Source organism: Hemitrygon akajei, chromosome 10, assembly GCF_048418815.1.
Source record: "Hemitrygon akajei chromosome 10, sHemAka1.3, whole genome shotgun sequence".
NCBI lineage: Eukaryota > Metazoa > Chordata > Chondrichthyes > Myliobatiformes > Dasyatidae > Hemitrygon > Hemitrygon akajei.
Window position 1 is genome coordinate 53,088,639 of NC_133133.1, and position 144,179 is coordinate 53,232,817.

At 39.8% G+C, this 144,179-nt stretch overlaps 1 protein-coding gene and 1 long non-coding RNA gene across 2 annotated transcripts; one reads left to right on the forward strand and one right to left on the reverse strand.

Moving 5' to 3' along the window:
- Positions 1–41,866: 41,866 nt before the first annotated feature.
- On the forward strand, positions 41,867–105,288 carry LOC140734395 (Krueppel-like factor 5). Its single transcript, XM_073058282.1, has 5 exons — positions 41,867–42,185; positions 65,939–66,037; positions 69,163–70,036; positions 73,936–73,995; positions 100,730–105,288. The coding sequence occupies exons 1-5, from the start codon at positions 42,018–42,020 to the stop codon at positions 100,906–100,908; spliced, it is 1,380 nt and encodes a 459-aa protein (XP_072914383.1). The 5' UTR covers positions 41,867–42,017; the 3' UTR covers positions 100,909–105,288.
- On the reverse strand, positions 43,467–80,803 carry LOC140734396 (uncharacterized). Its single transcript, XR_012100533.1, has 3 exons — positions 80,423–80,803; positions 52,436–52,528; positions 43,467–43,568 (listed from the first exon to the last, which is right to left on the reverse strand). It is a non-coding gene; the product is annotated as an uncharacterized lncRNA (long non-coding RNA).
- Positions 105,289–144,179: the final 38,891 nt, after the last annotated feature.

A 144,179-nucleotide genomic window follows, 5' to 3' on the forward strand; every position in this document is an offset into this window, starting at 1 on the left:
ATACAGTAAATCTATCTATCATTTTTAAAATTATATTTTTGTCTATATAGGCAATCCCTCCATTACAGACATTCAGGTAACTGAAATCTACCCAAATATATGAGATACTGAATACAATTCACTTTTATGGAATCTATGCTGGAAAAAAGGTAGGAAAAAACAATGAATTTTGTCAATTTTGATTTGAGTCCCTCAATACAGAGGAAGCAATGAGATTTGGATATGATGTTCACTGCAAAATTGCATGGCCAGTCACAGCCGATTCTCTCCTTTGCCACACCATCTCCAGTTGAGGACACATCAGCAGACATCTGATTACAGTGCTGCTATGCTCATCATTTGCAAGGCACTTTCTCTTGCACTTTGCAGAGTGGGAAGCCACAGTAACCATGGCCAAAGTAATCTCTCAGCCTTTCTCCTACTTCCACTGCACTTTATCCCAACACTCCCTTAAACTCCTTCTACACAAACTTTCTTGCATGAACCCCAATATTCAGGTCCCGTGCCTTTCCCTGATATCCCAGCTTCCTAAATCCTTTGCTAATCCATGAAGCTTGCCTACCAGAGGAAATTCTTTCAGATGGCCAATTGTTTTAAAAGGTCCAATGATGTTAAACTGAATCACCAGCCATTTCCCAGAATCTCCCAGAGGTATTGGTGGCGGAAGTACTAGTTAATGAAATTGTGAAAGTTGGGCACTGTGCCTGAATCATAATGCTGATTGCCGGATGTGAGCCCTTCCAATGAAGGTAACATTTGGGTGTGTGCCAAGAATTAGCAAGATGTGTGATATAATTAAGTGGGTGTGCAGTGGAACAGATAGGGCCACTGATTATGCAGACCAGTAATCTGCCTAAAGAATGGAAGGAAATAAAGGAAGAGTCCACACTCTTCAGCTAAAGAACATAACACACAGCAAATAAACGTTAAGATGCTATTGAATCACATTGGTAACAAAAGAAGAGAAAGGTGCTGCATTGTGAAGCCCTTGAATAGACTGTAGTGATTATACAAGAGTGGTTTAGTACATTGCCTAGAAATAAAAGTCCGAACAGTAATGGGGAGAACTCGAGGGTTTCAAACCAAAGTGTCACCAATTCCTTTCTTCCCACAGACGCTGTTCAAGCTGCTGGGTTTCTCCAGTAGATTTTCTTCAGTGAGGAGAATCAAGGAATATTTTCTTAAAGGAGCTCCAATTATTGCAGATGGCTACAAAGTTAGGGAGCAAAAGTTTCAGTATGGTGGGACTAATGTCATGAGCTGCGTATATTTCAATGCAAGAAGCATTGTAGGAATGGCAGATGAGCACAGGCCATGGACCAACACATGGAATTATGATATTGTCACCATCAGTGAGACTTGGTTGCAGGGGGGACAGGACTGGCAGCTGAATTTTCTTGGGTTCCATTGTTTTAAACGTGATAGAATAGGAGGGATTAAAGGGGGGAGGGGTGGCATTACTAGTCGGGGTAAATGTCACAGCAGTGCTCATTCAAGACAGGCTGGATAACTCATATAGTGAGGCTTTATGGGTGGAAGTGAAGAATAAGAGTCTAATGGGGCTATATTATAGACCATCCAACAGTCCACTTGATTTAAAGGAAAATATTTGTAGAAAGATTGCAGACTGTTGCAAGAAACATAAGGTTGTGGTTTTAACTTTCCTCACATTGACTGGAACTTCCAACTGTAAAAGGACTAGATGGGACAGAATTTGCAAATGTGTTCTAGAAAGTTTCCTTAATCAGAACATTGACATCTGAAGTTCCTGCAGACTCCCGTATTTCTTGTGTATGAAGAAGAAGCCAGCACCAGCTGGAGAGGTGAAGGGCTGAATGAATCCCAGAGCAAGCGTCCCGTGCATGAGGTCAAAGAGGGCAAACCCGAGCCCAGACTCACTGCATCATTGTTCCACTCCCCAACCTCAACCATGACCAACCCATCGCCTGCTCAAGATCCAGTTGAACCCATGCAGGTCGGTTGCACTAGACTCTCCACCAATGAGAGTTCCCGGTGCCAAAGTCAAGGTTGCTGCTTTTACTGTGGTGAAGTAGGTCGCCTGCAAGCCAAATGTCCATCCAAAGGGGCAGCCACCTGTGGAACTGCTAAGACCTTCCATTGTCAGGACTGTGATGGTACCAGCCACTATGCTCAACCCCACAGATCCTGGTTTCATTCTGAAGGCAAAGTTTACCTAGGGTAAGGCAGATGAAGGATTTTGTGGACAGTGGGGCAGCAGGTAGTTTTCTTGATAGAGGAACCCCCTGTTGGTTCAACATACCACTGTGAGAGTTGAGCTAGTCCATGCCTGCAACTCACTAGGTACAGACAGATCCAGCAACAGACTGGCTTTGCAGATGAGGATAGGAGATCACGTGGAAGACATTGCTTTCTCCATTATTGACTTTCCATTCATACCCCTGATCCTCGGGTAGCCTTGGTTGTGTCGGCATAACCTATCCATGGACTGGAGGGAGGGGGAATCCTTGCTTGATCCTTGATCCTTGTTTTTGGTTTGAGGTTCTGGACCCCAGATGCTTCCAAGACTAACAGCCAACAATGGGACAGAATTCTGCTCAGGGTAACCTGGAGACTTCAGGAGATCCAGTCCTACCTTCATGGGAAGACAAGACAGCTCCAGCTAATAGGCCCATGCGAGTCCTGACCCAGTCCAGTCAAGGGTGTGCTGGAATGAAATCTCTAGTTCAGGATCAAATCAAGAAGGTGCCCAAGCAATATGGAACTCTAGCAGCTAAGCAAAAGGGCTCCAGTTTCCAGGTCCCATCTAAGGGGAAGGCTCCATGATGGAGATCCTTGGAATCTAGTCCCAGGAGCTCAAGGGTCATTGGTCGCACCTCGATGCCAATGTCTGAGGAGACGGATGAGGATTCGGAATGTGATTTGGCTTCTGTTTTCACTAAAGACTCTTGTGGACGATGGGGGAGACTCTGGGGTCAGCCAAAGCCGCCTCCCCCGCACCCCCACTTCCACTGGAGTCCCAAAAGTCAAGGAAAGGTTCAGCAGTAATTACTGCACCCAAGCCAGTAGAAATCCCTTCCATCTACAAGGGTTTCGAAGAGGTCTTCAGTAAGGGAAAGTCCTCGACTTCCATTGCACCATCCCTATGACTAAATCTACTGCCAGGTACGTGTCCTCCGTGTTCATTCCTAGTCCCATCCTGTCTTATGTTCTTCAGTGGGGACATGCATCAAGATTGACATCTCACCCAGGGATTGCCAGGATCCTTAAGTTCTTTAAGAGAAGATATTGGTGGCCTGGAATGGTGAGGGAGAACCGTCAATATGTGCAGGCATGTGAGATGTGTGCCAGGAACAAGGCGCCCTGCACCCAGCCTTAAGGTCTCCTTCATTCTCTGCCTGTTCCAAAAAGACTATGGGTTCACATCTCTAGGGACTTTGTTCCAAGGGGAAGACCATTATCATGGTAATTGTGGATTGTTTTTAGAAGGCCTGCAAGTTCATCACCTTGGACCAACTTCCATCTGCAGCGAAGACGACTGAGATTGTCCTGCAGCAGGTCTTCAGGATCCATGATTTTTCTGTAGGCATTGTGTCAGATTGTGGTATGCAATTCCCATCTTGTTTCTAGAGGGCATTTTGCAAACTGATTGGGGCAACAGGGAGTATTTCCTCTGGGTTTCACCCACAATCCAACAGTCAGACATAGCGGGTGAACCAAGATGTGGAATGAACTCTCAGATGCCTAGCCTCTGAGAGATTGAATGACCATTCAATATGGGCAGAAGTTGCCAACAACACTTTATGGCATTTGGTGCATGGGATATCTCCTTTGGAATGTCAATTTGGGTATTGTCTGCGACGTTTCCCTGAGCAGGAGGCTGAAGTTGGGGTTCGTGTGGCCAAAGATCTCATCCGATGCTGCAAGGAAAGATGGACAAGGGCAAGAAAGATTTAGTTAGCTTCCACCCAGAAAGCTGAAGTAAAGGCTAACCACAACAGAAGACAGGGACCAGTTTTTCAGCCTGGGCAACAGGTCTGGCTGTCAACTCAGGACTTGCCTCTCTGAGTGGAATCTGGAAAATTGGCACCCAAGTTCATTGGACCTTTCAAGATTCTCAGGAAAGTAAACCCAGTGGCCTACACCTTGCAGCTCCCCAAGACCCTCAAGATTAATCTCACTTTCCATGTTTCCGAATTAAAGCCTGTGAACACCAGCCATTAGCCCCACCACCATCAGCCCCACTGCCACCCAGGTTTGTTGATGGGAAACACGTTCTCATCATGAGAAGAATTTTGGATGCGAGTACTGATCGAGGTGTTCAACAATATCTCATGGACTGGCAAGGATTTGGATCGGAGGAAAGGTGCTGAGTGCCTGAAAGAGACATTTTGGATCCAGCTCTCATCCATTACAACAGTCATCATCTCTCCGAACAGTCAGGGATATCAGAAGTCAGCTATAGGGAAGGGAGTCCTGTTATGACGTGCACCCATCCACACCAGTTTCTGAGGTTTAGGTGCTCCAGCTCCCTGGGGTATGGATAGTTGGTGCTGCCCTTTTAAAGATTCAGGACAGACCAGCACATTGACAATCGTGTTTTGGGCACCAAGGAATCAGCATTTAAGGAGTACCTGAATTGAGGTTTGGTTCTCAATCATAAGCCCACTCATGATCTCGTCTAGTGCTTACTTTGTGCTCAGATTCTCGATCCAGTTTAAAATCGTGTCTCGATCCTAGCCTTGGATTCTCCAGCATTTGGGTCCAAGCCATTCTCATCAAGGACTCTCATCACGAAAGGATGTCTGGTTCTCATGTTGAGATTCTAAATTGGAGAAAGGCCAATTTTGAAGATAACAGAAAGGATTTAGCAAGTATGGACTGGGACGAGCTGTTTTCTGGCAAAAGTGTACGTGGCAAGTGGTAGGCCTTCAAAGGTAACATTTTGAGAGTACAAAGCTTGTATGTGCCTGTCAGAATAAAAGACAAGAATAACAGATTTAGAGAACCTTAGTTTTCGAGAGACTCCGATTAAGGGAAAAAAGGAGGTTCATAGCAGTAACAGGCAGCTAGGAAAAAGTGAGGTACTATGAAGTTTAAGAAATGAAAGAGAACAGTTAAGAAATAAATCAGGAGGGTTTAAAGAAGGCATGAGGTTTCCCTAGTAGAAAAAGTGAAGGAGAATCCTAAGGGCTTCTACAGATACAGTATGTTTAGAGAAAAAGTATTGCAAGGGACAAAATTAGTCCTCTGGAAGATCAGAATGGCAATCTAAGCATGGAGCCAAAAGAGATGGGGAACAGCTTAACCTTTACACATTGTTCAGGTCAAATTTGAACCATTTTGACACTTGACAGCAGTAAAAACACCCTAAATGCCATTTTTTAGCTGGAATTTGATGACTTTTCCTAAAGTGACCCAAAATGCGCAAAGATGAAAATATTTTAAAATGTTATACTTTTGTACAAGTGCTACAAATTTTTGTACATTGAGGCTGTTCAGGTCAAATTTGACCCATATCTATTGAAATGGATTTTTGACCTTTGAAACATTAATTAAGGATTAATTACCCATTTATTAATGTCAGATAGGCTATTTATACATTCTAAATAGATCTGTAGTTCAAAATTTGGTATAGACACTTGTTATGAGGGGATTCTTGGGCCGGGTCAAAATTGACCCACACCGTGAAGGTATAAAATATGAACAGGTTGCCTGGGTTAGATCGATTTTTTGCAACTGTATTTACTTGGGAGACAAACACAGAGTCTATCGAAGTGAGACAAAGCGGCAACAGGGTCATGGACCTCGTACAGATTACAGAGAAGGAGGTGTTTGCTGTCTTGAGGCAAATCAAAGTGGACAAATCCCCAGGGCCTAACATGGTATTCCCTCAGACCCTGTGGGAGGCAAGTGCAGAAATTGCAGTGGTCCTAGCAGAGATACTTAAATCTTCAAAATGAGTATTTGATAGACAGGGATTGTTTAGGGATAGTCAGCATGGCGTGGTGCATGGTAAATCATGTCTAACCAATCTTATAGAGTTTTTCAATGATGTTACCATGAAAGTTGTTGAAGCCAAGCCAGTAGATACTGTCTACATGGACTTTATTAAGGCATTTGACAAGGTCCCACATGTGAGGTTGGTCAAGAATGTACAGTCACATAGCATTCAAAAGGAGGTTGTAAATTGGATTTTACGTTAGCTTTGTGGGAGAAGCCAGAGAGTGGTAATAGATGGTTGCCTCTCTGACTGGAGGCCTGTGACTAGTGGATTGCTACAGAGACTGGTGCTGGGTCCTTTGTTGTTTGTCATCTATATCAATGACCTGGATGATAATGTGGTTAACAGGATCAACAAATTTGAGCATGACACCAAGACTGGAGGTATAGTGGACAGCAAGGAAGACTATCAAAGCTTGCAACGTGAACCAAACAAGCTGGAAAAATTGGCTGAAAAATGGCAATGAAATTTAATGCAGACAAGTGTGAGGTGTAACAATTTGGGAGGGCCAACCACAGTTAGAGGTCGGTCAGTGAGGTGTGTGGTAGAACAAAGGGGTCACAGGTAGATGGGGTTGTAAAGAAAGCTTTTGGAATATTGGCTTTCATAGATTAGTGTATTGAGTATGGGAGTTGGGATGTTACGTTGAAGATGTATAACACGTTGGTGAGGCCTAATTTGGAGCATTGTGTGCAATTTTGATCACCTACCTATAGGAAAGATGTCAATAAGAGGAAATATACAGGGATTTTGTGAGGACCTGAGTATTAAGAAATGGTTGAATAGGTTAGAACTTTATTCAATAGAAGGTAGAAGATTGAGGGGAGACTTGACAAAGGTATGCAAAATTTGGAGGGGAGTGGATAAGGTAAATGCAAGCAGGCTTTTTCCACTGAGGTTGAGTGAGACTACAACGAGAGGTCATGGGTTAAGAGTGAAAAGTGAAATATTTATGGGGAACATGAGGGGAAACCTCTTCACTCAGAGGGTGGTGAGAGTGTGAGATGAACTGCCAGCACAAGTGGTGGATGTGATTTTGAGAAGTTTGGATAGGTACATGGATGGGAGGGGTATGGAGGGCTATGGATTAGGTGCATGTCAATAGGACTAAGCAGTTTAAATGGTTGGGCATGTACTAGATGAGGCAAAGGGCCTATTTCCATTCTATGAATCTATGACTGCTGAGAGTTTGTAGTAACATGGAAAACCTCCGTGGCATCGAACAATTCTGGCTAATGGTTTGAAATGTAGAGAGGAATATGGCTCATTCTCTGATTCCAGAGGACTTCTCTTAGCATTTTCTGAAAACTATGTTTACTGACTAAGAAGATAAATAAAGTTAACAGTTGCTAGAGGACACAACCCTGTTCAACCAGGTGCATACGTTCTCCATTATGGACTGTGGACTGCTGTATAGGTGATGTTATTTGGTATATCAGCCAATGATATGTATTGTTCTCAGGCCTCTTTTTGAAAAGGTGTTTACTCTGTACACAAGATATTGCTCCTTGCAGTACCCTTGCCATTGGTTATGAATAGCTCCAAACCCATAGAACAAGTCCACTTTGAACAAAAGCACAAATCCCAGGCCTAAACAAGCTGCCTTAACTTTCCAGTGCAAACGGGCGGAAGTGCCAATAATTCCACCCACGGGAATTGCGCAGTTAGTACTTGCAGCCAGTTCGGAAACTATGTGTCACAATGCAATCATAGATTATACACAATTGCATATTTAAGGATACAATGGTCTTATAAAAGAAATGCAGTACTTTTCAAATCATTCAGTAGCTTTATAAAATTCATTCATGTGTCTCTGATATTTGTGTAACAGCTTCAGTAAAGTTTGTAAAACAGCAGCAACAAAGATAAAACACAATCAAATGCAATTGTCGGTAATATTTAGTAGCAGCATAAATTATTTCCATTTGAACGTTTTATCACCACAGCTATCATAGTGAGGGTGCTGTTCTAAGCAATTTTTACAGGAACTTATTAATGCAATTTGGGTCTCAAACATTCTTTTGTTCCAATCCAAAATAAAGTGCTGAATGCTCGTGTGTATAGTATATGAGAACTAGATAAAAGCCTGCCCAAGTCCCTGACACAGCTTTCGACATGATAGCTTGAAAGAGAGTTGGGATCATATTGGAAAACACCCTCAGTAAAGATTATAAAACGGAGATATAGAAGGAAACAAAGGGTGCTTTAGGGACATCTTGCTTGTCTTCAGCATGCTGTGACGTGTCCAGTTTTTATGCATAAAATATCTGCCAAGAATTCTCTTATCCCTGAAACCAAATTATACTCTTAGGTTTTATTGTTCATTTATGATTTCTCAGCTAAGGCAGCATTGTGAACTTAATCTTCTTCTGAATCAAAAATCTTAGATGTTCTAATCGTATGGTAAACATTAACTTTCTTCAAGTCACAGAATGTGTCATATTGCAACATTTAACCTAAGGTTAAGGAACATAGAAGCAAAGTTTTATGGGGAGAGATAAGCAGGGATTTTTGAGATAACCTAGACTTAAAGCAGTATTCATACTGAGGCACTAGATAAAGAGCTTAAAGAAGGACAAACACCTGACTCTTTCAAAGTGTCTAGTGAACAGCAATGTCTGAGTTCTGTTTGTATTTTGATAGCTTACCTTCAAGCAGATTTTACTGCTCTTGTGTTACATTGTATTGATATTCGGATTTCCTGTACTTGGTACTTTCAAGATGTTGCCAAAAAGCGTTTACCAAAATCAATACATTTAAGATACACATTCGTTGTTGGCTGCAACTAAATCCCATCCTTATAGCGCTCTATGAAAATAATGTTGAGAATAAGGAGTGGCGCCACTATCCAATGGAGAGAGCTGAGGTCAGTAATGGAGAGAGACCAATGGCCAATGAGAAAGAACTCTCAGTGGTCTCTGCATTGAGGAAGAGGTAAATCATTGGTGAGGGGTCATCTGTCACTATGGAAGATGGATCAGCAATCAATAAGGATCAATAGTCATTGAGCCAGAGAGCTCAATGATCAAAGTTCCAGAATGCATTGTACTCTTGATTCAATTGCACAAAGAATTCTAAAGAAGTAGTGGAAGTCTCTGTGTATGTTACAAAGCCAGTGCTTAATCAAGTGCTGAGTAAAATTGAAACCAATTAGGATATCGGGATTTGAGGCAAGCTCAAGGAAGAAAAGCTCCCTACCTGACAGAGTGGAAGAAATACTTCCATCACAAGAACTGTCGTGGTTCATGATGATGGTTGACTACCCATCTTCTCAAGAGCAATTAAGAATACACAATAAGTGTGGTAGACAAAGGCATGTCTTTTTCATACCCTTAGCTCACAAAACCCATTGCTGGTAGAAATGGCTTAGCAAGAAAAACTGTAAATGAAAGCTTGCCTAATATTTCCAGGTGTTAAATTTAGAATTCTAGAAGAAGTAACTGAATTTACATAATGCTTTACAATTACAGAGTTATGACTTGGGTCTCAAAAATTTGATAGATCCCCTATATATTCTGATAACTAGGTACAAAGGTTTACTAGTGGTATTGAATGATTTCTCTCAGACAACTACAACTTATACATTCTGGAATGAAGAAAAGATTACACCCTTGTCTGCTTATTGTCCAGAAATACTATATTATTTTAACCCTCCCACCATGTTACTACTTGATATCAGGCTATTCTAGATTGACTGTTGGTAATTATATCTGATAGTAGTCCAGCATTAGAATGAAAGAAACAAGATAGTCAGTTTAGATATTAATCATGTTTAGATTTAAGAATCTAAGTATTGCAATTAGTTTAAACCAGTGCATCTAGTTCTCAGATAGCTGAAATTCCTCTCTCTGCTATCACTATTCCAATCTTTAATGGGGGGTTCTGTAATTTTAGTGAAGTTTTGCTTTCTTAGTCAAATGTTCCCATCAGTTGTACAGTACCTTTCTTGGCATTGTAAACACTGGTTCATTCTCCACCATCATTAATCCAGTTTTTAAGAATATATCTTTATATATCTCATAATTTATGACATTAGGACCAAGAATCGCTGGGTTGATTTTTTTCCTTTAAATTCAATACCATCTAAAATCAAAACAACCTCGATGTTCTTTATTTTTCTGAGCACTTCCCAATACTATTGTCACTACATCATGATAACAGAAATGGAATCACAATCAATGTATCACAGATGAGGGTTCATTATTGCCATCTAGTCCAAAGCAGAAATTCTACATAGTCTGCCAAGCTTTTTCATTAACAAGATGCCACACATGAATAGTCTGATCCTTTGTGTTTACTTAAAATATTCTCTATACAAAGCATTGACATAAAGTGAACTCAACTCAAATTCAACCAATATTGAACTGTGTTATATCCAAGATAAAACTTATAATCTGGTATTTTTCTTTTAGATATCATTATATTGTCAGATTATTATTGAAGTTAAAATAGTTAAAAGTTTAAGGTACCATGGAATTCTTTAGTAACACAGATGAAATCATATGACTTTTTTGTTTACCATTGCAAAACAGACTGCTATAACTTATGCAAACACCAACCATCAGTGATATACAATACAGCATAATCACTCCGCAAACATTCTGCCTTCTCTATCAGCTAGTAGCAATTAGATCATTGGTTGCGTGCTTTGACATTTCAGTATCAACATCAATCACATTTGAAAGGCATTATTCATTATCCTTACTACAAAAGTCGCCCTATTTCAACGTAATCATTCATGAGTTAAGTTCTTTAGCATTTTCCAAAAGCCTTATAGAGAAGTTAAATTGGTCAAGTTCTAATTTACATTATGGAATTCTAATGCTTTTGACCACCTTCCACCATTTAAGTTACTAAACCTGCTTTCATTTCCTGTTCATATACTAAGTCTCCTGAAAGATGCAAAGAGGAAAAGTTCTTCAGGGCTTCTATTGGCAAATTGGCTCTGAGTATAGAAGTATTATTCCCGATGAAGCATACCCAGCTATTTATAACTTATGTTGTTGTGGATAGATTCTGCACCCGTCAACGGTAAGTTATAAGTCACCTGGGGCAGAGGACCAGCTACTCAATGAATTTGTCCTGTGAGCAACTAATCCATACAAACCAGAAAGCTCCTGGATACATTGTTTCATTTGTACTATTGGATAACGTCAGCTAATTAGTACTTTGCCCACCGCCACAAACCTTCATGTCCTAAGCTACAAAGAAAGCTACCCCAGGTTTAACATATCTCCTGTCATGTTGTAATCCTTGTGAATGAGCATCAAAGCCTAAAATTTATGACTGTAAGATATGGGGGAAAAGGCTGAACAGGAAAGCAGAATATTCAATTTTGATGGCCACAGTTAGTAGATAAAGTTTACTTCTGAGAAAAGATCACTGAAGAAATCCAAGTGTCAGTGAGTTTAGAAGATAAAAAGAGGGGAAAAGGAGGCAGAGAAGAGACACTCCCAAACCCACTGAAAAATATGTTCCTGCTCCGTTCTGAAAGATGCCATACAATAGGATAGTTTCTGTATTGTGTCAGCATTCTGCAATACATGACCTCATGTTGTATGAAGCTGTCCAAGTAGGTGTTATAGAACATTACACAACATGTCTGTGCACATACTGTATATAGGTACACAAACTCCTCTGGATAGAATTGAACTCCTAAGCAAAATTTATTTTCATATTCATTCATTATAAGCCAAAGATACGGTTTATGGCATAAATCTTCTGAGCATATGAAGATAACTGGTCCTGATGAAGATCTGTAGCAGACACCACTTAAGGATAATAAAGCCATTAACCCATGTTCATTCAGTAAAAAAAACATAAGTTTCCTATTGCAACATTTAATTAATTTGGTAAAATGATTTCTAAGCTTTTCTCACCTCTCTTCTATGTAGGAATCTATTAAATGCATTGGTCACTATGTGAAGAATGTCTGAATGTTCATAAAGTTACCATGTTCTGTTACTAGAAATATAGCCAGCAGCTATATTCCATTTTGAGTTTGAGGAGATTTGGTATGGCACCAAGACTCATGAAAATTGTACAGATGTTGAATGGAGAGCATTCTAACTGGTTGCATCACCATCTGGTATGGTGGGACCACTGCACAGGATCGGAAAAAGCTACAGATGGTTGCAAACTCAGCCAGCTCCATCATAGGCATAAGTCTCCCCAGCATCGACGGTGTCTTTGAAAGGCAATGCCTCAAAAAAGGCAGGATCCATCCTTAAGGACCTCCATCACCCAAAAGGTACTATCTTATTATTACTGAAATCAGAGAGGAGGTACAGGAGACAGAAGCCACACATTCAATGTTTTAGGAACAGCTTCCTGCCCTCTGCCATCAATACGTTCAATAGGTATATTTAATGTCAGAGAAATCTTTACAATTTACATCCTGAAATTCTTTTTCTTCACAAACATCAGATTTCTGAATGTACAATGAAATAACCCATGAACACTACCTCATTGTTTTGCTCTCTTTTTGCTCTACTTGTTTGATTTATTTTTTATATTACTTATTACAATTTATGGTATTTTATGTATTGCATTGTACTGTTGCCACAAAACAACAATGTTCATGACAACAATGTTAGTGATATTAAATCTGATTCTGATTCAGAATCTGATTTTTATTTTGCAGTAATTTTCCAACTTTACCTTTGTAATTTCAATAAGCACTCAAATATCAAATAACCAGGAAAAGGTGTCTGGACTTCTTCAGTCTTTTGACTTAAATCAGATGGCTAGTACTGATGATCAGTTGAGGTGCTCTCACTTGAATCTTTTAATTCTGACTGAGTAACCATGGGAACCCCAGGAAAATGGTGTAGGGAATGGAAAGACCATATTCTTAGATTTCTGAAACATTTTTGACTAAGTTCTAATGCATGAGAAGGAGGGACTGTGGAAAATTATCCTGGCATTGTCAAAGGAAGGCAAATAATCCAGTTTGTAGGATAACTGCACAAAAACTATTCATGGTATGTGATGTAAAACAACCTTTCCTTGCTACGTCTGATGAAAAGCAGGCTGTACAATATCCAAATTGACATAAATGTCCTTAATGAGGTCAATAAGAAAACAATCTTTGAGTAGGTATTTTCCAGGTCTTGAGACAGCAGTTAAAAGCAAGGATGTAGTGTTGAAACCTTATAAAGCACCAGTAAGGCCTCACTTGGAGTATTGTGAGCAGGCTTAGGCCCCTTATCTTAGAAAGGATGTGCTAAAATTAAAGAGGGTTCAAAGGAGGTTCATGAAAATGATTTCAGGATTGAATAGCTTGTCATATGAAAGTGTTTGATGGCTCTGACCTGTGTTCACTAGAACTCAAAAGAATGAGGGGTGACCTATCGAATGGTGAAAGGCCTTGATAGAGTGGATGTGGAGATATGATAGAGATGGTGGGAGAGTCCAGAGGACACAGCTGAAGAATAGACGGGTGTCTTTTTAGAATGGAGGTGAAGAGGAATTTCTTTAGCCAGAGAGCAGTGAAACTTGGAATTCTATGCCATGGGTAGCTGTGGAGGTCAGGTCTTTATGTATATTTAAGGCAGAGGTTGATAGATTCTTGATTTGTTAGAGCATGAAGGGATATGGGGAGAAAGCATGGCCTTGCACGAAGAGATCAGGAGAACTTTCTTCATTTGGTGATTGTTTGCTGCATTTCCTTTGTTTAGCAGCTGTGCCTCATAAACCAGGCAATTTACAACTATCAGTGGTAATTATTCCAATTAATGATGTTTCGCAATCATTTGTAGCTTGCTATGTCTTTGATCTTTGATGTTAAGTTGCAATGTAACCATCTAAAGCTACTAATAATTATTTCTATTGCTGTCAATTATTTAATGCAATGGAAACTTACCCATTTTTTTCTGTTTAAAAACCAATTGCTTTGTTATCTCATTTATCCATAATTATATTCTTTTTATCTTTCTTCCTAAACTGCTGAACTTTGCTGGGACGTCAATCTCCACCAAAGCTTCTATATTTGAGCATTATGTTGAGCATAGCGTAGTGTTAAATTTTGCATGATTTCAGAATTAACGTTTCCTTCACCTCCACCAGTTCCTTCAGTTGTTTTAAAATTTCAAGAAACACATAACCTCTTTGATTGAACCTTAATATGTTGTGATTCACAGTGCTCTTCTTGTCTTGTTCTCATATTGATGCAAACATGAAGAATGCTAGCCAGTGGCTCTACTTCATTAGGAGCTTGAGGAGGTTCAGCATATCACCAAAGACTCCTACAAATTTCTACAAATATTTGCTGGGGACCAGTCAGATTGGTTGCAACACAGCCTGGTATGAAAACACCAATGCACAGATTCACAAGAGCTGCAGAGGGTTGTAAATTCAATCAGTTCATTATGGGCACCACACTCCCCACATTTGACAATATCTTCAAGAGGTGGTGCCTCAAGAAGGTGGCATTGAACACAAAGGATCCTCACCATCTAGGAGATGCCATTTTCTCATTGTCACCATTGGGGAGGAGGCGCAGAAGCCTAAAGACTCACACTCAATGATTCAGAAACAGCTATTACCCTTCCACCAAGAGATTTCTGAATGGTCCATGAACCCATGAACAATCCCTCATTATTTCTTTTCTTATACTATTTGCTTATTTTTGTGATATAGTAATTTATCACTTGGGAGGCCGAGGCATTGATTGACAGGACATACAGTAAGGTAGCTACACTGAAGGTGCAGAAAACAGTTAACTGGATGACCATCAGGAGGGGGAAAGGGAATAGGCAGCAAGTGCAGAGTACCCCTGTGCCCTTTCCCCTCAACAACAGGATACTGCTTTGGCTACCGTTGGGAGGGACAACCTAGCAAAGGAAAGCCTTTTAAGGGTCAGGCCTCTGGCACTTAGTCTGGCTCTGTGGCTCAGAAGTAGGGGAGAGAGGCAAGCAGTAGTGATAGGGGATTCATCGGATAGGGGAACAGACAGGAGGTTCTGTGGATGAGAATAACATTTCTGAAAGGTATGTTGCTTCCTGGGTGCCAGGGTCAGTGGCATCTCAGATCGAGACCACAGCATCCTTAAGTAGGAGGGTGAGTATCCAGAGGTCATGGTCCACATCAATACTAATGACAAGGGTATGTGGGGTGACACGCTACTGCAAAGTGATTTCAGGGAGTAAAGAGCTGAGTTAAGGACGGGACCTCAGCATTGAGATCTCAGGATTGATATCATGTGCTAGTGAGGCTAGAAATAGGAAGAACATGCAGTTTAACACATAGCTACATATGTTGAGATGGTGCTGGAGGGAGGGCTTCAGGTTCTTCATTTGAGCTCTCTTCCAGGGAAGGAGGGGCCTATGCAGAAGTAGAGTGATTGTGGAGAAAGATGTTGTTAAGCCTGCATACAAAGTCACAAATCAAAAGATTGAGCATATTCTCAATATTTATGTTCTGAGCTGCGTATATTTTATTGCAAGGTGTATTGCAGGGAAAGCGGATGAGCTTAGGGCATGGATCAGCACATAGAATTATGGCATTGTAGCCATTAGTGAAACTAGGTTGCAGAAGGGACAGGACTGGCAGTTCATTGTTCCAAGCTCCATTGTATAAGACATGACAGAATGAGAGGATTCAGGAAAATGGGTGGTTTTACGAGTGAGGAAAAATGTCACAGCAGTGCTCAGAGAGAGCAGACGGGAGAGCTTGTCTGGTGAGGTTTTATTGGAAGAACTGAGGAATAAGAAAGTTATGACCACATTGATGGGTTTATATTATGCATCACCCAACAGTCCATGGGATTTAGAGAAGGAAATTTGTAGAGAGATCCCAGACTGTTACAAGAAACATAAGGTTGTGATAGTAAGTGATTTAAATATTTCCATATATTGACTGGGACTCCCATACTGTAAAAGGGCTGGATGGGAAAGAGTTTGTCAAGTGCATTCAGGAAAGAATCAGTAAATAGAAGTTCCAGCTGGAGAGATACTAAATCTCCTATTAGTAAAGAGACAGATCAGGTGACAGTTCCATTATTTAAGAAAGGCTCTAAGAATAAGCCAGGAAATTATAGGCCAGTAAGCCTGACATCAGTAGTGGGAAAGAAATTGGAAGGTATTCTAAACAACCAGATATATATGTATTTGGATAGTGAATAGACAAGGACTGATTAGGGATAGCTAAAATGGCTTTGTGCATGGTAGGTCATGTCTATAGAGTTTTTGAGGAAGATATCAGGGAAGTTGACGAAGGCAAGGCAGTGGATGTTGTCTAAATGGACTTTAGCAAGGCTATGACAATGTCCCATATGGGAGGTTGGTCATGAAGGTTAAGTCACTTGGGATTCAATATGAGGTAGTAAACTGGATTAGAAATTGTCTTTGTGGGAGAAGCCATACAGTTGTAGATGGTTGTCTCTCTGACAGGTGGCCTGTGACCGGTGGTGTGCAACAGGGATTGGTGCTGGGTGTTTAGTTGCTTGACATCTATATCAACAATCTGGATAAAAATGTGGTAAACTGGATCAGCACATTTGTGGATGACTCCATGATTGGGGCTATAGTGGACAGCAAGGGAGATTATCAAAGCTTGGAGCAGGATCTGGACCAGATGGAAAAACAGGCTGAAAAATAGCAGATAAAATTTAATGCAGATAAGTGTGAGGTGTTGCACTTTGAAAGCACCAACCAGAGTAGGTCTTACATAGTGAGTGGTAGGATACTGAGGAGTGTGGTAGATCAGAGGAATCTAGGAATACAGATCTTATCATTCCTTGAAAGTGGTGTTACAGGTAGATAGGGTCATAAAGATAACTTTTGCACATTGACCTTCATAGATCAAATTATTTACAGGAGTTGGAATGTTATGTTGAAATTATGTAAGATGTTGGTAAGGCCTAATTTGAAATATTGTATGCAGTTTTGGTCACCTATCTGTAGAAAAGATTGAAGGAGTGCAGAGAAAATTTTCAAGGATTTTGCCGATACCCGAGTTACAGGGAAAGATTGAATAGGTCAGAACTTTATTCCCTAGAATTTAGAAGATTGAGGGGAGATTTGATAAAGGTATACAAAATTGAGAGGGATACAGATTGGATAAATGGAAGCTTTCACTGAGGTTGGTTGAGATTACAACTGTAGGTCATGGTCAAGGGTGAAAGGTGAAATGTTTAAGGGGAAAATGAGAGGATCTTCACTCAGAATGTGATAAGAGTGCAGAATAAGCTACAACACAAGTGTTGTACACGGGTTTGATTTCAACAGTTAAGAGAAATTTTGATAGGGACATGGATGGGAAGGGCATAGAGGGCTCTGATCTGGGGACAGGTCGAAGGGACGAGACAGATTAATGGTTCAGCATGGACTAGATAGGCCAAAGGGCCAGTCTGTTCTATAGTGTTATATGACTATGACTAATTTTTTGTCTTTGAGTTGTATTGTTTTCACAAAACAAATTTCATGACATATAAGTAAGTGACAATAAATCTAATTCTGATTTGTTATTCCCATTGAACAATTTGCATCATGTTATCAATATATTGCTCTCATACTAAGATACTTTATGCAGGATAAAGAAATAGAAAAGCAGTAATAGAAGCAAGGAAAAAGAAGCTGAGCTTTGAAAGCAGATTGGGGAGAGTGTGGAAAGTCTGACTGTAGAAGTAACTTTGTAAACATTTCAAGGAAGATTAATGTACCATCCATAATAATTAGGCCTTAAACAGAATGGCAGAGGAAAAGTATCATACAGGTTATTTCCATACAGACTGGGGCTGGGAACATGGGTGTAGCATGACCATAATTAGCAATGGGAACAGAAGTCAGAACAGCAGGAATCAGGATAGCAAACATTAGGAAGTTTGAAGTCAGGTGGTCCTGGATCAAGCCACTGAGGGTCAAGACTGGGGGGATTAGTAATACCCCATCAAATTCACAGAGGACTCAAAACAAACTTACAAACTACACAATGTTAGCACATACTAGCAAGTCACATTTAAGACTAAATTCCTTCATCCAGCGTACAATATGTTGCAGGATGTAAAATAATCTTGAGTGCCCAATCCATTATTCCCTGGGTTGTCCTAATATGAAAGGGTACAAATGTCAAAAATTAACAATCTATACGCAACAGTGTTATAGACTGGCTTGAAATGCATCCAAAAATCCGTCCATTTTGAAATGCTTCAAACTGCTTCAATTAAGGGATGAAGTAGATTGTAAAATTGAGATAACAGATAGAATGTCACAGATACTGCTTCAGATCCTTGTGCATCTAAACTTCAATATAATTGAGTAAATGCTTTCCTACCATCTGCCATCTGTTCAAATATTTATACATAAATAATTATGACACCATAAAGCATAACAAACAGAATGTCAAGTTCATTGTGGGTTTCTATCATGAGATGAGAAAGAGCTTTTACACAAAGCTTAGATTAGAAGTAAGTCATTAGCCAATTATTATTTCAGAGTTCTCTTTTTCAGTGGAGATTCTGGTTTTGCTGACTTATGGTATTTATGTAAGTAACTTCAGATGGTTCACATAACCTGTTTCAAACTGAATATGACTCAAGCTCAAAGCAACTGAAACAAAAGAAAATGAATTGAAATAAACTGATGTCAAACAGGATTTCTCTTTACACATTTGATAAATTCTATCCCAGTGAACTGGAGTAGGACTAGGGGGATAGTCTAATTCATAGGTTCTTCACCTGGGGTCCATGAACTCGGATGGGAGAAATTTTACACATTTATTTTCACTAACTTCTAATTGAAATTCAGCATTTCCTTCTATTATGAATGTGGACAACAAACCACAGTGGTATTAGTAGTACTGTGACTTTGTCACTCATAGAAATCACCTATATCTTCATATCATATTACAGTTGGTACAAATATCTCAAAATAACCTTTTCACTATGCTCATCACTACTTTGAAATTACAGTAGTTATTAGACCCACCGCTAGATTGAACATGATTGCAGACGCTCGTGCGATGTAGCCAGCTAACTATCAGGCAGCCCTGCACCTAGTAGTCGTTCAGCCATCTAACGCTGAACTCGCGTGTTCCCACATTTGTAACCCAGACATCTATGTTGCTCTCCATTATTCCCATCTACAATTGATTGTTGATCAATGCATAGAAGGAGGTGAGTCAGTTTTATTATTTGTTAAAGTTTTGCAAAACTGGACAGTTCAAGTGAGAATTTTAACTCTCCGCAAGTCCACGCGGTCTTATAGGCGTGCAGGCTACAAATACAGACCAGGCAAATTCAAACAGGTCTGATAGTTGGGTTAATAGTTGGAGTGTGTTATTTAAAGTAACATCTTATTATTGGTAGCAGATTGCAAAGGGATACAGGTCATGCACATTGTTGTAAGTTCTATGAGCAGCGGAGGTATTTTTCTTTTTTGTTTTTCAATAGGTTTCAATGGGTATATTTAATGTCAGAGAAGTATATACAATATACATTCTGAAATTCTTTTTCTTATCAAACATCCACAAAAACAGAGGAGTGCCCCAAAGAATGAATGACAGTTAAATGTTAGAACCCCAAAGTTCCCAACTCCCCCCTCCCACACACAAGCAGCAGCAAAGCTCCCCCACCAGCAATAAAGAAATGGCACCCCCCCCCCACCAAGCACTCAAACATGCAGCAAAGCATCAATAAAGACACAGACTTGCAGCACCCTAAACACTACTCGTACTCCCAGTATTCAGCATACCACAAGCTCTGTCTCTCTCTTTCTAATAAGGGAAAAAGAGGTGTTCCCATTACACAGTGAGAGGGGAGACGTAACCAAACAACTCGCTGATTTAGGGTGGTAAAAGTCTGTTGCGTTGCTTTTTCCGAGCTCCGTGCCCAAAGAACTCGGGTCTCTAGGCACACCGCCAGCAGCCAAGTTGCTGCTTATGATCTTCCATCTTCCATGACTCATCAGGCAGCAGCACCAGCTTTGAATCCGCCCACATCCAGAGCCACAAAAATCTGGTACCCGGAAGGCACACTAGCCTTCCAGGCTGCATCCTTGGTGTATCGAAAAGCGGCCGGTCGTGCGGCCCTGAGAGAGGGTCCCATTTCCACAAAGAACCAAAGTCAGCATGTAACTCCAGGTCAGGGTCTTCAAAAGAACCTTGAAAGGGGAAAAAAAAACCAAAGATTTCTCGTCATACTTCCTTTTTATGCACTGTCTGTGTTACAAAGTAAAAAGTGCACATGCAGTATGTTTTACAAGCAGTGTCCATATCTTATTATTCCATAAAATACCACACATCATAAAACTTTATGAGAATACTGCAAACAATATGAGAATAGAGAACCATTATTTCTAGAGAGGTACAAAGGCCATGCAACTTCATGCACAACAATAGCCAATTTCCAGGAAAGACACAATACTTGCACTACTACTGTAAGCCCCACAGTATTACAGAGACTTTAGTAAAGCCAAGTGCACTGGAAATGGTCAAGCTGGTTTCTGGACTGGGACAGAGGAAAACACTAGAAGCAGTTCCCTTATCAAATAATGCGATACATTCTCGAATGTTTGACATTACTTTTAACATTTTGAAGCAGTTCATTGAGAAATTAGAAGCCTGGCAATTCCCATTCAGTAGGCAACTGGATGAAACTACAGATATCTCAATGTAGTCAACTCTTTTTTTTGTTTGTTATGCATATGCTGATGCCATCAAAGAATTCTTAATTCACGAGTCCCTTTTGGAAACTACAAAGGCCATTGACATTTTGGAAGTGATAAAAATCTTTTGCTAAGCTATACTTCGACTGGAAAGAAAAACTTCATACACTTTGCACAGATGGAGCTCCTGTGATGCTTGGTGACACATCTGGTTTTGGTACTTTAGTGAAAAAGGAAGCTCCTCTCGTCATTGTCATTTCTCATTTTTACACAGATATACACTGGCAACAAAGACTCTTCCAACAAAAGTCATTAACTTTATTAGAAGCTAGTTTCTGAATAATCGCATTTTTAAAAACTTTGTCAAAAAATTAGTGCAGAATATGAAGTGCTTCTCTACCTCACAGAAGTTCACTAGCTTTCAAAAGGAAAAGTCATGAAGCACTTGTTTGAACTAGGAATAGAATTTTCACTTTATCTGAAAATAAAAGGAAACCTACTCTTAGAACTGTTTGAAAAAAGAAGTATTGTATCCATGGGCTGGGTTATCTAGCTGATATTCTTAACTATATGAATGAAATAAATCTTTCAGTTCAAGGTTCTGAAGTCCTCACTATGGATGCTACTGAAAAAGTACAAGCTTTCTCAGTGAAGCTGCCGATAAGGAAGAAGAAAGTAGAGGCCAACATCTCTGCAAACTTTGAAATGCTGGTGGGAGTCCTTTACCAAGATGGAGTTGATATACAAAATTTTCTGTCAATTTTTTCGAAGAGAGATATCTGCAAACACCTGGAAATGCTTTGAACTCTTTCAAAAGTTATTTTCATCTTGTTGGCATTAAAGTTAGATCTGCAATCCCCTTCTTTCTGATATAATCTGTATCAAAGATGTTGTTCTAGTCAAAGATTAACTCATTGATCTTAAATCAAAAAAGTCACTACAATTGGAGTTTAGTTCAAAAAGCCTTGGAAAATTCTACTGTTCCTTAGCAACAACAGCCTTCATTCACACTGACGTCTTTTTATTTTAACTAGCTGACCTTTTATTTAATGTGTTAATAAAGAACAAATTACTATATCACAAATACATTTTTAATATTTTAATAATGGTATTTCAATTTAATTGGTTTCTTTTGTAATCCTATGTATTTTATTTTATAGATTTAAATACATTATTCTGAGATGGGTCCATAGGCTTCACCAGACAACCAAACGGGTACATGGCATAAAAAACAGTTTAAGACTCCCTGGTCTAGATCATATCCCTTCCTTCATATTAGCAAAGTACTTATGTCATATGTAACAGAAAGCAGCAATGATAAGAATGCAAAGTACAGCGAGGACATACGACATGGGATCATCTTGCTGCACGATGAAGGAATACATTTGCATCTGAACTTTTGAACTTGGAACAGAACATTTGGCCCCATAAAGGAACCAATCAACAAAGATTTCATGACCTAAATTTTCCCTATTATTTCTGCCTGCATCCAGAATAGATGAAGAATAATTGCCCTGAAGAATTCTGTGTTATTCTGGGATGTGTTCCATCAGCAAAAACCTCTCTATAGTATCAGTGAGACCATCTGGGACACATCTAAATTAAATATGGCTAACCTGAGTGTATGTCTTTACATATACTCACCCGTTAGATACAGTTTGAAAATACTTTGCTTGACTACAAATAGGTATTTTCTTGGTTCTATGAGGAGGAAATGTTGTTTCTGATCTGCACTGACTGGAGTCTCCCAATAAGGAAGTCAAGGATCCAGTTGCAGAGGGAGGTACAGCTTGTTGATTAGTACTGAGGGTACGATGGTGTTGAACACAGAGCGGTAATCAACAAACAGCAGCCTGACATAGGTATTGCTATTGTCCAGATGATCCAAGGCAGATTAGAGAGGCAATGATGTTGCTTCTGCTGTTTAACTATTGTGGCAATAGGAAAATTGCAGTGGGTCCAAGTCGTTGCTAAGGCAGGATTGATTCTGGCCATGACCAACCTCTGAATGGACTTCATCACAGTAGATGTGAGTGCAACTGGGCAACAGTCACTCTGCTCTTCTTGGAGACTGGCATCATTGACACTCTTTTAAAGCAGGTGGAAACTTACATTCAATGTCAGTAAGACCAAGGAATTGATTGTGTACTTCAGGTCAGCGAAGTCAAGGGAAAACACACCAGTCCTCAAAGGACCAACAGTGGAAAGGGTAAGCACTCTCAAGTTCCTGGGAGTCAACATCACAAGATCTATCTTGGGGCCAATATATTTATGCAATTACAAAGAAGGCACGACAGTGGCTATATTTCATTAGGAGTTTGCGGAGTCTTGGCATGTCACCAAAGACTCTCACAAATTTCTGCAGATGTACTGTTGAAAACATTCTAATCAGTTGCATCACCATCTGGTATGGAGGGGCCACTGCACAGGATTGGAAAAATGCTGCAGAATGTTGCAAACTCAGCCATCTCCATCACGGGCACTATCCTCTCCAGCATCGAGGACGTCTTCAAAAGATGATGTCTCAAGAAGGCAGCACCTGTTAAGGACCCCTGTTAAGGGGGAGGTACAGGAGCCTGGAGATACACACTCAATGGTTTAGGACCAGCTTCTTCCCCCACCACCATCAGTTTCCTAAATGGACAATAAACCCATGCACACAGCTGCACTGTTTTTTTTTTTCTTTCCTGGTTCTCTTTTTAAAGTACTTATTTAATTTATTTATTTATTTATTTTTGTAATTTATAGTTTTAACATATTTCATTGCACTGCTGCCACAAAACAACACATTTTTCATGACATGCAGTATGCCAGTGATATTAAACCCGATACTGATTCTGAGCTGTGAGTTCATCAGGTCAATTTGGGCTGATTAACAGCATTAAGAGTCACAATTATGACCTAGAATTTAAATCCAGTATGAAAGTGATGCACCTACATAAACAGAAAAGTACAGACCAATGACAGATACCCCCAAATGAAACATCCACTACCAGGATTGCTCTGAAGGCCACATTATGCATTCAGTAACCAGGAATCTAGATCTCAGAATCAGATATAATATCACTGGCATATATCATGAAAGTTGTGCCATGATTGAGCTGGCTGAGTTTGCAACCTTTTTTTAATAATTTGTTTCAGTGGGCCCTCCATAGCAGGCAGTACAGTACTGCAACCAGTTAGAATGTCCTCCGCAGTAAATCTGTAGGCATTTCCTGTTGACATACCAAATCTACTCAAACTAATGAACGACAGCTCTGACATGTCTTTTTCATAATTGTATCAACATGTTGGGGGCAAGATAGATCTTCAGAGATGTTGACACCCAGGAACCTAAAGCTGTGCACCCTTTCCACTACTATCCCTTTAATAAAGGGATTGGTTTGTGTTCCCTGGACTTCCCCTTCCTGGTTTGCAATCAATTCTTTGGTCTTACTGATGTTGAGTGCAAGGTTATTGTTATGACACCACTCAACCAGCCAATCTATCTCACTCTTGTATGCCTCCTCATCAGCATCTGAACTTCTGCCAGCAACAGTTATGGCATCAGCAAATACATTCCAGAATATAGCATTGTATACAATAATGCCACATTTCATCTGCCCACTCCAGATGCTGAGGTGTGGTAATATGAGGAGGAGGAGAGGGCAGCAAGAACAGAGTGTGGAAGATAGGATACAACATCATCAACCTTCTTCTGCTGTAAAAAAATTAATGTACAAACCTAGTAACTTAAATCTTGACCACCCCCCCCCCATTCACTTCCTCCTCATAATTGAGTTTTCTGCCTCCATTAGAGCCAGAAGTTGTACAAGGCAGAAATAGGTCTTTCATCCTTCTATGTCCATGCTGACCTTTTTCTCCAAATGTACTACATTAAGACCATATACTTCTATGCCATGCCTGTCTAAATGCCATGCCATGTTTGTCTAAATGCCTCTTAAACCTAGCAAGTGTATCTGATTTCACCATGTCCTCTGGTAGTATGTTCCAAATATCAACCACTCTCTGTGGAAAAAATCTTAGTTATCAAATCCCCAATAAAATTTCTTCAACTCACCTTAACTCATGTCCTCTCATTTTATGATTTCCCCTACCATGGGAAAAAAGATTTTGACTATCTACCCTTCTATGGCTTTCATAATCTTACATTCTTCTATCACAGCAACTCACAGCCTCCTTTGTCTTCTACTTATGCAATTTCAATAGGTACACTTAATGTCAGAAATGTATACAATGTACATCCTGAAATTCTTTTTCTTTGCAAAGCTCCACAAAAACAGAGGAGTGCCCCAAAGAATGAATGACAGTTAAATGTTAGAACCCCAAAGCCCCCCCAACTCCCCCTCCCATGCACAAATAGCAGCAAAGCAACAATCCCCCTCCCCCACCAGCAAAAAAGCATCAGCACCCCCCCACCGAGGTCTCAAGTGTGCAGCAAAGCATCAATAAAGACACAACATGCAGTACCCCAAATACTACTCGTTCACCCAGTATTCAACATACCACAGGCTCTCTCTCTCTCTCATTCTAATAAGGGAAAAAGAGATGTCCTCATTTCACTGTGAGAGGGGAGACATAACAAAACAACTCATTGATTTACGATGTTGAAAGTCCATTGCATCACTTTTTCTGAGCTCTGTGCCTGTCATAAGTCAAGTGTTAAATCAGGACCCAACTGCAGGACACAGACATTGGAGTCCCAGAAACAGGACAAGACAGAACAGGATGCAGTCTAGGCAGGGGAAGCAGGACCAGGATGAGGGGCTGAGAAAATGGAGCCTGGGGTGGACTCCAAGCCCGAGACTGGACAAGGACCAAGAACCTGGGTCTTGCCTCAGGCTCAGAACCCCAAACCCAGGCAAGGACATGACAAGGCTTGACTAGGGATTTGGGGTCGTGAGGCTTGGGTTGAGGCTGCAGGCTTGGAGCTTGGGGAACTCAGAGGATGGAGCTAGGGGCAGACTAGGAACTGTACATCAACATGGAGCCAGGACTTACCTTCCAACAAGCCAGGACTCATCTCTAACTCCACACCAAGGTGAGGCAGGACCACCCATCAGGTAACAGCAGAACAGCCTGACCTACCCAACAGAGGCAAACACAAGACAAGACAGATTCCCCCCACAGGGCAACAGAACAGCCAGACTTACCACATGAGGGCAAGGACAGGAAGAGACAAACATCAAGGAACAACAGACAGTTCCACCTCTGCATTGGGGTAGCTCCAAGTAGCCATTACAACCAGCAGCCTTGGCTGGGACTACAGAAGCAACCAGATCCCTACCTAGCTCAGAGTGGCTGACAGCCACCCAGCTGGCCCAGAAAACAGCAGAATCCATACCACAATGGCAGCTCCAACTACTACCAGCAAGGCTCCCAGAGGCCATGGTTCTCCAACACAGCCCCAAGGATAGCAAGAGCCCATTCTAGCCTTCCACCAACCATGAGTATCTTGACAAGACAATCCCCAACCACACTCCATACCAGGGCCACTTATATTCCCAGTTCCAATATGAGCCTCAGGTGTTTCTAGTTAAGTCCAACCGCAGCAAGGGACCGCCAGAAATCCTGGAGACCGGAGTCCCTGGACCAGACCACGGACTTCGGACTGAACCACCACAGTGCCCAAAGAACTCGGCCAGCTCGCTGCTTTCCATCAGCCAGCAACCAGCTCGCTGCTTTCCATCTTCCATCTCCCATGATGCATCTGGCAGCAGCACCAGCCTTGAATCTGCCTGCCTCCAGAGCCATGAAAATCCGGCACACTGAAGGTGTGCTAGTCTTCCAGACTGCATCCTTGGCATATCAAAAACCAGCCAGTCGTGAGGCCCAGGAGCGAGTCCCATGTCCGCAAAGTACTGAAGTCAGCGTGTAACTCCAGGTCAGGGTCTTCAAAAAAAACCTTTAAAAGGGAAAGAAAAGAGATATCAAAGATAGAAATAGAGCTGTTTCTCCCTATATCAAAGATCTTCCAGCCAAGCCAAAATTGTGATAAACCTCTTTTGTATTGTCTCCTGTAGTGCAGCGATCAGAACTGCACATGATACTCAAAGTATGATCTAACCAGTGTTTCATAAAGTTGCCACATGATTTTATTCACATATATTGTCACATATATTCATCTGAGTAATACCCTCTTCATCAATCACTTCAAAGTTCAAGAGGCCTCAACTTCAGTGGTGCTTCTCCCAGCCCTTCAGTTTCCCATTGACCTTAGAGCATGCAGCTGAGATTGAGAGTTTGGTTTATTGTTGTTGCACCTGTAATACATTACCTTGTCCAACCAGAGAGAGGGAGTCAGTGAATGTCCTGCCTTGTGTTCATAGAATGTGATTGTTAGGATTAAATTGCTACTCATGTACGCAAGAACTGCCTTGTGGGGTTGAGTGTAGCAATATTGCTAAGTGAAAGATATCAATATCAGAAATCCTGATTAATAGAGATGGCTGATAGATGAGCGACAGGAATGTAGAAATTAACCAATGACTGAGTCTAAAGGAGCACTTGGTAGGATGTGCTATTTGTCAATGAATTTGACAAATGATTTAAAACGATAAGCTTCTACCTACATTGCATTTATGTTCCATGAACCATGCTCCTGCCACTTCCATCTACTGTTATTTCTTCTCACTAGCTATTGAACTCATATTTGTAGGATCTTCTGCTCACTGATACATGAAGAAAAATGTATATTGTCACACAAAACCCACTGGATCCATGAGAGAAATCCCATGTCTCATTATCTTTCTCCATATTTCTTTATCTCTCCCTCTATTCTTTATTCTTCCCCATGCATGTCCATCAGTTCACCTTTGATCATTATAGGTGGCAATAAATTGTAGCCAATTAAACCACTAGCAAATCTTTGGCATCTGGGGCAAATAAAACACATGGAAGAAGCCCCACGGGGTCACAGAGAGCATCCAAGATCAAGAATGAAAGTACATTCCTTCTCTTTGGTGGTAGCAATACTAACTGTAGTGCCTTCATATCATCTTTACCTCTTCTCCATTCTTCCTTCTGCACAAAGTTTTGCAGTATAGGATCTGAAATCCACTGTGAAAGCACTCTACTATGATCACCTCCGCTGTACAATTTCAGTTCATAAATGACTGCTGCCAACCCTAGACATATCATCTGTCTTCCCTTTGAAATCTGCCTTTGAGTAACACCAGTCAACTGTAATATCCTGTTGATAGACCGTCCAGATAGCACTGAATGTATGCAGTCAGCATTTAAAACAACAGCAGCATGAATTTAACATACAGTTTACCTTACAATGGATGAATTTGAGGTCATCACTGCACCCCATTTCAATTAACATTCATGCTTTTCTTATGATGAATTTATGATGCTTTTGTTAACTATCTATTCTGGGTTAGCAATTGAAATAAGTCTCTTTCTGCTCCACTTATAGCATTATGGCACTCAGTGCTTCCAGGAAGCCTCTCACTACATCACCTGGAATATGTCAGCACTTGAAGAGAGCTCTGTGAGGACCCAAGTGAAGAACTCCACAAAAATATCATGCTGATAATGAAGAAGCTTTTCAAAAATTGGCTATCTTTAAAATAAGCTTAGGCTACAATGGATATAAAAGTACCCACGGTATTCTTGGGGATGATTGAATTGTTGACATCTCTGACACATTGCCAGCAAATGCAAAATATATTTTGATAGTAATATGATCTATGTATATCAGTAAGAGGAAGTCAAGTGCACCACTGAATAGTACAATACAGGTACTGAAACAGCTGCAGAAAAACAACAAGGATTTTGTTTGAATGTGGAACATGTCATCGTGTTAACTAGAAAATCCCTTCTGGTTAATATGATGAAATGTTACAAATCCAAAGGACCCCCTTGGTTATTGATGCAGGTACCTAAACTTGTATTTTTCCCCTTACAACTGATACGTTGGAGGATGAAAATGCATTTGATGCAAATGATGTTCTTGACATCCAGACAGCTTTCAAGCATGAAGCACAAGGAACATTAGTAAAATGATAGGGAATAGCTGCCAACTCCAGTGCATTTGTCAGTGTATACCAGACTTCTATGTCTGTGTGATTTAGCCAAGCAGTGATTCCATAACATCTGAAGCCAAATATACTTCATATCTGGGCCCTCTGTTGTATTGGCTGTCCCCATTTACTCAAATGAGATTGCTGACATCACTGAAAATTAAATGGTGTTTTAATTAATGTTTATATTTTAAATTAATTTACTTAAGCTTAAGTTTAAATGCAGCTCTAAAAACTCATAAGCCTGTAATGTCTCATCGAGGCAAATGCGACCACCTGCCTTCTGTTCATTATATGAACCTATATGGCCTATCATTGTGCCTGGAGGAAAGGCCTCGGCTTATCTCTCTCTTTCGATGATGTTGGAGGATGTTGCTGATGTTCTGCGTTTATGGGTTTGGACTATGGCACTATGGACTTTTTCAGTCTTATGGTTTTATATTCGGTGTTGTCACCTGTTCTTTCTCTTTTTTTTGTGCGGTGGAGATGGACTTGGAGGTCAATGTTCCTGTTGCATTTTGTGTGGGTGGAGGAGAGTCTGGGAATTTGATGTTCTTGTTGTGTTCTGTTTGGATTTGTTTGTAAGGGGAGAGGGGGATTTGGGTGCCGACAGCATTTTGTGCGGAGAGAGGGGTTTGGGGACCAATGTTCTTGTCGCGTCTTGTACAGGGGTTGCGGGGAGGGTTGATGATCATGTCAACCTTCTTCTTTTGTGTGATGGGGGTTTGCTGTTTCTCTCTGAACTTCTGAACTAACTTCCATGGTGTTTCTTTGTTTCATGGCTATCTGGAGAAGAATCTCAAAGTCATGTATTACATACATACTTTGATAATAAATGAACCTTTGATGATATAGGGAAAGCAGCCCATCTGATTAGCACAATATGTTAAATGCATCTGTGCTCTCCTAACATTCTGACCAGCACCCTGTCCTCTTCCGACCTCTTCTTGATCAGTGAACCAGCTACAATTCCTTACATTCATTATGGTTCACTTTCTGAGCATGTCATTTCCTTCAATGACTTCTTCAGCTTAGTTCTGTTAAACTAACTGAGATCCTGCTTAAATCAATGAGAATCTCTTTAATAACATTAAATACAGATAAAATATTTTTGAACATCCCTACTTCTATTTACAAGTTCTTTGTTCTTTGGGAATTGTGACTTAGACACACACACCCAAATGCAAGGCAGATGTTGTGAAGAGAGAATTTTCTGATGCTCAATGCCAATTTTCATATGTTTGCTTAGTATATTATTATAGCTGGATCTCTGCTGAGCTATTTGGCAGATCTGACATCAACAAACATAGAACAAGGATTAATATTTTTTTCTGGCAGATCCAAGAAATCCATGCACTATCACTTGGAGGAAGTGAGGAAGACTATCAAAGCTTGCAGTATGATCTGGACCAACCAGCAAGGAAAATGGACTGAGAAATGGCAGATGGAATTTAATGGAGACAAGTGCAAAGTGTTACACTTTGGTGAGACCAATCAGAGCAGGTCTTAGACAGTGAACGGTATGGCACTGAGGAGTTTGATAGGACAAAGGGATCTGGGAATACAGGCCCATAATTCATTGAAAGTGGCATCGCAAGTTGATAGGATCGTAAAGAAAGCTTTTGGCACATTGATCTTCATAAATCAAAGTATTGAGTACAGGAGATGTGATGTTATGATGAAGTTGTATAAGACATTGGTGAGATCTAATTTTGAGTACTGTGTGCAATTGTGGTCCCCTATGTACAGAAAGGATGTAAGTAAGGTTGAAGAAGTACAGGGAAGATTTACAAGGATGTTGCCAAGGCTGGAGAACCTGAGTTATATGAAAAGATTGAATAGGTTAGGTCTTCATTTCTTAGAACGTAGAAGACAGAGTGAAGATTTGATAGAGGTATACAAAATTATGAAGGGTATAGATAGGGTAATTGCAAGCAGGCTTTCTCCACTGAGGCTGGGTGGGACTACAACTAGAGGCTATGGGTTAAGGATGAAAGGTGAAAATTTTAAGGCGAACAGGAGGGAAAACCTCCTCACTCAGAAGGTAGTGAGAGTGTGGGATGAGTTGTCAGCACAAGTGGTGCATGAAAGCTTGATTTTAAAGTTTAAGAGAAGTTGAGATAGGTACATGGATGGTAGGGGTATGGAGGTCTACAGTCAGGGTGCAGGTCAATGGGAATAGGCAGACTCTGTATGTTGGCCTGTTGATATGTTGGCATGTTCAATCTGGTAATGTCAAAGTTGTTAAAAGGATATTGATCAGATAAATATGAGAATGAGTGAACAGGAGGAAGATAGATAGATAGATAGATACTTTATTCATCCCCATGGGGAAATTCAACTTTTTTTCCAATGTCCCATACACTTGTTGTAGCAAAACTAATTACATACAATACTTAACTCAGTAAAAAAATATGATATGCATCTAAATCACCGTCTCAAAAAGCATTAATAATAGCTTTTAAAAAGTTCTTAAGTCCTGGCGGTAGAATTGTAAAGCCTAATGGCATTGGGGAGTATTGACCTCTTCATCCTGTCTGAGGAGCATTGCATCGATAGTAACCTGTCACTGAAACTGCTTCTCTGTCTCTGGATGGTGCTATGTAGAGGATGTTCAGAGTTATCCATAATTGACCGTAGCCTACTCAGCGCCCTTCGCTCAGCTACCGATGTTAAACTCTCCAGTACTTTGCCCACGACAGAGCCCGCCTTCCTTACCAGCTTATTAAGATGTGAGGCGTCCCTCTTCTTAATGCTTCCTCCCCAACACGCCACCACAAAGAAGAGGGCGCTCTCCACAACTGACCTATAGAACATCTTCAGCATCTCACTACAGACATTGAATGACGCCAACCTTCTTAGGAAGTACATTCGACTCTGTGCCTTCCTGCACAAGGCATCTGTGTTGGCAGTCCAGTCAAGCTTCTCGTCTAACTGTACTCCCAGATACTTGTAGGTCTTAACCTGCTCCACATGTTCTCCATTAATGATCACTGGCTCCATATGGGGCCTAGATCTCCTAAAGTCCACCACCATCTCCTTGGTCTTGGTGATATTGAGACGCAGGTAGTTTGAGTTGCACCATATCACAAAGTCCTGTATCAGTTTCCTATACTCCTCCTCCTGTCCATTCCTGACACACCCCACTATGGCCGTGTCATCAGCGAACTTCTGCACATGGCAGGACTCTGAGTTATATTGGAAGTCTGATGTGTACCACCACCAGTGGGTTCTAGGAGGTACTTGAGTTTAGTGGCTTCACTTCATATTGCAAGAGTATCGATGAAAGTTAACATTTAGACTTTGAAAGGACATTTTATTCCAGCACCATCAGAAATTATAAAAAAATTATGGATTGGCAGATGTACTTGGATTAAGAAATCTGGCAGAGAAGGGCAGCTTTCAAACTTCTCAACATTGGTCCATACAAGATCGATGATTGCATAGACTGGTTGATGAGAGATTTTGGCTAAAGCTCAGAATGAGAATTGCTTCTCATGTGGAAATGACACTTAAACGTGTGAGCCAGTTTTCTCAGGATATGGTTTCGAGATGTAAGTGCCAATTAAGCTGAAGAGACAGCAATGGTGGTGTCTCTTTCTTTATCCACAGCATAGGTCACATGGCAGCAGGAAGTGGCTTTGGTGCGAAACTCTTAAGGGAACGTGGAAAGATGTAAGTACTGTGCAATCTAGAATATTACTGGGATATTTACCATGTAGGATTTCCGCCTGTAACACTATGGCAATTAAAAGACTACGGATTTCAGCTACAAATAGATATTAACCTGGGTGCTTTTTGCTCATTATTGGGTTAAAACAGCCATGTTTTAATGAAACTCCATTGATCAACTACAGTACCAGTTCACAACCCTTGTTATGGATGCCTTGTGGGCTGGTGGGTGACAGTGTCCACATCCTAGTAAAGGAGCATTGAAAAAGTTGTCAGTCACTCTAATCAAGTATATGGGCAATCTGAAGGGGAAGGAATGACCATAGGCCCTGCATTTTGATTTCCTGGTGATGCACAATGTTGCCATGGCATCCAAAACCCTGCAGATGTTCCTTGTACAGTACACTAATTTCTTCACCAATTCCTGCAGGGACATAGTTGGGTACGGAACTCATATTCATATTCACCAGAGAGACAAGTGTAACACATTATGCCTCCTACTAAGAACTGGTGGAAGAACTCTGAAATTAGGACAAACTTAAGTGTTGATACTGATTCGACATAACTCCATAAGCTGTGGTACCTAAAGCAGATGTACATAGAACACACTGATTTTAGAATATTTACAATGAGAAAAGTTTTCACTGCCCATCTTAAAAGATGCATTTACAGAACTGTCAGACTCTTGATACATTTGCAAGTTTGACTACCTCATGCTTGTAGAGCTCGTAAGTCAGAACTATTTCATGATTAACACATCAATTCTTACACAACACTACCATAAAGCATTAGCCCTTATGATATTCCAGTTGCAAAGTGATAAATTACAAGAGATCTGGAAGTGTCTATTTATAATATACTGTACTTATTGTTACTGAAAGTGAATGAGAATATTTGAAAGTGGGTCAAATTCTTGGCAGGTTAGAATAAACAAGTGAAATGGAACAAGTGAGTTATTAAATAGATTGAATTTGGTCGAGTGGACTTCAGATTTGATAAGAATGTCTAACGGCAGATATAAGAAAAGACAGTGACTGTATTGGATTCAAGAGCATGGAACAAGAGTATTTTTTGCTCCTTCCAAAAGATTCTTCAGTACTTGAAGTTTCTGTCACATATGAACAGAAAGTTAAATCTTCTTTAGAAATGTCAACATGAGTAGGATCCCCAGCACTGAGGAAAAGAGCAATAGACATCATGCAGTCATTCTTCTTATGTCTGTCACAATGTGGAAAAGCCTCCAGCTATGGGATAGGTGTAGTTATTCTACATATTATGGTATCAAGGCATTAGCCTTGTGCTAATTGTTTCATGAACTCACACTTCCAATGAAAAAAATAGCTGACCACAATTCAGTGGTTGCTGGTAGGCCAAACCTCACTTGGATTACCAGTGGTAATCTGTTGTTGGTAAGTTTTAGACCAATCAACTGCTCCAGCAATATCAAGTGCACAACTGCTACACCACATAGCAGTATCATCACATCTGGTCTATTGTATCTATGTATTTCACATCAATACAGTTGGTGTATTTTTAAAAGGGAAGTAGAGTACTGGAAATAAATAAATAAATAAATAAATAAATAAATAGAGGTAAATAGGAAGTTAAAAACTGAGTGCATCATGCCGAATAACACAGATACGCTGTTGAGCAAAGCCATCGATAATTGTTAGTTCACACCTGGAATCAAGAATGTGCTCCCTCATGTTTAATAGTTAAATGCATGTTCATTGCAATAGATTAAAATGGCACAGAGTGAACAAGTGCTAGTTATATTCTATACCTTTTGAGACATAATATAGAGTGCTGTCCATCTTCTTCCTCTTAACCAATTTGTAATGTTTATTATCCTCCCCTTTTTTAAACTCGGTCTTCCTCAGTAATCTTCAGTGATGTCTTCTCAAACATTTTCCTGAAGTCCGTGTAAATTCACTGGTCTGAATTTCCCCATGTACCTTACCCAATATTATGTGAAGGGATTCTAGAGCATTGTCAAGCAAGATTATCTCTTTTTAAAACGTGTGCTGACAGCTGCTGGTTTCTTTTGATCTAATTGGGAACTCTGGGGATTTTTCCTTCATCAAACAACTGAATAATTTCCTACCACATACATTTTACTAAATGGCATTCAAATCCAAATGTTCAGACTTTTTTTTTCAAACAATCGATTCATTGGGTAAATACCACATGCGACAGAACTTCGAAATATAACTTCTTGCACCTTCATCTCCTTCAAGATTTGATGATACATACCATTACACCATGCCTTTTTTCAGTTTCTTTATTAATGAGAAGATCAATCTGAAAGTAAAGCAATGTAATTTTCGCAAGAATAAAAGCTGAATACTTTAGGAAAAAGCTAAAAGGAAGGGCTGGGTGAGTGACGGCTACATAAATCAAGGCAAAGAATTTACTGAATGCTTCTTCCATTTTCAATTAAATACAACAAAAACATTCAGGAGTTGCACTTTATCTTTAACTAGTTTTTTCATGATATTTTGTAAAATAACTTACTATTTTTATTGATTGATTTTTGCTTTACTTCCTGATAAATTTGACATCCATATCTCTCCCTCCTTTATTTTCTTGCTCTCATCTTTGTGTGCTTTTTCTTAATATTAACAACTTTAAAAATTATTTGCAGTTTACTGTGTCAATTTTAGTTATCTCACTCTTCATCTATATAATAGCTGCTCTTATCCAGTCTAGTCTTGCAGTTTTTCTATTAACTTTTTTTTACCTTCTTGTTGAACTATTAAGTCCATATTGCAGTCTCTGCTCCAAAGGTGTTCATCACATTTAGCTTATCTACTAGTCTGTTTCATTGCTCTTGACCAGAATGAGAGGCGCCTTTGCTCTAGTACATGTATTAACTAACCACATTGTTAAATGCCGTTCCATTATCGTTTATGCTTTATGAATAGCACCTTCATGTGCCCACACTTTAGTGGGTCTATGATATCATCAAGATAAGGAAAATGTATGTGAACATGTACAAATGCCGGACTCCCACTGCTAACAGAATTCCTATTGTATAAAAATGACAGTTGTCAAAATTCACTGCAAAATTTATTTAGACACAAAACTGAAACATTTTGTGTATAGATAAGATGTGTAAAATACCTGGTCTATAAGGTTAAATCCATGTTTTTAATTGTTTCTAGCAAATTACATTTTAGACAGGACTAATAATGATTATGCAGGATTTGTACCTAAGTGATAACTCAAAATATTCCAAGTTGTAGGAATTATGATACTTCCTGTACAATATATGTTGCAATAAATTAAACAGCAATCAAGAATGAATGAACTCTTCTCGGGCTACCAGCCAGGGGTAGATATTGAAAATAACCGATGTTTCGATGACAAACTCTGCCATCTTTATCAGGGATGATGCCTGATATTATATGCCAGGAAAGCACTACATCCTTTTACTACTGAGATTGCCACATTGATACAATCAATGACATCCTATACCATTCAATAGCCAGCTACTTGATCAAGCTGCAAAGCTGGTTAGTTTCCCATTGCAATTTCTTTGAAAGGAAGCTGAGAATGAACAACTAACCTTGCACAATAATGTCTCAGTGATTTGATTAATAGATTCACAGACAGATGCAACATATGTACTGTAACCCAAAAAGATTCAGAGAAATAAAGTTTGAGGGAAGAGATTGCTTTGATTATGACCAATAATATGTATTCTCCATGGAACAGGCCAGCTGCAAAACTCAAGGCAGTAGATTGCAGCTGTTTTCCTGCAGATCAAGAGACCATGAGGTGGTTCTTTCCACCACAGGTAAGTCTTTAGATTGGGCATTATTAAGTATTTTTGGATTAGAGTATGTGTGCTTAGCCCAGCTCAAACACCATGTGTGGCTAGGTACAGCTCAAACACCATGTATAAATTTGCTAAAGACACAATCATCATTGGCGGAATTTTGGTTGAATGGTTTTGCAGCAGCAATGTCAGTAAAACCAAAGAATTAATTGTGGACTTCAGGAAGAGGAAGTGGAGGAAACACACACCTGTCCTCATTGAGGGATCAGAAGTGGAAAGGATGAGCGATTTCAAATTCCTGGATGTCTGAGGATCTATCCTGGACCCAACATATTGATGCAATTACAAAGAAGGTACAACAGTGGCTATATTTCATTAGGAGTTTGAGAAGAATTGGTATGTCACCAAAGACACTTGCAAATTGTTTTAGATATACCCTAGAGAGCATTCTAACTGATTGCATCACTATCTAGTATGGAGGGTCCACTGCACAGGATTGTAAAAAGTTATAGAAATTTGTAAATTTGTAAACCCATGAACACTACCTCAGTATCTTCCCCTCGCTTCTTGCACTACTTATTTAATTATATATATATATATAATTTTAATTAATTTAAGTTTTATATATGTATGTACTCTATATATATGCATATAGTATGTAAATATATATTTCCTATTGTAATTTATAGGTTTTATTATTATGTATTGCAATTTACTGCTGCTGCAAAACAGATTTCTCAACACATGCCATGATATTAAACTTAATTCTGATTCTGAGTAATGATAGATACCTGACATTCATCCATAACATTACTGTATTGCCTAGTATGAAATCCTGTCAAGGTGCATCTTGTAATGAAATGACAAATGTATAAAATGAATGGCTTTCTTTCCAAAGATGTGATAGGAACAAGCAACCTGCATATTTAATGACCATATCATTTTGATTTTTTTATAAAATGTTTCAGTTAATAATGACCAGTGAATTCAGAAATGTACTACTTTCTGGCATCCACCAATGCAGTTCTCTCCAGTGAGAATGTACACTTTTGATGAGGAAATTATTTTTTTTAACCTTTAACTCAAAATGTTTCCTTTAAATTGAGTAAAAAATAAAAAAAGTTACTGCAAGCTTTTAAAACTCAGACAAATTAAATTGTTGATGAGCAATTCATTCTCAATTTCATGCGAGGTGTGTTCTATAAAATAGAAATTGGAATTCCTTTCATAAGCAATTGAACTTGCGTAAGATACCAGTGCAGAGATTCCTCTTCAGACCAGATGAAGCTACTGATCATTGAACACACCAGTCAAACCTGTTTTGTAAGTGATAGCACTTCTAAAAAAAAATCAACAAAGATGTAAGTAATTTTTTGTCCACTTTAGAACCACCTACTCAGACTGCCTTATTCCAAAGACCTGCTGTTTCTTCACCTGTAACACACTGACAAAAGTAGTAATTGATTTACTGTCTGCTGGTTTGCACTTCAAAGCTGATGATTATTTATTTTGAGCCTAACATATCACTTTTTAAACAACCACTCTTTTTTTTTTCTGTTGTCTCTGTTGAAATGGTGGTGAACTTGAAATTAATACTATCACAGTCAGCTTGAATGGATAAAGTTCTCCTGCTCATTATTTTAAATGGAGGTTTGCCAAAATGGCCATTGGCAAGATTCAAAGAGAGGCAGCAGAGGAGTCAGTTTAGTTTAAATTCTAAGATTTTCTTTGTTATTGCAAATCTATGAAGTTAATATTCTTATCTCCTAAGTAAGAAGATAATGGGCTCACGCCACACTCTAGGAATTGAGCAGATGATTGTCATTGGCAATTCACAGCATTGCAAAAGATGTCATTACTCGTATTTTAAGCTTAAGTTCCATCTTCCAGTTAGCTGAAAGAGAAATATTCCACTGCATTAACAAAAGGAAAGCACAAATATTGCCCTAATATCCAGAAGCAAAATTCTGCAGATTGTAAGATTGAAAATCAGAAAATGCTAAAAAAAAAATGCTCTGTAGGCCAAGGAGCATCTATAGAGAGAGAAACATTTAACATATCAGAATATTCCCCATTAAAAATATCAATAAAATAGTTTTTTAAAGCAGTTAAAATAGCATTAGAGTCTTCTACGTGTTGAGTGCAGTACTACAAGAGGAATGGTGCCATTCTGGATGGGACATGGTCCAACACTGATCGGCACTGTAATTACAAAAGTCATTGGCCCTTTGAGGCACATTGGCATGGCAAAGAGGCAATACCAGTACTCTGCAGTGTGCCATGCTGAATATAAAAGATGACAAAATGCATTGAGGAGTCCACCTTGAAGCTCAGGAAACCACTCCAAGGGTCCTGTGCCCTTCTTTGCATGAGCTTAGCAACAATCTCATCATACAGGTCCTTCTGCTTTGGGTACCAGCTGCGGCAGAAGGACAGACTAAAGTCATATGGTGTTCCTGCTTCTCCGCTATTCCCAACCTGATCCAGTTTGATGTCTGGCCTCTGCCTCTCAGGAAGCTCTGAAGGAACAGTGAGATAAAACCAAGGAGTAGCGTGATGTTCTCACTGATGCCTTTCATGAGCAGATTGCTGCTGTTAATGGATGAGTCACCTACGAGCAACTTGTCCTTCAGGAAGATGCTTCACAACATTGGTTAATGTTTTCTCAAAGAAAAGATGTTGCATATCAGCGAGTGCTGTCCTGCCAGAGCAGAAATACAGATTCCAAGAACATCAACAATGAAAACTACTATCTTCTGTTACCATTTTCTTTATGATGAGAGTTCTGCCCAGAATGCGTAGAGAGCTGACTCTGAGGAGATGCTTGAAAACACCATGGACCAGACACTTATGATTTAGGATTTAACAGCCAGCTCAGCTCCAGGTTTGGAATTTGAAACAATTAATTGAAAGACCTGAATGTCTGCAGATACTGTAATTGTACGATTGACTATTCTGAAATTGCCTTGTATGCAACCTAAAACTTACATTTTCACACTCCAAAGTGCATCATTTCATTGCCTGTGTCTACAAAAGTGGATAATATAGATTCAATGCGCTAGGGGCCTTCAGCAACAGAAAATTGCCAAATGTTGACCTCAGAATCACTTGCAACTTGATAATACGTATTTTAAAAATTCAATTTCTGCTTCTGGTCTCCCATCATCTCCCTCCACAAACAAAAACTTAACAAAAACTCTGCTACTCATATTCTATCTATGCCATCTCAATGTACCAACCAATATTATGTTTACTGAGCTACAGGGTTTCCCAAAGCAGCAACTCCCTAACTATAACATTCGGAAACTACATTCCCAAGTACTATATGTTTCATCTTTACCTACCAAAAACACTATATTGCTTACTTGTGTGCCCACACTTCCTTTGTCTATGATTATCAGCTTCAACAATCTTGCCCCTAATTTGTGGAATTGCATCCCTCAACCTTTCTTTTCCTTTTCACCTTTTATGTCTTCTAAAAACGCTTTTAAACTTTCCTCCTAGACACTTGTCTTAATTTTCCTTTCTTTTGTTGCCAATTATTTTTATCTGATTATATTGTGGCATCATCTGGTTAGACCACAATTACAGTTTTGTATGCAATTATGGTCGCTACACCAGAGGAAGGTTGTGGTTGTGCTGGAAAGAGTGCAGAACAGGTTCACAAGGATATTACTGGGACTGGAGGACTTTGATTATGAAGAGGGATTGGATAGAATGAGCTTGTCTTTTTCTGGGTTGAGGGGTGATCTGATAGTGGTAAATTGAATTGTGAGAGGCATAGATAGGTTAGGCAGAATCTATTTTCCATGCTGTCTGAAGCAAGATTGCATAAGATTAAGGTGAGAGGAAGAAGTTTTAAAGGGAATTTGAGGGGTAGGTTTTTTACACAGGCAGTGGTGATATCCGGAACATGCTGTCAGAGGAATAGTGGAATCAGATACAATCACTAGGTTTCAAAGAAATTTAGGCAGCAGCTGAAAATAACAAGACATGGAAGAATATGGGTAAATGGGATTGGTATAGGCAACCAAAAAGGTTGGCATGGACATTTACTTTGATTATATTTATTGACATACAACACGGAATAGGTCCTCCCAGCCCTTTGAACCACACTGCCCAGCAAATCCCAATTTAATCCTAGCATAATCAAGGGACACTTTTACAATGATCAATTAATCTACCAACTGGTACATCTTTGGAATGTGGGAGGGAACCAGGGCACCCAGAGAAAACCCACACGGTTGCAGGGAGAATGCACAAACTCCTTATAGGCAGAGATGGGAATCGAACCTGGGTCGCTGATACTGTAAAGCCTTGTGCTAACCATTATGCTACCATGCTGCCTCCTTGGGCTGGAAGACCCATTTCTGTGCTGTGTGATTGGATGACTCAATAAGCTCTAGTAATAAACTGCGGGGAAAGTCGCGCCAAAAACTTCTTAAAGTGCTAATTCCTTGAGAACCTGATTTCTTTCTTCAATCCCTCACCTTGCTCATAATGTTGGCAGCAGTTTTATCGCAAATTCATCAAAAGAGCCTAAACATCACACTTCACAGAATCTATGAGATTCCCTGATTTTTAGAGCCATACAACACAGAGACCCTTCAACCCAAAGAGGTCACCCAGGTCAGTGACGTACATTCACACTAATTCCACACTAATCTGCTTTTCATATATTCTCCTCATACTCTCATCAGCTCTCCTGAGATTCAGCTACTCACCTACACAACAGAGGCAACTTCCACTCGTCAGTCAACCTACCAACACACTTGTCTTCAGGATGCAAATTGAAACCAGAGCACCTGGAAGGAACCTCTGTGGAGACAAGGAGAATGTGCAAACATTTGTTGGGGTATCTTTATATTTTCTGAGCCATGGGGTCATGGAAAACTACAAGACTGAAACAGACCCTTTGGCCAATCTATTCCATGCTGAACCATTGAAGCAGCCTACTCCCATTGACCAGCACGGTGACCATAACCCTTCATACGCCTATTGCCCATGTACCGAACCAAACCTCTCTTTAACGTTGAAATCAAGCTCACCTGCACCACATGCACTGGCTGTTCATTCCACACTCCCTTATAGTTCTTAATGTTTTTAAAAGTTTATATTATTTTAGCTACTTAATGAAGTGTATCTCAAGGACATCATTATTGTCTGAAGTGCATAGGATGCAATCTTCAGACAATTCCAGTACACTTATAATCTAAAGTACCACCTACCCTTTAATAGGTGAGTGTTTTTGTTTGTTAAAGCTGTCAATAAATAATGACAAAAGCTATTAATATCCAGGAGAACTCAATTTAATCTCCTTTTCATGAGCTCTGTCTAGTTAAGTTGAAGAGCCCATCCCACACTAGTTCTTTCAGTCAGATAATTTCTGAACAGTTATTGCATTTCAAACAAACCTTGGTGGTTATAGTGATAAATTGTTACTGAGGTTTCAAAGTACAGTATTTATGATGTGCCTGTTATATTTATGTGTAGACTAATCTACTTTCATTGTTTGACTATTTCCAGAGAAGAAAAAAGGACCTATGTTCTTTTGTAGAAAAATGCAGAAAAAAAAGATATCGTAACCAGAACTAAAATCCTCATATTTCGCAATGACCGGAATTGCTCAACGCGCAGTGGAAGCAAGTTACCGTTACTCCGCCCACCTGAGCTGAATCCGCCTTTCTCCACGGTCCGTTTGATTGACAGTTCGACCCGAACCGCTATTGGTCAGTGTGCTGTCAATCACTAGATTGGTACGCAGGTATAGTTCAGGTGAGTGACAGATGAGATCAGATCAGAACCAGGCGAGTAGCGCGCGGAGTGGGATTGCTGCGGGGAAATTTGGATTCCATTTGATTTTAGTTGCTTTTTATTCATACTTTTAATATACATTATATACATACATATAGAAAGAAAGTAAAGGTACAGACGATCATTGCAAGAAAGTGATGTCGAGCAGCGGGCTGGCTATCAGCGTCCCCAACACTGAAGAAAGCACTGTTTTTGCTCAACTGAAACCTGTGGCCATGGCCGACGGTGCCTCAGAGGAGCAGCCGGTGTTTGAAGACATCAAACCGCCAGTCAGGATGCTGGAGACGCAAAACGAATTGTGTCAGGTAAACTCAAAAATCTGTTCACTTCTTGTTAACTGCTACGGAAAAATATATCCAGCGGCAGAGGAGGTCGGCTGAGCACGGCACAAACCAAAACACATATTATCATTATTATTTAAATTAAAGGTCAGTGTACTTCTCATCAATTGTCTGCACCGTATGCTTAGCACGGTCGGGGTGGTGGGGGAAGGTGCATGAGATCACGAGGGGCTCGTTCTCTCCCAGCGCACTTTCACTGGGCCAGCTTCGGGAGGCTTTCAAACTTCTTAAAATCAGGCCAAGACAGAAGGCGGCCCTTTTTGCCGTAGGCTGGTGCCAGAACGCCTGAGACAGTGACAGCGTTCTGGCTCCAAGTGTGCTGCCAAGCAAAACCAATGTAGTTTGGTTACCAAAAAAAAACATCAAATGGGTCGTGCAAAATGGTTTACAATCCTTGGGTTTCGTTTTTCGTTTCGTTCATAAAGTTCTTCAATTGTCTCTGTTCTGTGTTCTTGTTGCAAACCTCGTGGTAACTTGTATTCGAGCTAATTCAATCGGAATTATTTTACGTTTTCTTGCTCTTACGTGGAGTGAGATTTGATACTTAGATTATGTTCTGTCAAAAGAGGAAGTAATAGAAAGTAGGTCAGCCAGATATTCATAAGCAGATTTTTAAAGGAGTTTGCATGTTATCCATATTAGGTTATTTTCACACTATTAACGTTGTTTAAGACGATCCGTCGCGAATTGTTAATATTTCCGTTCGAAACTTCGTATGGAGTCTTAGTAAAATACTACGAAATAGTAGAACTTGAATTGAAATTTGGTCAATAAAAGAAAAACGAAACGAAGAAGTTTTGAGGAAAGTTGAAGTCTCTTGTCTCGGTGTCTAGACTTATCTCTATGCTGCAGGCATTCAGGTGGGAAGCATTAATGACTTCAAAAGTTTGTGTCAACTCATAATTAGCATAAGATCGGGGAGGTTTCAGACTACGAAAGCCTTTTTAATTTTAATTTTTAAAAAACGATCCTTATCCTCTGCCCTTCTGCTGCTCAGAATAATAATAAATCTGAAAAAATTGTTCGCCAACTCTTTCAAATTTTGGACAGGTTGGGAAGGAAGTCTCAACTATTGAGCTGGGAGTTTTTTTTAATGTTAATAACTTGTTAACTAATGTGGGTATTGAGTTGGATCTGTTGGTTTTTTCTATAATTTCACTGCCTGCTCGTTTTACATCCTCTGTATATTACCACTGAAATTTGTTCCGGTACTGACGAGAAATCAGCAAGCAATCAAAATCTTACCTATTCAGTTAACATTGTTGATTTTTGCTTCTGCATGTTCTAATCAGCGTGTCCTTGTTGCAATGCAACTTGCTTTTCCAGATTTTAAAACTGTAAATTTCCCTGCACATAAATGAATATTTTATCCAACTTGGGGTTTAAAACATAATACTCCATTATTCAAATTCCTGTGGCGTTAGAGAACCTGTTGTTATGGCTCATTATTTGAAGAACATTCATTGGCAGTGACCAGAGCTAGGAGTCAAACCAGGGACAATTTTTTTGATCTTCCAGTTTATCCATTGTCGTTTATAAATACTTCATGGAAGTACACAGATTTAAATCGGTTTTAAACACCAAAAAATCTTTCTTTTGTGATCTTTGTTTACTAAGAATACATTTTAGATTTCTATTACCTCCTATAATGTCCTAAGGATTACAATAAGTGCTTATTTTTCTTTATTATATCAAGGGGTAAAAATAATTTTCAGGAATATTTGTGCACTTGTTCAGAATGCAATTCTGTTAATGTTTAGTTAAAATTGAAACCTGTGAAATGTGAAGGCAAATATTTTAAATTGTGTGCCTTTACTTGACAAGTGGGTCATTTTGAAATAATTTCTCTGACACAATCTTATTTTGAAAGGAAGTTTCTTTCAATGCATAATTAAGAATATCTAATGATTTATGGTATATATTTGTGTATACCACATTCTTCATTTTTATATCTGTGTGTAGGTGCACCTGTTAAGTGTGTCATATACACACATTCATTTTATACATAAACACCTCTGTAAATTAATGATAAGTCACCTTGAAAATATTCAAACAAATTAAGCAGTATTTTAGGTAAAAGATTGAACAATAAATGGGAGTGAAACTTCTAAAGATTTGTTATTTAGTACTTTTCTGGTCAGGTGCCTAATGTTAATTAGCTGTAATTATAAAAGTGCAGAAAGTAATAATGTGGGAATAAGTTCTAGTTAATTTAATAATTTTCTTTAAAAAAATTTAGGTTTTAAACCTATGAAATACAAAATGTATTAAATTCAAGTAATATTGCACCCAAATTAGCATTGACACCAGCAAAAACCTTTGCTTACTTGTTTTGAAATTTTGAGGTATAAAAATACTTTTTAGGGATCAATATCAATTTATTTCTTTGCTGAACATCAAGTCTTTTATTTGTTTTTATATTACATAGATGCATTGGACTGAATATTCTATGGAAATGAAGGTGTAAAATTTATCCTAAGTAAGATAGAACATTCCATAAATATTTAACTTATTGATTTTAACGGGGGCAATTTGGGAGTTGTTTTGTATTATCAGCACATGATGTAGCAGTTACTTCACATGTAAACTGATTGGAATGTCCTTGGGCAATTAAGTTAGGACATTTTCCTTAATTTTGTTTAGTAGCATCCTTTTTGAATATATTTGTTTATCAATATAAACATAATCATTCCATGGCAAATGTAATGTTCTTCTCAAAACCTCTTTCATTAATCCTTTGATTGAATGTTTACAAGTTTGTAGACACTGGAAACTCAGAATAAAAAAAACACTATCTTCCAGTGCTTGCATTTCTATTGGGAGGAAGTACACTGTTGCCAAATAACTTTTGCATTAAGATACCAAAACACAGGACTATTTCCATTCTTTTTGCCTTTGTTGTTTCTTAGATTTTTGAAATATAATTAATGTAACTCAGAATATATTTTAACTAGCTTAAGTATGAATATTTTGGCCATTAATTTTATACTTTATATTTTATTAGAACTTTTAGTCTAATTGAAGTTTAATTTCTTAAAAGAACTGCAAAATTTTTTAAAATCCACACTTTCTGCAATATTTTATGCTTTCATGTCCTGAATGCTTTTAAATGATAAAAGCAAAAATAGACTGTCATTAGTTTTAGTCATAATGTGATTCCTTTTATTTTATGAACTAAATAATTGTTCGTAGGCTTTGAAAATTAGTAATAATGCTTCCCCACTCCCCACCATTATCCCTTGCTCCATGGATAGATATTTTCGTTGAGTCTCACTGTTATTGAGCACCTTTTCTGTTCTCTTTCATGTCTAGCAAATATTTTTTTTAAATAACATACTTGATGAATCTTTTAAGCTAATTACTAATAACTGGTAAGGTATTGCAAATTGAAAATACAATATTTGGTGTCAATTTCTTTTAACTAATATTAATTTCCAACAAATTTTGATAATGTATAAAATAGTGTTTTCAAAACGATCAGTGTTTTCATGTGTTATTTAATGATCAGTTGTAATGATTGGCCTCTCCATAACCACCCTGATATTCCTTAATTTAATGTTTCTGTTTGATTATTAATTATCTTCTCTTCACAGCAACAAATCGTTGCCAAAAATTTGAGCGTTCAAATCATTTAAGATAATTGAAGATAGACTGATAACTCTCTAAAGGAGAATAATTAGCGTGATGCATCATTCTTCAAAGTTAAACATGTTTCATTAGCTAGGTTTGATAAAAAATATGTTTTGTTACACATGCTTAAGCTATTTCTGTTCTGAGTTAATTCCATTGCTTTCATGGGATTATAAATAGGCTCTGTTGGTAACTAGTGGTGTTTTTGTTCAAAAGAAAAGTAAATTTACATTGAATTAACCATTTGATGTGATGTGCTGTCTGAGTTCACATGTAACTGCTATGCCGCTGGACTCATTTTTATGATAGACCATAAATTTATGAGGCTGAAGCACAACTTAACTTATTTTGAATGTGCTAACTTATAGTAGAATTCTAGCAGAATTTCCTCTGTAATTGAGCCAAGTGAGGTTTTTTTAATGGCACTGAATGGAAGTGAACTTGGTTAGAACTGATTATATTGCTAGGACTCGTTAATAACGGTATTTCTCTGCCAGGGTTTAGTGAGAATCCTTCTGGATTATTCCACAGACAGATCCATTCCATATGTTAAAATAGTAAATATTATTTTTAACTTAATACATTACTGGATTTCCTTAGTAAAATGACTATTTTTCCTGTAATGATCATTTAGTTAGTGTCAAATACTTCCCTACTACTTAATTATTTTTACTATTTAGTTTAACTTTTCTTAAAGCTAGATTGTGTAAAATAGATAATGTACATTACTGCATTGTCGAATAATATATACAATGAGTATGAATATTTTATTCAAGGAGCTACCATAGCTGGGCTAAGATGAATTGATCCTAAACTTCATCCACTAACTACACACCAAACTCTAATTGGCAGTAAGTTGTGATCAGGAAAAGCAAGTTTATTCCACATGAATGTTTAGTTATTAAGGTGAATTGCAGACCTTTTTTCTTGTTATGATTGGATAACTAACAAAACTGAGAGTTTCAGTATTGAAAACACCACTGTCATCTTCAGTTTTGATATAGTTCTGTAGAATGATTAAAATATTAATACATAGCTCAAAATTTGAATCATATGTTATTTAATATCACCTTGGATATTTGTCAGTGGGATAGAAAATTTATGACTAATGAACCAGCCAACCACAAGTTTAGATTTTGGGACAGAAGTGATTGCAAAATAAGAGGTTGTAATCTTTACTCTATGAAAACAACATAACTTTGGGATTTAAATGAAAAAGTAGTCCATGCAGAAATCCAGGAATTGAAGTCAATGTTCTAACTGTTCTCACAGGCTGTGCTAGTTGTAGTCCTTTTCAATGCAAAATCAGGCTGAAAATCATGAGCTAACATGATTTTGTTTTGATGTACTGGACACACTGTAAAATCCACTGCAAATCTTGCACTTTGTTGCATGAGATTTGGGCTTTTAATTGAATATTAAGCTATTATTGCTGCTCAGCAAACTATTTTTCTCATGTTTATTGTAATTTCCCTAAATGAATGTTTCAAACTGATAGGACTTGTTAAAATTTAAATAAAACTAATATCATTTCTACTTCCAATGTATTTCAGGCTCTCCTGCATTGTTTGATATATGAAACATTTATTTTAAAATTATCCTTGTGGTTTCCTATCGGATTGAAATCTTTAACGTGATTGGTCTGCTGCCTTGATGGTATCAAAGTGATTCGGGGAAGGGATGTCCTTGAACTGAAGTTTGAGAGCTGTATAAGGGAAGTTTGTGCCAGAGATTGATAGGCCTTTATAGAGATTACAAGATAGACGGGAAATATTGTTACTTTATCTTGGTCCTAAATTCTGGAGCAGTATTTTCCACTTGACGTTTCAGAAACAACCCAGTTACATTGTTTTCATTGTAAGTACTTAATTTGTAGGTAATATAAGGCAATGTTTCTGGAAATAATTAGTGGTTCAATTGATTTTGATTTGAATTTGGGTTGAATTAGAAAGATGACAGCAGTCACTTCTATTTTTTGTCTATGCGTGTCTTACTACCACTGTAAGTGCATTTCGAACTTGACTATTTTCCTTTCAAATCCTAATCTATTTTTCCAAGTGGACATGAAAATCTAAAAGTCAGGAGGGCTTCAAAAAATTTTCTGAGACTATCTTTATTGTTGAATTTATAGTCTTATGCTAAGTTTTATTTTATTAAAATGTACTGGAAACATTTGAAATAAAATGGCAAACCATTGACACACAAAGATTGGTAGTAAGTGCTCAAGTCTGACAGAACATTTATGAACTGTAAACACCCTGCACTAGAAGTAGCCCAACAAACTCGTGGCACTGGAAACCCATTACACCATTCTGTCTGTACTGTATCTAATTTTCTCCTTATGAAGCGATTTAGTGAGGAGCTTTAAGATATAAAACTTAGTGATTTATTGTTGACTGTTGCAGGAAGCTATTTTCAACTTGGCATCTATGTTCCAATGATTACAGGTGTAACTGATGGAAGGGGAGTGTATCTCAATACTTCCTAACTGAAAAGGTCACCTGTACTTAATGGCCTTTTTTAAATTAAATCGTAATTACATTTAGTTTGAATTACATGAAGAAACTTCACCTGAAACTCAAGGTTTCTTGATTTCTATGTTAATTATGTGAAGTCTATTATCATTGCACAATAATCTTCTAACAGATGACAGCTTGAATATCCATTTGACATTAATCTAACACAATCTGAAAATTTATCTTTAAGTTCCTTGTTGCTTTGCAATTTCTTGAATTCTAGCAGTCATTACTAAAATGCATAATTTTGAAAATACCCCTTACATTCACAGAAAAGAGGAAATGTTGCAGCCGGGCTTGGAAGGAAATTGTAGCAAAATTTTCAGGTTGAAATCACTGCCCATTACTCCTCTGACATTTAGGGCAGCAATGAAGGTCCCCCAACTCTTTCAGCCCATACCGACGCAGAGAGATGTAGAAAGATTCATCATTGCTGTTTCTGTAACAATTTTGTTTTACCATTTGGGGTTAATAGCCCTGAGCCGAACCCAAACTTGGAGGATCAGTGCACCACTCTTGGTCTGCTCTCTACCCTTTGACTTGTCTGGCGTAGGTGACCCTACTAAGAGCCAAAGCACAAGGCCCTGAACCTAGCCAACATAACTCTCAAGGTCATTGAGGCACGCAAGCCTCCAAAATACAACAAGGTTATGATCCTCTTGGAGGCTTCAGGCTGAATATGTTGTACTCCAATCACAAGCTTGTAAAGCTGGAGACTTGGATTTTGCAGATGGAGTCAGCTACCCACACTTGCCACTCGGATCCCTAACTTGTAGGCTTGCTTGATCATCCTAGGTCTGTGGAGGCCCTCAAGCAATGGATTTCGGTAACATGCTGGCAAAATCCAAGTCCAAATAATTTAAAAAGAAACTGTGCTTTCACTCCCCTTTCTTTCATTATCACAACCATATTACAGGTCGACCTTCACTAATCCGACTACCTGTAATCCGGTTCCGTCGATAATCCGGCACTGATTTCAAATTTTCCGTGCAACTGTAATTTCAAATTTCCCGGGCCACTGTACCAATCTGCTGCGCGTTGTTTTGGTTGCGCTAGATCTGTTCATGTGTTGGTGTGCTCTTGTAAGCACAGACAGGTGATTCCTGCTTATTTTCCTGCATTTATTAATATCATTTGATGAGGCACGGCTACTCGGCACCTGTCAGCGGCGGGGGAGCTGGCGCGCACTAGGTCAGTCCATCTTCTCGCCCGCCTGCCGGCAGTCACACACTACCTTCTGGCATCGCACGGCCAGCATTCCGTTTTCTTCTACTGACAACCTCAGATCAGACGTGGCGACCCACTGAATTTAAGCATATTACTAAGCGGAGGAAAAGAAACTAACGAAGATTCCCTCAGTAACTGCGAGTGAAGAAGGAAGAGTCCAGTGCCAAATCCCCAGTCACCTGGCGGTCACATGAACTGTGGCATATAGAAGACCTTCTTTCTCCAACTTCTGCTTCTGTTCACCCTGATGTGCTGGCACCATTATCAACAGTTTTTGAAAAAACTGTTGTGCCAGTTTCGGCACCAGTTCCTGATGCATCACTCATTTTTCAAATGAAGATGTTGATGATCCTGACAACCTCACACTTGCAGACATGTAACTTTGCCTTAAGGTATATTAAACGTCTCACTTTAGAAGCAGAAGTGCTGAACTGTTCTGTACAAGTTAATTCCTGTACATTTACCTGTACCCTTTATCTGTGCCTGTACAGTATATTACTTTATTAAACTTTCACTTGCTACTCATTTAATATTTCTGTTTCATTATTATCTAACTTGTACTGATTTGCATGATATTTTAAAGGTATGATGAGGCGGTTAGCTATTGCTTAATGTGATCCTTCTGTAATTTGGCATTTTCACTAATCTGGCACTCCACAGGTCCCAATGGTGCAGGATTGTAGAAGGTCAACCTGTATTGACATCTTTTAGTGGGCTCAGGGCTATAGCACAAAAGTTCTGGGATCGGGGGGGGGGGGGGTGTGTGTGCGTGTGCGTGTGCGCGTGTGTGTGTGTGTGTTCCATATGTCCAACGTTATACTAGTTACTACATTAGTTGCTTATTGTAAATTGTCCTATTATTAGGCTGGGGTTAAATCAGTGGGTTGCTGGACTGGAAGGACCTTTTCTGCACTGCATCTCCAAATAAAATAAAAAATATGCCCCACATCTGGAGCACAGTGAACAGAAGTCAGCGGAAAAGTTCATGACTTATTCATTTGTATGAAAGTCTTAAAACTTGCAGACTTGAGGGTAGATGTTCACGTTTCCTTGCTGGCAAAGTCCAGCAAAATCAGGCCAGCCAAGATTTTTTTTTTTTTTTGGCTTGGCTATTTTGCTATTGATACCTGTTCACCTTGGTAACTCACCCAAGTGGTGATTCTTCGTTTCATTGGCAATGTGTTTTATAGTGGGTGCCTGATGAGATTGTAGCATAAACTTGGTTAACTATATTCCACTATATCCTAAGATTGATGAGACCATTTGCTTTTCCTTTTGGAAAATCACATTTGCACTTGGAAAATACAATAGACTTGCTTGTTGACTTCTAGATACCCACACAAAATGATAAAATAGAAACAATTCAACAGATGTTTGAAATATTAACTTTTTAACATACAGGTTCTTTATTTATGAACTTGCATTTAAAAAAGTGGACTGCTATTAGTAATACAATCTAGTGCCTCCACAAAATTTACATAGAATGTAAAGATTAGGATAAGAGTACCAGTTGAAAGAATGGTTATTAAATCAAAGAAGGAATATAATCAAATTAGAAATGTAGATAACTGTCTGGGTAACTTCCAATCTAATGGCATGAGTTACCTCATCCTCCCAACCACTTCACCATTCCCCATTTGTGTTTCTTACCTGGCCATCACCTCCCTCTGGTACTCCTCCCCTTTCCCTTTCTTCCATGGTCTTCTGACCTCTCCTGTCAGATTCCCCCTTCTCCAGCCCTTATCTGTTCCACCAATCAACATCCCAGCTCTTTACTTCACCCACTCCCCCTCTCCTGGTTTCACCTATCACCTGCTACCTTGTACATCTTCCTCCCCTCCCACACCCACCTTCTTATTCTGCCTTCTTCCCCCTTCCTTTTTAGTCTTGATGAAGGGTCCTGGCCTGAAAAATCAACTGTTTACTCTTTTCCATAGATGCTGCCTGACCTTCTGAGTTCCTCCAACATTTTGTGTGTATAATGAGATGTATAATTGTTTTCCTTCCGAATGCATCTCTAATTGATTCCTCTCCAACTTTGCACCTAATCATCAAATTTTTGATGGTTGACCATGTGCAGATTTTGGAAATAGATGCCTGTCTGATTATTAATACCCAATTACTGTTTTCCCACTGCAACCTTTTACTGTTTCAATGCCAATGAACAAGAATGTCAGTTTTCATTGCAAGCTTGAGCAAACTTCTCATCAGCTTTTTTTCCTCAATGTGATTTCTTTTGTGCACACACACTTAGATCAATTATATTGTGTATTGTAATTATGAAAGTATTGTGATGCTGTTAAAAGGTTAAAGGCGAAATTGTAAATTCCATTTAGTTAACATTCATTCTTTAGGGATTTGGTCGAGTTTTTCCTCATTTTGTACAGTATTCCGCAGGCTAGCAAAAAGAAGTAATTTAGACAAAGAAAGTAGAGCTGCTGGTACAACTGTTGTGAACAGCTGTGTCTACTTAATGGACAAATAAAATGAAAACTGGAATGAACTGAAGACAACTGTAGTCATCCAGAGGTTCTTGTGATTGCATTCTATGTGCTTTGAGCAGTGGCAAATTTGTTATTGACAGATTTTTGCCTAACCACCGTGTTAGATAGCATAAAATATTCATTTGATTATTCTGTATTTGTATATTTTCCAATTTTATCATTGATATGTCATTTTCTAGACTTTTTGGTGCCAGTGTTTACAAATGAAACAAGTAATTCAAATCAATTTGCTCTGTACGCTTGACAACATCTAAAGGGCATATTACGGAGTAAGTTACTAGTGTTCTATTAAAATACTCCACATTATAAACAGCAGAATACTGGTTAATGTACTTACTCATAATCCAAAGGCCCCAATTAAGAATGCACAGAGAAGAGTTCAAATCCCACCAAAGCAGATGGAGAATTTATACTTGATTAACAAAGCAATCTAGAATTTAAAGAAAGAAGTTTATCTCAGATGTGGTAGTCATGAACCTATATGGTTGGTTCATTAATGCACATCAATAAAAGGGATTTGCTTTCCTTTATCTGACCTGTGGTTGAAGCATAGTCACAAAATGTTAGGTAAAATATTGTAAGAAACACAATTAGAACACTACTGAATGCACCAAAGCACCAGATTTCTCAACCAATGGGGATTATTGAATGCTCCAGGGCATCTAAAATAAGGTATACACAGGGGGCACTGAGCCAGCTACAGTAATAAAACTGTATTATAGTGCATGACCAGGAAATATCTTACTTGCGACTCAGGATCAAGCCAAAGGACCCAATGTGGTTCAATGGGATGTCAAGAAAATGCTTGATGCAGCACCAAGAATAGTTAAAATTCAGTGTTCAGTTGGCAGAGGAGAGTGTTTCCACAACTTTAAGATTGGAATAAACCTCTGATCAGTCCTGCTTCATCAGTTGTAAATAGATGAAAATAGAGCATCCAACAGTATGACATATGTCAATATTCCCTCTAATTTATAATGACCAATATGCACAAAAATCTTGTGTAGTGCAATTTTTTTGCCAGCGACAACAACGTGTGTGCACTGAATAATTTCTTCAATAAAAACAGTATATAGAAGCCAGTTCTAAAATTTGCAGACAAACTGCGTGTTGTCACCACCATCCTCATCAGAAACCAGAAAAAGAAATGTGGTTGTGTATGAATGTGGAATATACTTAACCTGCTGACGTGGTAGAGAGTGACAATGTATTGTGCCCAGTTTAACTTCCCTTGTACACTAGTAGCAAAAGATGAGAGGGAACATTGACATAGGTAAAAACAAGCAATTCTGCAGATATGGAAATCTTGAGCAACACACACAAAATACTGGAGGAACTCACCAAGTCAGGCAGCGTCTATAGAGGGAAATGAACGGTCCACCTTTCAGGCTGAGACCCTTCATCAGGATTGGAAAGGAAGGAGGCATAAGCCAGAATGAGAAGCTGAGGGGAGGGACGAGTACAAGTTAGCATGTGACAGGTGAAACTAGGTGAGGGTGAAGTTGGGTGGGTGGGGAGGTGGGATGAACTAAGAAGCTGGGAGGGGATGAGTGGAAGAGGTAAAGAGCTGAAAAAGAAGGAATCTGACAGAGGAGAACAGTGGACCATGGAAGAAAGGGAAGGAGCAGAGGCAGCAGAGGGAGTGGATAAACAGCAGAAAAGAGAAGTGGTGAGGGGGAACCAGAACGGGGAATGGAATGAGAGGGAATGGGATGGGTGAAATTACCAGAGGTTAGAGAAATCAATGTTTGTGGCATCAGGTTGGAATCTATCCAGGTAGAAAATGAAGTGTGGCTTCTCCAGCCTGAATGTGGCTTCATACCCCCCAGCAGTAATCAAAGGGGTATACTTGTTGCTGAGGAGAATGGCCACATTTGCCTTCACCCAGTCTTCCCATTACACGGATAGAGTCGCCCTTGTCCTTGCATACTACCCCAAGAATCCTTACATATTACCCCCAGCACCAGATTCCACCATCTATAATGGGACAGTACCACTAAGCACATCTTTCCATTTTCCATGACCCCACTCTCTATGCAACTGGTTTGTTGACTTGTTCCTCCCCATTGATCTGGAAGTGGGATAAGTCCTAAAGCTCCCTCACCACAATTCAGGCCCCACACAGTCTTTCCAGGTGAATCTGTTGGGGTCATCTACTGTGTCTAGTGCTCCCAGTGCAGCCTCTTCGATATTGCTGAAACCCAATGTAGAGAGGAGAGCCACTTTGTTCAGCGCTTTCACTTTGTCAGCTACAAAAGAAGAATTTCCCAGTGGCCACCTATTTCAATTCAATTTCTATCTCCCATTCTGACAGTCCATGGCCTCTTCTGGTGCCTCTCCTTCTTCCCTTTCCTCCACAGTCCACTCTCCTTTCCTTTCAGATTCCTCCTTCAGCTGTTTACCTCTACCTCTTCCATTTATCACTCCCCCACCCATCCACCTTCCCCCTCACCTACTAGTTTGTATTATTTCCCCTCCCCTTCCTTTTTATTCTGGCTTCTACCCCCTTTCTTGCCTGACCTGCTGATTTCCAGCAGCATTTTGTGACTTACGTTAGAGACAGAGGGATAGCACAGAAAAGGGCTGTTTCGCCAACCGGGTCTGTGCCAACCATTAATCACCCACTCCTACTAACCTAACATTAATTCCAGTTTTATCCTTCCTACATTCTCACAACTCTCCACACATTCTTCCACTCCCCTACACGTTAAAGGGAAATTTCCAGCAGGCAATTACCTACCATCCTGCATGCCGTTGGAATAGGGAAGAAAAACTTACTGGAAGGAAATTCTGCATTCTGTTTCCTTTTCATTACCTCATTGTAGTTCTGTTTAGAATGAACTGTTTGGATGATGTGCAAACAAACCCTTTGCACTCTATCTCCATAGATGTGGCAATAATATTCAAATTTCAGGCACACAGTGACAACCCACATGATCCCAGGGTGAATGCACAAACTCCTCACTGATTGGAGCCAAGGTCAGGATTGAACACAGGTCTCTGGTACTTTGAGGCGGAGGCTCTACTAGCTACCTCACTGTGCCACTCCAATATTATGCTTAAACATTAGGACCTGGGCTGCTAGTCACTCTTTACGGAAGGACTGAGTTTGTGCGACTGCTGTCCTCATGTGCAGATGGAAAGCCATTACCCATATTCTCAGATTTGTATGATTACTGGACTGTAGTTTATGTTGGTTTCCTTCAGTTTTTTGGTGCTGGTTTTCTTGTGAGTGAGGGGATCAGGGATTGTTATTGCGACTGTTTTTTGTTGCGGGGGAGGGGTGATTTTGGGGTCAGTGGGTTTTGTTTCTTTTTCATGCCGGTTGAAGGGGAGAGTTGATGTCCTTTCCTTCATTAACATCCACGGTCTTTCTGTATTTAGTGGCTATCTGGAGTAGACAAATATCAGAGTTGTATTGCACATGCATACTTCGACAATAAAATGAACCTTTGAACCTTTAGAATCATGACTGGGAGTGAGAGCTGGTGTCATCATTTAAATAATAGCCGGCACTATGCCAATCGTAGATTATAGCATGATTTGCCTTGACAGTGGGGGCGGGGGTGCATTTCCAGACAACTAAAGTTCTGTCCACCTGTTTAAGGGATTGCTAATCACAAATGTGGCAGTAAGAAGTCAGAAACTTCTGGAAGGATGAGCTGAATGAGGCATCTTCACTCAAAGGTCTATTCTGAATATATAAGGAGCACAGGGATCACCGATACAGTTTCTAAATGGGCAGCACAGTAATGTACGGGTTAGCGCAACACTTTACAGCAACGGCCGTCTGGGTTCAATTCTGCCAAGGTGTGTACGTTATCCGCGTGTCTGCATGGCTTTGCTCCAGGTGCTCTGGTTTCCTCCCAAAGAGTGAGGATTAGTGGACATGCTACATCAGTGCCAGAAGCATGATGACACTTGTGGGATGTCCCTAGCACATCCTCAAACAGTGTAGGTCGTTAATGCAAATGACGCATTTCATTGTGTGTCTGAATGTTTCAATGAACTGATGAGAAATAAAATCAATCTTTATAATTCCATTCTGATGTAATTGAACTGACTGGACTGGACTTCTGACTTTAAAATAAAGAGCAAAGGTGGGTGAGAGAAATTCATAAGTCCATCTTTTAAAAATAAATTTTAACATGAAAAGTTAAAAATTAACTTTGTGGTAAGCCACTGAGAATAATATACTACCCTAAATCCTCAAAAAAAGCCAATTTTGCATACCAATATGCAGAGCTCTAGAGGGAAGAAAGAAGCAAGGATTAAGATTCGCCCAGCTCAGCTTCCATAGACTATAGAATATTTGTGTAGGAGGAAGGAGACCTGGGCTTCTAGTGGTGAACATTATGAACATTTGTGTTACATTGGATCAGATATTCTGAAATGGGATTAATGAGCTGAATTTTCAATGAGCATCACTTTTCCTTTACTTCCCTTTCACTGTCCTTTAAAGTAGACAGCTTACAGCCCAGGCAGCTGGGTAGTTATGGTGGAGTCCACTCCATCTCACATTTATAACAGACTTTAATGTGCTTCTGACAACAGGACTTGAGGCTCTTAATGGCATCCTGAATGCTTTGAGAACTCTGGGGTGGGGATGCTCAGATTCCTGCAAGTTGATGTTACAATTTTTTAAACAGGCCATGAGAACATCCTTGAATCATGGAACATAAAACAGTACTATTCTGGTAGGCCATGTTTTACTGATCATGACGCCTATTTACTTAGACATACAGCATGAACAAGCCCTTCCCGCCCTTCTAGCAACCCACCCAGCCTAATCACAAGACAATGACCAATTAAGTACGTACAAACAAAGGACGCCAAATTGAACTCCGAACTCCAGTGTCCCAAGCTGTAGTAGTTTATCGTGGACTGTACGCACTAGTTTTAAAAAGCATGCGGGGTCTGTTGGGAACTGTCTGCAGAGCAATAGGGTTGCAGAGTAAGTTGGAGACAGTTCCTTGTGGACCTTGTCTGTGGAGCGGGCGGGGCGGGGGTCTGATGGGACTTGGCTGTGGAGCAGGAGATACTATTAACCTTGGGTTTATAGCAACTAGGATTAATTACCAAGGGCTAATTAAAAGAAGCAGGATTTGAGGGGAGCGGCAATTGTGGAGTGTTCGGGTGGTCAGGCTTTGGCTCAACAGGCTTGGGAAAGAATGGTCACAGGCAAGAACTTAAGTTTGACGAGCTGGAAGCATAACAAATGTGAGCTGGTTGGTAGTTCAGGCACAGGAATGCTCCTCCTGTGAGGTGTAGGATTTCAGGGTACCTAACAGTCTCCCTGATGATTACATCTGCGGGAAGTGTGCCCAACTTCAGTTCCTGACTGACAAGGTCAAGGAAATGGAGCTGGAGCTAAATGTACTCAGGACTATCTGAAAGACTGAAATTTATAGATGAGTCCTTTACTGAGGTAGACAAGAGATTTGGCGGCCACAAAAGAGAAGCCAGGATGGTGTGTATCCTCCCAGGTGCTAGGGTCCAGGATGTCTTGGAGCAGCTGCAAAAGATTCTCAAAAGGAAGGGTGAGAAAGGAAGCAAGAGGTTATGGTGCACATTGAATTGACTTTATTTCTTTCATTCTTCACAAACATGAGTAAAGATCTTTGATATGTCTCCATCTAAATATGCCATGTGCAATCATAGTAATTTATAATAAATAGAACAGTCAATGTAATATAGAGTATGCTCAAGCCAGCATGAGTTAATCAGTCTGATGGCCTGGTGGAAGAAGCTGTCTCGGAGCCTGTTGGTCCTGGCATTTATGCTGTGGTACTGCTTCCCAGATGGTAGCAACTGGAATAGATTGTGGTTGGGATGGCTTGGGTCCCCAGTGATTCTACGGGCCCTTTTTACACACCAGTCTTTGTAAATGTCCTGAATCATTGGAAGTTCACAACTACAGTTGCACTGGGCTGTCCGCACCACTCTCGGCAGAGTCCTGCACACTGCAGAGTCCTGGTATGGGAGCTACAGTTCCCATACCAGGCAGTGATGCAGCCAGTCAGGATGCTCTCAGTTGTGCCCCTGTAGAAAGTTCTTAGGATTTGGGGGCCCAGACCAAACTTCCTCAACCGTCTGAGGCGAAAGAGGCGCTATTGTGCCTTTTTCACCACCCAGCTGGTGTGTACAGACCACGTAAGGTTCTTGGTGATGTGGATGCCAAGGAACTTGAAACTGTTTATCTTCTCAACCCCAGATCCATTGATGTCAATAGGGGTTAGCCTGTCTCCATTCCTCCTGTAATCCACAACCAGCTCCTTTGTCTTTGAAATATTGAGGGAGAGGTTGTTTTTTTGACACCACTGTGTCAGACGGATGTCTTCTTCCCTGTGGGCCACCTCATTATTGTTTGAGATAAGGCCAATCAATGTAGTGTCATTGGCAAATGTAATTAGCGGATTGGAGCTATGGGTGGCGATACAGTCATGGGTATACACGGAGTAAAGGAAGGGACTCAGTACACAGCCCTGAGGGGCTCCTGTATCGAGAGTCAGAGGGTTGGAGGTGAGGGAGCCCACTCTTACAACCTGCTGGTGATCTGACAGGAAGTCCAGGATCCAGCTGCACAGGCAAGCTCAAGGACAAGGTCTTTGAGTTTCTTGTCAATCTAGAATGGAACTATGGTGTTAAATGCTGAACTGTAGTCCAAGAACAGCAGTCTCACGTAAGCATCCTTCTCCAGGTGTGTAAGGACAGGGTGTCATTAGCAGCAATGACATAAATTCACTAGATTATGGAATGGTTCCGGCAGGCTGTTAAATTGCAAATATCACGTCACTCTTAAGAAGGAAAGGAGGCAGAAGAAAGGAAACTATAGGCCAGTTAGACTGACTTTAGTTGTTGAGAAGATGTTGGAATCCATTATTAACATAAGGTTTCAGGATATTTGGAGGTGCATGATAAAGTAGGCCAATGTCAGCATGGTTTCCTTCAGGGGAAATCTTGCCTGACGTGTCTGCTGGAATTCTTTGAGGAAATTACAGCTAGGATAGACAAGGAGTCAGTGGATGTTGTAACTCTGGACTTTGACAAGGTCTTTGACAAGGTGCCAAACGTGAGGCTGTTAAAAAGATAAGAGCCCATGATATTACAGGAAAGATACTAGCATGGATAGATGATTGCATGATTGATGGGAAGCAAAGAGTGGGAATAAAGGGAGCCTTTTCTAGTTGGCTTCCAGTGACTATTGGTGTTCCGCAGGGATCGGTATTGAGACTGCCTCTTTTATATTTTAATGATTTTGCTGATGGAATTAATGGTTTTATAGCCAAGTTTGCAGACGATACAAAGAAAGGTGGAGGGGCAGGAAGCAGGGAGGCTGCAGAGGGGCTTGGGCAGATGAGGAGAATGGATTAAGTAGTGACAGATGGAGTACAGTGTTGGAAAGTGTATGTTTATGCACTTTGGTATAAGGAACAAAAGCATGACTATTTTTCTAAATGGGCAGAAAATTCAAAACTCAAAGGTACAGAGGTGACCCAGGAATCCTTGGGGCAAAATTCCCTAAAGGTTAACTTGCAGGTTGGGTCAGTGGTGAGGAAGTCAAATATAATGTTAGCATTCATTTTGTAAGGACTAGAACATAAAAGCAATGATGTAATGCTCAGGTTTTATAAAGTGCTGGTGAGGCCTCACTGAGAATTTTGAGCAGTTTTGGGCCCTTATCTATGAAAGGATGTGGTAACGTTAAAGAGGGTTCGGTGGAGATTCACACAAATAATTCTAGAAATGAAAGTTTTCATAAATGAGGAGAGTTTGATGACTCTGGGCCTGTACTCGCTGAAGTTTAGAAGTACGAGGGAGGATCTCATTGAAACCTATCGAGTATTGAATGGTCTAGTCAAAGTGGAAATGGAGAGGATGTTTCCTATAGTGGGTAAGTCTAGGGCCAGAGGGCACAATGTCCAAATAGAGACACATCCATTTAGAACAGAAATGAGGAGGAATTTCTTCAGCCAGAGTGTAGTGAATCTGTGAAATTCATTGCCATGGACGGTTGTGGCCGCCAAGTTATTGAGCATATTTAAACCAGAGGTTGATTGTTTCTTGATTAGTCAAAACATCAATGGTTATCAACAGTTACAGGGAGAAAGAAGGAGAGTGGAGTTGAGAGGGATAATAAATTGACTATGATGGAATGGCAAAGCAGACTTGATGGGCTGAATGGCCTAATTTGTTCCTATGTTCCTAATTTTGTTCCACCAGCTTCAGGAACAGTTATTACCCCTCAACCATCCATCTTTTGAACCAGGAGGATAACTTCACTCAACCTCACTTGCCCTATCACTGGAGTTCCCACAACCTATGGACTCACTTTCAAGGATTCGTCATCTCATGTTCTCTATTTATTTTTTATTTATTTTTGTTAATATTTCTTTTATTTTCTTTTGTATGTGCACAGTTGGCTGTGTTTCCACACTGGTTATCCGCCCTGTTGGGTGCAGTCTTCCACTGATTCTATTATGGTTGTTGAATTTACTAAGTATTCCCTCAACGAAACAATCATCGGAGTTGCATTCAGTGACATATATGTATTTTGATAATACATTTACTTGAACTTTGAATCTTTTATAGTCTTAAACTATTGCACCATATCTTTCCTATAGTCAAACTAATAGAACTGCACTAAAGTTTTGTGTAGCTGCAATGTGATTTCCTCTTATACTCAACACTCATACCAATGAAGGCAGGCAGTCCATACAATTCTTACAATCTTATCCACTTGTGTAGCCACTCAGTGAACTATAGACCCCAAGATCCCTCTGTACCTCGGTGCTATTGAGGGGAAAACCATTAACTGTATATGCTCTCCTTTCATTTGACCTCCCAAATGCAATACATTACACTTGCCTGGATTATCTCCATCCGCTACAATCACTTCTTCTATCTACCTGGCAATCTGTTACCTTGACCTCATTAGGAGTAGAATAGACACTCTGAGAGTCTGTTGTTAGACATGCCTATAACGTGGCCTGCCCATTAGTCATTGTGAGTATATGTAACATTTTGACATTGGGTATGTTGGTGATGTTAATGGTTGTTTACTCACACTGCCAGTGGATGTGAACATGTTTTTGCTGAGACAGTTTTGCTACTGCATTTTCCAATCCTTTGAGGTTTCTGTTATGGATGGGCTGTGGTTCAGGATAAAAAAAAAATCAGGAATATAAGGATCACTGCTGCCTGGTAGACCATGAGTTTTCTGCTGTGTTTGAGGTCTTGACCTTCAAATGTATTCCTCAGAGGCTATCTTGAAACACAGAAAGTGATGATGAAGATTCATTGTCTGTCTCCACTGATGGGTGGCTTTTGAAATAGGGGAAATAGGACACATTTTCCAGGGTGCCATCTTGTTGGAGGTGGGTGTTGCTTTCAGAAGTTAGTGGAAGGTCTTTGTTTTGGGAGTGTTTAATAAAAGGTCTATGCTTTGTAAACAAACAAGAATAACTTAGAACTGGGCCTGTAAACATGTGCATATGTGAGCTTTGTCTGTATTGCAGTTCAATAATTGTAGTTGAAGTCTTCTTAGTTTAGGAATGGAGGTATCATAGGTCAATCAGTATCCCATTTGCACCACACCAATAAGAAATTTATTGGAGAGAAGCTTCAGTATAACTGATCAAAATTCAGTAAATATTGGGAAAATGATGCAGCCTTGCTTAACAACAGTTTGCACAGCACAGAGATCTATCTACATGTCAAGTACATTTGCTCTGTTGCAAAAGGCAGGATCTCCCAGTGGCTACTCATTTCAATCCAAATTCATGTTCCCTTCCCTGTCCATTGCCTTCCCTATCGTCACAATGAGGCCAAACTCAGGGTGGAAGAATAAAGCTTCATATTCCATCTGGGTAGCCTCCAATTTGAACATTGATTTCTCCAACTTCTGGTAATTACTCCCCTCCACCCCCTTTTTCCATTTCCCATTCTGGTTATCTTGTCCTGATCTACACATCACCTCCCTCTAGTTACCCTCCCTTTTCCTTTCTTCCATGGTGTACTGTCCTCTCCAATCAGCTTTCTTCTTCAGCCTTTTACCTCTGTCATCTATCACCTCTCAGCTTCTTACCTCATACCCCCGCCATCCCTACATACCTACTTTCCTCCTCACTTGATCTTGCCTATCACTTGCCAACTTTTACTCCTCCTTCTCCCCCGCTGCCTTATTCTTGCTTCTGCCCCCTTCCTTTCAACTCCTGAGAAAGAGTCTCAGCCCAAATCGTTGACTGTTTATTCCCCATCATAGATTCTGCCTGACTTGCTTAATTCCTTGAGCATTTTGTATGTGTTGCACAGAGGTTTATTGGCCCTCAATGAAGACGAGTTTATGAAGGCAGCAAAATTTGCAGATTTCCCACTGTCCACGTTTCTTGGATGGAATAATTCAAAGACCCTATAATTTCCTGACTCTTCCTCAACAAGAATGTTCTTGACTCTATCCCAAGACAAACTAAAAAGTTAAAAAAGGCTTGTGTCAGCTGAAAAATATTAAACCTTAGAGAAGAGACAGTATCCCTGCTGATGCTTTAACATTTGGTAGAGAGGAACTTCAGACAAGAATATATAACTTCCACTCTGAGAAGAGGTGGGCCTGTCAGGAGACCGTAAAGCAGTTGCAGTCAAGATGGAGATCATGAGTGCTCTAGAAGAAATGCAGGAAGCAGCACCAACTTCTACAGAGCATAGAAATCGTGGGCAGAGAGCAGAGTTTGATCATTCCAAATTTTATTAGAGGAAATTTCTGGTCATTCATATTTGTTTTGACAAGATACACAAATGATGAGGACAAGAAATTTGGATTCAAGTCAAGGAAAATGGATATGTTTTTCCTATAAACATTGGATCTGTTGTACATACTGCCCTGCACTTATGATATTGGTCACTCCTGTAAACAAATAACTTGTATCGAACTTATGATTTCTGCGTACCAACCTGTTGTCTTTCTCCTGCATGGTGTCTAAATGAAAGAAGTTTTGGCTGTTCATTCATGACACATTATATTGGCAATCGACATGCTCATTAACCATCTATATTAATTACTACTTCCTGTGCGGAAGGATGGCAGTAAGCCAAATTGCCAACGAATCATGCCCCTCCTTTTCCCTATGTCAACAACCGCAACCTTCTTGGTAAACTTGCTTATTATTGTCACACAAACCTAGGTACGGTGAAAATCTTATCGGCATACCATACATACAGATCAATTCATTATAATAGTGCATTGCGGTGGTACAAGTTAAAAATAACAGAGTGTAGCATAAAGTGTTACGCTTCAGAGAAAGTGCAGTGCAAGTAGATAATAGGTTTAATCAATGTAGATTGAGCTTAGAGTCCATTTTATCATACTAAGGAAGCTTTCAATAATCTTATAACCATGGGAAAGAAGCAATTCTTGAACCCGGTGGTATGTGCTTTCACACTTTTCTATCTACTGCCCAATGGGAGGGAGGAGAGGGGAGGATATCTGGAGTGAGTGGGAACTTTGATTTTGCTGACTTGTTTGCTGAGGCAGTGAGAAGTATAGATGGAGGCTGTGGAGAGGAAGCTGATTTTGTGATGTACTGAGCTGTGTCCACAGCTCTTGTGGTCACGGGCAGAGCAGTTGCCACACCTAGCAGTAATGTATCCAGATAGGATGCTTTCAGTAGTGGCTTGATTAAAAATTACTGAGGATCAAAGGTACGTGCTAAATTTCCTTAACCTTCTGATGAAACAGTGGTACTGGAAAGCTTTCTTAGCCATAGCATCTATGTGGTTAGACCTGGACAGGCTGTTGGTGACTCTGAGGAACTTGAAACTCACAACCCTCTTGACCTTAGCAACATTGATGTAAACAGGAGCATGTGCACTGCTCCCCTTCCTAATGTCAATGACATATTCTTTTGTTTTGGGATTTTGAAAGATTATTGTCATGACACCATATTGCAAGGCTCTCAATCTGTACTCCAACTTACCATTATTTGAGATGGGGCCCACTGCGGTGGTATCATTGGTAGGTGTGTAGGTGGAATTGGACCAGAATCTGGCCATGCAGTTATGCATGTATAGACAGTAGGGGTTTGAGAACTTGGCCCTGTGCCGCATCAGCATTGAAGATCATTGTAGCCTTACTGATTGTCGTCTGATGGTCAGGAAGTCCAGGATCTAATTGCAAAGGGATGTGTGTAGTTGCAGATTTGCTGGTTGAGTTGAGTTTGCTTGGGGATTACAATACTGAAGGCAGAGCTGTAGTCAATAAACAATAGTTTGACATAGGTCCCTTTACTGCCCAGATGCTCCAGAAATAAGTGTAGAATCAGGGAGATAGCATCTGCCATAGACCTGTAGGGGAATGGCAGTGAGCTGAGGTTGTCTGTTAATAGTTGCTACCACCAACCACACAACACTTCATGACGGTGGTTGTCAGACCCACTGAGCAGTAGCCGCTAAGTCATGTACCTTATTTTTCTTAGATACTGGGGTGATCACAGTCTTAAAGCAGATGGGAGTCTCAGATGAAGCAGGAAGAAGTTAAAAATGTCCACAATTATTCCCCCGCCCCACCCCAGCTGTTCTGTACAGGATCTAAGGACACAGTCAGGGAACTATCCAGACCAGTTGCTTTCCACAGGCTTACTCTCCGGTGACTGTTGGCAGTTGTCAGGGTGGGTAGTGACATTCCAACCCCTGTCTGTTCAAAGTGTGCAGAATGCATCATCACTGTTGTCAGTGATGCTGCTGACTTCATTTTGTAGCTCATTGTCACAATTGATGGCTTGTCCAGGGTTATAAATTGGGCTGGTATTATTTGTGGCATCACTGATAGCTTTCTGGGCATCATATCTCGATTTCCTGTAAAGGTTAGGGTCACCTGAACACTGAGACCTGGACTTCAGTAGGGAGTGTATCTTCCAGTTTATCCATGTTTTACAGTTCAGGGACACCCAGATTGTCCCCTTTTGTACACAGTCTTGATGATCAATTCAAATTGTTTGAAAAATTATTGTTACTAAAAAGATTGCAGCAACAATCATCCATTGTTCCAGATAACAGTTTCAATTGTGTCATCATATTTCAATATGCATGTCCTTTTATCCTTCAACCTACCTGCAAACTGTATTGATACTCCTGATACATAAAGGAAGTCCTTCTGCATTAATCATTCTCCAAAGGCATACATCACAGGAACCACAGGCTTAAGTTTTGAAATCCAATAGAGGCCATTGTCATTGGGACAGATTAAGTAGGTGACCTTATCATGTTTTTAAATCAAAAAGGATTTGGATTGAATAAATTGGGAAAGAAAATTGAATCAAATTGTGCATAGATAATGCAGAAACTATTTCATCTTTCAAGGAAAAGTAGGGAAAAATTGAATGAAATGGAGAGTTATAATTAGGAAAGCTGTGGGATTAATTTTGCATTGTTTAATCAAAAACAAACAGTGGCATAGTCTGCTGAATTGTCTCCCTCTGTGTTGTAAGTGTATATGGTTCCATGGTAGAATCATCTGAGTTTGAAAGCAGGAATTTGGAAACATTAACTTCTAGAATAAAGCACACAGTATAGCAGTGAAAGTGGCCAGAGGTAGGGGGCAGTCATGTTAAAATGAAGTGCAGAACGTCTTCATTCAGGCTCCTACCGTGCTTCTTGGATAGAGGGAGGACGGTCTGTGAACTTGGAGCTACGTGTATCTATCATGGGGTACTGAGAGGTGAATAAGTACAAGGGAATAACTTTGACTGTTTGTATCTTTCCTCAGAGAGTAAAACCTTCAAAAAAAATTCTTTAACTCAGTAAGTAGAACATTTTTTAAATTTCCCTTCTGTTCTTTTCTCCCTAGACGAATATATTTCTAGGAGAAGATACTATTAAATCATCAGGTTTACTGAAGTCACATTTATTGCAACTGCTGCAAACAAATGCATCATCTCCAAGTCAAGTAAGTTCAAACCTTTTGTTTTATTTAAGTTATAATTAGATACATTTAGTAAATACCTATGTTACAAAGATCTGACTCAATTTTTCAAATTATTATGACTAGGAATTCCTCTTCTATGACCTAATGGTCCTTCAACAATTTATTCAGTGTTTGGGTCCAAGACAAAATAACATACATATGACCAAGCGGAATCAGAGGTGATAAAACCTATCACAAGAGAAAATCTGCAGATGCTGGAAATCCCAGCAACACACTCAAAATGCTGGAGGCACTCAGCATTTTGTGTGTATCACAGGGTTAATTGGTGTCATAAAATTTATTCTAGCAAATATCAATTGGACTTTTTGAATACTTTAATCTTTCTTGAAAAATAATGATTAATTTAAATCCAACTTCAGAATTAGACAACACAAGTTACTGTTGTAGCTTACTTTGCTTAACAGCAAATGGTGTTGTAAATACTCTGAGATGAGAAAAGTATTTGTCAATGATGATAAAGATTTGATGACTGTGTGCATATCTCTGCAGTTCCTGTATTATTTTCCATTACATACCAATAGGAGCCATGTTCATGAACAGATGTCTGGCTGTTATGCTGTGTTACTATGTACTTAATGGTTTTTGTGATGTGTTAAGTACAGTTAGTGGTTGTTGACTGCAGCAAATTGCAATTGTCCATTCATCTTGATCAGACTTCATCAGACTCTTTTTAACAGTTTATAAGTCTTCCATTTATTAGGTCCTCAGCAGATTAGAGATTATTTCAATTATTTGATCAGATTTCTCCCCATCTTTATTTTTCTGAAAATCCACCGGTATCAAATTGACTTTTCAGTTGTTTAAATCTTGTACAAACTGTTGACTCCAATAATTATAAAATACATTTTGTGATGCTTTCACAATATAATGGACTACTACAATAGTTGAGTGGAAAATCAATTCTCATTCCATGTTGTCAGTGCAGCTTTTTACTTAATACAGTATAATATTTATGCAGTTCATCTCTATTTTTCTATGTTTACAAGCTGTATGTCCAACAAATGGATCAGATGCAGTTTTGCTAAATAATCCAGTTCATAATAAAGAGAATTATAGGGGCTGTAAGCTGGTCAATAATATGTTCCAGTTTCTCATTCCTGGGGTAGGTATTGGCCTGTAATATTCGGTGACATTGAATATTTTAAGTGTTAGTTAAAATATTAAAAGCTTGGTTAAAACTTATTCACTACTTTAAAATTTTAAGATAGTGGATAAAGTTTAACTGGACGTTTTAATATTTTAAGTCAAACCGTTCACTGAATAGCCTCTAAGTCATTTTAAAAAAATACTATATATGTGGATTGATATGATACAATAAAACATTGTCAGATTTTAAAGCAATAGAAATGTGTTTTGATTTTTATATTAAAGAGCTCGCTTTAAACTTAAGATAGAAATGTCAATGTCCCAATCTTTATGTTGCCTCTGCAGTGCAGTTCTCTCTGGGTCAGTGTACGTTTATTGCAGAAGCCACACTTGTCTCAGATTAGGCTCAGGCAGAAGGGCTGAGTGAAACTGTCATCAAGTTTGCCTCAAGAAATTATTAATGAATATCACACAGCAAAAGTTGAAAAACGACTGTAAACTGGGCTGCATTTGATTTCTTTAGTAATGTCAGTGTGCAGCTAAATCTGGATTTAAGCATGAGGCAGAATATATTTTACTTAAAAAGTAACCATTTCCTTTCTATGCTTTCTATATTCCTTTCTATTTCTAACAGTCTGAGGTGTTAGGACACATTTTTTGGCTTGTTGGAAAGCGTTCAACTTGCTCAATTGCTTTTATTCAATAGAGCAAGCTTATTATTTATAGAGGTATTTGTGGTATGGCACAGTAACTATGGGCTCCTGGTACGACCACCAGCTGACCTTAAACTCCCTTCCATTGAGTTGTTAGTTAAGCTTGGCAAAACTGAATGAGATCCAAGAAATATAACACTGAAATCCTTGAATTACTCCCAATGTACAGAAGCTATTAAAATAAAGCATAGCTGTCAAACCAAGACTGTCTATGCTTTTGAAATATGAAGTAGCACTGATTAGAAAAATATCTAATATTTCCCTTACTGAAACCACAATCCTGAATTAGTCAAACAATGCACGAAGTAAGAATTCCAGCAGCAGGCTTTGGCTGCGGAAGTTAAAGTGCAATCCTAATTTTATAAGTAGAATTATATATGCTGTATATATACTGCCATTTAACTATGAAAATACATGTATCCAATAAGCAATTTCTTTTCATGGTGTCATGCAGCAGTATACTTAACAACAGTATCTCTTGTATTACTTTAATCCTTATGTTCAGCTTTCTCAGGTTGAGACTGACAGTATAAATAATGTAGAAGTGTCTGAGGATGCTTATATTGAGAAATTCAGTGCTGGTAATTTTGCTACCAATTTACTGCATGGGCCATTTTCAGCCTGTGTCTTGCCGTTTGTGCACTCAGTGCTCTTCTTACTGATCGTATGATATTGCAGCACTGAATGAGATTCAGTGAATCTCAGTGTAATTTTATCAGAATAAAATTACAATTTTGTCAAACTACCTGTTGTAATGCTGCTAGCAGCTTGGTGGCAAGTTATTTTTCTTCAGTTTTGGTTAATACATTCCACAGAGCACTTCACGCTGTTTAAGGGGAAAAGAAAAGCTTCACAAGTATCTAGAAGAGCAGTTTAAAAATAAAGAACATCATTGAGAGATCATTTTAATGGCTGAAATTTTAATATTAGGAAAGTTCCTGTTTTACCTTCTGTGCCTGCTCACTGTGGTTGGTGTGTTGAATAATGTATTCTGTAAGTTCATAAGTATTGATCGACTTTTCTTACTGGAAAACCTGAAGTATATGTAGCTTGTCTAGAGCTTTAAAATGCCATGACAAGGCGATAATTTATCATTTCTTCGTTGGAAAATGTTTAAATCTTTAAAGATTTTCAGCATTGAGAGCTGTTTAATATTAAAGTAAAATTACAACTTAAAACTTTTGAGCTCTGACACCACAGAATTAAAAAGAAGTTAATCACAATAGGCATCTGTGCTTGTTTACCAATGTACTCAAAACAAATACCTGTATTCATTTTTTTTTAAAGGTAAAAACAGAAATGGACAAGTATCTGGCCCCGCTAATTCCACCAGCTCCAACAATTCTGGACCAGAAGAAATACCGAAGGGAGAGTGCCTCAGTAGTAGATGAGTTTTTTGAGGAGCAAATTACATCTCCATACAGCTTGAATATCAACCTAATTCTGCCTGATATCACACACCTGAGAACAGGTCTTTACAGATCTACAAAGCCAGCCCTCCCACAAGTAAAGACAGAGCAAGACACTAATTTTACCCAGTCGTGCACATCCAGCACGATAAATGCCCTGCCTGAGTTCACCAGTGTGTTCAGTGTGCCACACTCAGTTCCTGTGAATAATATTTTCATCAAGCAAGAGGCCCCTTCCCCAGATCTACCGCTCCCTGTCAGTTCACAGCAACCCCAGATGTACCAAATGCCAATGAACACAGATGTTGTCAATATGCCTTTGAGCTCCACACAGTCACTCAGCAACACTACAGTTATTCACAGTCGTAACAATGTTACCATGTCAACAGGCATGGGTAGACCAAACAATCCATGTTCCCAATCTTCAGTTAAACATTTTCAAACTGTTGTATCCACACCAAGTGGCTATGTTGTGCCAGCCCAATTTTATCAGCAGCAGAATTCATACTTACCACCCTCACCACCTAACTCCCAGCCTGGTAGCCCAGAAAACCAGCCTGAACTGATCAATACACTCTCGCCTCCTCCATCATATGCTGCATCAGTGGCATCAAAGATCGTTCATCATTCGCAGATCCACAGTCTTCCACCCACTTTGCAGACATGTCAACCTAGCTTCCAGCAAACGAAATATAGTCGACGTAACAACCCTGAGTTGGAGAAGCGACGCATTCATCACTGTGATTTCCCAGGTGCTTGTCAATGTTAGAGTTTCTTTTGGTATGATGTATAGGAGAATGGATATTATGATTTAAATATATTGCAATTTAATTTATTTTCTCTTTTCCCACCTTGACTAGAGGCACTCATTCAAACTGAGGTGTGTTTTGTATCTTGCCCAAGTAGCCATTCATATATAAGCATATCAATACAGCTTGCTATAGACTATTCCACCCTTTAAATCGATTCTGCCACTTAACAAGGTTCTGGCTGATATGTCACCTAACTCCATCTAACACCTTAGCCATATATCCCCAACATCCTTTTTACATATAAGCTTTTTCCTAGCTTCACTCTTGAATGCCTTGGCCATAAGTTTTAGACTTTGCACCTTGATCATGGACTCCTCAAGCAGAAGAAATAATCTTTTTCCAGTTGTCTTATTAATTTGTATTTATAGTTCAAAAACATCACTCGTATCATCCTTTAAACTTCTAAATTCCAAAACAGCTCTAGTTTCTCTAATATCTCCTCATACTTTAAGCTTTGGAATCTCAATGTCATTCCAGTATATCTATTTTGCATTCATTCCATGTTTGATACATCCTTCCCAAGTTGTGATGCTCAGAAATGGTTTATTGGATTCCAGATATAACCTGACCAGGGTTTTATACAACTTCGGCATAACATTAGATTTTCAAGTATTATATTTCAGTTTCTATTACTTTGCTTCTTCTATTAATAGTATTTTTTTTATCTTTTGCTCCCAGGTTAACTGTTTTAACAGAAAAATTGGTCATTCAGTATAATATCCATAAATCATTAATAAAAATAGTATGTAGCCAAGGCCCCGGTACAAATCCTAGTTGGATATCATCAATCACATTCTGCCAATTAGACAATCTGCTCTCATTCTCTTTCCCATGTCTTTCAATTTCTTTATTATATTAATAATCTACCATTCTTTTTAATTCTGAGTTTGAAATTTAGTAAACATTAAGAACATGTAAAAGTTTTTTTCACATAAAATAAACCCCACAGCATGTTCTTGTCATCTTTCAAAGATACTGATGACTTCCTAATTTGAATTAGGAATTCATTGAACCGGCTTTCAAGGAGCTTACATTCTTATTAGCCTCTTTTTCCTACTATAATCATGAAGTAATAATGTTTATTTTGATATCCCTTGAGTTCCTTTTCAAGCTTAATTTTGTATCTTTCATGATCTGTTTTGTCACCTTGCTATTATGTATTGGTCTGAATTGCCAGGTCCTGTGTTAATTTTTGCATTTTTCTACTTGGTTTACAGTTTCCCCTAATTTAGCTATGATGACTAGCTTGGACAGCTAAAGCTCGCACCCCTTAGATATAAGCATTTTGTAGCTTAAAAGGACTTGTATTGTCCAAAGCTTTCTTAATACTGGAATCCAGCTATGTGGCCTGCTCTGCTATATTCCCATCTGTTTTACAAATATAAAATATATTCAGAGATTCATTGTAGTTTCTGGGCTAGTTAACCATGGAAGTAACAACAAAATGCAATTCATTGCATTAAACAAAATTAACTCTTAAAGCACTAACCAGCAAACAACCTTTTACTAACCACTCAAGATACCAATCAATAAATTTAAGTCATTACAAAGTCACCATCAACATTGAACTGTGACGCAGTGCCACATTTTGAGAATTTCCCCTTTTGTTACTGCTCACTCTCACTGCTGTCACTGACTTGCTTTGTTCAATTTTCTCACACTGTTTCCACCAGATTCATCTTTTCCCATTGAAAGTTGGTCAATGTTCTATTGTAGAAAAGAATACGGTGCACACTAGACCTGTTGTCATTACACTTATCAGGAGTGGAGAGTAGGTTAGGAACGTGATATGATATTCTTATTCCTTTTCCAGGGACCTGTCTACATAGAGGTCAATTTCAGTAGCCATAATGCTTGCGTCATGTAGCTGAATCTTCTTGCTGTGTCAAAGGCTTTAATCATGAACCATCTTATATCAAGTTTTGCAGTGATAGTTGTGACTGTGTAAATGACGAGAGCTTATCTGCTTATCAATGCACGTAGTCTGGAATTCTCTTTTGAAACAATTTGATGAACCATTCTAAAGAATCGAGTTAATCCAGTTTTTTTTTGTCCTTAAGTCTTGTCTACACAAGAATGTTAGAAAATAGGAACCTAAGTAGGCTACTTAGCTAATTAAGCTTGCCTCCCCATTCAAAGTGACCCCAGTCTTCAACTATTCCCCTGCCAGATCCCCATTGCCCTCAATACCCCAAAGTATATGCCCCCACTTTCAATATTTCTAATGATCTAGCCCTTTCAATGGTCTGGGCAGAGAATTCCAGAAATCCTCTGAGAAGAAATTTCTATTTACCTTTGTTTCGAATGATCACTGTTTTACCTTGAAACGATGTCCCCTCATTCAAAATTTTACCACAAGCAAAGATATTTCAACATCCATTCTGTCCTGTCCCCCTAGGATGATATACGTTTCAATAAGATTACTCTTTACTCTTCAAAGAATACAGACATAACTTGTTTAACCTTTCTTGGATAGGACAAGCCTCTCTTCCCAGAATTAGCAGATGAATCTCTTGACTTTCTCCATTGCTACTATATCCTTTCTTTGGTAAGGGGGGTAAAAACTGTACATAGTACTTTTGTATGGCTTCTCCATACAGTTGTAACAAAACTTGCTTATTTCTAAACTCTAAACCTTTTGCAATATAGGTCAACCTATCATTTGCCCTCTTAACTACTTGCTGCACCAACCTGCTAACTTTTTGTGATGCATGCTCAAAAATACCCAGATCCCTCTATATTTCATTCATTTGCAATTTTTTCTATTAGATAATAATCAGCCTTTTGATTCTTCTTGCGGAAGTGCATAACTTCATATTTTCCCACTGTAAACTTAATTTAACAAATCTTCACTGGCCCACTCAGTCTATCTACATCCTACTGCTGAGTCTCAATGTCCCCATCACTAATTGTGGACAACTAAATGGACAGTTATATTGCTATGTCATTCTGCAACAGTAACAAGTGTTGGCATATTTCAATAATGTTATTTGTCATAAAAAGCCAATTATATCAGTCACCAATTGCCTCGCTGTGTTTGGAGTGTCGGGTTCCTTGCAGATGAACTATTGTTTATAGGGGAAAAGTATATAACAATCTGAGGTGAGTTTTTAAATGTGTTTATGTACTGGCCTGTTGGGACTTTGGTAGAAGAGCTGTAGAAACTCAAAAAAAAAAAAATTGGCATCCATGTAAGTTTCAATGCTTTCACAGTTCTTGTATTGAAGTCTCTGGCAAGCACATGCTAAAGTCCTGGCAGATTTGCCTTCTGTACTTTTGCTATAAACATATGTAGCGTTTGTTCGAAGAAGTTGGATAGGTTAGAGAAGTTTTAGGTCAGAAGCAGTTTGTTAAAAGCAGGTATAATACTTTTTTGCAGCATATTGTCACATGTGTATTATTGTTTGGAGTAGCTTGTGATAATCAACTGCCAACCTAATCTGCTGCCTTAAGTCTGTTGGTCCACATGGTAACTCCAGGTATCTGTAGTAATTTGTAAACAGCAGTTATCAGAAAGTACCTGGAATTACTTATCAATTTTATGGTGTTATTCTATGACTCACCACATTTAAAAACAAAATGTTTTAGATCTGCAAGCAAATATGACTGCAACATTCCATATATATTTATTTAAAAAATGGAATGACACTACCTCTGATCTTTACAGAGACTATTTTAAAAATCTCAAAATCTTCATTCTCAGCACCTCTGTTTTGAGGTTACTTATCCAACTTAGACATCAGTAAATTTAGCAGATTATTCTCTGCATCCAGAAGGGAATCTAAAATGGTCAAAATACTTTTCAAAATAAAGTGTCCTATTTATGTTTTGCTTTGCAGGCTGCACTAAAGTTTACACCAAGAGTTCTCATTTGAAAGCCCACCAAAGAACCCACACAGGTATTCTTTTATGCTTAGCTATCGTATCACAGTATCCACAATTAATATATTTATTCCAATGAAGTTCATGTACGGTTGATGCAATGAATTACATTGAGCCACTCAATTTTTAAGAATATGATAACTAAGTTAGATCAACTCTTAGCACTTAACAAGATTCCTCCTTGCTATATCTGAGAAGTGAAAATCGCCATTTTAATTGCTAGGCGCTTTAGCATCCAGCATTTTTATTTAATACTTTCATGTGAATATATACATGTAAGAAACATTTTCTGTGAAGCAAAATAACACGTTATGGCATGCTGTAGCAGATTTTGTCATAAATTTGAGGGCCTTGTCTGCTATTAGCTTCAATTCTTTAATCCAGTATATATCTTTTAACTTTTTTTTTTGGCTGATTGTTTATTGCATGATAAAAGAATAAGAGTACAAATACTCAATTCCAATTTCTCTTTAAAACTGAGTTTCCTCAGGTATACAGTGCAAACAAACACTGGATATCAAATTTAGCTGTTTGGATCTACATAATTTTCTGCCCTTTTTAGTCATGGTGTGATGGCTCTTGGTCATTTTGTTAGACTGCTAAGAAAGTGTAGTCAGTTCTGATTACTTTATACTCAGCTGCTACTTGCTGACCACAGTAAAGAAGTGTGTCTCCTGTTACAGCATTGATTCAACAACAGAAAAAAGTCATCATATCAGAAAGCAAAATAAATAATCTATAAAAACTGATTTTATAACTGATTTTGGAACTAGTTCTGAATCCTGTCAAATACATGCTTGTTGTAAACATGGTATTAAATATTACCTGCTGAAAAATTCCAGAACGGTTTTTACCATCAGCCAGGAACCAAGATTCATCACCAAACTCAATTAGGTTGTTTGGAAATACTATTCACATTCTTGACAAAGGAACTCCATTCATAGTGTACTTGAATTCTGTTTTTTATCTTTTTGTTTATAATTCCACCTTGATTATTAAGCAAGAAATAAAATGGCGAACTTATTGTTTGTTTCATATTCTCTAATTATAAATTGTTCATTTAGAAAATTAGCATTCTTTGAAGACTGCAGAATACTTAGGGAATTGCCCTAAATGATTTTGTGTTTCCAGTTTAGAACGTCAAAACAACTAGTACTACTTTCTTAATTCTCAGAGTTGGAATCTGAAGCAAAGTACATTAGCACTTAATATTCCATTGCTTTAGTTTTATTGAAATATAGCTTTGATTTTGATTGAAACTGTATATAAATTCTTTGCCTAATAGATATTAACACTCACCGGTAGGAAATTACCTACCAAGTTACAAGCACTTAATTATTTGAAATATTCACTCTGTTATTTTAATAAAAGGATTAACCCGTTTATTTTAATCTTGCTTTTGTTTCCTACTACAAACCTTTTAAACCATATTGTAACAATCCTTCAGTGTTATATCTTTTTAGAAACCAAGGAGAACTCTGCCAGCGGCTCAGCAGATTTGCTAAACAAATGGCATTTGGGTGGTGGATCCAGCTATCATTGCTTTTAACAGATTGAGTGAACTACTTAGCTATGTAATTCTAATTCTGGACAAGTTATTTTGTTCCTTCTAATCTCCAAGTTATTTGTCTTTTGCATGTTTTTTTTTCTTTTTATTTTTGAATTATTTTCCTAGGTTCAACTCTCATTTTCCCTCAGCTTTCTTTCCTCTTGAAAGGTCTAAGCCTAACGTTAACTAATAACTCATCAGATTTATCTAAGATTCTTTCTTTTTTCTTTTCTGTCCAGTTCTGCTGATGTTCAGAATTATTTGTCTTGCCCCTTTACCTGAGTTTTCGAATTGAAAGCTGAGGGAGTAAATAATGAAATGCCAAGGAAATGGGTGTCAGAAAATAAACTTACTGTTTATACCCCTATCAATATTACAGTAAACATAAGGATATCCAGTACTACAAATTAGAATTTGTTTTACTGTCCTTATTTAAAACAGGGTCAATAGACCTTCAATGGTCAAGGCAAGAAAGCATTCTTTTCATTGTTATACAAGCCAAAAGCCAGTTCCGGCTGTGTCAAAAGGTTATTCATAAAGCATATTTGTAACTTCACAGTATTGTACAGAAGTGTTTTCATTAGCATTAAAGCATGACACACAATCCTTTGACTGCATCCACCCTCAAAGTCTTCACATGTCCCAGCCTGCTTTTCTCTGTTAGATAAACGAGGCCACCCACACACACACCATTCAAATTCTAACAAGCATGACAGACACAAGTAGATCCCAGAGGGGAAAAAAAACACGTTCAACTCAATTTCAATGTCAAAAAATAAAATCATAATATGTAATTGCAATCGGGCTTCAAAATAACTTTGTGGAAACAAAAGCTGCATAAAACATCAAAATATTAAAGGCTTTCTTAAGAAATGAGTGCATAATGGAGACTACTGAACTCTGGATAGTTAGAAATTTCAATTGCTAGCTAAATGGAAAAATGGGTGACATGGTGAAAAGTTCTGTAGGGATATGCAAAAAGAACATGCTAAATGTTTATGGACCTGTTAATTCTCTTGTGTGGTACAATGTATGTCCTCATGCTTGCTGCAAAAATGCTAAGGGCAAGGGATGCAAGCTTACTGGAAAACCAATTTTGTTACATTTGCCATTCTCAATTTGAGTTTATTGTGGTTCTACACATGTAATGTACTAATGTTTGGAAGAGTGGAATATTTGCAGCAGTATTCAGTACATGCCTCAGTGCCACTTTAGAAAATTCTCTTACTATTATGAATGATATGGGCACTAATACAGAAGCATGCTGTATTAGCTTGCTTCTATATGACTGCTGTTATGATGATTAAAGGGAATATGGCTGAGTATATCTCTGCTCAGAGAGACCAGAATTTGAAACTACATTTGGATAAGTATCCTTTTGATTCACTCATATACTTTTCACATTACCCCTTCATTTCCCATGCCTCAAACCAACCCCTTACTCTCAAATTCCAACCCTTACTCTCCTATGTTTCAGTCCTCAACCACTTTTCACTGAAACGATATACTTTTCCCATTGGAATCCCTGTGCCATGAACAAACTCCCACCCCACTTGCACCCAGCTGTTTTCCTTTGTGGTCCACAGTGATGGTACACTCGAGGAATGGTCTATGCACATAGTAAGCATGAAGGCATGTTCTATTGCTTTGATACCTTGGGCCTCAGGAGCAGGTGGATATATTATAGCAACAGACCCTCACATGTAACATATGTTGGTCAGCAAGCCCCATACAATTAATGCATCTTTCCAGGAGCAAAAGAATTTCTAGAATCATGGACTTTGCCAATTGGAACATGTGATATTGCTAGCCAATTCACTTTGCTGCAATGCAACATTGTCTGTTATAACCAGTTGCAGGAATGATCAGAATCGGGTTTATTATCATTGGCCTATCTCGTGGAATTTGTTGCTTTGTGGCAGCAGTGCAAGACATTAAAAAATTTCTATAAGTTGCACTAAATAGGTAAATAGTGCAAAAGATGAATAGTAAGGTAGTGTTCATGCATTCATGAATTGTTCAGAAATCTGATGACAGAAGAGAAGAAGCTGGTCTAGAGTGATGATTGTGGGTCCTCAGGATCCTGTATCATCTCCCTGGTGGTAGTAATGAGAAGAGACTAATTTCCGGATGGTGGGGATCCTTCGTGAGGCACTACCTTTTGAAGATGCGCTGATGATGGGGAGGGTTGTGTCCATAATGGAACTGGCTATATCTACAATCCTCTGTAGCCTTTTTCAATCCTGTGCATTTGCGCCTCCATAGTGATGCAACCAGTGACGATACTCTCTACGGTACATCGGTAGAAATTGCAATTACAGTTGAAATCAAATTATTTTTTATCTTTAGCGATGTCAGCTGAGTAAATTAAAAATCAAAACGTTCATTTATGTAACTTTGTATTTTTAATAGATCTGTGGAGTTCATGGGGTAAAGAAATATGATAGGGCTGCATTCTAATTGCGATATGCGAGTAATTCATGCCAGATTATATTGACAGAAGTTAAGCACAATTTTGGAATTGAGCTCCAAGACCATAAATGGAACATTCATTCAGCAATAGTTGCTCTGTTTATCACATTGCCCAATATCCACATGATGTCATTCTAGTCACTGGTACCTGCTGAAGCTTGCTGTAGGTTAATACAGACAGACTGCACTCTTAAAGCATTGTTCTGCCCAAAGGACTCAGAAGAAGCATTTAACAGGCCAGCCTATATTAAATGCTGAAGATCATGCTCATGATTTAAGCACAGAAAATGCAAGTGGCAATAGGTCATTCTGCTTCTCATGCATGTTTCCTCATTCAGTAAGATCATGGCTGGTCATTTTCCATATCACTTGATCGCCTTAATGTCTAAATATAAATGCTCTCTCTTTTGGCCATACACTCAGAAAATGAGTCTCCAAAGTTCTCTTAGCTAGAGAAGTTCGAAGATTCACCTTCCTCAAGGTGAAGAATTTTTTGCTCAAAGCAAGTTTTGAATCAACAGTAGATTTGGATATATTGCACTTATCAAAATCATTGATGTAGATTCTGAACAGCTGGAAATTTTGAACGATCACACTGGTATCCATTGGTCAGTCTTCTACTTAAATGCCCTTCTTATTCCAATGTATAGTTTCCTGAATATTAAGCAATCCCCACGTCTCACCAATCTCCACAATTATGTTAACTTCAATTTGGTTCAATAATCTTCTGTGGCAGCTTATTGAAGTTCTTACAGTACAAATACACCACATCCACTGGTCAGCTTTTATCCTGTAATTTATGAGTTTTAATAAACAGCTTTATCAAACATAACTTCTCTTTCATAAATCTGTTGATGCTGCAAGTCATATTATCATTCTAAGTGCCACTTTACAAATTCTTTAATAATAGTCTCCAGCATTTTCCATACTCATCATGTGAGTTTCTTCCTTTCTTCCTTTGTTTCATAAATGTTGAAGTTTAATGCTTGCCTTACAATCTGTGGGATCATTCTAAAATGAAGCTTTCACTGTTGCTACTCAAAGCCCTAGGATTAAGATCATCAGATTCTGGGGACGCAGCACCTTTAATCCCCTTAATTTATTGAAAAGTAATTCTTTAACTAATCCTTAGGGTATTGGTATGCCTGCCTAAACACCCATGTAAACGGTAGAAAAACATCTTTCCCAAACTTGTACAGAGTATTACATGAAGCTCAAATCCCACCCTCTTAGCATAAATGTGGGAGCTATATCTACCCACACACCACATCCGGTGATGGAAGCTTCAGCTCCAATAAACCACAAAAAGTGTGTGGGAGTGTACATGTTCCGGTGATGCAATCTGATTTTTAGCATGGAATCTTAGCTTTCTACTATCCAAGTTCAATGTTGAAAAAGGTTTTGAAAATGTTTCTGCAATCTGGCAGTGTGTTTTCCAATAGATTTGCGGATTGGGATTTACTGCCAGAGTAGTTCTTGGATCATCACCATTAAAATCTCACTCTGCCACCTAACTAATGTCCTTACAATTGGTTGAATGATCCGCAACATGATGGTTCAGTCTGAACCTGACTGCCAAAGCCCAGGCTGCTTAGGACTGACGTCTGTAGTCTCTTTCAGTGCAATATGAGGAGCAGTTCATCAGATTGGCTGCAGCCATACTGCCCAGGAACATAAAAACAGGAGAAGTCATTAAGCTCATTATTTGTTGTTGGTTTTTTTTGTTATGTTTTGTGAGTCAGTGTTTTATGATGTTCACTAGTTGGCATTAAGAAAAGTGTGATGAGCTACCTTGTTGTGCTGTAGGTCTCATGGTGAAATGTACAATACTTTGTGGATTCTCACCAGGTAACAAGGAATAAAAATGCAGATAATTTTCTAAGTCAGGAAGAGATGAACGAGAGATAAAGTTGGCACAAATGATGGGGTGCCCTTGTATTTCTTGCCCTTTTCCTATTGGTGTAGACCATGGATTTTCAGTAGCCAGAAGAGCTTGCTGTATATTAGCTGTGCTGGGTAGAATAAGTCTGCATAATGAGGATGCCAGTAAAGGAGATACCTTTTCCTGGAAGACATCTTCATTGATGTTCAAGGTGCACGTGTACAATGGATTAGCAGCAGTCTATTAAGTTTGTCAGATAACACATCATATTAAAAGTGTGTATTTGCGAATTATAAGTGAAATTCCAAGCAAACTGTCACCTAATGTCTCTAATGAAACAGCGGTCTTGCAGAATCGTGTAACGAACCCTCTCTCTTCAGACTGCTTGCTGTGTGTTGCACTAAATGCAGACAAACCTATCAAATTAAAAATCAAAGCAAAACCAGACTAACCATGATATTTTCCTGCCAGCTATCACATTTCTCTAGTCGGCCGAACATGTAGCATTAAACCAGCAGGTACAATGAATAAGCTCACCCACCTGGTCAATTTGCTTTCCTTGTATCTTGATCATGAATGTACTACAATCATTTCAGACATTTTTTTTAGGTCTCAGGGTATAAACGTTGTCTGCAAAGCGATAATTATTCCTCCTTCCTAGACGTTCTAATTTGAAATGGTATGTTGGTGATGATGAGATGTTTTGAATCCTATCTGTCCATTTGCTGAAGCTAATCCCACAGTTTTGTTAACCAGAGCGTTCCAGGATTTTTGACAAACAATGAAGATTGCACTCTAAACATTTAGCAGTGAAATCTAGACAAATGCAGCATTTCAATCAGGTTGACGTATTCGTTCTTTCACCACTGTCCATCAGTTCAAATAACTGAAGTGAGGACAAAAAGAGAAACAGTTTTGGCTCTGTTTATACCAACAGAAAACTGCTTGGCTTTGATAAGTCAGAATGCATTTGTGGCATACACATAAAGCTGCATTCTATTTTCTGCATCTGATGAAAGTGCATGACCAGTGTCAGGTTTCAATTTTAATCTTGGAGTAATAATCAGGTCTGATGCCAATATCTCATGCCACAGAAAATAAGCTGTAAGGTTTCACTGCAAAAGGACCAGCAGTTTAGTTTAATTAATACAGAAAATACCACCTGACAATCAGACCAGAACTCACTTCAGAGTGCTGTTGAAATTTGTTTCAGAAACCTGCTAAACCAGATTTCAGTTTGCCTCATTCATGTTATTTCAGGCAGTGCTGAATTGTCAGTGAACTGTTGACACTAAGGTAACAGAAACGGCTGAGCTTTGTGGAAACCCCAACTCACCTGGGAACAGAGGCACTGATTACCTCACATTTTATTGTTTTTACCTGTGCTGCATTCTTCTTAAACAGGCATAGTCTAAACAGAAATGTTTGTTGGAAAAAAAATTATCTCGAGCAGTAGACAATCTAATAAATGATACATTGGGTAAAATTTATTTTCACTGTACCTATATTCCAGTCTGACAATTTCTCAAACAAATTACAAATTTTAAGAAAGCAGCATTACAGCAAACATGGAAAAATGCCTTTTCTTTCTATTTGGAGTGCGGAGTTCAAGAAAAAGCAAATCCCTCTTTGGAAACTTTAGATGTGCACAATTTCCATTGATCACACAGTGTTCTGTTTGTTGTAAAACACAGTGAAATGAGAGATTTTAATGGGAAGAATTTCACACAGTTAACCCTCAATATGAACTTTGAGAACAAAACTTACAAATGTGAGTTTATACCTTTGAAATTGTGAAGTCACCTCGCATAACAGCCCACCGATAAATGAAGATCAAACAGAAACAGTGTATTGGAAGCATGCAAAAGTTCAGTCAGCATCTGTGATGAAAACAGATGCACTTTTATTTCCTTTTGACAGAAATGAAAACTAAAATGTAGAGCAAGTTAAGGGACAACATATAAACTGAAAAGAAGAGTCTAAAGTGAAGAGTGTAATTTCTTGTCTTGAAACAAAAACAGTAAGGACTAAAGAACAAAAAAAAACAAAGGAAGGCTTAGTTGAAGAAACCTTCAACTTCTGCCAACTTTTATACAATGAGAACTTTATTCATACTGCCCAGTTTGCTTTGCATTGAAGAGAAAGGAAATGCATTAACTCCATCAGCATCTGATTCACAAATAGTTATTGATTAGGACTGCAAGAAAATGCTTACATTGGCAATGATCAGGAGTAAAGATATTAGGTAGACATTTAAAGGAAAATCATTGTGTTCATCCTTTTCTCTTTTGGTGATTTCAGTTTTAAATCAATTGAAAATTATTTTGATGAAATCATGAGAGTATAAATGTTAATTGAAGATTTGTTTTAACCTTTAAGCTTTGAGACTAATTGAGAATTCGAAGAATAAATTTATTTGAAGTTGTCATAAAGTCACAGAGCACTACAGCACAGAGAAACTTTTCAGCCTGTCTAGTCTTGACAAACTCTTATTCTGCCTAGTCCCATCGACCTGTAACAGGTCCCTTTATACCTCCTCCCATCATGTACTTATCCAAACTTCTCTTAAATTTCACAATCAAACCTGCATCCAGTGTGTGGACTGGTAGCTCATTCCACACTAACCTGTGAGTGAAGAAGTTCCCATAGCGTTCACCTTAAACATTTTATCTTTCACCTTTAACCTATGACCTCTAGTTTTAGTTTCACCTTACTACTGCGGAAAAAAGCCTGCTTGCATTTACCCTGTCTATACCATTTATAATATTGTATATCTCTATCAAATTTCAAAGTTCAAAGTATATACAGTATATATGTCACCATATACAACCCTGAGATTTGTTTTCTTGTGGTAATACTCAATAAATCCAAGAACCAAAGTAGAATCAATGAAAGGTCGCACCCAAAAGCACAGACAACCAATATGCAAAAGACAACAAGCTGTACAAATAAAAACAAAAATAGAAAAAAATGATAAATAAGCAATAAATATAGAGAACATGAGATGATGAAACCTTGAAAGTGAGTCCATAGGTTGTGGGCACAGTTCAGTAATGGGACAAGTGAAATTATCCCTACTGATTCAAGAGCCTAATGGCTGAGGGGTAATAACTGTTCCTGAACTTGATGGTGAGGGTCCTGAGGCTCCTGTACCTTCTTCCTGATAGCAGTAGCAAGAAGAGAGTATGATCTGGGTCGTGTCGGTCTCTGATGATGGATGCTGCTTTCCTGTGACAGTGCTCTGTATAGGTGTGCTCAATGGTGGGGAGGGCTTTACCCGTGATGGACTGGGCTATATCCGTTACTTTTTGTCAGAATTTCCATTCAAGGGCATTGGTGTTTCCATAGAAGGCTGTGATGCTGCCAGTCAATATACTCTCCACCGCTCACCTATAGAAGTCTATTAAAATTTTAAATGTCATACTGAATCTTCACAAAACTCTAAGGATCTCCCTTTGTACTCCTACACCCTAGAAAATGAGGTCCTAGTCTATTCAATCTTTCCCTATAACTCAGGTGCCCAACTCCTGCCAACTTCCTTATAAATTTTCTCAGTATTCTTTCAATCTTATTGACAACTTTACCATAGGTAGGATGCCAGAACTGCACACAATACTCCAGAGAAGGTCTCACCAATGTCTTATACAACTTCAGTATAACATTCCAACTCCAGAACTCAATACTCTGATTCAAGAAGGACTATGTGCCAAATGTACCCTTTATGATCCCATCTACCTGTGAAGCCACTTTTAAGGAATTATGGATCTATACCCCCAAATCTCTTTGTTCTACTGCACTCCTCAGTGCCCTACATTCACTGTGTAAGTCCTACCCTGGTTGATCCTTTGGGTGCTGAAAGGAACCTGGTAGGTTTGTTTTTCAAAGTGATGTGCATTGTGGAACGTATCTTTTCTCTGCATACTCTTCTTGCTGAAAGTCTACAAAGCACTAGCTGACATGCAACAATATAACATTGCAAGATTTTTCAGCGACTGAGGGAGATGGAGCAGAGGTTCTGAGATACGGTGGTGAGAATCCTGGCAGGGAAAGGTCCAGAGGAGAAAGAATGGGTTTTTTTTACAGGCTATATATGTGGATGAAAAATTCTTGACTTCTCCTGTAACAAGAGATGCTTCCCTCACTGGCTTCGTGACTTTGACTGTGGAATGATTGTTGGTGCCAGACGGGGTGGTTTGAGTATCTCAGAAACTGCTGATCTCCTGGAATTTTAACACCCAGCGGTCTCTAGAGTGTTCAGAGAATGGTGTGAAAAACAAAAAAAAAATCCAGTGAGTGGTGGGAGTTCTGTGGGCAAAAATGCATTGTTAATGAGAGAGCTCAGAGGAGAATGGCCAGACTGGTTCAAGCTGACAGGAAGATGACAGTAACTCCAATTACCATGCATTACAACAGCAGTGTGCAAAAGAGCATCTCTGAATACACAACATGTCGGACCCTGAAGTGGATGGGCTTACAGCAGCAGAATACCACAATCATACGCTCAGTCTACACTCTGTTAAGTACTTCCTGTACCTAATAAAATGGCCACTGAGTGTATGGTCCACGATAAATATTACTTAGATATTCTCCAGTTACCAAATTATTCAATGTATTATTACTTAAATATGTGCAGGATGGCCCATGACTTGATACAAATGCTAAAGAAAATGTATTACATGGGATAAGTTGGAAAATATCACTTTAAATCAAAATGTATTTACTATATAACACTTCAAAATTAGTGAAATAAAAGTTATGCTCTAAGTGTTATGTTGGTCTCTGAAACTTGACAACACCTTTGTTGGAATTTTGACTGTCATTATAATTGGTCCATGTCCTGCAACTTTAAACGACATAGGAGAATTGGAGAGATTTCCCAAGTATATGCATGAATGAACTTGGAAATTTTCCCAGTTGTTTGGAATTTGAATTCCAGGTGAAAGGATATTGCCACATTTTGTTTGTCTAATGATTGTCAATACACATGTAGTATTTGAAATGTAGATGTAAGGGATTAACAGAATTCTGGGCTCAGGAATTATTGTATTTATGGATAGTAAATTAATTCAATATCAGAAGAACCATTAATTGTGCAGGGTAACAATCAAAATTCCAAAGGTTTTTGTTTATGACTTTGTTTGGAGGGTGCACAGCTAGAGTTAACTATGATAATGAGTTAATATCAACAGAGCTATGAAAAGAAACAATATCTAATTAGTCCAAAGAAATCCCAAATGAATGGAGGTTGGTAATGGTTTTATAAGCACCTAATGAAGCTTTAATGAAGCCTCCAGAAGTAAGCGAGCAGCTCTTAATCACATTGATGGAGCGTGATCCGAAGGGACAATAAAGGAATCTCTCTTTTTGCAATACCTTTTCCCCTTAGATTGTACTGCATAATTATCCCGTAGTTCAATCTAATAAAATCAACTTGTGCAACAATATTGATTTCAAAGTGTTCAACTACAATTACAAAATTATTTTGTCCTACACAGCTTTTAGAGTTACTTCAAATGTTATCAAAGACTAAAAGAGACTGCACGGTGGCAATGGCCATTTGATCCTTCAGTAAAAACATCATCTGCCCAAATGAGAATGAAAAATATGCTGCAGCTACCCTTTTGCTGAGGCCTGGTTCAAGAAGTCATTCGGCAGGATTTAGGATAAGACACCTTAATATTGGGAAGGATAGAGCCAGAGTGAGAACTTGGTATTTGGCAGGATTGGGATCAAGAGGCTGGGAGTCATGCTTTGTGTTATATTCACTTACGTGCCTTGTAAGTTACCTCCTGGAAATAAATGGGTTAATTCAATAGCAATGCTATCGGAACAAGAGCATTCTTGTTCAGTTTAATACCATGAAATCAACCTTTCTACTCCCTGTAATTAAACAGTCACATCTCCACAGCAGGGATTTTATAGCCAGTAAGTCCTCATTGAATTTAATAGGTTCTGCCCCTCCTGCTAATGCAGCAAAGTCACTGGTTAGAAGTTAAAGGATGTCTATGACTTTTTAAGAGGAATGACAAACCTATGGCCCCAAGCTTTGGCAATCAGATATGTGTTTGTTTACAAGTTATGCACAATTTAATAGAGAAAAAAATAGTTCTTGAGGCACAGATCTATCTGATCCATGAAAAGAAATGTTTGGAGTAACTTAACCATTGGATCCCACTTAAATATTTCAACAACAGTAAACATCTTGAAACTACAATCTATAAATCTTAATTGTTTGCAGAATTACTATCACTAGGAGGGTACGATTTATCAGGATTTGTGTAAGACTTTCATTAGTACAGATATATATTTAGAGAACATTTTACATTTATATTTTAAACTGTAGGGCTGCTGCTACGGTTCCAAAATAACAACACACTTTACACATGTAACTCAAGTTGGACAAATCAAAAAGTTTTAAAGAAACTTATGAAATAATTGATAAGGAAATAACAGCTAATAGATTTGACATTAATGGCAGCATTGGGAAATGAATGAAGGAACGTGGAGGAGCTGAATCAAGCTCAATCCTCATTGCCAAAATGGGAGGGTTGAGATTTAGCAGGGACTAGACAGTCAATAGGCTTCAGCCATAAAGTGCCAGAAAACCCTCTCAGCCTTTAACAGCCTCTTCTCAAAACTCAGAAGATGTTTAGTTCAAAGTTTTTAAGCATTGTTTATACTGAAAGATATTTAAAACAATCAAATAGCAATAAACTATTTTAAAATTAATTATGCAAAAATAAAATGAATAAAAATGTGTTAAAACACTAAGAAATTATTTTAAACATTTAAACAATAAGAATACAAATAAATAACTTTATTCTTTTCTCCTCATCTTCATTTGGCAAGTACCCTTTAAAATGAATGGAGATTTTGATTCTCTGCTAGATCTGGATTGTATAAGATTGGAGAGGCAGTTTCTCCAGCATAATGCTGGGAATCTCAGAAGGATCAGGCTTTTCCTTTGGATTCTACATGAAGCCCAGCAACAGGTTGATGATAAATGTGCTAGTGTCTGTCACTCAGCACTAGTCAGACATACATTAGGCCCCATGTAAGTCCAGCATTTACTTATTGAGTTGCAGCTGAACATTAATGGTTCTTTTCAAATTTACTGGCCTCAGCAGCTTTGTTTGTCTTGGTGCTTATGAAGGTGGGCCACCTCAACCAGTGTGTTGTTTATTTGCATCGCAGATATTGCTGGCACTTCATATGACAGATATTAAATCTGCTCTGGCAAACCACAGTGAGAGATTTGTAGTGTCCTATACAACCTAGAACTGTTACATTCACAGCTGGGGGAAGTCAGAAAGTGAAAGTCTATAAACAGCTTTCAATTAAATTGCAGAGTTCGCTCTAACAATCTGGATCTCACATCACCAAATTGTAAGAGAGTACAGAATTCAAAGATCATCTATCAGTGAGTTTTCTAGTAATTAGAAGGTTATTGTATTTTAACAATTTAATTTTTCTTAGAGCATTTTTTTCTGGGATTCTTCTGTAAATTTTCCAGACTGTTAATGTATTGTTAGATAAATCAGCATATACATTGCTGAAATGACGTCTCACAGGAACTAACTACTACTCTGAAGTGCCCATATCAAGCACTCATGCTAGTTTGACAAGCTATCGAAATTAGTTGCAAGCCTGACAAATGGAAAGAAAAAACAAGTTTATTTTTCCCTCATTCCATACTTACTTATCCAGTTTTGTTTGCTTTAATTGCTGATAAGCTTTAAGTGTTGGGCAATGCTGATCCATACAGGCCAGTGTGTAGCACCTGAGTTTTGTGAAGGGCTTATCTCTGATGGTTTAATGGCTGATGTAGTCACGCTTTGATAACATGTTGCTGAAGTATTAAAGACTTATTTATACCTCAACAACACATTCTGATTGCCAAAAAAATACAATTTGGAGGGCAGCCTTTGCTAACTTCGAGGGCTATACTTTATGACACACCTGCTGCTAAACTCAAGAATCAATTTGTTTTTAATTATTGTCCTCTCATACTCACGCTGAACAACATTGTCTTAAGTATCAGTAACCCTTCTAAGTTTTATAAACAGTCATGTGTCACCATGACTAGTGAAAGTTGAAATTAAAGATGTGACATCTCAAGATCCACTTGTCCATAGCCATCATTTTCCAACATAGCATAACTTGATTAAAATTAAAACAGAACAAGTGGCTAAAAGCTCCTTCCCAGTTGCAAGCATAGTCACATTTGTCCAATCAACTCTGCCTGCAAAATTCATTCCATTAGTTAGTAAAGCCACCGCCTCACAGCCCAGTGACCTCTGATGCTGACTGACTGGAGATTCTCACTGGAGCCACTTGAGTTTCTGTCAGGTGCTTCAGCTTGCTCCTGCTTCAACAGGGAGATGGATTGGCAGGTTAATTGACCACTGTCATTTACTCGTCATGTGTTGGTCAGTGGTCAAATCTGGGGGAAGGTGAAGAAAATAAAATGGGATGTGTATAGGATTAATGGATTAAATCATGGATTTGATACGCTAAGGGGACTGTTTCCTTGATTATTAACTCTATAAATAGAACCTATTTAGATCCACTGATATGATTCTAGATTTTCTTTAATACTGAAGACACAGGATAAATATTTGTACATTAATCCTTGTCTGAGAATATTTGTATACAGTTCCCACCACCAGTTCATGGAAGTCAAACAACTTGTGCTATTCTAGGGCTGGTACTTGGCCTTCTGTTCTGTATGGTTAACATATGAAATTTTGTTCCTGTCAGTGCAAGGATAACAGTTTTAGGGAACTTGGTTTTCAAGAGATATTGAGGCTCTGATTAAGAAAAAGGCAGGTGTATAGCAGGTATAAGCTGACAAGGATGGACAAATGAAGTTCTTGAGGAGTGTAAGAGGGAAATCATGAAGCTAAAAGAAGGCATGAGGTTTCTCTGTCAGGCAGAGTGAAGGAGAACTCTAAGGGCCTCTCCAGAGCAAAAGGATAGTAAGGGATAAGACTGGTCCTCCAAAACATCAGAGTGGTAACCTATGCATGGAGTGAAAAGGGATGGGGAAGACCTTAAATAGATTATTTGCATCTGTATTTACTCAGGAGATGGACACAGAGTCTATATTTGTGAGGGAATGCAGCAGTTAGGTTATGGATCCTGTACAGATTACAGAGGAGGTGTTTGCTGTCTTGAGGCAAATCAGGGTGGATAAATCCCCAGGGCCCCTGACAAGGTGTTCCCTCGGACCCTGTGGGAGGCAGATGCAGAAATTGTCGCAAAGAAAGCTTTTGACAGATTGGCCTTCATAAGTTAATGCATTGAACAGGGGAGGGATGTTATGTTGAAGTTCAATAAGATGTTGGCAAGGCCTAATTTGGAGCATTGTTTGCAATTTTGGTCACCTACCTAAAGAGAAGATGTAAACAAGGTTGAAAGAGTACAGAGAAAATTTACAAGGTTGTGGCCAGGACTTGAGGACCTGAGTTATAGGGAAAGGTTGAATAGGTTAGGACTTTATTTCCTAGAACAAAGAAGACTGAGGCGAGAATTAATAGAGGTACAGTATAAAAAATTATGAGGAGTATAGATAGGGTAAATATAAGCAAGCTTTTTCCACTGAGGTTGTGTGAGACTACAACTAGAGGTCATGAGTTAAGAGTGAAAAGTGAAATGTTTCAAGGGAACATTAGGGGAAAATTCACTCAGAGGGTGGTGAGAGAGTGGAACAAGCTGCTAGTGCAAGTGGAGAATACTGGATCGAATAAAACATAGAAGAGAAATTTGGATAGGAATACGGAGTTCTATAGTGCAGGTGGAGCTCAATAAGACTAAGCAGATTAATGGTTCAGCATGGACTAGATGGGCTGAAGGTACTGTTTCTGTGCTATAGTGTTCTACGACTCTATCACAGTGGATTTCAGAGGAATCAGGAAAAATGTGAAGCCGATTACATGTAGATATTAAACTTTGACAAGGTTGAATACCTCATCATAAAGCTAGATAGGTAAGCCTTGGGGCTCTATCTTAAGTTATACTCACATCACAAATTAATCAAAATTCAATCATGCAAAGTCATTCATCAGTCATATTAGTGTTAAAAATATGGTGAATTTACATCTTCTGTTGAACCATTATAATTCTGGGCTTTGTCATCCAGGTGTTAGTAAAGATTCATTCATAAAGAACAAGACGTTTATAGGATACTGTTTTGAACAATACAACTAAGTGTCTCAATAACCATTGCACAAATAATTTGTTTCATGTGAAAGGCCTATAAAGTTTTCAATCTGATTAAAAAATTGCATAAATACACAATGTGTATCCAATACAAAAGGAAATGAATGCTTATCCATGTTTTAAGGTTCTAAAGGAATCAGTTATTTTTATAACATCACTGAGCAAATGATTGCTGAATGAAATTGGCTTTAAAGGCAAAGTGATAAATGATATTTCTGTATAAAGGTATTCCTTTAGGTTAGTTCTGTGAATGACCTTGAGCTATTCAAACACTTGCAAATCAAACATATGTAAATATATACCATGTTGTATATCAGCCATTTGGAGTTCATATTGATCCTGTATTTTTAACAAACTCTGTTTTGCTTCCTTCTCATTTTGAATTTAACTTAACTCAATATTTGGTTTAATTTTTTTATCTCATTGATAACTTGATGAGATAATTCAGCAGCATTGGGTCTTTTTTTTTTGATTTACTGAGTAACTGTGAAGAACACACCATAGCGCCAGGACATTGTTATGCTTAAGAGCTACATCAGAGGAGCGAATAAAGGGATTCAAGGTCCCGGATTCTTCAGGCAGAAGGTCATTAACTAATTAACTTCTTCTGGCAAAATCCCAGAGTGCAGAAACACTGTTCGCTTTTTTTAAAGTTAGCTTTTTGATTGATTTAGAATTTCTGCCTTAGATCATAGATCCACGTATTCATTTCAGGATTGAGGAGTAAAAACTTGAATTGGAGACTGCTTCAGTATTACATTTTGAGAATACCTGCTCCATTATTGGTTATGGTACCCTGATCATTGCTAAACTTCTCAATTCTGGTTCAGTATAGTATGTCTGATCGTGTGATATTTGGTCATATGAGAAGTAAAAAATGGTATCTCAGTTTATAAATAGTATAGGTATTTGATCAGTCTCAGCTGAATGCTCTCACTTTCCTAGTAAGTTGGTTGCAGCAAAACTCCTACGTCAGTGGCTTGATCACAAAATCTACGCTGACACCTCATTGCAGGAAGCCAAGCACTTCTGGAGAAGTTCCTATGGGTGAGATATTAAAATATCTAATCTCACTCAATGCCCTTGAAACAACTTAATTGCTCATTAAAAATTGCTGTACTGTATGTGTAAAGAGATGTGCACAAATTTGCAACTCCACTCCTATATTACATCAGTAATGAGATTTCAAAAGTAATTTATGGAACATGAAATGATTTGGCACATTCTGAAAGAGATGTCAAAAATAGTACATAAGGTGCAAGTCTTTCTTGTTTGGTCTCTTATAATTGATTGCATTTATCACTTGGGAAGTTCTATTACTTCATTGTTACTCATGAATAGACAGAATATATACATATTCAAGTACTGAGTTCTACCTTTCTATTACATTGATAGCAGCAATGCCTGAATGTTTCATCTACCATTTGGAGATCTCTGGATGTCAGCCTTAGTAACATGCGAGTCATCCCCAAAAGACTTCTAGCACATAAACAATTCACAGGCTCAAAAGTATCTGGTGTCTGCAGTAATTCAGATATGGAAGTAAACTGAGTATTCTGCCAGCGGAAGGACACAGGCAAAATAAAATTAATTTACATGACATTTTTGTCAGCAGTTTCAGGAGGTAAATTCTGAGGTTCAATAAAGCATGTATTACAAACAAAAGTGATTCTTCAGATGCTGGAAATGCAGAATAACTCATACAAAATGCTGGAGGAACTCAGCAGGTCAGCATCCAGAAAGAACTCTTTATTCCTTTCCATAGATACAGCCTGACCTATAGAGTTCCTCCAGCATTTTCTGTGTTACTGAAGCACATACTTGTATTCGGAGGGCAGGAGGCGATCTAATTGAGGTAGTTGAAGTCATGAAAGAATTTAGAGAGTGGAAAGAAAAATAAATTCTCAAATAAGGAACAGGATTAGGAAATAATTTCATTGCTACTGTTAATTTTTCATGAGATAATTGATTAATTTTTCACACATCTAGCTTCTGGAGAGTTTGAAAATCAACACTTCTAGCTTCTAAGGTTCTTACTCAAGTTATTTTTTTAATGAATGGGTATTGATAGTTGAATATGAAATTTCAGGGGAATATGAATTAATAGAGGATAATAAAGAATGAGAGTATGGGTCATTTTTGTATTGAGAAAGAAAATATAGAGTTATTGATGGAGCTTTATCTTAAATGGCATTATGAGCATATTAATGGTGAATTAAATTCTGTTTTACACTGTGTCATAACAAAATTAACACTTCATTGTTTTAACTATTTAGTTATGGTTAGGATTTAAATTTGCTGGATTTGATTCCAGTGCTTCCAGTCAAAGTGGCACCGAGCTGCAGTTTCAGTTTCTGTCAAGGCAGAGGCTCAGGTGTAGTGGTTTCCTAGATCATTGGGATGGTTCTGGGAATAGAGAGGGGAGTTTAGGATCAGGTTTAGGTTTAGGCACAGGGATGTGATGGACTTAGAGGTCAGGTCAGAGTTTGTGCCTCTGCTCCAAGCTCAAAAGCCAGTGATGTGGACGTGGGACGAAGGACGATGGTTAGATGTTGGTGAAGGCTGGTACCCCCCCCCCCCCCACCTCAACGAGCCATCAGCGGGTTCTAGGGTCAAGGTTCCATGCAGGCAGGCGATAAGCGAGCTGGAGACCCTCTAGGGTTTCGAGTCAGCGAGACCAGTGTTCGAGGCCTAGTGCTTGGGGTCCTCATCCACGGTCCTTTTTCATCACAATTTTCAAGTCCTGGGGTCGATACCGAAGATCAAAGTTTGAGGTCCGATGGCCGGAGCCCTGAGTCTACGAGGGTGCTGAAGGTTGGAGACCGAACTCGGCCTGTACTGGGGTAGGAGGACTGGGTGTGTGCATGGGTAGCTGAGAGAAACAGGGCTAGTTCTGCTGTTGTTGACTTGTTGCTTATTGACTTCTGTTTTGTTGTGTTTTGTGATGTTCTACCAAAGATTGAGGGCATGCTGTGTTGGCACTGTAATGTGTGGTGACGCTTGCAGGCTGGCCCCAGCACATCCTTAGGCTATGTTGGTCGTTAACGCAAACAACACTTTGCTTAGATCAACATGTGATAAACAAACAAATCTGAATTATTATCCTGTGATGGATACACTACCATTTAATTTAAATAATATACTTAGACTTTAAGACATAGGAGACCATTTGGCTCGTTGAGTCTGCTACACCACTCAGTCATGGCTGATCCTTTTTTCCCCTCCTCAGCCCCATTCCGCGGTCTTCTTCCTGTAACCTTTGATGCCATGTCCAATCAAAAACCTAACAAGCTCTGCCTTAAATACACCCAACGACCTGGCCTCCACAGCTGCCTTTGTTAATCAATTCCACAAATTCATCACCCCCGGCTAAAGAAATTTCTCCACATTTCTGTTTTAAATGGACACCCCTCTATCCTTTCCACATCTACTCTGTCTAGGCCTTTCAACATTCAAAAGGTTTCCATGAAATCCTTCTAAATTCCAGTGAGTACAGACCTAGAGCTATCAAATGTTCCTCATATGATAACCCTTTCTTTCCCAGAATTATCCTTGTGAATCTCCTCAGAACCCTCTCCAATACCAGCACATCTTTTCTAAGATGAGGAGCCCAGCACTATTCACAAGATGAGGCCTCTCCAGTGCCTTATAAAGCCTCAGCATCACATCCCTGCTCTTGTATTCTAGACTTCTTGAACATTGCATTTGCCTTCCTCACCGCCGACTCAACCAGCAAGTTAACCTTTAAGGTGTTCTGCACAAAGACTTCCAAGTCCCTTTGCATCCCAGATTTTTGGATTTTTGCCCCGTTTAGAAAACAGTCTGCACATTTGATTCTGATTCTAGAATTTCTCAGTACCACGATAAGATTCTGATGACTTTCCTCTGCTCCTCACTCTTTTTCCCTCACTTTTTTCTTCCTTATCATGGGAAGCAATGTCAGGGAATCTAATGTTTATACCTCAGTTGTATTTATTCAGTGAGCCAGGGAGGGAGTTGAGGTGTCCTGTGATTCCGAGTCACTGCACTGCTGATTGCTGCCATTTTTCAGAGTAACAGCTCAGAGCTCAGACCCTGCCATATCAGTACTCACTGAGTGGAATTTCAAACAAAAATAACCATGGTACGTATTGAAAGAAGTATTCATTTAATAAAGGCAATAATTCTAGAGGCATTTTGAAATTAGTCAACAAGAAAAAAAACAAATATTTGAGGTCAAAGTGTCTCTGAGTTTCATTCATTCAGCTTTATTATTCCTGCTATCAGAAAAAAGTGTGCTAATATTTGGACCACACCCTAGTGCAAAAAGCCATTCAGCCTAGCAAATTCTCCCATTGATAAAGTATTTGTTAACTTGTGCAGAACCTATTCTAAAGAGACTGATTATCTGACTCTTGTGTAGTGGCCCCTCTAAGTAGGAGGCTGAGAAACCAGATAGCTTTGCTTGCTATTGTTCTGCTGTCAGGAATTTTTACCTCTCAGTGCTTACTAGGTGGCACAAACAAATGTGATGAATAGGGAAAAATTTAATTATGTCAAAGGAGATTAATAGACAATCTGAGCTGCAAATACAAGGGTTTCTACAAGTGATATCTGAGAAAGTGAGGAGAAAAATGGCAGTGTATGAATTAAGAGTTAACCTATTTTAAAATGCAGAATGTACATTTAATATATACGTACCCCTCTTTTATAGATGCAGATAAGCATTTTGTTTAATATAGATAATGAAAGTGATATATTGTTATGCAATTCATAGAAATTTATACAGAGCAGTGATGGGTCACATCAAAACAACAACCTGCTCCTTGTAGCATTTGATAATTAATTCCAGTAAATGCATAAATAAAATCCACACTGTATATCATAAAGTCATCTCATTTAGTAACACAAATAGTTATCCTTCGTTTATCCCTACAACAGAAATTATATCTTTAATAAATTAGGGTAATGAATTGCCTACTAGTTAGGGTGTACAGAAGGATCACTTCTCTTTCAAGTGTTATACAAAGGTACAACTTGCAATAATAGAATTCCTTGTTTTCATTCAAACAAAAATGTAAGTTTTGCGTGAAAAATTTCATATCTGTATGTACTTAATAAATTTGTGACTGATATAAAATAGATCCATATAACCCAGAAATAATTGATCATTTATTTTTTACAGAATTTGTATTTCTAAAAGGACCACACCAATTACTTGCACAGTATTTTGCTTTGTCAGCAAACTTGGAAATATGGCATCTACTTCCCTCAGCCAAGCTGTTAATGTAGATTGTGAATAGTTGAGGCACAAGCACCTCGCTCATCAATATCTCACTAGTCACAGGCTGCTAAGGATTTCAGTATATTCTCCCCAGTACTGTGTCATGTAGCCTTGTTGACCAAATCCTGTGTGGGACTTCACCAAAAGGGAGTCTAAAAATCCAGATCCATCACATTTATTTGTCCTCCGAAGTTATATCCTCAGAATATTAATCAAGTGTGATTTTCCTTCTGTAAGTCATGCAGATTCTGTTCCATTCTCATTATTCCTTGGAGTGTTCTAATGTTACAGTTTTCTTTATAGATTACAGCATTAGGGTAACAGGTCTCTTCCTGCTTACCTGGAACAGTGGGGTTACATTTGTTCCCATCCAGTGCATAGGAACACTCCCAATATTTATTAATGTACTGTTCATTTCCACAGCATTACCAACAAATCTTCATTAAGAATATTATTAAAGAAATAGTATAATTACTGTCTGTTTAGAGAACAATCCATAATTATTGTATTGTGATGGATGCTGGCCTTGAGCCAATTCAGAATTATTGGGATTGGGGTGGGTTGAATAAGTACTGAATTCATAAGTCAGATAAGAAAACATGCTAAACTTTGGCCTTGGGATTTGGAAGGATTGAATGATCAGAGCAGAAGGGGATTGTGACTGAGCAGTACGAGTTTGGAGAATCCAGAATCAGAGGGTCAGTGGCTAGAGCCTAACCTTTGGTAGCTTAGAAGCATTGAAGGATCAGAAGGATTGATGGCCTAGACCTTTGGGCAGGGGTGCAAATATTTGCGAGGGTTGGAGAGTTGGGGGATAGGACCACTAGCATTAGTTCTGAAAGGTACAGTAATGATGTGGGGTTGGGTGTGATGGCAATAAACTTGGGCAGAAGGATTCCAAAAGGATGCAAATTATCTCACCACAGTTCTGGTCCAGTGTTGCATTGGGAAGACCTGGTCATCCTGGAAGAGTTCAATGTTGTCATGGAAATGGCACTTAGGAATATGTTTCCCCACATTGATTGAAAAGAAGCATTGAATGGCATATGTATCATTTCCTTGTGTCACTGATGTGGAGATCAGAGGTTCAAGTGACAGAAAAGGTCATTATCACCTCTAGAAAACATGTTTCCAATTGACTAGCATAGAAAGAACAGTATATTCAGCAAAAAATTCCATGAAAAACAATGAGAATATAATCAGAATTTTGTTTAACAATATAGTTAAAGAGATAAATATTAGTCAAAAAATGACTTTAATATTTAATCACCCCTAACAGTGCAGCAGTCACTCAACAATACGCTGGCTAACCTGGTTTTTCAGATGGCGTGAGATAAGAATTTACAACTTTCTGCATACTACTACCGAGCCATACCTGACGCCAGATTAGTGCCTACATTTGTACCACATAGTTGCACTGGTTTCATCAACTTGTACACAAAGATTTAAACCAAAAGCATTCTAATGTCAATGGCAGCATTTCCCGTTATTTCACTGATGTGTACAGCTTCTAGTATTCTCATTTGATAATTTTCTGTAGAATTTTATTCTGCAACACAGCAAGTGAAAGTGGCCACTTTATCAGGTATCTCCTGCACCTAATAAAGTGGCCACTGAGTGTACGTTTGTGATCTTCTGCTGTAACTCATCCACCTCTACGTTTGACTTGTTGTGTGTTCAGAGATGCTCTTCTGCACACCACTGTTGTAACACATGACTATTTGAGTGGCTGTCACCTTCCTATCAGCTTGAACCAGTTTGGCCATTTTCTTCTGACTATTCTCGTTAACAAAGCACTTTTTCCCATGGAACTGCCACTCACTGGATTTTTTTGTTGTTTTGTATGATCCTCTATAAATTCATGAGACTGTTGTGCATGAAAATCCCAGGAGATCAACAGTGTCTGAGGTACTCAAACCACTCCGTCTGACACCAACAACCATTCCTTGGTCAAAGTCACTTAGGTTACATTTCTTCCCCACTATGATGTTTGGTCTGAGCAACAATTGAACTTCTTGACCGTGTCTGTATTCACTGAGTTGCTGCCTGTTTAACTGATTAGATATTTGCATTAACAAGCAGGTGAACAGGTGAACCTAATAAAGTGGCCAGTAATTGTAAATTATTCAACCAGCAGTTCACTTGTTAATCCATTGCCAGTGTTAATCCATTACACTGTGTTAGCTGTGTACGCATTCCTTATCACTACATGTTATTTCTATCTACATAATGAATTATATTTCAATTATAACTTCCCTGTCAGGAAGTGTTCTTAACAATTTTGAGCAAGCATTGTTGTATTATCTGAAATATCTCTCTGAACATATACAATGAAATACAGTCTAACGGCTTTAGTGAACTAGCACTAGGCTAGCACACATTGGTTGGCTTTGCCTGGGTTAAATTGTTTGAGATGTTTGCTTAAGTGCCAGATGCTCCTCTGGATTAGGCAAATTTATTTATGGCATAGGGTAAATCAACCAGAACTCTAAATCTTGTCTCCATGTTATATCTAAAAAGTCAGTTCTTTAATGTATTTCCAATGGTTTTGAAGGAATGTCTATGACACAGTACCTTAGATTTTCATCTCAGCCTAGCACTATTGGGTAGAATGACTGATCATAGGACCATAACTCCAACCAAAAGTGCCTTCTCATAGATCTTGATAAATGACAGGATGAGACTCATCCAATCTCAATACTTGTAAACACCTGCTGGCAAAAAACATATAGGGACATTTTTCTTTTTTCAGCCTTTAATAGTTAATGGTTTGTTTCTCCTGTTGAATCAAATTGTGATAAATTCCAACACTAAAGTAGTTTATTTCCCACTATGATCAGTTAATACTGAAATTTCAGAGCCATGAGTGACCAGTTATCATGTTCTAAAATGAGTTCAAAGTAAATTTATTATTGAAGTACATTAATGTTACCATATACAACCCTGTGATTCATTTTCTTGCAGGCATACAAGAAACACAATAGGATCATTGATAAATCACATGCAGTAAGATGGGCAAAGAACCATTGTGCAAAAGAAAACAAACTGTGCAAATACAAAAAGAAAAAAATAATAATAAATAAATAAGCAATAAATATCAAGAACATGAGATGAAGAGCCTTGAAAGTGAGTCCATAGGCTGTGTCACAGAACACTCATTTTGCTTTGGTTGATGGAGAAGAGTAGGAAGATCAGTAGAGAAACGTGAGGTAGAACAAGCTTTTTGACAGTTATTATAAACGTGGCGTTTTCACATTGATGCCTGCAGCCAGAAGTTAGCAGGTGACTACTACGTGCTCTTGCTAAAGGAAACTAGTGTAACAGGAAGAATAGATCACTGAAGTGGTTGCTAGCTATCTGATTAATCATAATATTGGATATATCTGAACTCAATATCTTGTGCTTTTAGTAGTGTTACGTACCCCATAACTGGGTCACTTACCAGCAAAGATAGGTAGGTCCGTTGAAGTCTGATGGTACTATTTTTAACAGTATTTATTGATAGAAATACACAAAAATAATATCAATGCAAACACACAGATAATATACGTCGTCAACACTAAATCTAAAAGTGCGGGTATAATAATAATCAATAAGAAATAAGCTGTATCGTTGTCTAGGGGATAATGAATTGTCCAATGGAAATATATAGTTCGTTCAGTTCATACAGGCTGCAGCTGTTGGGGACCCTGTATGGCAATTGTTGGAGAGAGAGAGAGACGGGTTAAAACTTGCCCATTCCGTTTATGATGTCAATCCTTCGAGAGTCGTTGAGAGTTGAGTTCCCCGTTGTTAGCTAAAAACCGTTTTTCCGTGGCAAAGGTCACCGATTCCGGGCAAATGGAAGCGGACGCACGTGGCCTTCCACCGGCTTTTGCTATTACGGGATCGCTAGCGTTTCTTCTGGTGCGTCTGAGGGGCTGTTCCCACAGACCCTCTTTTTATCCTGACTCACAGGGTCTAAGGTGTCAATCAGGTTGGGGATGATGCAATCCCTCCACCAACCTCCTCCTTGGTTAATTGCCTGGGGCTTTGATTGCATCGTACAGGATGCAATACACAAGTCCATCTCCAAGAGACAATAGCCGGCATCAATGGGTCCGCCTCTCGGAGGCCAAGGCACATTCCAACGCCTTGTGGATTCTGCATGTCTTTCTCTCATTTCCTGGGTCTCCTGAATTGACTCAATAGTGATCTTGCGATTCTCACAAAGGAGGGGGCTACCCCGCACCCTTCGGCCCCTCAGAGCTGTGGTACATTCATAACAGTAGTATTGTATCAGAGGAAACATGCCAAAGTGATTATCCGTTGCTGACAAACGTATCTCCATTCCTGACACACCTTTTTCAAAAGGACTGTGGCAAGACTATGGAATGAAATAATAAAATTGTTCTGTCTGTTCAGTCCATTTTACATCTTGGTAAAAATCACAGAGTTCTACATAATGGATTGCCAGTGCAGCATTTTCCATTTTCATACTGTCATTGAAACGATGTCTTCACAACGTTAGCAGTAAACATGGTAATGCCAACAGTAAGACATCCAGATAACACCTGCAATCCTTTAGAGCAGAAAGAATGCACAGCCAATATCGGTAATAATTATTGATCACAGCTCCTTTAGCATGATGCAATATTGACCTTTAAGGAGTGGTATCAATCAATAGGCTTCAAAGTTTCCCACATTATAATTTCTTTGTACATTATTTTAAAATAGAAAAAGAATGGTAATTCTAATGAAACTACAGTATAAGAACAATTCTAACTCTCTTCACCAAGTGGAATAGGATGGTAGCCCTCATAACTGCAGAGAATATAATTTGCAACAAGCACACAAATGTTGGAAGAACTCAGCAGGTCAGGCAGCATCTATAGAGGGAAATAAACAGTTGACATTTTGGGCCAAGACCCTTCATCGGGGCTTATCCGGAATATAATTATTTGTCATTCCTGTCCTTTGTCATTCTTCCATGGCTGATTTCATTGGTGGCTCAGGCAAGCAGCTTTTTTGTTATACAGATGCCTAGATTCCAATCATCATCAACATCCTGGGACTCAAGACCTGGAGACACTGAGCCATAATTGTTGGTCTTAGAAATTGCTCAACACTTCAAATACTTCATAAAGGGTTCCAAAAAGAATTATAATTTGATTTCTACCTGAATAGATTTTTTTGAAGAGCCAGCATGATGATAATATTTATACTGATCAGACAGAATTTGTCCACAGTTAGTTATTAACATGTAGTCCTCAGCCACTGGTTTGTGTGAATGTGACACAGATAATCTCGTAATCAGTAACATTTAAAAATGATGCTGCCCTTTAATGGAGGTGACATATTCACGTTTGTCTGTTTCAATTGCAGGTGAAAAACCATACAAGTGTACATGGGAAGGTTGTGATTGGCGTTTTGCTCGTTCTGATGAACTTACCAGACACTACAGAAAGCACACAGGAGCTAAACCTTTCAAGTGCATCGCTTGCGGTCGTTGCTTTTCACGTTCGGATCACTTGGCTCTTCACATGAAGAGACACCAGAATTAGACCAAGTGTGACTGACTGATATCTAAAGTGTACAGATGAACAAAATACTGCCATTTCCACACACATATACAGGAGATAAATAGCTGCATATATATGAAAGAATATATTGTTGGTAGTAGAAAGATGTTTAAGTGGAAAACAATTATGCAATGCATTCAATTCACAGAAAAATGTATTATTTATTCTGTATTTCCTGAAAGCAAACCTGAAATGTTCTAGAAAACATGAAATTATTGGGGAACTGCAATAAATTTCTATATTCAACAAATGAATTAATTTGGAATGTGAATTTGGAACTTAAATTAGCTGATAGTCATAGTTAAATAGACTGATTATTAAGGGATGCAAAGGCACACAATATAAGTATAGTCTTGAAATGACTGAAAGTGGTGTTATTATACAACTAACACAATCTGATGTTAGCCTTCCCTCTGCATTGTATTAACAGAAGAGATAACTTATATTCTTCTTTAACAAACTGGCATCCAGTAAAGAGAGGGATTTCCTGAGGATGATACTGAAAGCTTCAGGTTGAATTGGGCAGGTTGAGGGAGTGGGCAGATATATAGTGTATATAATGTGAATAACTGTGAGCTCTTCCACTTTGGTGGCAATAATCCGAACTTTCCTTCTGCTCCAGTTCCTGAAGTAAGCACGCTTATGTAGCAGACAATTAAGAAGAAAATTCATGCACTGATCTTCACAGCAAGAGGATTCGAGCATAGAAGCAGTGACATGTGCATTTCTGGTTTCCTTATCTGAGGAAGGATGTTCTTGCCATGCAAGGGGATCAGTAAAGAAATACCAGATGATTCCTAGGATGGCAGGACTAACAGATGCGGTTGGGTTAATTAAACTTATAATTAACAGATTTTAGAAGAGTGATAGGGAAACTTATAAAAAGCTGCAATATTCTAACATTTAGATGCTCCCGGTAGTGGGGGGTGGGGAAGAGATTGAAATCCAAAGGTAAGACGAAAGCCTTTTATGACTGAGAAGAATTTCTTCTCGCAGAGAATTCTGACCCTGTGAAATCCTCTGTCACAGAAAGCAATTGATGTCAAAAGACCAAGTATATTCAACAAGGAGTTAGGTATTGATCTTTGGGGAAGAGGTACGAGAAGGAAGCTGGAATAGGGTACTGATTTTAGTTGATCAGCTATAATCCTATGGAATGCGAGAGGTTCAGAATCAGGTTTAATATCATTGGCATATATCATGAAATCGTGCAATGCGGCAGCAGTAGGTTGCAATGCATAATAATAAAAACTATAAATTACAGTAAGAAGTGTATATGAAAAAAAGAAAATGAAATTAAGTAATGCAAAGAGAGGAAAAAATACTGAGGTAGTATTCAAGGGTTCATCATCCAATCAGAAATCCATTGGCGGAAGGAAGAAGCTGGTCCTGAAACAGTAAGAGCCTGTATTCTAGCTCCTGTACTTTCTCCTCGATGGTAGCAACTGTAAGAAGGCATGTCCTACCTGATGAGGATTCTTAATGATGAATGCTGCATTTATTGAGGCATCACCGTTTTAAGATGTCCTCGTTGCTGGAGAGGCTGGTGCCCATGATGGAGCTGGCTGAGTTAACAACTTTCAGCAGCTGTTTTTGTTCCTTTAATGCTCTGCTCTTTTTATCTCATGTTAAGAAGTTGGGACAGATATTTGTCTCATCCTGTGTGAATGACCTTCCCTGAAGAGAGTACTGCTTAAAGAATCTGTGCCAGGGAACTGTAATCTCATCCATGGTTTACGTTGTCACCACAGGGAGCACAGGATTACTGTAATTCCCTTTAACGGTTCATCAGTTTAGTATGTATACAATGGACTTTGATGCAGTGGTATCGTTCATAGACATTCCTTTGCTTATTTTGGCAGAAGAGTATTTTAAAAACATTTAGGAAGATAGATAGAAACAGATGCCGTTAAAAAACATGAAAATAAAGAACATTAGATTACAACATTGACAAACGCAGACATGGTAGGCCTGAAACTACTGTACAATGAGTTGATTCAGGGAAGGTTCTCTTTTTCAGCTCTGCGTACTGGAACTGCAGTGCACAGTACAGGCTTTACAGCACATCTGTATCTTAATTTTAGAATGGAAAGTTAACGAGTTTCTTTAGCAATGGTTATGTGAACAATCATGGTGAAAGTTGAGAAAGATGTCGCAGGTTGCAATGCAACTCCTGGATTAATTCACACTAAATATTAGCTCTATATTTTGTGCCAAGCTCCGGCTTAAAGTACGGTGTTACTCTATTATTTTGCTTGTGTATATGAACTGTTGAATATTGACTGCATTGACGAGGGTATTTGAATATAGACAATTTGCCTTAAATACATGTGTCAGCTACTGAACACTGTGGGGTGGACAGTTTTTAGAAAGCATTCGATATAATGCATGGTAGAATTTTTTATGTATCTACTGATTGCCATTAGCTAATAAAGCTGTTGTAACCTCATGAACGGAAGCATCATGTGGGCTTCCCATTCAACTGTTGGCAAAGCAACTTTTTAATATTGTTAATAACTTTAAATCATTTTCAAATCCTGATTTTAAGGGTAATTTGAAATTTTACTGCTGCTTTAAATATCAGTTAGTCAGCTTTCATATTATTCTCTTGAAGTTTTGCCATGAGACTGAACTGATGATCATTTTGATTCATAAATTTAAACACTAACAAAATTATATGTATGCCCCTCAGGTAACCTCAGCATTACTTTAGACAGGTTTAATGATACTCATGCATCCATCAGTAATATCCTCATGGATATACAAGACCAAAAGACTAGGAGTAGAATTGGGCCATTTGGCCCATCGAGTCTTCTCTGCCATTCCATCATGGTTGATTTATTATCTCTTTCAACCCCATTCACCTGCCTTCTCCCCCTAACCTTTGACGCCATGACTCAGCAAGAACCTATCAACCTCCACCTTAAATATACTCAATGGCTTGGCTTGCACTGCTGTCTGTGGCAAGGAATTACACAGATTCACTACCCTCTGGCTAAAGAAATGTTTCCTCATCCCTGGTTTAAATAGACATCCCTCATTTCTGAGTCTGTGCCCTCAGGCAGACTCCCTCACTATAGGAAACATCCTCTCTACATCCACGTTATCCAGACCTTTCAATATTTGATCCATTTCAATGAGATATTTCTTCTAAACTCTAGCCAGTATGAATAATATGTCTGTATCATATATCTAATACGTTTCATCACTTCATTTACAGAAACAAAATTATATCAGAAATCATATGCTAAAATGAAATCTAATGCAACAAGTAAGCAAGTTGAAAAGAAGTTAGTGATGTGTTTCTATTAGTGTGTATTTTAAAGCACTCACGCTGTAGATCACGGTTGTAAATGTAAATGTGTAACATATTGCAGTAATCAAAGTTGAAATGATAGACTTTATCAGAAAAAAAGTAGAGGTATTTTGTACTTCTTTGGAAGTGAGAGCAAAAATACCTGTTTTCACTAGTCTTTTCCCTCCTCCCAATCCCAAATGGACTCATAAGGTAGGAAATCAGAAGAAACAAGTTAATCTGCTTTTTGCTTGGACATGAAAAATAACCATGTGGACAAAGTATCTAAAGGCTACTGCCAGGTTAGAGACTCTATCCCAGTGTATAGTAAGATTTTCTAGCCAGGAAATAAGAGAGTTAAGGAGATGAAACAAATGTCAATTTCAAACAACAATGATGTTTACAAATTCTATAAAGGCAATTTTACGAACTTGGATGAATCAACTCACAGATGAGAAATAGATCACAATGTTAGTAATAACAATGATAACATTTATTTAATTGTCAGCATGTTGGACAGCTGTCTATTAAGGTGATTAGCTTTAAGAAGCTAGATTAATACTGTGAGGAAGAAAAGAACAAATAATTTCCTAATCCACCTGAAAGATGGCAAAAGATAAAATTTGGGGACACTTAATTGGATACTATCAGCCAATTAAATCCACATTCAATCTGATGTTACACAAGGAGCATGCAGCATAATTAGTACTGTGTCAAGTTGTGTACTAGTGGATGAAAAGTTTACAACACCTGTGGAACAGTGTGTTTTTTTATCAAGTACCCAAAGATACAAAAGCATGTAAATATTTGAATATCTCACCTTGTATATAATTTTTATAAGTTGTTAATGTTTATATTCAGAACAAAGGGGAAGAAAATGGTGGTAGTTTTTCTTTGTTATCACTTATTTTTATAATGTAGCATTTCACAATTTTGAAGAGAAATCAAAAATAATTAATGTTTGGAAATAAATTTTCTGATATAGTGATTTTGGATTTTTCTAAAAAGTATATTGTATAATAAGAGAAAAGGAACAAAATAAAAACCGTTTATAGTTCAAACCTTAATTTGTTGATTGTCTTTGAATCATCGTTCCATGTATGCAGATTAATAACTTTAAAGGAACCTTTAAAGAAACATGGCACATAAGATGTTAATAATATGTTAAGGTTTTCTGGTTCAGAACACTAAGTTTAGTGACCCACAGTTGCATTGTTTCAGAGAGATCCATAAACTGCTTATCTTGTTAGGGAACAAAAAGCACATAATTACATTTCACCAGATCTCTGTTGCAGACTATCCACCTCAAAAACAACATATTAATCAAAATATTTTATTGAACAATGTTTTGAAACATCTCAGTTAACTACAAGAAGGAAGAAAAGAGAATGATGCACCTTTAGCAATGATCTTTGCATCCTTATTGGCAACAGGAGTAGTACCAGAGTATTGGAGGGTGGCAAAAACTATCTCTTTGTTGGGAATTATAGTTAAGTAAGTCTTATGTCAGTGTTGGGCAAATGATTGGAGAAGATTCTAAGAGAAGCGATTTACATGCATTTGGGGACGTATAGTCTGATGAGAGATGGTCAGCGTGTCTTTGTGAGGGGCATGTCATGTCTCATTGTCATAGTCAAATTATTTGAGGAAGTGACAAAACAAATTGATGAAGGTAGAGCAGTAGTTGCATTGTATATAGATTTTAGGAAGGCATTTGACAAGATTCCCCATGGTAGGCTCATTCAAAAAGTCAGGAGGCATGGGATCCAGGGAAACTTGGATGTGTAAATTCAGACTTAGCTTGCCCATAGAAGGAAAAGGGTGGTAGTGGATGGAGCATATTCTGATCAGTGACCAGTGGTGTTGGGCAGGGATCTGTTCTGGGACCTCTGATCTTTGTGATCTTTAATAATGACTTGGATAAGAAAGTGGAATGATTGTTTCACAAGTTTGTAGATGGCATAAAGTTTGGCTGTGTTGTAGATAGTGTAGAAGTTCACTACAGATTAAAATGGGACACTGATAAGATGATGAGCTGGGATAAGGAGTAGCAAATGGATTTCAATCTGTACTTGGAAGGTCAAACTTGAAGACAGGGTACAGGGTTAATGATAGGATTCTTAGCAGTCTGGAGGAACAGAGGGATCTTGGAGTCCACATATATAGATCCCTAAAAATTGCATGTTGATAAGATGGCTAAGAAGGCGTATATTGTGTTGGCTTTCACTAGATCAGGAATTGAGTTCAGGAGCCAAAAGGTAATGTTGCAGCTCTAGAAAAGTCTGGTTTAACCACACTTGGAGTATTGTGTTCAGTTCTAGTAGCTTTGTTATAGGAAGGATGTTGAAGCTTTAGAGAGGATGCAGAAGAGATTTACAAGGATACTGCTTGGATTAGAGAACATATCATTTGAGGATAGGTTGAGCAATCTAGGGCTTTTCTCTTGGAGTGATGGTTTCAAGTTCACAAATCAACATGGCTTTGTGAAAGTGAAAGGGAAATTTTAACCAAATTACTGGCATTCTTTGAAGAAGTAAAATTTGTTGTAGATGTACATTTTTTTACGGAAAGCACTTGATGTGCTGAATCAAAGGTTATTGCAAAACGATGAGAAGTATATTGTCTAAATGGTGAGAGAGTGCAGAGGCCTGAGATGCAAAACATTCTTAGAAGCTTTTTTTGAATCATCCAATAGGACAATTGCAGGTACCATGATGAATTAGAAAAGATAATTCAATGCAATTATTTACTATTAAGGGAATTTAATGCAAAAAATAGGGTGGGTATCCTTCCATTGTATAGGATATTAGTGAGATCACATCTTGAATACCGTGTGCCATAAGGTATTAATGCATTTGAAGCAGTTCTGGGGATGTTTATTGAGCTATTAGCATGGTGTTTGGTGATGGGCAGAGTGAGAGACACAGGAGTTCACTGAGTTTTAATTAGAACTGTGCAGAACCAAATGAAATATAATAAATTCCAGGCCAACAGGGCCACTAGCTAAAACTCTCAAACTAAAATGTAATGCAATAACTGTGGCTCGGAAACAGTAACTAAATACTAAACTAATACCACTCCTTTCCAGCATGAATCTAAATTGTAATCTACTTTCCTGGAACGTGGACTAAGAAAGCAGGGAGCGTTGTTGTCGCTGTGCTTTGGCGAAGTGTCGACAAAACTGAAATGAAAGGAAAGGAGTTAAATATCAGCAAATGAAACAATAGTTGCCTGGAATGTGCACTCACGCGTGTGATTGCTGACTCCTTTCAGCTGTTCAACTGTGAGGATGCCTAGACTCCGTGGAAGAGTCCATGGTAGTGACAGGCTCCTGTCCCTAGGCACAGGTCCCAAGACAGCAGAGATCTGTACCTAATGGAAGTCCTGAATGAGAGACTTGAGATTCCAGCTCAATCCAGGTTTCAGAGCTGAACCAAAACCCAAAAGCATTCCTAAGGGACACACCCTTCCCAATCCATGAGATACTGGACCTGGGCAAGATGCCAGAAGACGCTGCATTGAATAGTTCAGAGACCCATCCACCAAGCTGGAAGGCGGGGGAGGGAGGGGTTAATAGACAATAGACAATAGGTGCAGAAGTAGACCATTCGGCCCTTCGAGCCTGCACCGCCATTTTGAGATCATGGCTGATCATCTACTATCAATACCCGGTTCCTGCCTTGTCCCCATATCCCTTGATTCCCCTATCCATAAGATACCTATCTAGCTCCTTCTTGAAAGCATCCAGAGAATTGGCATCCACTACCTTCCGAGGCAGTGCATTCCAGAACTCCCACAACTCTCTGGGAGAAGAAGTTTTTCCTTAACTCTGTCCTAAATGACCTACCCCTTATTCTCAAACCATGCCCTCTGGTACTGGACTCTCCCAGTATCTGGAACGTATTTCCTGCCTCTATCTTGTCCAATCCCTTAATAATCTTATATGTTGCAATCAGATCCCCTCTGAATCTCCTTAATTCCAGCGTGTACAAGCCCAGTCTCTCTAACCTCTCTGCGTAAGACAGTCCAGACATCCCAGGAATTAACCTTGTGAATCTACGCTGCACTTCCTCTACAGCCAGGATGTCCTTCCTTAACCCTGGAGACCAAAACTGTACACAATACTCCAGGTGTGGTCTTACCAGGGCCCTGTACAAATGCAAGAGGATTTCCTTGCTCTTGTACTCAATTCCCTTTGTAATAAAGGCCAACATTCCATTAGCCTTCTTCACTGCCTGCTGCACTTGCTCATTCACCTTCAGTGACTGATGAACAAGAACTCCTAGATCTCTTTGTATTTCTCCCTTACCCAACTCTACACCGTTCAGATAATAATCTGCCTTCCTGTTCTTACTCCCAAAGTGGATAACCTCACACTTATTCACATTAAACGTCATCTGCCAAGTATCTGCCCACTCACCCAGCCTATCCAAGTCACCCTGAATTCTCCTAACATCCTCATCACATGTCACACTGCCACCCAGCTTAGTATCATCAGCAAACTTGCTGATGTTGTTCTCAATGCCTTCATCTAAATCGTTGACGTAAATTGTAAACAGCTGTGGTCCCAATACCGAGCCCTGTGGCACCCCACTAGTCACCACCTGCCATTCTGAGAAACACCCATTCACCGTTACCCTTTGTTTTCTATCTGCCAACCAGTTTTCTATCCATGTCAATGTCTTCCCCCCGATGCCCTGAGCTTTGATTTTATCCACCAATCTCCTATGTGGGACTTTATCAAATGCCTTCTGAAAATCGAGATACACTACATCCACTGGATCTCCCCCGTCTAACTTCCTGGTTACATCCTCGAAAAACTCCAACAGATTAGTCAAGCATGATTTACCCTTGGTAAATCCATGCTGGTTCAGCCCAATCCTATCACTGCTATCTAGATATGCCACTATTTCATCGTTAATAATGGACTCTAGCATCTTCCCCACCACCGATGTCAGGCTGACAGGTCGATAGTTCTCTGTTTTCTCCCTCCCTGCTTTCTTAAAAAGTGGGATAACATTAGCCATTCTCCAATCCTCAGGAACTCATCCTGAATCTAAGGAACATTGGAAAATGATTACCAATGCATCCGCAATTTCCAGGGCCACCTCCTTTAGTACCCTAGGATGCAGACCATCTGGACCTGTGGATTTGTCAGCCTTCAGTCCCATCAGTCTTCTCATCACCGTTTCCTTCCCAATGTCAATCTGTTTCATTTCCTCCGTTACCATATGTCCTTGGCCCATCCATACATCTGGGAGATTGCTTGTGTCTTCCTTAGTAAAAACAGATCTAAAGTACTCATTAAATTTTTCTGCCATTTCTCTGTTTCCCATAACAATTTCACCCAATTCATTCTTCAAGGGCCCAACATTGTTCTTAACTATCTTCTTTCTCTTCACATACCTAAAAAAGCTTTTGCTATCTTCTTTTATATTCCTGGCTAGCTTGCGTTCGTACCTAATTTTTTCTCCCCGTATTGCCTTTTTAGTTAAGTTCTGTTGTTCCTTAAAAACTTCCCAATCATCTGTCCTCCCACTCACCTTAGCTCTGTCATACTTCCTTTTTTTTTAATGCTATGCAATCTCTGACTTCCTTTGTCAACCACTGTGGCCCCTTTCCCCCCTTTGAATCCTTCCTTCTCTGGGGGATGAACAGATTATGCACCTTGTGCATTATTCCCAAGAATACCTGCCATTGCTGTTCAACTGTCTTTTCTGCTAGGCTATCCGTCCAGTCAACTTTGGCCAGCTCCTCCCTCGTGGCTCCATAGTCTCCTTTGTTCAACTGTAACACTGACATCTCCAAGCTGCCCTTATCCTTCTCAAATTGCAGATGAAAACTTATCATATTATGATCACTACCTCCTAATGGCTCCTTTACTTCAAGATCACTTATCAAATCCTGTTCATTACATAACACTAAATCCAGAATAGTCTTGTCCCTGGTCGGCTCTCGTACAAGCTGTTCCAAGAATGCGTCCCGTAGGCACTCTACAAACTCCCTATCCTGGGTTCCAGCACCAACCTGATTCTCGCAGTTCACCTGCATGTTGAAATCCCCCATAACTACTGCGACATTACCTTTGCCACATGCCAATGTTAACTCCCTATTCAACTTGCACCCAATATCCATGCTACTGTTTGGTGGCCTGTAGACAACACCCATTTGGGTCCTTTTGCCCTTACTGTTCCTCAGTTCTATCCACACAGACTCTACTTCTCCTGACCCTATGTCCCCCCTTGCAAAGGACTGAATCTCATTCCTCACCAACAGGGCCACCCCACCCCCTCTGCCCACATTCCTGTCCCTACGATAGCACGTATACCCTTGTACATTCATTTCCCAAGTCTGATCTCCCTGCAGCCATGTCTCCGTTATCCCAACAACATCATAGTTACCCATTCGCACCTGGGCTTCAAGCTCATCCACCTTATTTCTGACACTTCGTGCATTCAGATATAGAATTTTTAGCTCATTTCTCCTCTCTCTGTTTGAATCGCTGCCTATTGTGCTTAACCCAGCTCCCCGAACTCCCATCGGGCTATACGCCCCTAGAATTTTGTTGTCCTTCCTAAATTTACTTATTCTTTCAACACATTTAACTCCATGTTCCGTCAGACCATCCCTCTGTACATGTGTCCTCCTTATCACTTGTTCCGCCTCACCTTTCTCTACTACACGCTTAATATTCCGGAACCATGTAGTCCCCACCTGTCCTTTATTCTTCCTCTCGCTATCCTCTCTCACATTCTGGATCCCCGCCCCCTGCAAATTTAGTTTAAACCCCCCCAAGAAGCACTAGCAAACTTCCCTGCAAGAATGTTAGTACCGCCCCAGTTCAGGTGTAAACCGCCCCTTCGGAACAGATCCTACCTTCCCTGGAACAAAGCCCAATTATCTACAAACCTGAAGCCCTCCCTCCTGCACCATCCTCTCAGCCACGTATTAATCTTTATAATCTTTCTGTTCCTTGCCTCACTCGCACGTGGCACAGGTAGCAATCCTGAGATTGTTACCCTGGAGGTCCTGCTCTTCAGCTTTGCACCTAACTCCCTGAACTCCCTACGCAGAACCCCCTCACTAATCCTACCCACGTCATTGGTCCCTACATGGACCACAACATCTGGATTCTTGCCCTCCCTCTCGAGAATAACCTGCACCCGATCTGAGATGTCTCGGACCCCGGCACCGGGGAAGCAACATACCATCCAAGACTCCCGATCTTCCCCACAAAATCTCCTATCCGACCCCCTGACTATAGAATCCCCTATCAATAACACTCTCTTCTCTTCCCTTCCCTCCTCCCCTTCCTAGTCGAGGGTCCAACCTCAGTGCCAGAGAAAGGACCACTGCAGCTTGTTCCTGGTAGGTCATCCCCACTAACAGTATCCAAAACAGTATACTTATTTTTGATGGGAACGGCCACAGGGGTGCTCTGCTCTCTCTGTCTGCTCCCCCTGCCTCTCTTGACTCTCACCCATTTGCCTACCTCCTGTCTTTTCGGTGTGACTACCTCCCGATAACTCTTATCTATCTCTGCCTCTGCCTCCCAAATGATCCGTAGTTCATCCAGCTCCTGCTCCAATTCCCTAACTCGGTCTGATAGGAGCTGCAGCTGGATGCACCTATTGCAGGTGTGGTCATCAGGGACAGCTGTGTTGACCCTGACCTCCCACATACTGCATACGGAGCGCACAACTGCTCTAACTGTCTCCCCCATTACCTGATCCCAGATTAGTCAGAATAAATGAAAAGCAGGCTTCTTGCCGAAGTCCTCTTGCGCCGAAGCCCTCTGAGCCAAAGCCCAGCACTCCGCTCCTGCGCACTCCGCTGCCCGCACCGACGCTGCCCGCTCCTGAAAGTGAGCCACTTTTTAAAGCCCGCGCTTGCCGCTGACGTCACCCGCGCTTGCGCAGCTTTACCTTCCTCCTCAGGTATTCTCCAGGTAGGTCCGAGGGTCCAAGGCAGACAAATAGCACAACTGAGTGAAAAGTCTCAAACACAAAACTAAGCAAGTGTATATAGTTACCGAATGTAAAACAGAATCAGACAACATAGAGTCTGACAAAGTATAACTGAAGCAGATCACAAAATCATCTGGATCACAATAGATGTGTCTGGTGTAAAACTGAAAATGGAGCTGGATATAGGGTTAGCTTTGTCCATAATGTCAGAGGCTGACCACAATATACTGTTTTCTAAGACACCATTAGAGAAGACCTCAGTGATGCTAAAGACTCACACAGGTGAAAAAGTGTTTCCCAATGGCAAACTGAAAGTAGATGTGACATATGGAGGCCAAACACAAGAGTTAGAGCTTTACGTGTTGAAAAGTGGAGGGCCAACACTTCTCAGACATGAATGGCTGAGAAAATTCCAACTATACAGGCAAACAATCAAAGCCTCAGTGGCATCAACAGGCAACAGCAGCCCAAATGGAGGTACTAATCAGAGACTGTCTCAGCTGCTTAATGCTAATGAGAAGGTGTTTGAGAAGGGTATTGGTAAACTCAAAGGTATGAAGGCCAGAATTGAATAGAGCAACACCAAGATTCCATAAAGTACATCCAGTGCCTAGTGCACTACATCCTGAAGTGGATGCTGAACTGCAGAGCTTCATGGTGTCTGGAATTCTCTCCAACATTGAGAGGAGTGATTGGGCCACGTCTATTGTCCCAGTGATCAAAAAGGGAAGGCTGGAGCCGTTTGCATATGTGGGGATTTCAAAGTGAGCATCAACCCAGTGCTGCGTACTGTGCAGTATCTCCTGCCACAAATAGAAGATATTTTTGCATCTTTGGCAGGTGGATGATGTTTTCAAAGATTGACTTGTCACAAGCCCATCTGCAAATGGTGATTGAGGAGTCAAGGAGGAAGTTCCTCACAATCAATGCTCACAAGGGACTTTTCCAGTATAATCATCTCATCTTTGATGTTGCATCAGCTCCCGCAATTTGTCAAAGCGCAATAGAGCAAGTGTTACAAGGTATCCCTTGTTACCTTGATGACATCATCGTGACTGGCAAAAATGATGAAGAGCACCTCCAGAACCTTGGTGAAGAACATATCTAGGTCAACTGAATCCAAAAAGATAGACACTTTACAGTTACCAGACTTACCTCTCAGTGATGATCATGTCACTGACAGCAAATTGACATCAGAAACAAAGAATGTTGTCTTAGACAAGACACCTACCAAACCTGATGCCACTCTGCAGGCCCAGGGGCACGAAGGTAATGTTGTCATTGACAAGACACTTGCCAAACCTGATGCCACTCCATGTCCAGAGGCCTTATCCTGAAAGAAACAGAGCACCATCCAAAAGACTGAATCTATAGAACTGTGAAATTTGTTCTGGACTGTTCTTGTGAAAGCGTGCTTATGGGTAGGCTCATGATCTTCGCTAACTCCTTTCATTAAGTAGCTTCCTATAAAGGAGATTGCTTTGAGACATCACTTGCTCTGCCATTTGGCTGCATCATTTGGTGTTGAGAGTTTCTGAATTAGAGATCAAACTTGTGCCCCTTGGCCTAGCTGTGGAAGTTAAAATCAAACAAAATCAAAGCCAAGGTTATTAAATTACTACTATTGAATGAAAGTTATTCTAATGTTGAAACTTTGGAGTGAATTCCTCACCTGGATATAAGACAGTCAGCAGCTGCATATATATTTACACAATGTACCAACACAAAAGCAAGCTAATAATAAAGGGGAATGGGAACATAACCTAAAAGAAACTTTTTTTTAGACTAGTTACATAAATCTGATACTCCTGTTGTGAACAGAAGTCTCTCATCTGCTTAAAGTTTATTCCTTTCATTTGGCACAATCAGCTTCATTTTTGAACAGGGTTTTCTGCATCATACATGAATATATTTTCTGGAATACATTTTAATATTTATTATTTGTTAATTCATTTGTGTAATATTATTCTATGGATTGTGTGTTGTGTGCCTTTGTCTGGGGGAACATTGTTTCATTTGATGGTATATATATACATACCTGGTTGAATCTCTGCTCCAAGAGGAAAATTGTGGGGATCGTTTACCCTCAAAGAGTTATTTACCCTATTATCCAAATAGATTACACTTTGGGATCATAGTAGACTCCACTTAGTTGGCTTTATCATTAAGTGTTATATTTAAAATTCATTGTGTAGGTTACAAGAACACATTTCTACATACAGATTCTTAATTGTAGTCTTCATGCAACCTTAACATTTCCTAACATAATTAAACATGCTGCAAATTAAGAACAACTGAAAACCTGAAAATCATTTGCTATGATTTGCAATAAATTTGCCTTACCGTTAACAGTTTCATGGATCATAGAAACCATAGCTAAAGACTAAAGAGAGATATAAGTCAGAAAGTTGAAGGTTCAAGTCTTAGTTCAGGATTTAAGTATATAATTTAGTATAGCAAGTTACTGAAACAATGAGGGAGGGTTGCTCAGTCAGGGCCATTTCTCAGGTGGACATTAAACTGAGGCCTTTTTCTGATGGATCTAAACTCTTCCATGGAACTATTATCATTGAGTAATACAGCACTGGGCATGCCCATCATCCCAGCTTGTCCATGTCAAACAAGATGCCATTCTAAGCTATTCCAATGTGCTTTTTCTTACCATGTACCTGCCCTCATGTCATTTAAATTGTAAGAGAGGAATGGTTCAATCATCCATCTTATGTTACCAAAATAATTTCAGTGGTTATTTAATTTTTGTGGGAGCATATGGTTTCTTTTTTCTTTATATCCCAAATCTGCTTGTGATAAATTTGGGAACAGTCAATACATTAGGATATGATAAAATAAATTTACTGATTAGCAATTGAGGTAAAGAATTTAACTTCAATGAATTAAATAAATACTGCCTTATTAGATTATGGCTGTGTAACTAACACAGTGTGACTATGTTCAGAAAATCAAGTTGAACAGAATCATGGTCATATGTGAAACTATTAAGAGCCATCGGTAACAGAAAAGCTACAGTATCATCAGTACAGAGTACAATTCTAAAGCCATACTTATCTTCAGAATCAGGTTTAATATCATTGGCATATGTCGTGAAATTTGTTAACTTAGCAGCAGCAATACAATGCAATACATGATAAATATTTTTTAAATCTGCATTATTATATATATATATATATATATAGTATACGCACAAACCCCATTTCCAGAAGAGTTGGGATATTTTCCAAAATGCAATAAAAACAAAAATCTGTGATATGTTAATTCACGTGAACCCTTATTTAACTGACAAAAGTCCAAAGAAAAGATTTTCAATAGCTTTACTGACCAACTTAATTGTATTTTGTAAATATACACAAATTTAGAATTTGATATCTGCAACACACTCAACAAAAGTTGGGACAGAGTTAAAATAAGATTGAAAAGTGCACAGAATATTCAAGTAACACCGGTTTGGAAGACTCCACATTAATCAAGCTAATTGGTAGCAGGTGAGGTATCATGACTGGGTATAAAAGTAGTGTCCATCAAAGGCTCAGTCTTTGCAAGCAAGGATGGGTCGTGGGTCACCCCTTTGTGCCAAAATTCGTGAGAGAATTGTTAGTCAGTTCAAAAGAAACATTTCCCAACGCAAGATTGCAGAGAATTTAGGTCTTTCAACATCTACAGTACATAATATTGTGAAAAGATCCAGAGAATTCAGAGACATCTCAGTGCGTAAAGGGCAAGGTTGGAAACCACTGTTGAATGCCCATGATCTTCGAGCCCACAGGCGGCACTGCCTAAGAAACTGTCATGCTACTGTGACAATTATAGCCACCTGGGCTCAGGAGTACTTTGGAAAACCATTGTTACTTAACACAGTCCGTTGCTGCATCCAGAAATGCAACTTGAAACTGTATTACGCAAGGAGGAAGCCATACATCAACTCTATGCAGAAACGCCAGCGAGTTCTCTGGGCCCGAGCTCATCTCAGATGGACCGAAAGACTGTGGAACCGTGTGCTGTGGTCAGATGAGTCCACATTTCAGCTAGTTTTCGGAAAAAACGGGCGTCGAGTTCTCCGTGCCAAAGATGAAAATGACCATCCTGATTGTTATCAGCAAAAGCCAGCATCTGTGATGGTATGGGGGTGCATCAGTGCCCACGCCATGGGTGAGTTGCATGTATGTGAAGGTACCTTTGACTCTGAGGCGTATATTAGGATTTTAGAGGGACATATGTTGCCATCAAGGCGACATCTCTTCCCGGGACGTCCATGCTTATTTCAGCAGGACAATGCCAGACCACATTCTGCACGGGCTACAACAGCGTGGCTTTGTAGACACAGAGTGCGTGTGCTTGACTGGCCTGTTGCCAGTCCAGATCTATCTCCTATTGAAAATGTATGGCGCATCACAAAGAGGAGAATCAGACAACGGAGACCACGGACTGTTGAGCAGCTCAAGTCTTATATCAAGCAAGAATGGACAAAATTTCCAATTGCAAATCTACTACAATTAGTATCCTCAGTTCCAAAATGATTAAAAAGTGTTATTAAAAGGAAAGGTGATGTGACACAATGGTAAACATGCCTCTGTCCCAACTTTTGTTGAGTGTGTTGCAGCCATCAAATTCTAAATTTGTGTATATTTACAAAATACAATTAAGTTGGTCAGTAAAACTAATTGAAAATCTTTTCTTTATACTTTTGTCAGTTAAATAAAGGTTCACGTGAATTAACATATCACAGATTTTTGTTTTTATTGCATTTTGGAAATTTCTGGAAATGGGGTTTGTATATATATATACACGGTGCAAAAACTGAAATTTTTTAAAAAGTAGTGAGGTAGTGTCCATTAGTTCAATGTCCATTTAGAAATCCAACAGCAGAGAAGAAACTGTTCCTGAATCGTTGAGTGTGTGCCTTCAGGCTTCTGTACCTTCTTCCTGATAGTAACAAAGAGAAGAGGGCATGTCCTGGGTGGTGGGGGTCCTTGATGATAAAAGCCACTTTCTGAGGCACCACTCCTTGAAGATGTCTTGGATACTATGGAGGCTAGTACCCATGATGGAGCAGACAAATTTTTTAACTTTCTGCAGCTTACTTCGATCCTGTGCAGTATTCCCCCGCCCCCCCCCCCCCCCGTACCAGATGATAACGCAGCCAGTCAGAATACTCTTCAAATCCAATCTGACATCCTTCAAACTAAAAGAGTAGCTTTGGACATAAGTAGTGTATTTCCAGTCCTGGTGCAGGGTCTCAGCCTGAAATGTCAGATCTTTACTGTATTCCTCTGCATAGATGGTGTCTGACCTTGCTGAGACACTCCAGCAGTTTATGTGTCTTACTCAGTATGCTCAGGATTGTGCTTAACCGTAAACGATATTTAAGTTGTCAATTGTTTCTGGAATATCACCTCCTTCTGTGATGTTCCATGAGATTTGACCCAAATATATCATTTATTTTCTATTGTACGTACAACACCCAAGGCTTAATCTGCAGTCCCTGTTAGTTTATTAAAGTTCCAAGACAATGGAAACTTCAGAACAAATACTATGTCATTACGGGCTAAAATGTCAACCCTGCAATGGTGGATGTCACAACAAGTGCTGCCACTGAGGCAGTATCTCATTGACTGAAAGTTCCTGGGTTTAGATAACAGCAAATGCTCCCAGGTGTGTCCTTCATCCTCAGAGTCAGCTGTTAAAGAAGTAAAGGTAAATGTTGTAGGAGTTACAGTCAGCCTCTTTATTAAATAGTGGCTTTAACCTGAATTTTGTCACACAAGCAGAACAGATATAAACAAATGATGAGAATATCACCCTTCTGTTGGTTAATTCGATGACATGGGTTCCATTGTACACATAATATTTACTTCCATACGTCCAAGATGACGGTTTTTCTTAATCACCAATTTTTTGCCAAAACTGGATAGGTTTTATCATCTCCCTGCAACCTATTGCAGGACCACAATAAGCCACATTAGATTGGCAATCAAATAAGAAAGAAGAACATTACCTTTAGGCATGCAAACACTGCATAAGCTTGCTTTTTTCAAGTAAAATGGTTGTTACAGAATTATGAACTGAAGTGTTTACAAGGGCTTTTTTTGACAAAAGTCAAGTTATTCTGGGAATATTTTACAAGTTAATTGATAGATAGATAGATAGATAGATAGATAGATAGATACTTTATTCATCCCCATGGGGAAATTCAACATTTTTTCCAATGTCCCATACACTTATTGTAGCAAAACTAATTACATACAATACTTAACTCAGTAAAAATATGATATGCATCTAAAATCACCCTCTCAAAAAGCATTAATAATAGCTTTTAAAAAGTTCTTAAGTAGTTTACTTAAATACATTGAGTCCTAACCCCGGCACTTTAACATATCTTACTCCTGGTGGTTGAATTGTACAAATAAATTTCTCTTAGAGCATATAATTGATTACTGAGATATATATCCCAGCTTAGATACACAAAAGCTTACTATTACATTCCTCTGGACTGGAAAGGTGTTTCAGCTGTGCTATCCTCAAGGTTGTGATCTACGCTCAGTGCATACTTTATTAGCTACCACCTGTACCTAATAAAGTGGCCACTTTATGTTCATGGTCTTCTGCTGCTGTTGCCCGTCCACTTCAACATTCAACATGTTGTGCATTTGGAAATGCTCTTCTGCATTCCACTGTTCTAATGCATGATATTTGAGTTACTGTCACTGTCCTTCCTATCAGCTTGAACCAATCTGGCCATTTTCTTCAGACCTCTCTCATTAACAAGATATTTACACCCAGAGAACTCCCACTCACTGGATATGTTTTGTTTCTTGCACCATTTCTGTAAGCTCGAGAGACTGGTGGGTATGAAAATTCCAGGAGGTCAGAAGTTTCTGAGATACTCAAACCACCTCTTCCGGCACCAACAATCACTCCACAGTCCAAGTCACTTAGATCACAATTCTTCACCATTCTGATGTCTGGTTTGAACAACAACTGAACTTCCAGCAACACACACAAAATGCTGGAGGAATTCAGCAGGCCAGGCAGCATCAATGGAGAAGAATACAGTCGATGTTTTGGGCCAAGATCTGTTGACTAGCCTGCCGAAGAGTCTTTGACTGAAATGTTAGATGTACTCTTTTCCATAGATCCTGCCTGGCCTGCTGAGTTCCTCCAGCATTTTCTGTGTGTTGCTTGGATTTCCAGCATCTGTAGATTTTCTCTTGTTTGTAACTGAACTTCTTGACCATGTCTGCTTGCTTTTGTCCATTGAGCAGCAACCACATGATAGGCTGATGAGATATTTGTACTAATGATCAGGTGTACAGGTGTACTCAATAAAGTGGCTACTGAGTGTATTTTTCTCAAAATCTAACATGAGAAAATAATATAAGCTACAAGCCACATGCCCTAAGCTCACCCCTTCCGTGCTCCCAGTCCTCCTTGCTCCTCCCACCCCCTACCAATCCAGCTGTACCATGACAGCATTCAAAGGGATCATGACTAATCTCCACCCTCAGTTCCAGTTTCCGTATTACGAAAGAACAGGTGCAAAGCTGGAGTATCCAATCATTCTCTTATTGCTCTGCTCTGTGAAAAGGTATTTGACTGAGCAAACAAAACATTTGAGACCTACTGGGCGCATCTCACACCTCTAAATTATTGCTGCTTCCGATATTGTCTGAGGTAGGCTGGAATGACCTAGAAGCACAGGGGAAGAAGCTAGCTGTGACCATGCTTGCTAGTGTACTCCCTGTGGCAAAGATCCAGGTATTGTGGTCTTCCTTGGAAGGTCCTACCCTAGATTCCAAATAGTTGGGCTTTGGTTTCTAAACAATGGATGTGAGTAGACACTTCTGTATTAATGAAACTCTTGGATAACCTTCCACTTGTTCTTCTCCTTTGCAAAGATAAAATAGAAAGGTAAATGCTACCTGTTGTGAGAATGTTTCTATTATCTTTCCTAGGAAGGGGAGAGCACATTAGATGGAAAGGACAATCAATCTTTCACTTAGCAAGTGTTAATACTGCCAATTTATGGCTGTACAATCAATAAATTAATTACAGAAATAAATCACTCAAATGGCCTCTGTTGGATTGTGATGCACATGCATTTAACACCCCTTGGAGATAATATGTCAAAGTCGAAGACAATTTATTATCAAAGTACGTATACAGTATGTCACCAGCTGCTACCTTGAGGTTTATTTTCTATCAGGCATTTACAGGGAAGTAAAGAAACACAACAAAACTTTATGAAAAACTGTACATAAATAAAGACTGACAAGCTGCCAATGTGCAAAGGAAGAGAAATTACGCAAGTAGTAACAGAGTCTAGCATGTGTGGAGTGGGGTGGCAAGAATAAGAGCCTCCACACCATTTCCCAGCTATCTATGAGCAAGAGAGATTGATTTTTGTGAAAGGATGGAAATTCATCAGGCTCATTGAGCATGAAGGAGCAATGGAATTCACTTCACTGTTTTACTGAAACCAATGCATTCCATCCATCTATAAACTAAATGATAACTATATTTTCTAAAACTTCATTCCAGTTCAGCAGCCCTGAAGTTGCAAACTTTGTGAAGTATCACACAGCCAGCTCATTTACTATAAAACGACTGGCTTATTTCAGCAGATGGTGTTAACCAGAGACGGGTTACTGCAACTGAAACTGAACCTACCTGTCAATAATATTTTGTACAACTGACTGTTGTCCAGGGAAACATTGTGTAGTGGTACGTACATGCAGCAAACAATAATTCATTATAAAAAGCATTTTCCATTGTACCAGGCACACGACACAGTGCCCATTATGTGCCCACTCTAGTCCGAGGTCACAGTAACCAGTGGCATACTAAATATATAGAATGTGAAAAAGAAACCGAGCGCAGGTAGTGCAGAAGGTGGCTGATGGAGATAGTACGTGGTGCACCCCATTCACCATTTATGTCAGCCGTTTATGTGTCCCTGACAAATGGATTCAAGTTCAAAGCTCAAATTCATTATCAAAGTATGTGTATATCACCATATTCTACCCTGAGATTCATTTTCTTGTGGGCATCCACAGTAACCACAAAATATGCAGTGGTCCTAACACAGACCCCTTAGAACAGCTCCATCCTCTGCTAAGATAAACAACTATTTAGCGTGAATTTGCAGTTCTCTTTCAGTAAGTCAGTTTTTTATCCATGTTGATGTTGGTCTTTCTGCTCGAAGAGCCTCGCTGTTGTTACTTTGCATTTTATGTACTTTGGTGTACACTTTCATAAAGTTCCTTTAGATAACATCCACTCCATTCCCTTCAGCAGCTCTCATTCTGTCACTTCATTAGAAAGGCAAATAAATCTGTCAGACACGATACTTCTTGATTAATCGAAATCTCTCCAAATGCCTGTTAACTTCTTATCATTTCTAAAACTTTCCTTGCTACTAATAGAAAGTGGACTGGCTTGTAGTTACTAGGAATGTCCTCATAATTTGCTAGTTTACCCTGAATATGCACTGATATCAATATTATTTAGCCATTATCACAGTGGTATTTATAGGAGCTTGCTGAAGGCAAATTGTCAGCTGTGTTTCCTATATTTTATTCTATTTCAAAATGCTTTATCAGCTGTTACTATCTTAATCAGGTTCTGTAGTTTTAAAAGATGTGGTCAATAAATAAAAGCCTCTTCCCTTTCTCTGTTCCCTTTTTCACATGATCACATTTCACACCGACGTACCAGAACATTACTTTGTATTCTCAGGAATTTAACATCAATTTTGACAAACAGTAATTATTACCCACAGAACAGTCCTCAACACCGAGTGATGCCCATGGCTGGAGAAGAGGTTGTAAGAAAGGTCACATTGGATGAAAATTTACTGAAAGACTAGGCATGTGGGTGCACTGAGGTAACTAACTTCCACTTATCCAGACCCAGCAGCAAATATCCCTCATAATTTTTGCCTATTGTTGACTTAGGAAAATTATAATTGGCAAATTTTAAATTTTAATCAGGCTCCTAACTATAAAATGTCTTCAATTCCCAACATAAGCATCCCTCACTTTGGAGCCATAGAGCGTGAGACACCATGGAAACAAGCCATTTGCTCCACCATGTCCACACCAACCAGTGAGAACCTGCCCATTATTTACCCCAGCTCCCAGCACTTGGTCCATAACCTTCTATACCTAGGCAATTCAAGATGTCATCTGCACACTTGATAAATGCTGTCAGTAGATCAGTTTCCACCAGCTTTTCAGGCTACGTGTTCCAAGTACTCACTACTCTCTGAGTGAAGAAAGCCTCCTACCCAGTCTAGTTCTCTCAGCCCTTTACCCTCAATCTATGTGGTCTACTTCCTGCAGACTACCCTAGCCATATCCTACTTAATTTTATATACTTCAATCGTGTCTACTCTTAACCTCCTCCACTCCAAGGAAAACACACATGGCCTCTCCTGTCTCCCCTCATAAATGAAATGCACCACCCCAGCTAAAACCCTGATGTATCTCCTTTACATTCTCTCCAGCCCTGTCACTTCTTTCTGATACTGCCTCATCATTACTCATCAAAGCCTAATGCTCACCAAAATCCCATTTTGATTTCACTTCAACACTGTGACCTCATAACCTGTCCCAGGATGGCCACCTTCATTGTCTTGTTGATGCACCATCAATAACTCTCGGAGACGGGAGGCGAACGATAGGCTTTTATTAGCTGCAAGAGACCACCACACAACATCCTGGAGACTGAAGGGGGAGCAGTGCCTCCAATCGCCTTTATACAGGGGTCAGTGGGAGGAGCCACAGGAGCAGTCAGCAGGGGGCGTGTCCAGACAGGTATATGTAGTTCACCACATTCACCCCCCCCCCCTTTGTTTTAAAAGAGAGTCCCCACGGGGCGAAGTTTCTTACAAGTATATTTAGAGGTTAAGTCTATCAGACGGTCGAATCTGTCGCTGCGATCTACGTAGCACCGGCTGTGATTGCACAGGTGCCGGTGGTGATTGCACCGGAGACGGTGGTTGTGCTGGCTCCAGCCCGACTTGAGGTGTCAGCCCACTAGGCATCAGTGATCCCTCATGCGTGTGCGAGGCGCCCGGTATGGGAGTGTCGTGAGGGGTCTGTGTAGGGCTTGGTGTGCGCGGTGTCTCATGGGTATACACCTCGGTAGGTACGGGGTTCATAGTCACCGTGGAGTGTTCAGGATAGGGGTCTGGTGCTCCTGCGGGCGCTAGGTCGCGGATGGAGACCATGTCCTTCCGCCCATCAGGTAAGACCACGTAGGCATACTGGAGGTTCACATGAAGTAGGTGAACCTTCTCGACCATCGGGGAGTATTTATTGCTCCTCGCATGTTTCCAGAGCAGTACTGGCCCTGGGGATGTCAGCCAAGCTGGTAGGATGGTCCCAGTAGCAGACTTCCTGGGAAAAGAAAAGAGTCGCTCATGAGGGGTGGCATTGGTGGACGTACATAACAGGGAGCGGATGGAGTGGAGTGCCTCAGGGAGGACCTCCTGCCAGTGAGAGACCGGCAATCCCTTTGACTTAAGGGCTAAGAGTGTGGCCTTCCACACCGTGGCATTCTCCCTATCCACCTGTCCATTTCCCCGGGGATTATAGCTCGTGGTCCTACTAGTAGCAATGCCCCTAGCCAGCAGGTACTGGCGCAGCTCGTCACTCATAAAGGAGGACCCTCTATCACTGTGGATATAGCAGGGATATCCGAACAGAGTGAAGAGCTGGCGCAGGGCTTTTATGACGGACGTGGCAGTGGTATCGGGACAGGGGATGCCAAAGGGGAACCGCGAGTACTCGTCGATTATGTTGAGAAAGTAGACATTGCGGTCGGTGGAGGGAAGGAGGCCCTTAAAGTCAATACTCAGTCTCTCAAAGGGGCGGGTGGCCTTGATAAGTTGTGCCTTTTCACGACGGTAGAAGTGCGATTTGCACTCAGCGCAGACTTGGCAGTCCCTGGTCATCGTCCTGATGTCCTCAAGAGAGTACGGCAGGTTCCGGGCTTTCACGAAGTGGAAAAGCCGGGGTGACCCCCAGGTGGCAAAGATCTGCATGAAGGGTGTATAGCTGGTCGAGCTGCGCGCTGGCGCATATTCCCCAGGATAGGGCATCAGGGGGCTCATTGAGCCTTCCAGGCCAGTACAGGATATCATAGTTGTAGGTGGAGAGTTCCATTCTCCACCGCAAAATTTTATCATTTTTGATTTTGCCCTGCTGTTGGTTGCTAAACATGAACGCAACTGAGCGCTGGTTGGTCAGCAAGGTGAACCTTTTGCCGGCGAGATAGTGCCTCCAGTACCTAATAGCTTCCACTATGGCCTGGGCTTCTTTCTCCACCGCGGAGTGCCAAATTTCAGGGCCCTTGAAGGGTACGAGAGAAGAATGCTACCGGCCTGCCTGCCTGATTGAGGGTAGCACCCAGCGTGAAGTCGGAGGCGTCACCCTCTACTTGGAAGGGAATGGTCTCGTCCACCGCATGCATCGTTGCTTTGTCAATGTCCCCTTTAATGCGGCTGAAGGCCGCGCGGGCCTCGGCTGAGAGGGGAAATGCGGTGGACTTGACCGGGGGTGGGCCATGTCTGCGTAGACGGTGTTCACCGGCCGCAGGTACTGTCTTTTGAGGGTGTCCAGTGCCCCTTGGTTGGTCGGCAGGTCACTGATTAGGGAGTAGACCCGCGGACTGACCCTGGAGAGGAGAACTCTGTGCATGATAGCAGGCTCAGTCACGGGAATCTCTTCCAGGTACGATTGGAAGCATGCAAGCCAGAGTTCAAAGGCAATGGCTGCTTCGGGAGCTTGAGGATCAATGTCCAATTTATCTGGTTGTAAAATGCTCTCCATGTTTTAAAATTGCAGCTAATAAAATTGATGCACCATCAATAACATTCGGAGATGGGAGGCAAACGATAGGCTTTTATTAACTGCAAGAGACCACCACACAACATCCTGGAGACTGAGGGGGGAGCAGTGCCTCCAACCACCTTTATACAGGGGTCTGTGGGAGGAGCCACAGGAGCAGTCAGCAGAGGGGCATGTCCAGACAGGTAAATGTAGTTCACCATACTTGTCTCCCTCTTTAAAGCCATCACAGACTTTTCTAGGCCTTACCTGGCTCCCCACCCCCCAAACCTTGCAATCTCCAGAACCTGATGAAAAAAATGCACCATAAACAAGCAGGGATATAAACATATTAACATCTCATTCTCCGATGTAAAGTTTCACTTCTCAGTTGTACATTACTTGTTAATTATGAGTAAAGTCCCTGAAATTAATCTTTTTCCTTGTGTTTACCTGATGCTCAATTAGTTTCTACAAGGTAATTTCACAATATCCTGAGGACTGAATTCTGATAAGATAGAAGCATGCGTGGGAGGAATAGTATTTGCTTTACAAGTATTAAACAGAACCCTTGCTACTTCACTTATTCTTGGCTGACTCAGTTTCTAAGAAATTAATGTGCAATGCAGTTAACATGAATTGAACAATACTGGATCAGCACATTAACCTCATCAATCACCATATATAAATACACTGATGAAAAAACTGCAAAGAGGAAATGATCACGAAGTCCAAGTTGCAGAAACATGTAGCACGTGTATATGACAGACTTCCACTTCCAAATTGTAAAAGTCTTCTATTAGTTTAAATTATCTAAATCATAATTAACTTCAGCAATCTGTAAATGCCCAAACAAATTCATGAATAGACATCTTAGTTCTAGGCAGAAGCAAATCTAACTACCGAAAAGAGATTTCTTTCTCCATCAGGGAAGTGATCATGAAGTTTCACTGTGCTCTCAAAGTCACGTATTCCCAGTAGCACTGACCTTACATCAAATTCACAAAGTGTGAAAAGTAAATTAATCATACCAATGCAAAAAGGATTCCAAACTCTGTAGGCAGAACATGAAATACACTGTAGCCTTAGTTGGGATGTATTCCAAAACTAATTGTCTAGTAATACAATTTTAAATCAATTTTCAAAGAATATCAAACTAAACTTTTTATCAGATTACTTCCAAGAGACATGAAAGTCAATAATGCTCCAGAGAGAAAATAAGGACAAATCTAGGTTGAGCTAATAGTTTTCAGTGTGGAAGGTTACATGGAATTAGATTGGTCCATTCATTTCAGCTCATCCAGAAACTCAGTATGATTATCCTTCATCCCAGAAAATTAATAAGAAATGCAAGCAGGAATAAAGCAGATGGCTCCTCAAGGGTGATCTGCCAATCTGTATTGCCAGCCGTAATTAATCATGTTCCCTCAAATCTGCATTCTCATTTCTCAGTTCCAAAAGCTAAATGACTCAATGACTCTAATATTGAGTAACATCAGCCCTCTTGACATAAGTAATTGCAATGATTTGCAAACCAAGATATATGCTGTGAGGAAAACTGCTGGTTTAAATTCTCAAAAGCAATGCACCACTTCATTTAATTTAAAGTTGGGAATCATCTTCACTTGGATAAATAAATAATTCAGTTAACTTAGAGCACATTTTGAAGTTGCGTCAACACACAGCACCGAAACTGAAAGATGCAATCTGATGAAATATCACAGAATCACAGAATGAGGCCCTCGCCAGTTTTTATTGAAGCGCCACAGAGAGCATCCTATTCCATTTGCATCACGATTTGGCATGTCAGCATCTGGCTGACGCCGCAAGTAAGTACAGAAAGTTGTAGACACAGGTCAGTATGTCACCGAAAACAGCCTCACCTTCATGGACTCTGTCTACACTTTTTGTTGCCCTGGTAGAGCCTACAACATAATCAAGACCTCCCACCCAGGACATTTTCTCTTCTTCCCCTTCCCACTGGACAGAAATTGGATCCTGGGGTAGTATGTGGTCACATATATGCACTTTGATAATAAACTTACTTTGAACTTTGAAGATACACAAGCCTGAAAGCACATACCTTCAGGCTCAAAGACAGCTTCTATCCCGCTGTTGTAAAACTATTGAATTGTCTCCCAGTATGCTAAAAAGGATTCTCAATCTGCCTGCCCTTTCTCCGTGACTGTAAAACCTTATTCTGTACTCTGTTATTCTTTTCCCTTATATTAACCTCAAATCAGTGATGTGATGAAATGATCGTATGGATAACATGTAAAACAAAGTTGTTCACTGTACTTTGGTACATGCGATAATAATAAAACAATTTATCATTTGCTCCATAACTGCACAAACTAAAAATAATTCATGTACTTCACTTCCCATTCTCTTTCAATAACTCTACCATGTACAACATAAGAAAGTCCAGTTAGTCAGGGTTGCAGGTGTTCATGTTATTTTTGACCTGTATTGCCTTCACACATTCAGACAGACAAACCCAGAATGCATTGCTATTGTATAATTTCATTGTAAAGGCTTAGCTGGTACCTTACAGGCAGAGCCTCAACTATGTAGAACTTGGTGCTTAAGTAAACAACCTAATCAATGGAACAAATTTCTTTTGTTGTTCAAACCTGCCTCATGCACACAACTCAGTTTAGTGCCTTTGTGGCCTTCAAATTATGTTAACCCGCACTATTTTGAAATAAGTTCCATAAATCTACATTACCAGTGTAACACGCTCTTTAGTTTCATCAGATTTCACATAATTACATGATGTAGGAATGTCTAACAAACAGCCGGGTTGTAAAGATTATGGTGTGGACTTTGGGCACATTAACTTCTTAGTGTTTTAGTTATAACACTAAAAGCACCATTATATCAGATTAAACGTGAGAGGTCTCCTACTGACATAAAATAGACAAAACATTTCTCTCTGCAACGACTTTGAGGAGCCACTCAAATGGTGAAGTCCAGCCCTCTTTGAAACATAATGGAAAATTAATTACTGTCCACCTCAGCAGCTTAAATAAAATCTGTCTCTTCTACTAGAAAGGATCAGCTGAAACTTGTTTCATGGCTAAAAGTGATGATAGCATTACTTGCTGCCAGAAAGTTATTGCTCAGAAGCATTTCCTATCGTTCTTTTTATGGAATCAGTACACTGCAAAGCTAGAAGGCTCAGCAGCTTGCTGGCTGCCATTATTTAAAACAGGTTCCATTTACAGTCCAAACACACAAGGCCCCTCCCGATTGAAAGCCAGGAATTGGGGGGATCTCATCAGTGACAGAAAGGCAGTCAATGCACACTGGAAAGAATACTACCTTTGAAGTGATTACATCCTTTAGAAAGGAATAATTCCCCTGAGTACCTCCCACACCAGCCTGTTCATGCCAGATGTGCTGCCACACTTGACTGACAAGATGTTGAGAAGGTGACATCATCTTGAAACGTCAAGGTCCCTCGAGCAGTGATTATTCCCAATGAAATCCTAAAATCTACCAGTGAAGTAGTTCAATGAAAAATCCACAGACTCATTGGAAAGAGGCAAATATACCCAAAGATCTCAGAAATGCCACAATCATGGCCTTCTTCCAGAAGGGAGACAAGTCTGATTGTGGTAAATATCGAGGGATTTCCCAGTTGTCTGCCAAAGAGCAAGTCATTAACAATTACCTCGTGCCTTTGAATCCCAATGTGGATTCCGTCAATCCAGCACCACAACAAATGCTACCTTCACACACACACAACTATATGGCCTCTCCTGATCACACTTTATTAACTCCATTGGTCAGGAGGGACTGTGGAACTCCCTCCTCAAGTTTGACTGCCCACAGAAATTCATTTATGTTCTATTTTTGCTTCACCACAGCACACAAGCTGTCTTTAACCCACAGTCTACAAGAGAAGCAAGCACAGTGAAGACCAGTGACAAGGAGACATTAGCGAAACATTTCTTTCAATCAGTTAAAGGCATATTCCTTGCTTTCAGCCAACTATTGAGTAAGACTTTTGCAAGGTACCGAGAGATCAGGAAGAGTGATCTACTGTTATTTTGGTGTATGCCCCTGGAAAATTGCACATGCTGTCCTGAAGATCTTTATTTGCATTTGGACACAGCTGGTGGACATTCCCGGGAGATCTGGCAGCTACCTTGTTTGCCATTTGTCCAGACACCTGTTAGAGCTCTGGGCCCGGGTGTCCATTTATCCCCACCAACACTGGCACAGAGAATCATGATATAATTCACAGCTCTGGTAAACAAGCCATCAGTTCACTGCCTAAATCATATATGCCATGTATTCATGATGCTGAGATCCTGCAAATGTCACCAGCAGGGTCCCCAAACCACGCCAAGGCAAAGAAGTTGAAGGCAGCATGACTGGTCATTTTTGCCTGCCGTGTCCCACTGTCCTCATCCAGAAGTCAGTAAATAGTTGTCACCAGGTGATGAGAGATGCAGAACTTACTGTATTTGGCCACTCGTTCAGGGTGAGGAATCTTATCCTCTGACACTACAACCAGCAAGGTGCTATCTGCCTTGCTGTATGGATCCCACCCTATATGTTCAGGTTGGAATGTCCAAACTAAGTCTGAGTAGGTTTTGCGTGTGCTGACGTGACATCTGGGAGCTGAAAAGTGCAGTTTAAGTCTCCTCCAAAGTTTGGAACTTGAAACGTAAAGTTCACAGCTTAGCTCCAACATTTACAAAACCAGCTCTCGTCTCAAACTCTGTAAACGAAACCTTTCTCAAAGTCACTCAAGAAAGCAGCTGTGAGCTGGAGTACTTATTGATGGATTTTTAAAAATCAATTTTCAATCACAAAGCCAATTTGTTCTTGGATTGCTTTTACCAGTAAGTTTCAAGAAACCCATAACACATAGGGAACAACATCAAACTCACATTACTATTACACAAATTAAACAACTGGCATTTGAAATTAGGAACATGCCTCTTCGAAGAATCTGCTCCCTGATGACTCAATGTACAGGGGTTATATACATCTGGATTACCATCACAGCAACAGGTTAAATCCCAGCCTCCTTCTGCTTCTTGTATTTTAATGTGAAAGTCCAGCTTACAGTTCATGAAGTGGAAACACCTGTTGGATTCATACTGTGAGAGTGTTGCAAGATAATAACAGATGAACTATCTAGATCTGAATGGTTGCTTTTCTGGCATGTTGCTAGGGACATAACAATTTAATTAAGATGCTTTTCTTTCTGAAAGACCCTTAGGACCTGCACTAAATCCCCAATCCAGGTGCAATTAACAGTCACCCAAAGTCACACTCCTTCCCCAGCTACTCTCCAAACCATTTTGTGCACATCTCCCTAGCGTAAAACAACAATCTAGTCTGGAAAATACACATGTGCCATGTAGCGAATAAAGACGAGTATATGAGAAGAAATCTCTTTAGACTCTATGACTTTAAAGAGAAGAAATGACTGAACCATTGAGCAGCACAGTTTTAAAAAAAGAATAGTTCTACAAATAAGCATCCTTTATTGAAGAAAGTCAATATACAACAATCAGCAGACTGACATGGAATTGTATCACATCATCCACAACATTCCCAAAGGCACAAGATCTAGCACAAAAAGAAACCTAATCAACTGCATTAGCATTATCTGACCAGTAGGCTCACCATACATTGATATAACCAGTATTAAATGGCATCCAAAGACATTGAAGCAATAGAAATTAATTAGAAGGAAGGTTATAGGGAAGCAACTGATGCTGTCACTGCCCTGAAGATCTTCTGCAGTGAAGAGCTGAGACTTCAACATGATAATCATCTTTCTTTGTGTGTGGTCTGCCTCCAAACATTGGATCACTTTCCCTTTCATACCCGTTAGGTTCAGTTTTACTAGAGGCCTTGATGCCACATTCACTGAAATGCTGCCTTGTTCTCAAGGCAGTCACTCTCTTCTCTTCTCTGCAATGTGATTCTTTGATCCATATTTGCTGATCATGGAGATCAGACTGATCAGATTGTCAGGACAATGTCTGTAATGGAACGGTATTGGAACACCTCAGTTAGAGGTGCAGCTAGTTCTGGAGCATAGATCTACAAAATTCCAGGCAGGATGATGCTTGGTCCTATTGTCTTTGTTGTATCCAATGCTCTTGGCCATTTCTAGATATCATAGGGAAAAGCACTGAATCAGCAGTTGAGGGATCTAGGCTGGTAATCAGAAGGAAGCCCATGTATGAATGGATGCATTGAGATTTTATGTGGTCTGGTGACAGCATTGCGGATTCACAAGAATATTCTTTCCCTGCCTCTGCACCTGTGTTGCCATCTATGGTGGGACAAGAGATACCCAGAGGTCATGACGGAGGAGTCTAACATACTGTGTGTTAGGTATGATTCTGCGAGTGGCACTAGGTCAGACTGTGTTTGATTATTCTATTGGACAGCTCTCCCAATCTAAACTCAAGAGCCCAGATGGTTACGAGGAAGGCTGTTCAAGATCAACTGTGTTGAGAGTAACCTTACAACATCTGAATTGGTGCCTGGATCATTATCAGGTGTTCTTTCTGATTTTATTTTTTTATTCCAATGTAGATGCAATGATAAAACTGGGTGGTTTATTGGACCATTTCATAGTGTTAACCACACAGGCTGGTTTTGAAGTCACGTAGAGGCCAGGTTGGGAAAAGATAGCAGGTTTCACCCCCTATAGGATATTATTGAACAAGATGGGATTTTACAACATTATTACATGAGATCATTATTACATAGACTGGTTGTTACTTTTCTTTCTAAGCTCCAGATTACTAACTGAATTTAAATTCCACTGCTGCCACAGTAGGATGTGAACTGAGGTCTCTGGATTACTAGGCTGGAAATCTTATCTGCTGCACCACCAATGAATCTTTATTAATTATTAATATCGCAGAATTTTAAATGGCTGCTGGTCCATTCTTCTTGGTCCGAAGGTTAACACTTGTAAAAGAAATGAAATTAGTAATTTACAAAAGGTTTATTGAATTTTAAATAGGTCACTAAGATGACAAGGCAGCTGCTAACTTCAGTTAGTATGAAAAGTAAACAGCAAGTGCAATTCCATAACAGTGGAGGCTCCGCCATAAATACTGTTTGAAATCCATCCCTGCTAATACGAGGAATGACCTTTCACAATCTTAATCAAGCGAAGTAAAACTGTGACATGGTCTTCCAATCGCTTGGTTTTTGCGGTCTGAGCAAAAGGCAACGGTAACAGGAGCATGTTAACGCTGAAGTAATCTGAATTGGAACACAGAAGCACAACCCATGCTAAAGGAGAACACAACAAGAGTTCAATTACAAACAATTGTTAAGTGGCCAATGCATCTGTTTATTATTAAGGCAGCTGTTATAGTTCCCAGTTTTCAAAGACAGATAGCAATATAGCACAGACTAGTCCACAGGACACATTATATATAGCAGATGCAATTGAAATTGCACTTTGCCAAACAGACATATGCTAGTTGATGAGAATAAGCAGAGTATCAGGTATCTCATAGCATTTAAAACATTTTCCAAAGCTCTGACCACTTTTACTCCCAATTTCATACTGCCCCTAAATACTCCATATATTGTTAGCCCCAAGGTGTGCAACTGGAGGGGGGCTTTACTGCATCTCAAAGTTACTTCAAAACCTGAAGCTGAAATCCTGAAATCGTTTTTGTGGCAGGGGTATTTAAAGCGTGGCTATGCACTGTTGAAAGCAATGTGCAATGCACCATGCCCTGACTGACAGAAGGCAACCTTGTCCAAGGTCTCTGCACAAGCTTACCTGGTCAGCAATGATCCCTAAGGAGGACTCAGTGGTGTTGGTTGGACCTGCATGGCAGGTGGACATTGCCCGACACCGTGTGATCGAAATGCTGCTCGCCATTTGGCAAAGGGGGTCAGGGAGAAACACCTGAACGCTGACCAGGCCTTGGTGTGTGCAGGTGTGCACTGCTTTATTTACTGAAAAGCCTGCAAATAGAATCAAATATTATACAATTACCAGTGAATATTCTCACTTCTCACCTTGTGAGAGTCATTGATAGATCAGTTGGGTTGGGTAGCTCGAGGACACTGTCTAGATGAGCTTCTGTAGTGACGGCCTGCAGACAGGATGACCGGCCTCCAGCAATTACAACTATTTTCCTTTATGTGAGGCATGACTTCCGTCATGAAGAGTTTTCTCTCTTTGACTTCAGTTTTATGGAGATTTTCCAGGTCATGTATTTTTCCATGTTTTATGAGGTCTAGGGTCAAGCAAAAAGATTGGTGACTAAGTATCATTTGGTAGCACTATTAATGATACCTTCCAACACTTTACTGATGTTTAGACCTAAATTGATGGAATAGTAATTAACTGCATTTGATCTGCCCTGCCTGTTGTGATATAAACGTACCTAGATAACTTTCTACATTGTTAGGTAGCTCCTCGTGTGGTCACTGGCCTGGAGCAGTTTGTTGGCTGCATCACTTATCCAGCTGGACCTTTGCAGCAAATGTGGCCACAGTAATTCAATCCAAAGTCCTTGACAACACGCTGATTATACCAAAATGGCCCCTGTGATTTGGATGACCTCAGGAAAGGGCTGCAATGAATCATTCCTCGGTGCTCCTGGCTGAAGATGGTTGCCAAGCCTCCAGGCTCACTTATCAGTTAGATTTTGCCATGAATGGGGATGTTCTCGGAGTTTCTGGATATCTGAACATTCTCTGGATTGTGGAATTGTGTTAGAGAATTGGAAAACCCCTATTCACTGTATTTTATTTATTTATTTAGAGATACAGCCTTTGTCCCCAAACACACCCATGTGACCAATTAACCTATCAACACGCACATGTTTGGAGTGTGAGAAGAAACCAAAGGAAAGCCACACAGTCACAGGGAGAATGTATAAGCTCCTTACAGACTGCGGTGGGAACTGAACATGGGTCACTGTCACTGTAATAGTGTTACGCTACAGTGCAGCCCTGGTCTAGCTTATTCAATAAAGCTAGTAAAGAGAGAGCAGGAAACTATTAACCAATTAACCTAACATCGTTCGTTAAGAAAATGATGGAATCAGTTTTAAGGAGGGAATAGCAGGACACTTAAAATGAAACTGAGAGGCAGTATGTGGTGAGAAGAACACTATTACAACTCCAGTCACTCCGTTTCAATCCCACCGCTGTCTGTAAGGTGTTTATACATTTGTCACATGACCACGTAGGTTTCTTCTGGGTGCTCTGGTTTCCTCCCATATTCCAAAGATGTACAGGTTAGTAGGTTAATTGTTCAGTTGGGCAACACAGGCACATTGGGCCGGAGGGGCCTGGTATCATGCTGTATCGCTAAATGAAGAATAATAAAATAAGACAATCACTCAAAGTCAACATGGTTTTGGGAAATGGCTACTGCATACTTTGACACTGTAACAAATAGACAATGACCCATATTCACTGAAGGTATTTGATAAGTTGTTGCATAATGTCCCATTCCACACTCACCATTTTTATTGATGCACTGTAGAAAGCATCCTTTCTGGATACATCACGGCTTAGTATAGCAACTGCTCTGCCTGTGGCTGAGGTAGAATGCAGAGAGTTGTGGACACAGCTCAGTATGTCTCAGAAACCACACACCCCTTCATGGACTTTGTCTATATTTCTCACTGCCTCGGTAAAGCAACCAGAGAAATGAAGGATTCCAGCCACCCTGAACATTCTATTTTCTCCCCCATCCCACTGTATCTTGGTAGAAGAATCAAAAGTCTGAAAGCATGTACCACCAGGTTCAAAGACAGCTTCTATACCACTGTTATAAAACTACTGATTGATCCCCTAGTAGAAAGCGATGGACACTTGACCTCACTCACTATCTAAACCTTGCGATGAATTGATCTTTGTGGATGGCATCCAAAACAAAGCTTTTCACTGGACCTCAGTACACTTGACAATAATAAAACAATTTACAAATTTACATCAGAAAGGACAGACATAGGCACGTTTTGTAAGGGAGATAATTTATTGGCATAGAAACTGGATTGATTAACTAACAGAAAACAGAGACTCAGAAAAAATGGGTCAGATGAAACTGGCAGTCAGGAAGTAGTGGGATCCATATAGCCAGGCCTCATCTATTGACAATGTGTATGAATGAATTGAAAGAATGGACTGAAAGTAGTGAGTCCACTTTTACTATGAAGAACAACTGATTAGCAAGTAGTGACGGGCTGCAAAGAGCCTGAATGAGGATAAGAAGACAAGGGAGTCATGGGAGAGCACAGGAGAATAGTGCTGAGGCCAAGAATGGTTCAGCCATGAGTTCACTGAATGATGGTGCAGGTTCGAGCAGACAAAATATTTCCCTTCCACCTCTTTCCTGTATTTTCATGCCAATTTGTCTTCTGATTTTATTCATAGAGTTTTGTCATAAAGCTTTGTCACATGGACTCCCTTACAAGGCAATGATTAAGAATGAATCACATTGCCAAGTTGGTAATTTGGTTTATTGTTGTCACATGAGGAAGTGGGCTTGAAATCAGAGACCAGATGAGAATGGCAGATTTTCATCCTTAAAGTATACTGGCCAAAAATAATTTTATAGCAGTTTAGTAGTTTATTAACTACTATGCTCATATTTTATTCAAGATTATTTAATGAGTTAAATTTAAGTTCCCTAGCTTCCTGTGAACTGATGAGTGGATGCCAAGTGTTGGTCACTTGGATGGTGATCTGGAGTCGGCCAAAGGGGTATAAATTAATAATTTTAGATCAATGCTACATTTTTTATAGACAGAACATTCCTGGGCAGCAGAAAGTTATTATGTATAAAAATGCATAACACCAACATTTTAATCAGATAATATAGCTTTTCATAAAACATACAGACTTCTTTGCCACCCACAGAAACAGCACATGCACTGACAGATTCCCTCATTCATTCGTTTTCAGGATGTGATCATAATTAACAATGACTTCATTAAAAATACCTAGCAAGAAGGTTCATTTGAAGGAGAGGAATCTTCTTTCACTGCTGAAGTATTACTTATGATAATTTAGAGGATACAGCTTACTAGACAACTGGAACCCGAGTCTAAGTTCTGTTGTGATGAAAGATTATTGGGTAGATAAAGGAAATAATTCAAGGATATTCTCAAATCCCTTTTCAAAAAAGTATAGAAGTTCCGACAGCATATGCAAATCCCTGACTAATCAGAATGGAAAAGGAGCAGCAAGAACCTTCAGGGTGAGATAGCTGAGATATCTCACAACTTCAGTGACCTGGTTCAACCCTGACCAATGTGGAGTGTGGCAGTGTGACATGTGATGCGGATGTTAGGAGAATTCAGGGTGACTTGGATAGGCTGAGTGAGTGGGCAGATACTTGGCAGATGACGTTTAATGTGAATAAGTGTGAGGTTATCCACTTTGGGAGTAAGAACAGGAAGGCAGATTATTATCTGAACGGTGTAGAGTTGGGTAAGGGAGAAATACAAAGAGATCTAGGAGTCCTTGTTCATCAGTCACTGAAGGTGAATGAGCAAGTGCAGCAGGCAGTGAAGAAGGCTAATGGAATGTTGGCCTTTATTACAAAGGGAATTGAGTACAAGAGCAAGGAAATCCTTTTGCATTTGTACAGAGCCCTGATGAGACCACACCTGGAGTATTGTGTACAGTTTTGGTCTCCAGGGTTAAGGAAGGACATCCTGGCTGTAGAGGAAGTGCAGCATAGATTCACAAGGTTAATTCCTGGGATGTCCGGACTGTCTTACGCAGAGAGGTTAGAGAGACTGGGCTTGTACACGCTGGAATTAAGGAGATTGAGAGGGGATCTGATTGAAACATATAAGATTATTAAGGGATTGGACAAGATAGAGGCAGGAAATATGTTCCAGATGCTGGGAGAGTCCAGTACCAGAGGGCATGGTTTCAGAATAAGGGGTAGGTCATTTAGGACAGAGTTAAGGAAAAACTTCTTCTCCCAGAGAGTTGTGGGGGTCTGGAATGCACTGCCTCAGAAGGCAGTGGAGGCCATTTCTCTGGATGCTTTCAAGAAGGAGCTAGATAGGTATCTTATGGATAGGGGAATCAAGGGATATGGGGACAAGGCAGGAACCGGGTATTGATAGTAGATGATCAGCCATGATCTCAGAATGGCAATGCAGGCTCGAAGGGCCGAATGGTCTACTTCTGCACCTATTGTCTATTGAGTCTGCACGTTCTCCCTGGGAGTGCATGGTTTGCCTTTCCTGTTTCCTCACACATCCCAAAGATGCCCAGGATGGTAGGTTAGATGGCCAACAGAAATCCTCCTAGTGAAAGAATGTGGTAGAATATGGGGAAATTTGACGGAATAGGGGGAGAACAAAAATGAGATCAATGGGTGTTCAGAAGGATGAATTTAAGCTTGAATTCATTCATTAGGACCACAAGCAAAAGATAAACATCTCAGGCAATACATAACCTCCCATAATACCCACATTGCACTCTCCCCCACCCAGCAGCCAAACTGTAGGGCCTACATTGGTCTGATCTGCCACCTCCAAGCCCATAGAACTGGAACAAAAGCAAGTCATCCTCCATGTTAGTCACTGCCTGGAAGGATAGGTGTAGAAACATTCTTTTTCGGTGAACTGATAAGGGTAATAAATTAATGCATTGCATCACTTAGATACCACAGTTTTACAAAAAGTAAATTCAGATGTTAAACAAAAAGTGTGGGCCAAAGTATTCAGGGCTCTCTCTCTGCTGACAGCCAAGTTGAATACAGCTGCCAAAGTGACTTGTAATTTGAGGAGACATTTGGAGATTTGTGACCTTAGCTGCATGTTGACATCGTAAATTTTCAAACTTTTTTAAAGGAGTGTAGTACTTCTGGAAAGTGAGAGGGACTCCCGGTCTCTCTTCACCTGTCAGATTTCTGCACAAGTATATTATTGGGAAAATTTCAAGGCTATGAAATGTTAATATACTAGGTATGTGCAATTAGTTTCTTCTTAATTTTCTGGCTTGTAGTTCTTAATGTTCTGCAAATCATAGAAAACCATGTGAACATACTCAGTCATAGGGATTTTGAATAGTTCTTTCATTCTAATTGCCAGGATTTACTGACATCTCATGATGTAGTTATTGCTCTGAGATATTCTTGGTAGGTTGTCATTGGTAGTTTTCCTAATGGCTTTCTTTGCAGTTAATAAATTCCCTCACCGTTCAGTCATCAATACGTGCTGTGTGAATGTTTAACTGGGGTCAAAAAAAAGATGTTGGCAAGCACAGGTATGGTAGCTGAAGCTTGATGCAGCAGAACAACATTGCACTCCGGAGGAAAAAATTATTTACATGAATGAAAGAATGTGAAACGGATAAATAAAGAGTAGGAAAATGAGATGAAGCATCATCTTGAGTGAGCAGAATGGTTTACTTTTTTGGTATAAGTTTTTATGATTGTATCAGCTTTTGCAAGTCACTGTACATGAGTCATAACCTTTTATCTTAATATTCCAAAAGAATGTAATGTCAACGCAGCCTAAACCACCCTATCAGAATTTAGCAAAGAGAAGGACATGGAGGTTAGAGACTTCAGTGCAAATGGTATTAATATGCTAGGGAATCTCATGGTAAAGGAGGAGGTAGTGTTGGGTCTCTTAAGGAGCTTTAAGATGAATAAGTCCCCAGGGCCTAATGGGATATACCCCAGATTATTGAGGAAGGCAAAAGAAGAGATTGTTGGGGCCTTGACCAATATCCTTATGTCCTCTCTAGCCACTGGCAAGGTCCCAGATGATAGTCGAGTAGTAAATGTTGTTCCATTATTTAAGAAGGGAACCATAGATAATCCTGGAAACAAGAGACTGCTGAGCATTACATCAGTAGTAACGAAGTTACTGAGAGAATTTTTAGGGAAAGGATTTATGAGCACTTGGTATAGCATGGCCTAATTAGGAAGAACCAGCATAGCTTTGTACAGAGCGAGTTGTGTCTTTGTAACTTGATTGAGTTTTTGACAAGGGTGATCAATGAAGGTAGAGCTGTAGATGTTGTCCACATGGATTATAGAAAGGTATTTAACAAGGTTTCTCATGAGAGTCTGCTCCAGAAGATTAAGATGCATGGGAAGCCATGGTGAATTGGCTATTTGGATTCAGAACTGGCTCGCCCATAGAAGACAAAAGGTAGTGATCGAAGAGATTTACAGTATTCCATTGGGAAGTCTGCCATTAGAGGTGTTCTGCAGGGATCTCTGATGCTTCTGGAGAATGAAAGTATAAATGGGTGTTAGTTAGTTTGCAGATGATATGAAGACTGTTGGTGTAGTTGATAGTGTGGAACACCAGCAAAGAATACAGCAGGATATAGATCAACTGCAGATTTGGGCAGAGAAATGGCAGATGGAGTTTAAATGGGCCAAATGTGAAGTGTTGCATCTTTGTATTCACATGTAAAGAGATATAACATTGTTAAGGACAAGACCATGAACAGTTTTGTTGAGCAGAGGGATATTGGGGTCCTAGTTCATTGCTCCCTGAAAATGGCTAACACTGATAAGGCAGTGGTTAAGGTGGTATGTGGCAATTTTGCTTTTATTAGTCAAGGCATTGAGTTCAAAGGTCAGGAAGTTATGTTGCAACTTTATAGAGCTCTAGTTAGGCCACATTGGGAGTATCGCTCAGATTTCTGGTCACCCCACTATAGTAAAGATGTCAAGGCTTTGGAGAGGGTGCAGAAGAATTTTACCAGGATGCTGCCAGGATTAGAGGGCATGTGCTATCATGAAAGGTTGGACAAACTTGGGTTATTTTCTCCAGAGTGGCAGAGACTGAGTGGAGATCTGATAAAGATTCATAAGATTATGAGAGGCATAGATAGACAGGAAGTGTTTTTTCTCATGTTGAAATATCTAACAGCAGAGGGCATGCACTTAAGGTGAGAGGGGATAATTTCAAAGGAGATGTGAGAGGCAAGGGAGTGTTGGGTGCCTGGAACGCACGGTCTGGGTTGGTGGTAGAAGCAGATACGTCGGGAACTTCTGAGAGACATTTCGATAGGGATATAAATGTGAGGGAAATGGAAGAATATGAATATTGTGTAGGCAGATGAGAATAGCTTAGTTGACCATTTGATTACTAATTTAATTGGTTTGGCACAACATTGTAGGCCGAAAGGCCTGTTCCTGTACTTTGCTCTTCTATGCTGTATCGCTGCGATTGCACAAAGATTTTAAAACAATGGCATAGACTGACAAACTTAATTTAGAGCTGTTTTATTTGATCCAGTGAGAGCAGCATAAATCATTCACATCATAATTCACTGAAAACAAAAGAATATTCGTGATCATTGCAACATAACTAATTACTGTGAGCCATTACATCAAAGAATCAGCAGGTTTCAATGAATCAATATTGTGATGCAGCCATGAACAAGATCATGCAAATATAGGATCATACAAATTAGCAGTTGGATTAGGCTATGCAGTCCCTCAGGCCTGTTCTGCCATTTTATAAAACTATGTATAATCTGAGAGTCACCTCTAAACTCCATAGCTTATACTCCTAGGATTATCAACGAACTACCCACATCTACCCTATAAACATTCAGAGATTCTGCTTTCTCTATCATTTATGGAATAAAGTTTTGTAGACTCACAAAGCTCTAAGAGAGTGAATAAAGTCACTTCCTCTATCGTAAAGGGACAGACCTTTATTTTAAACAATGATCTGTATTTCTAGATTGTTGCACCAAAGGAAACATCTTCTCTACATCTACCATATCAAGACTTCTCAGAATCTATACTTTAAATCAAGCTTCTTCACACTCGTCTAAATCCAAAGTTCAAAGTACATACACAAGGAAATCTGCAGATGCTGGAAATTCAAGCAACACACACAAAATGCCGGTGGAACGCAGCAGGCCAGGCAGCATCTATAAGGAGAAGCACTGTCGATGTTTCGGGCCGAGACCCTTCATCAGGACTAACTGAAAGGAGAGATACTAAGAGATTTGAAAGTAGTGGGGGGAGGGGGAAATGCGAAATGATAGGAGAAGACCGGAGGGGGTGGGATGAAGCTAAGAGCTGGAAAGGTGATTGGCGAAAGTGATACAGAGCTGGAGAAGGGAAAGGATCATGGGACGGGAGGCCTCGGGAGAAAGAAGTGGGGGGGGGGGGGAGGGGAAGCACCAGAGGGAGATGGAGAACAGGCAGAGTGATGAGCAGAGAGAGAGAGAGAAAAAAAACAACTAAATATGTCAGGGATGGGGTAAGAAGGGAAGGAGGGGCATTAACGGAAATTAGAGAAGTCTATGTTCATGCTTTCAAATTTCTTAGTATCCCTCCATTCAGTTAGTCCTGACGAAGGGTCTCGGCCTGAAACATCGACAGTGCTTCTCCTTATAGATGCTGCCTGGCCTGTTGTGTTCCACCAGCATTTTGTGTGTGTTGTTCAAAGTACATATATGTCACCTATACAACTCTGAGATTAATTTTATTTTCTTGTGGGCATCCTCAATAAATCCAATAACTATAGTAGTGTGGCGACCCACTTCCCAGCGCACTTGAACCGGCTCACAAAGCGGCGCGTGCCGGCATTGAGGCCGGTCCCAAAGAGGGCGCCAAGTCTGCTTCACCAGCAAGGGGAAAAGCCCGCGCGCGGGACGGGACTGTGAATACGTGCCCCCTACAGCATTCCCACCCGGGGAGGGCGGGATCAGGAAGGCTTTAAAGCGAGGCCGCGAAGTTTGAATAAATCTCTTTTGCAACTGCAACTCACCGACTGCGTGTCGTTATTTCAGCGCTGTGTGTAGCACACCGCTACAATTGGTGACCCCGATGGCCCAAATGATATTTGGACCGGAGATGAATGACGCCACATCTGTTCATGCAGTTTTGTTAAAAGTGCCAAGCTTCTGGACGCTGTGACCTCACCTACGGTTCCAGCAAGCAGAAGCCCAATTCCACATTTGGCAGATAAACTCGGATGCCACACGTTTCTACTACGTGGTGAGCTCCCTCGATCAGGAGACAGCCGCCCAGGTTGAGGAGTTCATACAGTCGCCCCCGGAGGACGGCAAATACACAGAATTCAAAGCCTTGCTCATAAAGACTTTCGGACTCTCACGGTGCGAGCGAGCTGCCTGCTTACTGCACCTGGATGGTTTGGGAGACAGGCCACCATCAGCTTTGATGAACGAGATGCTGGCCCTGGCTGGAGGACACAAGCCCTGCCTCATGTTTGAGCAGGTGTTCCTGGAGCAGCTGCCCGAGGACATACACCTGCTGCTGTCAACGACCCTCGGAAGGTGGCGGCCGGGCAGACTTGCTGTGGAAAGCCAAGAAGGAGAGTGGGGCGTCCGTCGCACAGATCACCAGGCCATGCTCCCAGCAACAAACCAGACCAGGCCCGGCCGCAGAGCCCACTAACTCCAGAGGCAGGGGTGAGGAGACCAACGCACAATGGTGCTTCTACCACCAGCGGTGGGGCGCAGAAGCCCGCCGCTGTAGCCCGGCCTGCACGTTCCCGGGAAATGCCAGGGCCAACCGCCGCTGATGGCTATGGCGGCTGGCCATCAGGATAGCCTCCTGTATGTCTGGGACAAATAGTCAGGACGCCGCTTTTTGGTCGACACCGGAGCCAAGATCAGTGTCTTAGCTCCGACGAGTTACAGCACCCGCAACAGAGAACTGGGTCCCACCCTGAGGGCTGCAAATGGCAGCACAGTAAGGACCTACGGCACCCGTACGGTGCGGCTACAGTTCGGCTCCAGCCGGTTCACGTGGGACTTCTCTCTGGCCGCTGTAGCCCAACCACTCCTGGGGGCAGATTTTTTGCGAGCTCACAGCCTACTGGTCAACCTGCAAGGAAGAGACTGGTCCATGCCGAGACCTTTCAAACGTTCTCCCTGGGTGAAGCCCAGTTGCCGGCCCCACACTTAGACTCCACCACGCTGTCTGACAACGACTTCACCAGCGTCCTGGCGGATTTCCCATCGGTTTTGGCACTGCAGTTCACGGCAGCCATGCCCAGACACGGAGTACAGCACCACATCCCGACCCAGGGACCTGCCCTCCAGGCCCGTGCTCGAAGGCTTCCCCCAGACAAGGTCCGACTGGCGAAGGAGAAGTTCAAGAGGATGGAGGAATTGGGGATCATACGGCGGTCCGACGGCCCATGGGCCTCCCCCCTGCACATGGTGCCCAAAGCAACAGGGGGCTGGAGACCATGCGGCAACTACCGCAGGCTGAACGAGGCTACAACACTGGACCGCTATCCTGTGCCGCACATTCAGGAATTTGCAGCAAACCTGCACAGCACACGGATCTTCTCCAAGGTAGACCTCGTCCGGGGATACCATCAAATCCCGATGCATCCGGACAACATCTCCAAAACAGCACTCATCACTCCGTTCGGCCTTTTCGAGTTCCTCCGCATGCCGTTCGGCCTGAAGAATGCCGCACAGATGTTCCAGCGGTTAATGGATGCGGTGGGACGCGACCTGGACTTCGTTTTCATCTATTTGGACGACATCCTCATAGCCAGCAGCAGTCATCAGGAGCATCTGTCCCACCTCCGTCAACTCTACGCCCGACTGAGTGAATACGGCCTGACAATCAACCCGGCCAAACGCCAGTTCGTGCTCGACACCATCGACTTCCTGGGCCACAGGATTACTAAAGACGGGGCAACCCCTCGGCCCGCCAAGGTAGACGCAGTCCGCCATTTCCCCTGACCCAACACAATCAAAGGCCTTCAGGAATTCGTGGGTATGGTGAATTTCTACCACCGCTTCCTCCCTTCAGCTGCCCGGATCATGCGCCCCCGTTCGCCCTGATGTCGGGTAAGGGCAAGGACATTACCTGGGACGACAAGTCCGCAGCCGCTTTCATTAAAACCAAAGAAGCCTTGGCAAACACCGCGATGCTAGTGCACCCCAGAATGGACGTCCTTACCGCCCTCACAGTGGACGCATCCAACACGGCAGTTGGTGGGGTGCTGGAGCAACTCATCGAGGGTCGCTGGCAACCCCTGGCGTTCTTCAGCCAACACCTACGACCACCCGAGCTCAAATACAGTGCTTTCGACCGGGAACTGTTGGCGCTATACCTGGCAATCCAGCATTTCAGGTACTTCTTAGAAGGTAGGCCCTTCACCACATTCACAGACCACAAACCAC

What these genes read in the sequence shown, in the direction of transcription:
- LOC140734395 (XM_073058282.1), top strand. Translation starts at nt 42,018, where the DNA reads ATGTCGAGCAGCGGGCTGGCTATCAGCGTCCCCAACACTGAAGAAAGC. An exon ending in ATGCATCATCTCCAAGTCAA is followed by an intron (nt 66,038 to 69,162) that starts GTAAGTTCAAAC and finishes TTTTTTTTAAAG; the next exon opens with GTAAAAACAGAAATGGACAA. An exon ending in CCACCAAAGAACCCACACAG is followed by an intron (nt 73,996 to 100,729) that starts GTATTCTTTTAT and finishes TTTCAATTGCAG; the next exon opens with GTGAAAAACCATACAAGTGT.